At 43.2% G+C, this 111,812-nt stretch overlaps 1 protein-coding gene and 1 long non-coding RNA gene across 9 annotated transcripts; both read left to right on the top strand.

The window, feature by feature from the left end:
* The first annotated feature begins 19,459 nt into the window (after window positions 1-19,459).
* LOC118006658 (casein kinase I) lies at window positions 19,460-67,245 on the top strand. Of its 8 annotated transcripts, XR_004678148.1 has the most exons (12): window positions 19,460-20,136; window positions 20,733-20,839; window positions 41,409-41,535; window positions 44,405-44,503; window positions 46,925-47,008; window positions 51,086-51,225; window positions 52,540-52,618; window positions 53,629-53,703; window positions 56,443-56,549; window positions 57,566-57,678; window positions 61,288-61,687; window positions 62,379-63,835. XR_004678148.1 is itself a non-coding variant. In XM_034999373.1 (11 exons), the coding sequence occupies exons 1-11, from the start codon at window positions 20,014-20,016 to the stop codon at window positions 61,338-61,340; spliced, it is 1,107 nt and encodes a 368-aa protein (XP_034855264.1). In that variant the 5' UTR covers window positions 19,460-20,013; the 3' UTR covers window positions 61,341-61,815. The 8 variants fall into 8 exon arrangements, 6 of the variants coding, with proteins under 6 accessions (XP_034855264.1, XP_034855267.1, XP_034855266.1 ...); XM_034999373.1 differs by lacking the exon at window positions 62,379-63,835 and having other exon boundaries at window positions 61,288-61,815; XM_034999376.1 differs by lacking the exons at window positions 61,288-61,687; window positions 62,379-63,835 and adding an exon at window positions 64,718-67,245 and having other exon boundaries at window positions 19,462-20,136.
* Window positions 67,246-70,043: 2,798 nt separating this feature from the next.
* On the top strand, window positions 70,044-71,456 carry LOC118006597. Its single transcript, XR_004678131.1, has 2 exons — window positions 70,044-70,085; window positions 70,852-71,456. It is a non-coding gene; the product is annotated as an uncharacterized LOC118006597 (long non-coding RNA).
* The last annotated feature ends 40,356 nt before the right edge of the window (window positions 71,457-111,812 follow it).

Raw genomic sequence — 111,812 nt, 5'->3', positions numbered from 1 at the left:
GTGTTTTCTCATTTATCTCATTCACAACTTCTCTATAAAATAGGCATGCTTCTTAGCATTACTGTTACTGTTATCCTCATTTTAGAAAAACTGAGGCCAGAAAAATGAAAGTAACTTGCTCACTGTTAAGTAGCTACTAAGCGACAGGACCAGTATTCAAATTCAGACGGTTGGAGGCCTCTGTCTCCTCCGTTGCTTAACCACTAGTCTACACCCATAAAAACATGAAGACCAGGGGCACCTGGGTGGCTCAGTCTGTTAAGCCTCTGCCTTTGGGTCAAGTCATGATCTCAGGGTCCTGGGATCAAGCCCCCCCTCCAGCTCCCTGCTTGGAGTGGGGAGTCTGCTTCTCCCTCTGCCCCTCCCTACCGCTTGTGATCTCTCATGTGTGTGCTCTCTCTCTCATAAATAAAAAAAAAATCTTTTTAAAAAACCCCCCAAAACCAAGAAACATAAAGACCAAAATGGGGCTGTGTCTTGAATGTGATGGATGAAAACAATAGAACGGGAGAGGGGTGGTTTAGTCTGTAGACAAGAAAAGCAAAGGAAGTTGAGAGCATTCTCATCCATGGAACAGACTTCATGTGTATGACCTGAGAAGTCACTAGCATTGGGAAATCTAGAAGGCCCACATTGCAACATGTAAGGAAGAACTTCTCTAACAGAACATTTCAAAAGTGGCATCAGTGCCTGGAGAGAGCGAGCACCTTACCACTAAAGGTCAACATTCAAAATATAACACTGCAGGGCGCCTGGCTGGCTCTGTTGGAAGAGCATGTGACTCTTGACCTTGGGGCTGTGAGTTTGAGCCCCACGCTGGGTGTAGAGATTACCAAAAAATAAATAAATTTTAAAACAACAAAACCCCAAATATAACATTGCATGTCAACTATACAATAATAATAACAAAAAAAATTTTTTTTAAGTCCGCATTCAAGGGATGCCTGGGTGGCTCAGTGGGTTAAGCAACTTGCTCAGCGGGGAGCCTGCTTACCCCTGTGCCTGCTCCTCCCCCAGCTTGTGCTCCCTCTCTCACTCTGACAAATAAATAAATAAATAATCTTAATTTTTTTTTTTTAAGTCAGCATTCAAGCAGAGAGGCTTATCAGGAATGCTTCAAAGAGGGATGCCAGAGGTGTGTGGTAGACCCTCATCAAATGAACACATGAGGGCGCCTGGGTGGCTCAGTTGGTTAAGCATCTGCCTTCAGCTCGGGTCATGATCTCAGGGTCCCGCAGCAGCTCCCTGCTCAGCAGGGAGTCTGCTTCTCCTCCTGCCGCCCCCAACTCATGCTCACAGTCACGCTCTCTCTCTCAAATAAATAAATAAATAAAATCTTAAAAAAAAAAAAGGGATACTTCAAAGAAGAGTCCCATGAAAGATTGGTTTAAGGATCTCTAGGTTTCTTTCCCATTCTGTAGGAATTCTAAAGGGAAATGGAATCCTAGAGTGGCTAAGTGACCTATCCAAAGCCCCCTAGGGAGTGAAGACCTGACCCCAAAGCAAGGCTGATTCTAAATGGACTTCCTGTTTGTGGGAAGGATCTTGAGTGTTCAGCACCTCAGTTCTGCTCCTGTAAGGTGTGTGTGTGTGTTGGGGGCGGGGTGTGACCAGTCTTTTCTTGGGAGTATGGAATCATCTGCTCTGCCTGTTTCACTTTACATTACTAATGTGTGCCCTTCTTCCTTGCTCGTGTTGAGTATTCTGTGATTTCAGACACAAGTGCCAACACTCCCAGGGCAATTGCTGTATTACTGGGGTTCCACACCCCCAAGAAGTATTTATTTGGTAACTTAAGGAAAAGGAGACAAGCTGGCTAGCATTTTCACTTGAAACATGTTTCTTAGATTCTGTTTGAGAACTCTGGGTTATCTGGAATTAAATTCCTAAAGTACTAACACTAGTGCCCCATCTCTTATCCTAGTCACAAATACTTTGATGGGTAGCAATCTAATGGCCAACTTCAGAAAAGTCATTCTTTTCTAACTGGAAACCTCTAACAAAGGAAACCAATTATTTGGGGGGGGGATTGGTTTCTAGAACATTTACGAAGAAATGGACATCACCTTGCCCCCAGTGACACAACTCAGAGATAGAGTTCCTCTTCACTTCTACCCTCCACAGAGTGATCAAGTTTTAAATTTCTTTTTTGAAAAGAAAATACATTTACCTGGTTCAGAATCCTAAAGTATACTGTGAGGTCTACAGCTTATCGATCTTTGGGCTCCTCTCAGTGCCTGGCGTCTTGCCTTGTATACAGTAGGTGCTGAATAAGTTTTTATTGACTGGGTGGATGAATGAATGTGAATTAAGAAGTTGTGAGAGACAGGGGCACCTGGGTGGCTCAGTCGTTAAGCGTCTGCCTTCGGCTCAGGTCATGGTCCCAGGGTCCTGGGATCGAGCCCCGCATCAGGCTCCCTGCTCGGCGGGAAGCCTGCTTCTCCCTCTCCCACTCCCCCTGCTTGTGTGCCCTCTCTCGCTGTGCCTCTCTCTGTGTCAAATAAATAAATAAAATCTTTAAAAAAAAAAAAAAGAAGTTGTGAGAGACAGAGGAAGAAGTTGGCTTAGGATGGGACAGCAGACATTGTGCCTGAGATGCATGGACTTCAAGGGAGCCCAGATAGAACTCCCAGGCCAATTGCAAATTTGACCATGACTTTATCCAAAGATCTGCACTAAAAGCAGTGACATCAGGGGCACCTGACTGGCTCTGTCGGAAGAGCTTGCAACTCTTGATCTTCGGGGTTGTGAGTTCGAGCTCCACCTTGGGTATAGAGATTATGTCAATAAATAAAAACTGAAAACAAAAAATCTTAAAAAAATAAAAAAGCAGCAGCATCAGACTCTTGAGTTAAGCATTACTTAAAGACTGTGTGCCCCCCCCCGACAAAAAAAAGATTATGTACCAGCCTGAGTCTTTTGGTTGCAAGCAATAAAAACTAATTCTGGTTGACTGAAGCAAAAAAAGGAATTTATTGAAACAGTATTGAGCTCAAAGAATCAATGGACAGGCTGGAGAAGCAGGCTAGGCATAGAGGCAGGCACAAAGGGAGGCTGGGGGGCTGGACCCACCGAGGAAACACACCGCAGGAAGAATGCTGCTGTCGGGCACTGGCAACACATGGAGGATGGGGGCCCTGGTTGCCCCAGCTGCCCCAGCTGCCCCAGCTGCCACCACATGCCGCGTGCTTCCGATCCCGGGGCAAGTTTTGCACATTGCCTGCTTCTCTGGGCTCCTATCTCCTGAATCACGATCCAGGTGGGACTGACTGAATCCCAAGTAGTCAGTGATCAGGGAAAACTGATACCTGTGCCTTTTGGCTTCCATGAGTGAGATGCAGGCCCACCTCATACAGTGGACTGTACTCCAAACTTATAAAGGCAATTTAGAGGCTGAGCAATCAGGAAAATGATAAATATCCACTATGTAGTTGTCTACTAATCATTTGTAGGCCCCAAACAGAAAGAATTAAAGAGCAGAATCTGTATAAAGTGCTGTATAATATAGCATCTGAGCTGAACTCTCAAAACCAGAAGAGGTAGCTATTATACTTGTTACTCAACCTTCCATTAAAAAAAAATTTTTTTTTTTAAGATTTTATTTATTTATTTGAGAGAGAGAGAATGAGACAGAGAGAGCACATGAGAGGGGGGAGGGTCAGAGGGAGAAGCAGACTCCCTGCCGAGCAGGGAGCCCGATGCGGGACTCGATCCAGGGACTCCAGGATCATGACCTGAGCCGAAGGCAGTCGCTTAACCAACTGAGCCACCCAGGCGCCCCAAAAAATTTTTTTAGAGTAAGCTCTATGCCCAACATGGGATTTGAATTTTCAACACTGAGAGCAACAGTTGCATGCCCTACTGACCGAGCCCGCCAGGCGCCCCTTACCCAACCTTTTAAAATTTCAGCTACTCAGAGAACTTCTTTACAGCACCAGTATTTTCTTCCCAAGCCTTTCCTTTTCTTTCTCTCTGGAATCACTTATAATTGCACAATTGAGCAAAGAAAGGTTGAAAAGAATTAAATTTGTGCCAAACTTGTACTTAGCAGCACAATAACGGCAGTGCCATGAGCCTAATAAATATGATTTGGTTTACCTTTCTTTTCTTTCTTTCTTTCTTCTTTTTTTAAGAGAGGGAGGCGGGGGAGGGGCAGAGGGAGAGAGAATCTTAAGCAGACTCCACGCCCAGCATGGAGTCCAACACAGGCTCCATCTCACAACCCTGAGACCATGACCTGAGCCAAAATCAAGAGTCAGACGCTTAGTTGAGCCGCCCAGGCGCCCCCCAATTTGCTTTTCTGATAAGTTTTTTTTAAAAAACTACTTACCTCTTTTAGAGAGTCCATCTTAAGATCATATCTATTTTTTCATTCAACTTTGTGAAATCTACCCATCTGATTTCTACAGTAATAATAAAAACAGGTGCCCCTTGCTGAATGCCTAATACATGTCAGAAATTTCTCACAGATGATCTCTAATCCTGACAATCACCCTATGTGATAGATATTATTATTTGTGTTTTACAGTTGCAGAAACTGAGGCTCGGAGAGATTAAGTAACCCATGCAAGGTTACACGGCTCATAGATGACAAGTCTATAGCCAAGTCTACCACTATACCATTCTGTCTCTCACATGGTTGCTTTCTCCAAAGTTTCTCATCACCATTCAAAAAAAAGTTCTACTGGGGCACCTGATGGCTCAGTCAGTTAAGGGTATGACTTCAGCTCAGGTCATGATCTCAGAGTGCTGGGATCGAGCCCTGAGTGGAGCCCCCAGTCAGGCTCCCTGCTCAGTGGAGAGTCTGCTTCTCCCTCTCTGTCCCTCCCCCTGCTTGTGCTCACTCACTCTCTCAAAGAAATAAAAAAACAAAATCTTTTAAAAAAATTCTACGAAGTCTGAATGTCATTATTTATTTTGTCTTTGAAGATTCTAAATCATCAGAAAGACAAGTCAAGAAGTTGTTAGTTGCTGTGTCTTTAGCAGAATTAACCTTTATCACATTAACAGGCTAGTTTAATAACCTCATTACTAATGTATAAAAAATTTTGTAACAAGAGTGTCTGCTTTATTGAGCCCATATTATAAGCCAGTTACTATGCTAGTTAGCTCTAAAAGATAAGTTCACTGTGCTCTATCAATGAGAAACCTGAGATTTTCAGAGACAGAAACTTGCTACGGTCCTTGCTGCAAGGAAGGGGCAGAACTGGGACTGCTAGGCCTCCTTCCGTCGTCCGGAATGTCACACCATCTCTGGGCCAGTTTTATCATTTGTATGGAGCAACACCACTTAGCATCTCTTCTGTTTCTTTCTCTTCCTGGTTTCCAGCGGCTCCCACCTGTGTTTCTGGCTTGTCACAGGCATCATCACCCTTCTTTAAGACAGGGCTATTTTCTCTTCCCTTCCAGGTTTCCCAGCTCCCTTTTCCCCCCAGGCAAGGCCACAACCTTCTCACACAGACTCAGCCCCGAGCTCTGTAACAGTCCTGTTCTTAATCTGTAGAAAGATGTGGAAACTTAGCTTTGAAGTTTAGGAGATACCCTCTCGTCTACTTTGCTGGAATTCCATCATGAAATAAGTGCCTCAGTTCTAGAAATTGACCTTAACACATCATCGTCATGATTTTTTAGCCCGGTTTCAGGAAACTTGTTTTGCTTTTACTATACCACACTCCTTGTATCAGTCAGTAGTCTTTTGGTTCCAGTGCCAGAAATCCAACTCATCTAGAAATTACAACGTCCATTAGAAGACAAGACCATCTCTGCCCAAGTGTCTCTTCAAGAGAACAAGCCCTCCAAAAAGCTCTCCAGCAGACCTTTCCTCTTATCTCATTGAGTAGAACAGCATGTCCATACCAAAGCATACCTAAACCAGTCACTGACTGGCTTAGATGGATGAGGACCCAACATGGGGCCAGCCCCCTCTGAACTATATAGTCATGTATCCTGAACAAAATTGGAGTCTTTGGGGGAAGAGGAAGGACAAGGGGGAATGCCGTTGGGTAGGCAGCCAAAAGTGTCTGCCGCAGGAGGGAGTGGGCAATCTACAGGGAAGATGGGCAGCCAAAGATAAGGTGACCCTTCCTGCTGAGTCTTTAAAGAGAGAATCCTTACCAAGCAGATAGGCATGGAAAGTCATGCCAGGTAGAAAGGACTGCAGAACATGTGCATAACATGCACATCAATACGCAACTCCCTTGTGTTTTCAGAAAATGCAATCACTTCGTTACAGCCGCATTGAATGCTATATGTCGGGCCGTGCTGTGACAGCTGTTGGCAAATACCACATTTGGGAAGGCGCGTAGGCCATGCTAAGGAATTTAAACTATTTCTGTAGGCAATGGGGAAGTCATTGAGGAATGGGGACCACGTGATATTATTTGAATTTTAAAAACATCATCTAGTAGAAAATGGTGTCAACCTTCAAAAGTGTGCGAGTTCAGGCTCAGCTGAAAGTTAAAAACCAGACCCTCCCGATAGAGCACCAAGTTGCAGAACAATATAAGGCTGAAGGCGGGAGACTAGTTAGAAAGTCGTAGTATCCAGCCAGGGGAGAGATAATAAGGCCTCAGGTTAAGGCTGCAATAATAGCGAAGTAGAAGAGGAAAGGATAAGAATAAAATGTTGAAGGAATATCTGATGACCTACAGGATGTAAGGGGATGGAGGGCCTAGGCCAACTTGGAGATTTTTGTCTTGGGCCACTAGGTGCATGGTGGGATCTTCACTAAAGAAAGGGCATCCTAGAGAAGGAATATGTTTGGGGCAAAGGTTTGGGGGAAAGTAATGAGAGCACTTTTAAACTAGCTGACACCTGGAGCAGATCCAAATGAAGGTGTCTGGTGGGGAGATGGATATAAGGTTCTGGGAGAGGGAAGTTGGGATGGGTAACCCAGATTTGGAAGTCACTGGCAAAACTGTTTTACATGAAGCTATAAGAGCGAATGAGGTTGGCCTGGGAAAACAGGAAGGACATGAAGAGAAGGAGGCCAAGGATAAAGACTTGTGAGCACAAGCAAGGGGCAGGCAAAGGAAGGGGAGCTGGCCAAAAAGATGGGGCAGGGGCAGTAAGAGTGGGGAGGTGAGCCGGCCTCTTATTAAACTTCCTTGTGAACAGTTTCTTTCGACTCTTGTGCTTCAGTCTGGTCCCACACCACCAAGTCAAACCACAGTTAAAATATTTGGCTAGTACCCTTTCATTCAAGTACTGTTTGAATTATTTTAATACCTGATTTTTATTTATTGGTTTCTAGTTAAAAGTCCCCTTGGTCAGTGCGATGCTTTCCTGGAAACTGCATGAGAAAAAAAAAGGTCTGGTGAGAAAGGGAAAGTCTTTCTCCTGCGATGTTCATTTCCTGCCCTGGAATACAGCCTCAAGGGCTTGTTGCTGCACATTTAAGGATCTGTGATTGTGTGCACAAGCGTATAAATGACTTGTAAGACTGACTGTAAGTTGATAAAACCTTTGTGACTCAGCAATTTCACTTCTGTTCATTTATCTTATAGAAATCCACACACAAGGGCACCTGGGTGGCTCAGATGGTTAAGCGTCTGCCTTCGGCTCAGGTCATGATCCCGGCGTCCTGGGATGGAGTCCCGCATTGGGCTCCCTGCTCCTTGGGAGCCTGCTTCTCTCTCTGCCTCTCTCTCTCTCTCTCTGTCTCTCATTAATAAATAAATAAAATCTTAAAAAAAAAAAAATCCACACACAAGTGCACAAAGATACATGCATAAGATTGTTTATTGTGACTTTTTAAAAAATCAAAGTAAAGATCTAGAAATAGCCCACATAATTGTCAGAGGAGATAGTTAAATAAATTCCAGTGTGTCTATACCGTGGACTACTATGCAGCCAAGAAAAAGAATAAGGTTTATCTATAGGCACAGGTACGTAAAGATGTCCATGTTACAGATATTGTTATAGATGTTGTATATTAACTGGAAAAAGAAACAGGTTTCAGAGCCATATGCTTAACATGTACATAGGTAAATCTATATAATGCATATATATAATCCATTAGTCATTTGACAGATACTATTGAGTCAGGCACTATTCTGGGGATTCATTAGTGAACAAGACAGAAAAAGTTCCTGTCTCAGTGAATGAATTTTCTACTGAAAGAGGTTAAGTCAAAAAGAGTAAAACAATAAATATATAGATTTACACACTAATACGTGCTATGAAGGAAAATCAAGTAGGGTATAGACCTGAAGAGTCGCAGGGTATGGTGAGGAGATGTGGGTAAGGGGTTATTTTAAATAATTTAGTCAAGAAGAGTGTTTCTCAGGAGAGAACATCTTATCTGTGATCTGAATGAAGTATGGGAATGTACTAGAGTTCTCCAGAGAAACAGAACCAACAGGGATGTGTGTATGTGTGTGGAGACAGTGGGGGAGAGAGAGTAAGAGAGAGAGAGAGAGATTTATTTTAAGGAATTGACTTATGTGATTGTCCAAAATCTGCAGGGTAGGTCACAAGCTGGGGCCCAGGGAAGAGTTGCAGTTTGAGACTGAAGGATGTCTGCTGGCAGGATTCCTTCTTGCTTAGGGGAGATCAGTCTTTGTTCTAGTAAGGCCTTCGGTTCTTTGGATGAGACCCACCCACATTGTGGAGGGTATTCTGCTTTACTCAAAGTTCACCCATTTATATGTTAATCTTATTCAAAAAACACCTGCACAGAAATATTCAGAATATCATAACGTTTGACTAAATCTCTGGGCACCATGGCCCAGTTCAATTGGCACCTAAAATTAACCAACACAAGTCCATCCCTTGTCAACTTGGCACCCATCTGCATCTCCTTAAACCATGCTGAGTCTCTGAATACACAATAACAAGGTCATACTTCCATCTAACAGGACACAACTATCTTGTGTACAAAATGAAAACATACTCTCTAGTAGAGGATACAAAGTTAATAATAATGCAGTGTTTGATCTTGTTCAGAAAGCACCATAGGTTCGCTCAAACTCTTGACACTTGCCTAGCCCCTCAAATGTTATTCTAAGTTACCTGATTCCAGCCCTTTCCTGGGCATTTTACATTTGATTGTTCAGATTCCGCTGGGTAATCCTGGTCATGCATTATGCTAGGCTACAGAAGTCGGCTAAGTAATAGAAAATGACTACATCCACAAGGTGGCAGTATTGTATAAGTATTGAAAACCATGACGCAGCATGTGCTCTTGAACATCCCCTTCTGTGGCATATTCTGTGATCTATTAAGTGAATGTCTGTTTTTATATCTTCACTTAATCTTGAAATAAATGAGCAGTTTCCTTCCCAGGGTGTTTTACAGTTCTGAGATGCATGGGCTGGAGAAATAAAAAAGCAGGGTGTTTTGGAATCAGAAAAGTCTGAGTTCAAGTGCAACATGCACCCCTAGCTTATTTAATGCACTTGGGCAAGTTAACTGAGAGCTCAGATTTACAGATCTGCCTCAGCTGCCCTATCTAAAAATTTAGAACAGTTGGGGGCAACTGACTAGCTCAGTCGGTAGAGCATGTGACTCTTGATCTCGGGGTCCTTCGTTCAAGCCCCATGCTGGGTGTAGAGCTTATTTTTAAAAAAATGTAAAACAATGAAGGGGCGCCTAGGTGGCTCAGTTGGTTAAGCGTCCGACTCTTGATATCGGCTCAGGTCCTGATCTCAGGGTCATGATCTCAGGGTCATGATCTCCGGGGTCATGAGATTGAGCCCTGCATCAGGCTCCACGCCTAGTATGGAGTCAGTCTGCTTGAGATTCTCTCTCTCCCTCTCCCTCTGCCCCTGCACCCCCTCGAATAAATAAATCTTTTTTTTTTTAAATAAAACAATGAAATTACTTCTTCCATGAAATCTTTTTTATGATATAAGATAATATAGGTAAGAATACTACTATACAAAATGCCATATAAATGTTAAAAGTAATTATTAGCATTGGAAAATCAATCAGGGTAGATGTCATCTGAAAACTCAGTATCTTCAAGTTGATTCAGAGAAAGGTTCTGAGGCCTTTAGATTAGCCTAGAATATTTCATTTCTGTTTTCTGTGATACATCTTACCCGGCAGTGACCTTGTCAAAAGTAATCATCTACATAAAGAAATCAGTTGTGGTACTGTCATAGTTATTACACTTCTCTTATTTTTGGCTTTGGACAAGAATTGTGACGTTCCTGTTTCAGCTGACAGCCTATCTCCTTCCACCGGGAAGGTTAGCAAAAGTCACCTCTGGCTTGAATTACCTAATAATAACAGCAGCAGGGTATATTTGTATGAGGTTTACGGCTTAAACGAAGTACTTCTACATATCCTATTTCAACTAGGGCAGAAGCTATGGCAGTCAGTGATACAGTGTGAGACAAGAGAATATAGGCTAAGAAGGTCAATAGGATTTGAAATTCTAAGCAGCAAAAGAAAATATAAAAATAATTGAGTCTTGGGGCACCTGGCTGGCTCAGTCAGAAGAGCATGTGGCACTTGATTCTTGGGGTCGTGAGTTCAAGCCCCACGTTGGGTGTAGAGATTACTTAAATAAACTATATATATATATGTATATATATATCTCATGTAGGTTAAAAGGAGCCAAAAGGTAAGTAGAAAGGGTGTATGTGTATCATTTGCCTAGCATAGAGAACACAGAAAAGAAACAGTCATGGGAGTTCAGATCAGGTTCAGGGTGCAACAGGAAGTAAGGAGAGGCTGGAAAGTCTGGTAGATAGCTAAGATTTAAATAAGTCAATTGGCTTAAGAATCTGAAAGGGAAAGAGGCAGAAGAAATTCACACAGGAATTAGGCAGGAATAAACTGTTGTTTAAGAGGGATGGCTGATGGGGTCAGGAGGTTGGAGTTAATAACTGAAATCAGGTAGCCAGAATCAAGGAAGCCGCTAGAGAGCCAGGGACTACTGGGCATGGAGGAGATGGGTGTCAGTCTTCAAAAGTGTGGGAGTTCAGGCTCAGCTGAAAGTCAGAAACCAGACCCTGATAGAGCACCTAGTTGCAGAACTTCAACATTGAGAGGTCAATTGAGCTGCCAATGGGCTGGGCCCACCTGCTGGAGGGGGATGATTGCAGTCAAATGTGAATCTACTGAGGTAGACCTATTGCTAATTACTGCCGATTCAGATGTAGAGCAGGCTCTGGGTTTTGGACCTGACATGCTAACTGTGAAAGTGAACAGGCACTCATCATAGAACACGGGTTTGATTGTGGGGAGTTCTCAAAGGCTGGTGGTGTTGGGTAAATCACCAGAGCTTCACCTTCCTCACACACAAGATAAAGTAACAATAGATGCTCTGATACAGGTCATGAAAAGCAAAAGTTAGTGTGCATCACAAAATACTTTATGAACTGTAATGGGCTATATAAATACAATTTGACTTGCTTTGCCCTACAATCCAGAGTTCTTTTTTTGTCCAATCAGGCCTCTGGCTCTGCTCACTGCAGGAAGACTTTTTGCGGCCTTGGGCTTGGCCAGGATCAAATGGAGCAGCTATGCTATTTTCTGTGATCAGTATCGGTACTTCCTGGCATTAGCATGGGGAATTGAGAGTTAACAGGATGTGTTTTAGGACCCACTCTCCTCAGGAATGGCAACTCAAGCATCTTCCACATTTAGTCTCACAAAGGAGAGTAGATTACTATAGTGAGTAATAATGAGTCACTGGGAGCACAGTTTCGTGCCCTTGCCAATGAACAATACAGAGGAAGAGAGCAGGGGCTGAGAAAAGGAAGGGACATAGAAATGGCAGAAACTCCAAAACACAAAATTCTTCCAAATAAAAATAGCCAACACAAATATCCCCATATGTGATGCATGACAGCACATTTCCAGGAATTAATGGCTTGTGTGATTAAAAGAGAAATTTTGAAATATAATTTGATTACCAAAATATTGCCAGGTCAGACCCACTGGACCAGAACGAGATAACTCGGGTGGGATGGGGAACTTGGGGGAAACTCAGGCATTTCATCTCTTCAAGTCCTGCCCTTAGTATGGTTTCCAATGAATACATGGAACATGGGTGATTTGAATTTCCTCCCTGGCAGGACAAATCCCTGGCATTTAAATATGACACTGCAGAATGTTCTTTGCAGACAAATGAGTTACAGCCTCAGGCATTATTTCAAAGCAACTAGGAGAGGAAGGGGTGGTGCTAGTGGAAACAGTATTTTAAGAAGACAGGAAACAAGCTTTGCTTGATTTTCACTGTTGAATCTCATTCTTTGCCAAGAATAAGACTGTGTTGAAGAGTAAAATCATTTCATGATTTCCTTCTATGAGAATGTGACGTAAGGATTTTTTTAGGCCAAACAAACAAAACCCAACACCTACAGAGGTCATTTCACTGAGGCCCTTCCCCACCACTAGGGAGAGCTCTACCTAAAACTAAGATTCAATTATTGCCTTTCTTAAATACTTTAGAAGATTATTTCCCAGTCTCTGATTTGGGAGCCTCCTCTAATTTCCAACCATGTATCTATTGCTATATTTCACTGTTAGAGAATCTGATTTTCCTGACAAGTGTTAAGGAGCACAGGTAAGGACCTACCCATCCGAATTTTATGTATTATCTGAATTTTAAGAAGCTGTAAAAGAAAAAGAGCATGCACATTTCCTTCTCTTTCAAAATATAGGAATCGTTTTCAGTAAATAGCACAATATATTTAAAGCTAGAAGGAACCTTAGAATCTGACTTTTCTTTTAAAAGATTATTAACATTGAAGCCTAGGAAAATATTTAAGGTAGAGTTACAACTAAAATTCAGATTTCTCTGACTACATAGGTCAGGATACGTTTCCTCATATCATTTAACCTAGTCCTTAAACACCCTACTTTTGTTTCTCCTCTCCCACCCCAACTATTTTTTAAGAGTAAAATTATTGGGGCACCTGGGTGGCTCAGTCGTTAAGGGTCTGCCTTTGGCTCGGGTCATGATCCCAGGGTCCTGGGATCGAGTCCCATATCTGGCTCCTGGCTCAGCAGGGAGTCTGCTTCTCCCTCCGCCTCTGCCTCTCCCCCTGCTCATGCTCTCTCTCTCTCTATCCCAGTGTCTCAAATGAATAAATAAAATCTTAAAAAAAAAAAAAAGTATAAAATTATTTTCCGTTACTCTGTTATTGTTTCCATGGGCTTTTGCTTAAAGTTAGGGAAACTTCCAGGTCTTCTATTACTCTAAATGTAGATGGCAACGATTTACATAGGTGAAGAAAGACACATTCTCATTTAACCAAGTACACTGAAATGCCTAACTTAAGCATTTAAAAGATTTCTGTAGTAAATTCCAGGTTAATCTAAGTTTTAGAGCACTGATGAGTTGAATTCTTCCCCATCTCTAAGACCTTGCACACTTATTTTTGTGGGAATACTTGAGCTCATGCAAAATATGGGAGATGTGAAAATATACGAGATTATTCTGGTTTTCCTATTTCGTTAACTGCAGTCTTGATTTTGAGAGGCCTTTGACCTCATTATCTCTTACTGGAAACTAATCTTCCCCTCTCTTCAACTAAATCTAAATATCTGTAGAATCGAATTGCTTCACTAATGGCCGACAAATGTGTCTTGTCAGCTGTGTCCATAACCGGGCCACTTTCACTTGTATGAGCATATCCTTGTACCCCAGACTTGAATTCTTGAGATTTTGAAATGGATGGGGAAAGGAATTAGAGAGCTGCAAAGAAAAGGTATCTTCTAATTAAATTTATTAGGTTTTACAACAACAGGTGGTCAGAAAAGAAAACCTAAAACCTCTTTTAAGGATAGACTGAAAAAATAAAGATCTAAATTTGTAAAGATAAATATAAGAAATGAGAGGATAGCTCACGATTATGGGTTTAATCATCACAAACTGTACCAAAACAGAAGATTTTATGATACAAGGGGTTTTAAGACTCATAGCATTTCTAGAAATATATTGTAATCAATTAATTTTGGATGTGAGCAAAGATTTAGCTACACAAATATTCATTAAAGCATTGTTTATACTAGCAAAAGTTTGGAAATAACCAGAATACTCAATTGAGATTGGTCAAATGCTGGTCCATCAATATAATACATACTTACAGGTTTACGTTAAAAATGATTCTTTGGGGTGCCTGGGTGGCTCAGGCATTAAGCATCTGCCTTCAGCTCAGGTCATGATCCCAGCATCCTGGGATAGAGATCCTGCATCGGGCTCCCTGCTCTGCGGGAAGCCTGCTTCTCCCTCTCCCACTCCCCCTGCTTGTGTTCCCTCTCTCCCTGTGTCTTTGTCAAATAAATAAAATCTTTAAATAAAAATAAATAAATAAAATTTTAAAAAATGATTCTTTGGGGGGAAACTGGGTGGCTCAGTTGGTTAAGTGTCCAGATTCTTTATCTCAGGGTTGTGAGTTCAAGCCCTATGTTGGACTCCACCCTGGGCATGGATCCTACTTAAAAAATAATAAATAAATAAATAAAATTAAAAAAATGATTCTTTGGAAGATTATTTAGTTATATGTGTTAAAAAACAAAATTCAACCCAGTAAATATGAAGATCTAATTGGCTTTATTAAATGACTCATGAATTGGAAAGCATCTCATCTACCAAGCAGAGGGCAGCTCTGAACAAAATGGAAGGCTTTTATAGGAACGAGGGTGGGGCAAGAAAATTACAAGCAAAAGAAAAGATTGTTTCAGGAGGTATCACCTTCCCTGAGGGGGAGGGGGAGGGGTCTTATTATACAGATTACCTCATGGTCCTTTGGGAGATAGAGGAGGTCCAAGAGACAGCTTATCTCCTTGGTGGTGGTCATAAAATTCCTGACTGACGGGTTAAGACTTAACATTTCTGAGGGAGGTTGAAATTACAATTAGATTAGGTATTAAATCCTGGTCTACTGACTTGGCGACTTAACTCAAGAGAGGTTATTTTGGGCCTGCAGTTTTCCTTTTAACCTATGGAAATGTGTCCAACAAATTATTAAGTGAAAAAAAAAAACAGGTCTCAAAACTGAATGTGCATTATGGCTACTTGCTGTAAATTTTAAGGAATAAAATTAAATATATGTATACACATATTTGATAGATATATATACATCTAACACACACATACAATACGCATAGAAAAGGACTGGATATTTATACACAGCAAAATGTTAACATTTGGTGATTATTTTGTTTTCTTTTTTTTCTGATTTATCTAAATTTTCTAAATCTTTCAAATGAATATTTGTCACTTATTAAAGTTTTCTTTTGGTTGCCTGGGTGGCTCAGTCGGTTAAGTGTCTGCCTTTGGCTCGGGTCATGATCCCAGGATCTTGGGATCAAGTCCCACATCCCACATCAGGCTCCCTGCTCAGTGGGGAGCCTGCTTCTCCCTCTGCCCCTCCCCTGGCCTGTACGCTCTCTCTCTCTCTCAAGTAAATAAATAAAATCTTTCAAAAAAATAAAGCTTTTTAAATTTATTTATTTAGAGAGCACACGTAGGGGTAGGCCTGATGCAGGGCGGATCTCATGAACCTGAGATCATGACCTGACCTGAAATCAACAGCCATAGGTTTAACCAACTGAGCCACCCACATGCCCCAAATATTTGTCACTTATATGAAAAAGAACAGTAAACATTTTATATGTATATATGATTATTAAAAAGTCATTGGGTAGGGGCACCTGAGTGGCTCAGTCGTTAAGCGTCTGCCTTCGGCTCAGGTCATGATCCCAGGGTCCTGGGATCAAGCCCCGCATCGGGCTCCCTGCTCTGCGGGAAGCCTGCTTCTCCCTCTCCCACTTCCCCTGCTTGTGTTCCCTCTCTTGCTGTGTCTCTCTCAAATAAATAAATAAAATCTTTAAAAAAAAAAAAGTAAGAAATGTTCACAGAATGTCTCAAATGTGGTTGAAGTAGATATCGTAGGTAGCTATCACAGACAGGTACTTCATAGGTATCATAAGTGCAGCAACCCACTTTTACAAAACCTCATGAACAATTCCGAGGGGGAAAAGAAGAACTGAGACAAGAAAGGGACACAGAAATTGCTGTCATTATCAAGGACTGGAAAAGAGACTAAATGGGTTATCACTCTGATCCAACAGGACATTTCTGATGGTCTTCTTTTCAATTACTCCACTAACTCACTTATCTGATACTGATTGTGCACAAGGCAGTATAACAATTGAACAACACCTAAGACAGTGTTTGACAGCTTCTAAGACATTCCATTTTTTCTATTTATTTGTACTAAACAACTCGGAGATGGGCAGACCACCATTGTTTTCATTTTCCTCCTTACAGCATCTGTCTATAATTATTGTGCTTGTCTTTATCATTTTACTCAAAATGCACTCTGGTTACCATTGATCTTTCCTTGGGTAAATACTGTGGCTTTACAAAAATGTTTTCAATTCATCTTGACCTCTCTATGAACATAGAAGTGATCACTAGGGCATGACTGTCCCAATTTTCATTCTACTCCTTTTTCTAATTCCTTTGGTTAGAGGTTGGGGTTCTAGTCCTTTTTTTGCCACTAAGGCTGGTGTGATCTTGGACAAGCCTCTTGTGTCCTACAACTGATATGTGTGAAGCCACTCTGTACATTGCAAAGCATTTAAAAATATGATTATTGAAGTAGATGATCTCTAAATTTCCCTCAAGGTCTAAAATTTTTAGTTTATATTTTTGGTTATATTTTTAGTGAATTCATGTGATCCAAGAATTGCATTTTGGCACATTTTAGAAGTCTCCTTCCATTACACCAAAGCTGCTGCTGATTCAATAAGTACAGAATGATTTAATAGTAGCACCAAAAACAGTTAATTCTTCAGTTGCTGAGGTTGAAAATTACCAGAAATGATGCATGATTTTAAGGAAAAGACTGAGTCATAGTCAACACCTAAAAACTTTATTTTCTATGTTAACCACCCCCTAACTTTTGCCCTTCTAAAATCTGACAAATTTAAATCTTTTTTTTTTTTGACAAATTTAAATCTTAAGATGGAAGCAACTGAAATCATATGGTATGCTCTCACATGGCACTTTTTTAAAAAAGATTTTTATTTATTTATTTGACAGGGAGAGACACAGCAAGAGAGAGAACATAAGCAGGGGGAGTGGGAGAGGGAGAAGCAGCCTTTTCACGGAGCAGAGAGCCTGATGCGGGGCTCGATCCCAGGACCCTGGGATCATGACCTGAGCTGAAGGCAGATGCTTAACATCTGAGCCACCCAGGCGCCCCCTCACACAGCGTTTTGGGGCATTTTGCTGGATATTGTCAGTGTTGGAATAGTGACTACAACAGGCAGGAAATAAATGAGGAGGTTCATCACATATACACATAAAATCATTGTCAAATGTCAGAGTTGGAAGGACTTCTAAAACTCATTTAGACTGGTGGGTCCTGGAGTGTTTGATTTCAAAAGCTTATAAAAGTTCAAAATAAACAACAACAAGAGGAGGGCAAACGTAAAAATGTGTTTTTAACTTTGACAAATAAGGATACCAACAAAAGAACAAAACAACCATCTTCCATCAGCACCATTTTATAAAAAAGGTCACTTTAATGACATGTGTAGGACGATAAAATCTCAGAATAAAGTACAATTTGAAATTAAATAAATGAAGGGGCACCGGGGTGGCTCAGTTGTTAACCGTCTGCCTTCAGCTCAGGCCATGATCCTAGGGTCCTGGGATCGAGCCCCACACTGAGCTCCCTGCTCATCTAGGAGCCTGCTTCTCCCTCTCTCTCTGCCTCTCCCTCTGCCCCTCCCTCTGCTTGTGCTCTCTGTCAAATAAATAAAATCTCAAAAAAAAGAGAAATTAATGAAGAAAAATGCATTATACTGCTCTTATTTTTCTAAAATCTTTATGGAAAACTGTTAGACTTGCCCCTGTCCATACACAGACCTTTGGGAATCCCTAATCTAGTCCATTCCATGCACACCTTTACCCCCCCATCCCATCTCCCACAGTGCAGCAATTGTATCCTCACCACACCAAAAAATCCCTTTAAATGTATCCCCCACCCACTGTGGGGAACTCCTCAAGCTGTGGAATCCATTAAATTTTGGAGTCTGTGGTAGAAAATCAGCAGAAGAGCTGCTGTCTCTGGGAACTTCAAGATGCTTACACTTGGCTTTTTTTTTTTAAGACCAGAATCTAACTGCAGAGAATTTTAAGTAGGCCAAACGTGCCTTAGAGTCACTAAACGAAAACGTCTAATAGTGCTGATTTGGGAGTCAGGCAGCCTGGGTTTTGATGGTGCATCAAAACTCCATTCTAAACCTTAGGGATCTGTTTTCACATTCAACACATCTGGATTAGAGCTTTATGAATAGAAGTATTTAAGTCGGAATTAGAGTAACATGGAGGAATTTTAGTTAAGATTATCTTTCGGGCTGAATTCCATTACTAATTACTTGATCAGCTTTCAAAGTTGTAGTTAAGTCTACATTTTTTTCCATTTCCATTTTAATGAAATTATTTTGAGAGATTCCGTTTAAATTTTTACAACTGAGGTTTGATTCATACTACAGATGATAGCATCAACTACAGAGCTTTCTTTTGTCATCACTACTACCAAGCCGTTTCCTCAGGTCAAGTTTTGTCAACTAAAATGTGGCCAAGATTTGATTTTTTAAATCAATTTTTAGTAAAAAAAAAATTACTGTATAAAAGGTTTACAACAACTTTAACGTTTACTTCTTTAAACGTTATCGATTTATTTTGTAACAGTTATTTCCATCCTGTGTTTTTTGGGTCAGTACTGCAGTTTTCAACATGACCAAGACATGATTACGGAGGGTTTTTTGCGGGGGGTGGGGTGGGTGGAATAAATAACCTCTACGGTGCAGTTTTTTCAGGGTTGTAAATTCTATTCTCTGTTGACTCATCCGCCAATAAAATTATGAATCGGGTATTAGGGTTTTTCCCCCCTGGGGACCAAATGTATCAGTGGAGCAACAACACAAAGGCATAAGATAATCCTGCTTTCCCTCTTTTCCCTTCCCGTAAAACGAGATTCTCCAACACTCCCTAGAGCGCAGAATCCTAATTCTTAAGCCTTCATCAGTTACACTCTGCTAAAACCCGGAGCCCTGACCAAACCCAGCCCGGCCAGGGCTGCTTTTCTCTTCCTCTCCACCAGAGGCGACAGCCTCTCGCAAAACAGAATTGGGCTGGAACAGGCCGGTCTGAGGGAGTGGCCCAGGGAAAGATCAAAGGTTAAAAATCGCCTCAAAGAGCAAAGGTCAAAACTCCCAAGGAAGCCAGAAGTTCCCATCCTCCACGAAGAATGAAGGTGACTCCGCCCTAACATGCTCTCGGGGCCCGATGTCGCGCGGCCTTTCAGAGACCAGGCGGGTCCGACGTGACTAACAGGTAGCTTGATCCGAACAGCGAACAACCGGAAATAGAAGTGAGCCCCGGGCGGGGGTGAGGAGAGGCCACCGCACGCCTGCGCAATCAGCAGGGTTACAGTACGCATGCGTATTTGGGCGATGACGGGGTGACGCTCGGAGCGTGGGCCGCGACTCTCACGGATCCGGTTCCGCCCTCCCTCTCGTTGCCGACCCTCCGGGGCTAGCGCCCGAGATCCCTTTCCCAGAGTGCTCTGCGCCGTGAAGAAGCGGCTCCCGGGGACTGGGGGCATTTTGTGTTGGCTGGTCCCGGAGTAACAAGATGGCGGCGTCGGCGGAGTGACAGGGGTCCCTCTGGGCGGGAGCCGGCGGCAGTGGTGGCAGCGGTATCGCCGCCCTAAACCACCGCGCCACTTTTCCAGTCCGCGACGTCGCCGTGAAAGCGAGCCAGCGGCGGCCGCCCCAAAACAAGTGGCCCAGCCTCGTAACCGAGGGAACCCACTCACAAACTGCGGCCTGGCGAAAAGAAGCCTGATTGAGCGGCGGTGATCAGGTTCCCTTCGGCCGATTCTGGGCCCTGTAACGCCTTGAAAGAGCCACCGTTTTTCGTTTCCTGCCGCCCCCCTCCGCAGCCTTGTTCCGCGGACGAGCCCCTGAGGCCTCAGTCCTCCCCTCAGAGGTGTCGGGGCTTGGCCCCAGCCTCCATCTTCATCTCTCAGGATGGCGAGCAGCAGCGGCTCCAAGGCCGAATTCATTGTCGGAGGAAAATATAAACTGGTACGGAAGATCGGGTCTGGCTCCTTCGGGGACATTTATTTGGCGATCAACATTACCAACGGCGAGGTAATCACCCGGGGTGGGGTTCACGACCACGCTGCGCCAGTCCTCACCCCCTGCCCCAATCCCCAAAGTGCTGGGGCTTTTCCCTATCACAGGGAGGGAGCCAGTTTTCCTGGCTTTAGGAGCCTCCCCCGCTCTCTTTCCCTAAAAGGCAAAGAACCCGATAGAAGGGTTGGGAGAACCTATGAAGTTTCCCAGCTTGTTAAAAATGTACCTTAATCGAACTTTTTAAGCTGTCGTTTTAAGGCGAGATCGGCAAAATCGTATTTCTCGAATCCCCGTGTTTTCCCCACTATATGGATTTATTCTACTGGGGTTCTTGCTTTCGATCGTCAGTTTCCTTCAAAATCTCTCATTACGTTTTCTGGATGAATCATTTTCCTGCACCTTCGAGGACGTGCCGATTTCGTCATTACCCCCTGAAGAGGCCTTTGAGGCTGGTTGCCTCGTTTTATAATTACAAAGAGAGCTTTCTCTTCTGAGCCTCTCACTTCACCTTCTAGTCTCGAGTTGGAGCTTTGCTAATGTCTCCCCTCCTCTCCCCAGTGACATTGAATTCTTAGGGATGTTGATGCCATCATCCCCTCTCTCCCCTGCAGGAAGTGGCAGTGAAGCTAGAATCTCAGAAGGCCAGGCATCCCCAGTTGCTGTACGAGAGCAAACTCTATAAGATTCTTCAAGGTGGGGTGGGCATCCCCCACATACGGTAAGACCCCGTGAGCAAACAGGCGGTGCGCCGAGCGAAGTACGGCATGAGGGAAACGGGTAGAGGAAGGCAGTAGCACCGGCTGATTGGGGCCTTGGTATCTGAGTTACCTGGGTGTACTATAGCCGGTGGTGTCCTGAGAACCGTAAGACACCACAGTCACTGAGTAAATTTTTAGTTGGCCAACTTCGCTTAGAATTTCGGTTGGTTACACTGCTCCATTTAGCTTCCCTCATTCTTCTCTCGAGGCTTTCATTTGCAGTTAAGTTAGGCGAGTCATCTTTGATCCCTACGCGGCTTGTCTGCTGCTTTCTTTACGCCGACACCTCTGACGTTCTTAGGTTTATCCAGTGAAGTGGATTTGAAGGTGCCAAGTGACCGCGTTCGGCCAGTTCGGGTTGCTATTGGAGTTGGCTTGGGAAATGGCTGCTCTTTTGTTGTGTTTTTGTTCCAACATGTCTTCCTCCTCCGCTTAGAAAATGGCGGAACGACGTGACTCAACCGCATATTCCTGCCCTTTCCTAGGCTTGGGTTCACAAGTTACTCTTCCTTGCTTCCCCCTTTAGCAGCTCTGAGTGGATTAAACCTTTGAAAAGCCAAGAATAAAGGTGCGGGCGGCGGTGGGGTTCAAGGAAGGAGATGGCATAATGACAGTCTGTCTGTGATCCCTGCAGCAGATGCGACATGAAATGAAATTATACTATGCAAAATCCCTCACAGTCCCTTTGTAAGTGTTAATTATTCTTTCATGAAGGGTAATGTTGGCTACATTTCAGCTTGTGTACTAAATTTTGTAATGGCAAAGGCAGTCTGACCACTACTGTGTTGAAATTGACTCAAATCAGTTGTATTAAAAAGAAAGATTAATCTCGTAACCACAGTGTGATGAGTAACTTTAACCTGTTGAGTTACTTGATCGGTAACTCCTCACATCAGGGAAATTGTGGCCTTTTGGGGGGATGGGATATTGGTGAAGGCAAACAGCAATAGTAATCAGGATAAAAGATGACCACATAAAGACACTGGATATTTTAAATGGTTAACTTTAAAGGTTGTGTTTGACTTTGAGATTAAAAAGCATCTTCCTGGAGTAGAGGCTAAAATGTAGTGTAAAGTCAAGCCATTTTTCAACACTTAAAAATAACATTCGTAAAAAAACCAGAGACAGTTAAGAATTAAGTGGAGTGATAGTTAACGTAATTTCTTTTTCTATTCCAGTTTATATTCCTTAAATCTTGAATTAATTGCATACATTAATTCAGCTGTGGAAGCAACCCAAGTAATACTATCCTTAAAAAATCTCCAGTGCTGATAGATGTTTTTAACGGAGAAGTTGAATGATAAAATATTCTCTTGGTTGTGAGAGATAAATTATTTAGAGGAAACTTCCAGGTTTATTTTGTAAGGTAGATTAATGTGAAATCCAAGATGATGGGAGATTTTAAATGATTCCTATCCGCCCCCCCCCCCCAAAAACTGCCTGCTGGGAAAATGAATGTTACTCTGGAAGAATGAAAAAAATTTTTTTTAAAGAATGAAAGTCTTTATTAAAATGTCTAGCTTTTTATTTCCTCAAAATAAAAAGTCCATTGCATTAGCCAAAAAATTTAAGACGGCTTTCCTTTTGCCTTTAAACATATCTCTCCACCCCTGGCCCCCCCGATTTGCTTTCTGTACTGTAGTTTTTCTTAGAATTACACATAAAATGCAATCATACAGTATGAGGTCATTTGTGTCTGACTTCTCTCACTTACCATAATGCTTTTGAGATTCATCCATGTTGGGAGGTTTTAGAAATTTCACAAATTATGTTGAATTTAATGTATTAGAAATAATTTTCAAAAAGCATTAAGCATCTGGCATTTTCATTGCTAAACCCTTTTATCTGGTAGCTTTTATTTAAAGGCAGTGCTGATAACAGACCAACAAGAGCCATAGGTAATATACTGAGTGAGCACATGAATAAATGAAATTAACTTGTGAGCCCGGAATAACAGGCATCTATTATAAGATGTTGAGTGCAGAGAGTTGTAGTTATTAACTGGGTGGAGCTAAAGAGAGATTAACCTGGCTTTCAAATTAACGCTTCCTGGGAGAAGAGATGGGATTTCAGGATCCGGATGTAAGGAAGAAAGCTTGGTTGAACTGGTTGGGGAGGGCATCCAAGAATACAGTGTGGCTTCTGGGAGTAGTCTCTAATCAGAAGGTAGTAATTGGATGAGGGTGGGGAAAGAGTAAATTTGTTTTAGGAGTGGTGGAGTCTGGTACATAGAAACAGTAGTGGTTCATTGGTTGTAAAGTGTGAGAGAACTGTTTTTCTACTGAAGTGAAAAGGGTAGAAAGACTTTACATAAGCATTCTTTGGGTGGCAACGTCTTCCCATCCCCTCAGTTTGTTCCCCACTATTTCCACATCACCTATATATAGCATACAGGTAAATATTTGGTAAATATTGAACTATTTTGACTTTAGTTTATTGAGATTTAATGAAGCAGTCTATGTGTTATCCATTGTTTTAGATGGATGTAAATATATTTAGATTTGGGATGCCTGGCTGGCTCAGTTGGTAGAGCATGCAGCTCTTGATCTTGGGGTCATGAGTTCAAGCCCCATGTTGGGTGAAGAGATTACTTTTAAAAAACAATTTGGATTTTGCTGTAATTACACTTAATTCCATCTTCTCCCCTGCACTCCAAACCCCTTGAATTTACTAAGATACTTTCGGATATCCTAAAACAAGGGCTGAAAATGATCTAGCCCACATAGCCGACCTGACTCATTTTTACTTGGTAAGGGATCTGTTGTTAATGCAGAAGCATGGCATTCAGGGTAAAGAGCGGAATGAGGGTGGCGTTTAGTCTCCATGTTTTTAAGAAACTAGGGTCATTCTTTAGTTAAGAAACTGAAATCGTTAATTGACTTCTGGAAGCTCATTAAAAATTATTTCTGTTACAATCTTCTTTATCTTTGTGGTACTCAATTTGAATCGAAATAACGTGATCTCTAAAGAAGCACTTATGATACCAAGCTCTAGGTCTATCATGTGGTATTGACAATGATCTTGGGTCAGTCAGTCCTTTAACCTCTTTGGGTCTATCAGTTAGTTTGCTCATCTGTGAAATGCAAAGAGGATTTTACCATGTTAGTAATTTTCTAATTCTTTTGGAATAGGAAAGAAGAATACTGGACAGAAAAGTTTAGGGTTTCCTACTCTTCTAGAAAAAGTTTTGCATACTGAGCTTTCAGGTAGGGTTTTATTTGAACAGAGTTCCCTGCTTAAATAAGTCACCTGCCTCATTTGATCTTAGAACTTGTAGCTCTGAAATTTTGAAACTTCTTTTTGGATGATGGTAGCTAGAAAGCATTTCATCACAGTTTGATGTTAGGTCTAGATCTTACCTGACTCTTAGTACAGAGACCCCTCTCAAGACTCTTAAAAATGCCATCTGCCTCAGATAAACTGTCAGTTACCATTTAAAAGGAAGTAAATTAATGGAATATATTTTTATAGGGAAATGAATAGAGAAGATGGGAGGGGCATGGGAGAATTGTTGCCTTGTTTTCAACCACTTTTTTGCCCTCTCTGAATGGCAAGTATTACAGAAGATATTTATAAAGTACTAGTTAATCCTTACTCTTCAGTGTTAAAAGCAGCTTAAATTTTAATCTTAGCTTTTTGGCACTGAGCATATGTCTTGCAAATAAGTTCTAATGCTGTTATCAGAGAACAAAGATGACATCTGCACTGGATACGTCTTTATTACAGATTACTGGGTGCATGAGAAACGTGATTTTTAACTCGTAGAAACAATCTCTCTATATATACTACTATATATACATACGTATTATATGCATACAGAGTATACTAAAGGTGCTTTATATCGGTTTATAATGGATTTCTAGTTGCGGAATAATGTAATGATGCTTAAGTAGCATTTGTGAGCTAAATGAAACCTGAATACAGCCTAATGTCTCACAAATTAGATTACTGAGTCTCTGAAGGGTTACTAGAGTCTCCTAACTCCTAATTTTTCTGAGCCATTTTCACCTTTATGTCAAGGTCATTATGCCTGCTCACAAACCCCACACCTTTTCATTTGATGCTACAGAGCCATACTATGCCTCCTTCACTTTATTGCATTTGGCCTCATTCAGAGAAAGTGAAAACCTCTTCTATAAATGTAAGTTAACTTTGACAGAGAGAGAGCAAGAGCAGGAGCACAAGCAGGGGGAGTGGGAGAGGGAGAGCAGGCTTCCTGCAGAGCAGGGAGCCGGATGAAGGGCTCGATCCCAGGACTCTGGGATCGTGACCTGAGCCGAAGGCAGACGCTTAACAACTGAGCCACCCAGGTGCCCCATAAGTAACTTATTGTTTGTGTTATTATTTAACTAGATGCTTATAAATTTTTTTTTTTTTTTTTTTTAAGGATTTTACTTGTTTATTTGACAGGGAGAGACACAGCGAGAGAGGGAACACAAGCAGGGGGAGTAGGAGAAGGAGAAGCAGGCTTCCCATTGAGCAGGGAGCCTGATGTGGGGTTCGATCCCAGGACCCTGGGATCATGACCTGAGCCGAAGGCAGAGGCTTAATGACTGAGCCACCCAGGCGCCCCTAAAAAGATCCATTTACTTTAGAGAGAGAGCAGGGGGGGCAGAGGGAGAGGGAGAGAATGAGAATCCCAGTTAGACTCCCTGTTGAGCGGGAAGCCTAATGTGAGGCTCAGTCTCACAACCCCAAAGCCATGACCCGAGCTGAAACAAAGAGTCGGACACCTAACTGACTGAGCCACCCAGGTGCCACCCCTTAATAGTTTTCAAAATATAAGTGAATACCTAGTTAAAATGATGTTTTTTTTTTAAGATTTTATTTATTTATTTGACAGAGAGCGAGAGCAGAAATACAAGCAGGGGGAACGGGAGAGGTAGAAGCAGGCTTCCCACCAAGCAGGGAGCCCGATGCGGGGCTCGATCCCAGGACCCTAGGACCATGACCCAAGCCGAAGGCAGACGCTCAACCGACTGAGCCACCCAGGTGCCCCAAAATGATGGGTTTTGTTATTGTATTTGTTTCTAAAACAATCTCAGGTGGCTCTTGAAATTTAAATGACCAGTAGTCACATAGCATGGATGTGTTTTAATTTTTTTTTTTAATGACATGTGATTTATATACAGTGAAATGCACAGCTTTCAATGTGCCATCAAATGAATTTTGACAAATGTATACAGTGGTATAGTCCACGCTCCCTACTGAGATAAAGAATATTTGATTTTTTTGAATACAGCTAGTCCATGGTAAGCTACATTTTGTGGCAAGATAGGTTTTATTTATTTATTTTTAAGTTGGTCTTTTGGATCATATTTACATATTTATTTTTCTGGATATGATGTTGATTTGCCCGTATGCAAGACTATAGGTTAATAATGTTTTTATCACCATGAAGTACACTATACAACTTGCCTTCCTTCTGCGATGTCATGTAGATTTGAACCTAGAATGAATTCTGTAATTTGTAATGTCAGCTTTCATTTATAAAAGGGATTTCATAAGATTAATTAGGTCTTAAGAGTTTTTTTTTAATAAGATTTTATTTATTTGACAGAGATTGCACAAGCTGGTTGGGGGGGGGAGCGGGAGAGGGCGAAGCAAGTTCCCCATGGGAGCAGGAAGCCCTGGGATCATGACCTGAGCTGAAGGGAGACCCTTAACCAACTGAGCCACCCAAGTGCCCCTTAAGAATTTTATTTTTTTAATGCATTATGTAAGTTGATGAGATCAGAGGCACCTGGGTGGCTCAGTCGGTTAAGCATCTGCCTTTGGCTCAGGTCATGATCTTGGGGTCCTGGGATCGAGCCCTGCATCAGGCTCTCTGCTCAGCTGGGAGTCTGCCTCTCCCTCTCCCTCTGTGCTCTCTCCCACTCTCTCTCAAATGAACAAAATCTTTTTTTTTTTTTTTAAGATTTTATTTATTAGAGAGTGCGAGCAAAAGCAGGGGGGGCAACAGGCAGAGGAGGAGAAGCAGGCTCCCCGCGGAGCAGGGAGCCGATGTGGGGCTCAATCCCAGGACTCTGGGGTCGTGACCTGAGCCGAAGGCAGACGCTCAACCAACTGAGCCACCTAGGTGCCCCTCAAATAAATAGAATCTTAAAAAAAAAATTGATGAGATCAGTAGGATAAACTATGGTTCTTTCATTCTCTGATATGGTAATAATTTGTTCTAACTTTAATGTATAATTGCCTTTTATTATGTTAGTACATACTACTGAAATAAGTGAGTAGTTGGTTGAATACAGTGTGGCTAAACATTCATTTTTCCATGTATGTGCAAGAAAGAAAAGTAGAATTGACCATTATTCAGACATTGCACATGGTCTTATTTAATCATTACAACAATCCTGTAAGTTGGGGTTTCCTATAAAGTGAGAGTCAGAGTAGTTAATTTGCCTAAACTCAACACATCCAATGTGTTGTTTAAATAGATCTTACTGCATCTACAGACTGTGCCAGTGGTTCCCACACTTTGCCCATCGGAATAACATGGAGAAGTTTTAAAAAAAAAATGACACTTGGCTCTTAGTCTTACATATTTTGATTTAATGGGTTTGGGTATGCCTTAGGCATCAAGAGTTAAAAAAAAAACTCCCCAGGTGATTCTGATACATGGCAGAGTTTAGGAACCATTTTACTGTGCCATATTTCAGGGTTATAATTGTTCTTTCCTGCCCATACCCACCAACTCCCATCTTTTCTAGAACTGCAATTTGGTAAGGCTGGTTTCTTAACTTACCTCCTCCTATGAGTTAGGAGGTTAATTCAGGAAATCTATACCAGGAAACATGGCACTGGAAAGTACACTGTAGTCCCATATAATCAAATGCTTTGATTTCTGGAAAGTAACACCAATATTTGAAACCATTTTTGTACTCCCATGTTCCAGATGCATTCCTATAAGAAAGCATTCTAGAAATTCCTTGAGGGAAAGAACCATGTCTTGCTGATAGAGGTATCTTTTGTTTTTTAGCCTAGTGTTGGCTAAAAAGGCACTAATGACTCAATAAAGAAATTCTTTTATTTTATATTCATTCATTCATTCATTCATTTTTTTTAGAGAGTGAGCAAGCAGGGGAGGGGCAGAGGGAGAGAGAATTTTAGGCAGACTCTGTTCAGTGTGGAGCCCAGAGTGGGGCTCCATCTCACGACCTGAGCCGAAACTAAGAGTTGGGCACTTAACTGTGCCACCTAGGCGCCCCTATCAGTGTACATTTACTTTTTAATGGAACCCTATAGAGAGTTTGACTTCTTTTACACATTTATAGAACTTTGGGAGTACCTGATGTATGCATAGTTCCTAATGGGAATATTTATCATCTCTGTAGTATTTAGTATTTCTTGAGTATTCAGCTGAACTCACTAGCTGGCAGCAAATTTACAAATGGAAATGTGGCTGTACTCGTTCTTTAGCATTGAAAGCTGGTATAAAAATACTGCCATATCATTAAATGCTAATGTCCATTAATTTCACAGTGAAGGCTTGCTATTGTGGACATTTAGCAGCTTAAGTATCTATTAGCATCTCTTAGTATCTCTTAGTTGTGTTGGCCTTTGGAATTTCTTTTGGTTCTTGTTCATCAACATCAGGAAGCTGCAACTTTTGTACTGGAGATTTTTTTCTTAAGGGAGACAAGATGGTGACAGTGGCTAAGCATACATCATATTTGTCATCCATATGTTTCATTTGTGCCATCATTAAGTGTATAGTAGAGAGGTGTTCAGATTAACCTGAAATTCAGGTTATCCTGTATTTCAGCTCATCTGGAAGCTGCTTTAAGTACTTATTTATTAAATTGGCCTACACTACCAGACTGTTCTGTCCTTAAGGTGACTTTTATGGAAAGGGGAGTGTGAGATTTGATTATAAATTGCTTTGTTAGAAGGTAATAGCATGAAATATTTATAAGTTTTAAGTTTCACATTTTCCAAGTCTTCATTACATTAGAAGTGTTTAATACGTTGTTCTTGGTAACAACTAAAATAATGAAATTCTTCTAAGGAAACTGGGATTTATACCTTCACATAAATACCATTCTTTTCCATTCCTTTACTATGCTGTTCATTATGTATTTAGGTTAGATTGTTTTCTTTTTGGCTGTTCTTCCTTGATTAAAATTCTTTTTTTTTTTTTTTTTAAGAGTATTTATTTGAAGGGGGAGGTGCATTGGGGAGGGGCAGAGGCAAAGAGTCTCAAGCAGACTGCTGAGTGCAGAGCCTGACACGGGGCTCAGTCCTATGACCCTGAGATCATGACCTGAGTTGAAACCAAGAGTTGGCCACCCAACGGACTATGCCACCCAGGTGCTCCTTGATTAAAATTACTCTTACCACTGGGCTCCACTTACTGAAATCCTGGTGTTCCCATTTTTGAACCTCCATAATATTAATACCTTGTATCCCTCCAAGAGAACAGAGTAATGTTAGCTTCTCTTCAAATGAAAGCTCAGATGTTCAAAAGTGTCTTAGAAACTTAATATACTTTACAGTACCTCCTACAGTACTTTCTAGAGGATAAGCAAGTATTTCTTTTATTCAATCAGCAAACCTGTATGAGTGCCTATTATGTGCCAGGCATAGTTAAGATACTGGGCATATTTCAGTGAACAGAAAAAATTTTGTGAGACTTTCATTCTTTTTGAGCACATGCAGTGCATCTGGCATATAGTTGTGAATTCATCTCTCTTACTGAAAATTAGGAGGAAAGATGTGTAAATCTCAGACAGTGTGAGGACATGTTTCCTTAACATCAAAGGGATAGTATCCTGAGTATAAGCCCTAAATAGTACTCTGAACCATCTAGAGACTGCATTGATTGGTCAGGTCAGTGGGACCCCATTATGCTTCCCTGTGAATACTTATTTCTCAAACATTAACCATGCATAATAATTACCTACAGAGCTTGTTAAGGGTGCCTATAGCACTTACCTGCAGCTTCAGGCACATAGGTACAATAAATATTAAAACAGAGATTGGAGAAACAGATTTTTTTTATTTTTTTATTTTTTAAGATTTTGTTTTTGGGACTCCTGGGTGGCTCAGTCAATTAAGCAGCTGCTTTCATCTCAGATGATAATCCCAGGGTCCTGGGAACAAGTCCTGCATGGGGCTCCTTGTTCAGCAGGGAGCCTGCTTCTCCCTCTGCCTGCCACTCCCCACTGCCTGTGCACGCACGCACTCTTTCTGGCAAATAAATCTTAAAAAAAAAAAAAATTTTTTTTTTAAAGTAATCTCTGTACCCACTGTGGGGCTCAAACTCACAACCCTGAGATCAGAAGTCCCACACACTACTGACCGAGCCAGCCAGCTATCCCTGGAAAAAGATTTTTTTTTTGTAACAGCTTTAAGGAAAAAATTGACATACATAAATCATCACATTTAAAATGTACAATTCATTGGTTTTTAGTGTGTGTACAGAGTTGTGCAACCATCACCATAATCTGATTTTAGAATATTTGTTAACTGGTAAACAAGGAAATAAAGTGATCTTGTTTCACTGTGTCCCAGCCATGCTGGCTTCTTTTAAGTTTGCTGTGAATACCAAACTTCAGGCACACTAACTCCCATCCACCCCTTTACCTGGCCATCTTCCATTTTATACTTCCAAGAATTAACCATGCTTCTTCATCAGAAAAGCTTTCCTTAATGACTCTCTCTAAAAGATAGATTGGGTTGCCATCATCTGGACCCTCTCAGCACTGGTCTCTCCTTCCTCACTTCTGTTTGTTTCTTTTTAAGTAAGCACCATGCCCAGTGTGGAGCCCAGTGTGGGGCCCAGTGTGGGGCTTGAATTCAGGACCCTGAGATTGAGACCTGAGCTGAGATCAAGAGTTGGGCACTTAACCAACTGAGCCACCTAGGTGCCGATCACGTGTTTTTTATTTGCATGCGCACACTGCTGTAAGCTATGAGAGCAATAATTAATTTAGTTTTGTCTTGTTAGATACCATAAATATTGAATGGATCAATAAATAGTACCTTTAGTACTGAATAGTGATGTAGTCATATATAAGGCACATTTTTTGGTTTTGTGTTTTTATAATTTTTTGGATTAAGGAACAGTTACACATCTTTGAAGGCAAACGGCAAGGAACAAGGAGACTAAGGAATTTGAAAATGTTACAACATTAATTCAAGGCTGTATTGTGATCAAAGGATTAGTAGTAGCAGTTTTGGAGGATTAGGATGAAGAAGGAAAGCAGATTATTTTAGTTGATGGTAGTATTGCTGAATAAAACATATATTTGTTACCCAACTCTCAGATCTTACTCTGTGGTCTCTTCACCTTAAAAAATTAGTTTTGAGGATGGGGGATAAGTGATGGGGATTAAAGAGTGCACTTACCATGATGAGCAATGTATAGAATTGTTGAATCATATATTGTACACCTGAACCTAATATCACACTGTATGTTAACTGACTGGAATTAAAATTAAAAACTTAATTAAAAAAATACAAAAAAATTGGTTTCGATGGGCGCCTGCGTAGCTCAGTCGTTAAGTATCTGCCTTCGGCTCAGGTCATGATCCCTGGGGTGCTGGGATCGAGCCCCACATGGGGCTCCCTGCTCGGTGGGAAGCGTGCTTCTCCCTCTCCCCCCCCCCAACCCCCACTTGTGTTTCTGCTCTCGCCGTGTCTCTGTCAAATAGATAAATAAAATCTTAAAAAAAAAAAAAAAAAAATTGGTTTCGAAGCAGGGATTCTTAACCTGGTAGGGATATAACCTCCCAAGGGGGGATAGGAAAAAAATTACATCTTATCTTTTTTGTTGTTGTTGTTGTTGTTGTTTTAAGATTTTATTTATTTGAGGTGCCTGAGTAGCTCAGTCATTAAGTGTCTGCCTTCGGCTCAGGTCATGATCTGGGCTCGGGCTCCCTGCTAGGGGAAGCCTGCTTCTCTCTCTCCCCCTGCTTGTGCTCCTGCTCTCGCTCGCTCTCTGTCAAATAAATAAAATCTTTAAAAAAAAAATTTTTTTTTTTTATTTATTTGATAGGGCACAAGCAGGGGGAGCGGCAGGCAGAGGGAGAAGCAGGCTCCCCGCTGAGCCGGGAGCCCGATGTGGGGCTTAATCCCAGGGTTCTGGGATCACCTGGGTTGAAGGCAGGCGCTGAACTGACTGAGCCACCCAGGTGCCCCTACATCTTTATTTTCATGAACTTCTAACTGAATCTAGTAAGATGGTCCCAGACTTAGGATGGTTCAATTTATGGTTTTTAGACTTTATGATGCTGTGAAAGTGGTATGCATTCAGTAGAAACCATGTTTTGAATTTGATCTTCTCCCAGGCTGGCATATGTGGTGTGACACTCTCGGGAAGTTGCTGGGCAGCAGCGCTGAGGCAGCTCCCAGTCAGGTGATCATGAGGGTAAACAACTGGTGTATTTACAACCATTCTACTCCGATACAGCCATTCTGTTTTTCCCTTTCAGTACTGTATTTAATAAATTACATGAAATATTGAACACTTTATTATAAAATAGGCTTTGTTAGATGGTTTTGCCCAAATGTAGTCTAATTTAAGTGTTCTAAGTACATTTAAGGTAGGCTAGGCTAAGTAATGATGTTCAGTACATTATGTGTATTAAATGCATTTTTCACGTAGAGTATTTTCAGCTTAGGATGGCTTTAACAGGATATAACCCCATGGTAAATTGAGGACAATCTGTATTTCTATTGTAAATGGAGGCAAGAAATCTTCACTAGTTTAGCAGTACCTCTGGCTTTATCACCAGTAGAAATCACAGATATTTCTCCATAACACATTATTGTTGCAGGTATCTCAGAATATTGTTTACACTCCTAACTGCTTCATAATTAGTAGTCCTAATTAGATCTGCTCTTTTATCTCATTAATAAAGAACATGTACTTTACTATATCAAAATTAAGTAATCTTAGTGTGGCTGAAATTCCCTATAATTGTTTTCCTTTATAATGCTATGTATTTTATTCTCTGCATTTAAAATATTCTGAGAAGGAATCTATAGGCTTTATCAGACTACCAAAGGTGGGAGATCTGTGGCACCAAAAAGATTAAGAAATGTTGATGTAGGAGTTACTTCACCTCCAATTCCCAAATCGTTTAGACAAGGTCTGTGGCATTGTGGCTAAATACATTTGATGCAAGGTTGGTCACTCATTTGGTAGGTTCCCAATATTTCTTTTCTTTTCTCTTCCTAGCCTTGTTTTAACTCTCAATTACTTACATGCTTGTTAATGCCCTCCCCAGGCATGTGAGATTGTAAAGGTGGGAAAATCAGTTAAAAAAGGTTGAACAGTTTGGGACGCCTGGGTGGCTCGGTCGGTTGAGCATCTGCCTTTGGCTCAGGTCATGATGCCAGGATCCTGGGATCGAGTCCCGCATCGGGCTCCTTGCTCAGCGGGGAGCCTGCCGCTCCCCCTGCTTGTGCTCTCTCTCTCTCTTGCTCACTCTCTCTGACAAATAAAATCTTTAAAAAAAAAAAAAAAAAAAGGTTGAACGGTTTGAAGAAAGATTTAAAAGTTTGAATTAATATATCTAAAATTTCTTGGTATCACATTTATCAGCATTATTACTTTGATTGCCATCCCTACAGCTAAAACTGTGGTCTTTTCTCAGTTACTTTATGTCTAAAACAGTTGTCAGTATGGAGAAATTGTTCTAATCTGTGTTTGTGTTTAAAGTTCTAGGTATTCCACAGTGTCTATTAAACCTGATCCTCCACTTCCTTACAGTAGCCAGATTGCATTGAGTGTCTTTTCTTTAGTGAAGATGCCCTGAATTTCAAACCATTTCAGAGGTGTTTCTGCAAGTTACAAATCCCAGGGATTATGGATAAAAATTATGTTACTGACCTTTTAAAATCTCAATTGTATTTTTTGCTTTTTATTTTTTAATTTTTTTAAAGTAGGTTTCATGCTGAACGTGGAGCCCATTGGAGGGCTTGAACTCATGACTCTTGAGATCAAGTTGGATGCCTAACTGATTGAGCCACTCAGGCGCCCCTGAATTGTATCTTAAATGTGAAGTTGGCAAGAGAAGGAAATAGATTGATGCTCTTAAATTTTTGATGGCAGGAGAAATTAAGTTTAGGTCATTAAATTCTAGGTACCTTGTATTCAGAGTAAAATAGAGGCCACAAATCTAAGGAGCAGTTATGGGCAAGGAAACTTAAGGAAAACAAGAGTTACACAGCAGTCTTGTTTATCAGTAATTAATAGAAAACTAAGAGGTGAACCCATATTAAGTCCTGTTTCTAGTTCTCTTTCAAAAGGGCTAAAGATTTACCCTGAATCAGAATGTGGTTGAAACTATCTTGCATTATTGGTTGTTTTCGTAATGAATGCCATTAATAAGATGGAGCAGGGCGCCTGGGTGGCTCAGTTGGTTAGGCGGCTGCCTTTGGCTCAGGTCATGATGGTGGAGTCACAGGGTGGAGTCCCGCGTTGGGCTCCCTGCTCGGCGGGGAGTCTGCTTCTCCCTCTGACCCTCCTCCCTCTCATGCTCTCTGTCTCTCATTCTCTCTCTCTCAAATAAATAAATAAAATCTTAAAAAAAAAAAAAAAGAAATGGAGCTTAGTAAATACTGACAGTTTTAGGTTAGAGGTTACAGTGTCGAAGACTCAAGGTCTTAGATGTCTGCAGCTTCCAGAAGTAATCAAATGAATGTAGTACCAGAAGGATTTGAGACTCAAGTATTTAAATTGAGAGTAGAGGGGTTCTGTTGTGGTTGAGAGTACCCTTCTGTTAAAGTCTGGTAATTTAGGAGCTGGGGGGGCGGCGGGGATCAGCTAGATTGTACTAGAACAGATCTTATTTTCTACCCTCATAAAAAGGAACATAAAGATTGGATGATGATGGCTTGGCAAGAAAGTTTGAGAGACAGTGTCTTGAGAATGGAGATGCTATTATAGCACTGATTCAGTGCTCCTGCTTTTTAGTTGTTCAGTGAAGACTTTGATATTAATGACCTAAGGACGGGAGGATAAGCGGCACAGGAAGAAACATGTACCGGTTAAGAATATCACTTGTAAACTTTTATAATTACTTGGCTAATTTGAACCAAAGATGAATAGATGCTTCCTGATGATTTTATACTTGAAGTACAGAGTGGTTTTGTTTTCCTTGTTTCGTTTCCCTTATGTGCCAAATCAAGCACTCCCCAGCCTGTTAGAGCCTCTAATCTGACTTTTCACTCTTTAATTCAGCAAATGTTACTGAGCATTTCCCACGGGTAAGGCATTGTGCTGGATGCCTGGAATATAGAGTTGTGAATAAGACAAATACAGTGGCTGCCCATGTTGTATTAGTCAGGATTCTCCAGAGAACAGAACCAATGAATATTATATAAACAGAAAGACATTTCTTATGAGGCATTGGCTTACCCCTATGGAGGCAAAGAAGTACCAGTTTGAGGTGTGCAAGCTGGAGGCCTAGGAAACCAGTGGTGTAGTTTTGGTCCCAAGTCTAGAGGCCTGAGAACCATAAGCTTGGGTAATGGAGGGCAGAAGATGCATGTCCCAGCTCTAGCTGACGAATTTTCCCTTCCTCTGCTTTTTAGTTTTATTCCCTTTTCTATTCAAGCCCTCCACTTTGGGGAAGGTGATCTTAGTCTGTCATTCAAGTGCTAATCTTGATTCAAGTGCTGATCTCTGGAGACACCTTCACAGACAACCCAAAGTAATGTTTTACCAGCTATCCCATCATCCTTGAGCCCAGTCTGATGCATAAGATTAACCATCACGGGCGCCTGGGTGGCTCAGTTGGTTAAGCGACTGCCTTCGGCTCAGGTCATGATCCTGGAGTCCTGGGATCGAGTCCTGCATCGGGCTCCCTGCTCAGCGGGGAGTCTGCTTCTCCCTCTGACCCTCCTCCCTCTCATGCTCTCTCTATCTCATTCTCTCTCTCAAATAAATAAAATCTTTAAAAAAAAAAAAGATTAACCATCACACCTATCAAACTGATAGTCTGAGGGGAGGACCTACATTAAACAAGTCTTCCATTATTATTGTCCTAGTCATAGAGATGAAACCTATTTGAGTGCTTTAATCTTAACTACATACTTATTTATTTGTTTGTTTGAGAGTGAGAGAGCACAAGAAGGGGGCAGCAGGGGAGAGCAGGCTCCCCACTGAGCTCGATCCCAGGACCCTGGGATCATGACCTGAGCCGAAGGCAGATATTTAACCAACTAAACCACCAGGTGCCCTGAACTGCATATTTATGATAATTATTCTGATTTATGGTTCTTGGAAGTCCTTAGGCCTCATAGCAATACTTAAAATATTTCAATCATTTTATTTCTTTTCTAAGGTTTTTTTATTTTCATGAAGAGATTCTCAGAAGAAATCCCTAGCATCAAGTCTCCAACTATAACACTTTTTTTTTTAAGATTTATTTATTTATTTGAGAGAGAGCATGCGAAAGCACTAGTGGGAGGGGCAAAGGGGAGAGGGAGAGAGAATCTCAAGTAGACTCTTTGCTGAGCATGGAGCCTAAAGCGAGGCTCCATCTCACAACCCTGAGATCACAACCTGAGCCAAAACCAAGGTTCGGCCACTCAACTGACTGTGCCACCCAGCACCCTTCCAACCATAACACTTCTAATTGGTCACCATGTCATTGTCTCATCCTTCTCCCACTCCCCAATTTCTACATTGCATATTGATGCCAAGGCTAATCTTAAAATGTTGATTGAATTGTATTATGTCCCCCACCACACTGTACTGGTAGTTCGCCCAGTTATTTATAGAATTTAAAAGCTCTTTAGCCTGACTTTCAAGAGTCTGTAATATAGCCCTGAATTATAAGCCACCTTGACTTTCCTCTTATAGGAGGAGCCTGGAGTTTATTCTTACCCCTGCTAGCATGCCCTTTACTACCTTCCCAATCAAAATACTATCCCTTTGTCAGGATCTGACTGGTAATAGACCATTTTCACAAGGCTTTTTTGGATAAATTTAATTACTGTTGATCTTTTGGTTTTCTGAATTCTTTAGCACTTTTTGTCAGCCCCAATGACTCTTGTATTAAATTCGGCTTTTCATGTGTCTTAATTTTTTAACTAGGTTTAGTTTGGATATGGGTTTAGAGGAAGGGAAATGAGAGCAAAGAGGTGGATGGACCTTGCCTTAGCATCTTCTTTAGAACTTAAGGTAGCTTTCTTATGCTTTAAGTAATGACAGTTATATAAATTTCAAACTCATTCTTCGGTCTACGACTTCCTTGATTGGTCAGGCAACTCTTTAAGTCTGAAAGCATTGATTTAAAACAAGTAAATGGAAAAATGAGACCCTTGCACTTTTTTTTTTAATTTCATCCATTAAATTAATTGCTTTTTCTGCTTGTTTTGAAACTTAGTAAGAATAAGGTCCAAATCAAACCAGAGTTCTTTCTTTAATCTCATAGATAAATTTGAGTACCTACATGTGTATGTATATCACTTTATTATATTGTACTTACTAGCAACATATACCGCACTCACATAAAAAAGGTCTAAAGATAATATCTGAGTTTTTGTGTTGATTGGTTTCAGATTGTCTGCAGACTTAAATGAACTCAGAGAATCAGGTTAGTGCTTGCTCATTACCCAGGTTCTGTGAAGATGATTTCAAACAGACAGTAAGGTCTTACCCTACTGGGTGTGGAGACAGAAACACCACAAAGTGGCAGCACCTGGATACTGTATTGTCAAGGGGTTTGATTGTGGATACAAGCAGTAGTCAGTGGCTATGGGAATTCTATCTGAAATGGACCAGTGTGGAACAGGCTACTTAAGGAAGATTTCTTTGGTGTCTGGGTATTAGGACATTGGGGTTGAAAGTAGAGAGTTAGAAGCTCATTTAGAATAGAAGTGGAAAACATGGAGGTGAGGGTAGAAAGTGAATAAGTAGGATTTGGATAAGCAGTAGACTGTTCCTGGCTTCTAATCTTTGTGTACTTATGTCTGGATGAGTTAGAGAGGTGGAAAGCACAGATGGGGAGAGTGAGGTGTTAACTTTATATATTCCTTGAGACCAAAAGGAAGTATGAAAGATAGAAACACCTGTCACTTAGGTTTAAGAAGTTTCAATACCAGTCTCTATACAGCAGGAAGACCTAATACAGAAATGCATGGTTTTTCTGTGGAGAAAAGTGCCTTTGAACATTTCTATTTTAGCTGCTTTTTATGGACTGTTTATCTTTTTGATGTTGAGAATAGCAGATATGTCTTAAACACTTATGCAGGTAAGGAGGAAAATGCCCAATAACTTGATTCTTTTCTTTAGCATGTTTCTAAAATTCATCTAATTCTTTCCAGTTTCTCATTATTATGGGAGTATTCTGCTAAAGGCTTATTTTGCAGATGACTTCTCAGAAAGTTCTTTTTGAAGTCCTCTGTAATTGCATGAAGATAGGAAATACGAATTTGTGCCTTTTACATTTCATGTTTATATTTGGGTTAGATGGATGGTTGTAAAATTTGCTCAACTGTTGTAGTTAGTGAGGCATCCAGTGGAAATCTGTCCATGGAGAGATGGCATGTGGTCTGAGGAGAGTTGATTTTTGCTTTCCCTTTTCACCTTTGACTTTTTGTGCCTTCTCATTGCCTTAGCTCTTTCTGGATTTGGTGGGGGTTTTTTGTTGTTTTGTTTTTGGTGCAAAAAGATGGTTTATTAAAGCATGGGGACAGGACCTGTGGCAGAAAGAGCTGCTGCCTGGATTTGGTGTTCTTGTATAGAGTATTTCTTTTTCTTTAAAACCTAGATAAGTTAGGGGCTCCTGGGTGGCTCAGGTTATGGTCTTGGGGTCTTGGGATCAAGCCCCGTGTCAGGCTCCCCGCTCGGCAGGAGGCGTGCTTCTCCCTCTCCCCCTCCCCCTGCTTGTGTTCCCTCTCTTGCTCTCTCTCTCTGTCAAATGAATAAATTTTAAAAAATAAAAAAAAATAAACCTAGATAAATTATATTAATTTATATTAATATTAAGATTTTAATTTATTTTATAATTTATAATTATATTATTATATTAAGAATCTGCTAATTTTAGTATTGGGTATTTATAATGGCAAGGATTGATTTTGAAGTTCTGACAACTCCCTAGCACAGATTTACCTCTCCAGTTAAGAAGAGGAAAAATGCAAGAAAAAGAAAATAAACAGGAAAAAGGAAAGAACATACACCTATTTACTTTGTTCATATTTTACCTTTTAATATTATTAGATTTATCCATCTCTTCCTGTGCCTATCTCCAGCCCCAAAAACCCACCACTGTGAGTCTTTCTTTCAAGTAAATGTTTGAAGAAATGTCAAGGGTGTTGAATTCCTATATGGAAAACAAAGGCTGGAAGAGGGAAAGTAACAGCTGCTTTGTATACAGTTTAGGTACAGTAAGTTCTAGACCAATTCTGCCATTGGCATTTCTGTTGCTTAGGGTAGTGGGCAAGATCTCTGAAAGGTTAAGCAGAAACTTTCCCATCAGGGTACCTTTTTCTGCAAAAGGGTGTGAAAATTGATTCCTTTTTGTGTGTTTGGTGGCAGTTATTTATTGTGTTTGTAAAGTAGTTCTCAAGAACAGTTGGAACAGAAGTATAGGAAGGAGGGCGAATTTTTTTTTTTTAATTTGTTTACTTTAGAGAGACAGAGTGAGCCTAACCGGGCAGGGCAAAGGAAGAGGGAGGGAGTATGGAACCCGAAGCAGGGCTCCATCTCACAACCCTGAGATCAGGACCTGAGCTGAAACCAATAGTCAGATGCTCAACCAACTCTGACCTACGTGCCCTGAGTGTGAACTTTTTATACTAGTTCCTTTTTTTTTTTTAAGATTTTATTTATTTATTTGACAGAGAGAGAGAGAAAGCAGAAGCAGGGGGAGAGGCAGGCAGAGGGAGAGGGAGAAGCAGGCTTCCTGAGCCCAGTGTGGGGCTTGATCCCAGGACCCTGGGGTCACGACCTGAACTGAAGGGAGACGCTTAACCTACTGAGGCAACCAGGTGCCTCTATACTAGTTCCTTTTTAATCTTTTACTCTCATAACATAATATTAGGGAGCATATTCCTTGTATCTGAATATGGGACCACCTATGTAGTAGTTAACTTCGCATTTCTTAGAAAAATATTTAAATATTAACCCCACATACTCTTTTTTTTTTTAAAGATTTTATTTATTTGAGAGAGGGACAAGTAGACTTCATGTGGAGTGGGGAGCCCAACACAGGGCTGTAATCCCAGGACCCCAAGATCATGACCTCAGCCACCCAGGCGCCCCACACACACTCTAATTTTAATCTTGATTTTCTTTTAAATAATTGGCTTATCAACAAAACAACATACTAGAGCAAAATTTAAGAAAAGAAATAGCACTAAACATTTACCCACTAGACTAATGATTTGTTAATACTTTTGCCATAGATTTTTTTAAGCCTTTTTCCCTTTTCTGAATATTTTTAAAACACAAACTTGTCAAAAAGTGGTAAATCTTGGTATCAGTTTTTGTTGAAGTTAACAAATTACTCCACTGTCTTTTAAAATAACTTTTTCTTAAAATTTTTTTTTATTGGCCAGTTTTCTTTTCAAGCAGAATCTTATTTTATAGGCATATAGAAACTTGAAATCATTTATTATAGTGATTCCTAATCCTTGGAATCTCTAAAATTAAAAGTTAGCTATTCCTTGAGTTTGGGGGGGACAAATAGTGTATTTACCCACAGTAATAAAGCATTGGATAATTAAAACAGGGCTCCAGTAGAAAGCACATGTCATCTTTATGGTAATATTGGTTATTTTTGGTAATCAAACTAAGCAAAACTGTGACTCCTTTTTTTAAAAAAGAACAAGTAATTATTGATTAAATACAACTTGGTAGTAAATGGGACAGGAGTTCTAACAAAAGGGATCTTTGCTTTGTAAGATTGGTATAGTCTCCTTCATTTCTTCAGTTAGGAAGTAGTATCAGGTGAGATTAAGGAATTTGGCAGAAGTCATGGGAATCAGTGGCAGATGGATATAGAATTCAAATGCTCTGGTAAGAGAAGTGTTAAGGTTACTGTGCAAGTTCTATCTTAATATGACAGTGGGGCCACTTGACAGAAGAAACTCTCCTTACCCTTAATTTTGTGTTGGGCAGTATAGTCAGTTCATGGACTCATCATCTGAATAGAGGAAAACTTTAAACCTTAAGTAAAACCTAACTGGGGCACCTGACTGGCTGTCAGTGGAGCATGCCACTCTTGATCTCGGGGTTGTGAGTTCCAGCCCCACATTGGGTGTAGAGATTACTTAAAATGTAGATTAAAAAAAATATATGGTACCTTTATTTATTTACTTATTTTTAAGGATTTTATTTTATAAGTAATCTGTATACCCAGGTGGGGCTCAAACTCCTAACCCCCGGATCAAGAGTGGCATGTTCCACTGACTAGTCAGCCAGGTGCTTCTGTGGTAACTTTGATAAAATAAATAGATAAGGAAAACTATCTTATTATTAGAGCTTAAGAATTTTAGAAATTTAGTGATATTAAGTGATAATCACCTTTTCCTAAAGCTCTCCCTTTTCCCCTTTTATTTTGTTAGGTGGTATGGTCAAGAAAAAGACTACAATGTGCTAGTCATGGATCTTCTTGGACCCAGCCTTGAAGACCTCTTCAATTTCTGTTCAAGAAGGTTCACAATGAAAACTGTACTTATGTTAGCTGACCAGGTATGTGAAATTTTGATGAAAATAAAAAAAATTGAGAATACTCATAATTTAATTATAATATAAATTTTTATAAACCAGAGTATGTATAATCCTGTGCTATGTAACCTTAGGTTCAGCAAAAATAAAAAAGATATAATAGTAGGTTGTACTCATTCAAGAGTACTACTTTAATAAGATTTAATAGAGGTTCTCCTGTGGCATAGGACAGAAATGGATTATATTGGTACCCAGTAGTTTTCAAGTTGTTCATCAGATGGAGTCTGTTTTAGTGAAGATTATAGAGGTTTCTTTATAAGATTTTTGAAGAAAGCACTCAATATATAAAGATGCTGTGGAAGAGAGTAACATTTTTAACATTTAGATTGGATGTCAAAATAAAATGAGATGATACCCTGGCATTTGAATTAGAATTTTTAAAAATATAAATTCAAAGGATTAGAAAATAGTGTTCATTCGCTGTAATCACCTGATATTCTAGTAAGATTAACAAAAAAAACCTCTTGAGTGGTTCAAGCAAATATTAGCAAATTACATTGTTTTATTTGTGGTATGTTAAGAACTCAAATGTTGAAGGTTAAGATCCTCCTAATATGTTTTAACTAACATGTGAATGAATCCTAATAGAAGAGTTTATATTCTGTAGGTTCTGTAACACATAGGTATTAACCAGTGAACATTTATTCAGGGCCTTCTGCTTTACTTAGAACTAGAGGGTGCAAAGAAGAATAAGAACTCTAGTCCCTTTCCTCTGGGAGTGTACAAGTTCAGGAGAGAAAAATGGAAAAAACTACGTTCAAGATTTTGTGATAAAAGTGTATCTTGGGTACACTGGTAACAGAAAAAAAATGTAGTTCAGGGAATGGGGTTGCATTAAAGCAATAGTTTAAGGAGGTAGCTGCTAAGTCTTGGCTCTGTAGATGATAACACTTGAAGGTAAGTAGTTGGGGCCATTTATTATCTTTTGCCACACTTTTTCCCAGTGAATCAATGATCCTGGTTTAATGGGTATCACTTAGACTAGGACAAGTAAGTACATTAAGTGAGAGAAATGTTTTTTTCTTCTTTAATAAAGTACAAGTTGCTGCTATAACTAAAGGTGCTATTTGGACATTGTATACATCTATTTCCTTGAAAGTATAAATAGTTTGATTATAGATTTGGCTTTAAGAGACATTTGTCAGAGTTCAGAATCTGTATGGTAATAAAAGCTCTAGGGAAAGTGGGGACGAATAAGTAGAATCCTGACACATACTACTGAGAAGAGCAAAAACATATGTATGGGTAGAAAGATAAAGTTAGTCTTTGGGTATTGAAAATATTTTCAAATACTTTTAAGTATCTTATAGAAAAGATAGACATATTTGATAATTTAACAATTAAAACTATTCTAGAAGTGATGCCATAGTAACAAGACAGTTTTTTAAAATTTATTTACATAACAAATGACAGAAAAGATTGTTATATGCACAGAATTCTTAAAATCGGTAAGAAAAGGACAAGCCAAAAGAATAATGGACAGAGGTACAGATTGGCAGTTCCAGAACAGTAAATGAGCAGACTTTTAAACTGTTAGTGAAGAAGTGAGGTCAATACCTGTCATATTGGCAAAATTTAGAAGGAACTAAAATAAGTTTGCCAATGGGAAAAGAAATACTCTCAAGTATTGCTGGAAAATGAATTGTTAGAGCCTTTTTTTTTTTTTTTTTAATTAATTTATTTATTTGAGAGAGAGTACATGAGAGGGGGGAGGGTCAGAGGGAGAAGCAGACTCCCTGCTGAGCAGGGAGCCCGATGCGGGACTCGATCCCGGGACTCCAGGATCATGACCTGAGCCGAAGGCAGTTGCTTAACCAACTGAGCCACCCAGGCGCCCGTTAGAGCCTATTTTTAAAGACAATCTGGTGCCACCTATCAAAATGATAGCTACTTCGACCCAGCCACTCTCCCTACAATTGTATGGGGTTTATAGCCCATAGAAATAAAAGCACTAGTAGGTAAGGATGTATTTAATTGAAATATGTTAACAGCATTATTGTTCACAGTGAGAAGATGTTGGGAACAGTGGGAATAATGGTTTAGGAAAACTTAATCTATATCATAGACTATTTATTTATGGCCGTTAAAAAGAATGCTAAGACTTACACCATTTGACTTGGCAGAATTTCCAAGAAATTAAAAAAAGGTTATTAGAATGACATCCTTACTATTCAGTTTTTGAATGTGATTACTTGTGTGGAGAAAAAAACAAGGGAGACTTCAAAAAGCATCTAAGAAATGAAACATAGCATGTGTATGTTCCCATGTTTTGTGTTTATGTTGTATGCTACTAACTTCCAGGAATGTTTAGTTAAAAAGAAGCAAAGAAGAATAAAATGAATAGGATGCTTTTATTGCAGTTAAAACAGTAACAGCTTGTATTTTTCAGTTGGTCAACATCTCCATTCCCAATTACATGAGTTCATACGTGTGTGTAAATAAGAGTATGGAAATGGGTAATGCCAGGCTATTGTAACACAGGTTACCTCGGGGCAGAGAATTGGGTGTGGAAAGTTGATGATTAGCTCTAACTGAAACAATTCTAAATTTACTACTTTTGTAATTTAAAAATTGCAAACACCAGTTCTTCCTACCAGGTTAGATGTTATGTTTATAATCAATACTAGAACATGCCAAAGAATGGGGCAGGTTTATGCTTCAGTATCCATGCCCTTTACATTTAATTTTGTCTAGCACTGTCTTTGTGAACTCTAAATGAAGTTGTTAAAATATATCTGTGATCTTGAGAAATAATTGAGAAATAATGTGTCGCTTTCTTGTATCACAATTCAAATTACATAATTATCTCTCACCCCCTCCTTTTTTTTTCCAGATGATCAGTAGAATTGAATATGTGCATACAAAGAATTTTATACACAGAGACATTAAGCCAGATAACTTCCTAATGGGTATTGGGCGTCACTGTAATAAGGTTAGTCAAATGTTCTTTGCATGAAAGAACAAAGAGTAAAAACTCCAACAATTGCTTTGATAGACTTTCAGTCTTTAAGAAGTCATAGGAAATTGTATTTGCTGTTGATGATTGCTTTAAAAGATTGTGCTAGAAGGGTAATCAGCTAACTCTATTAACTTAGTAACTTGAAATAAATTTTCTCCCAACTTACCCAACCAAGGTTAATTATCTATATGGAAATATAAAATTCCCAAGGGCTTTATAATGAAATGTAATTATCTGTTGTTTAATTATGAAACAGTTGTATCTATTTTTCACTCATTCAAGTAGTAAAAAACCCCATATACTTTTTTTCCTGAATGCTAAAATCAGATTTTAACCTTTGTCTCTGAAGTGTGGGTTTTTGTAATATATGTGTTCGTGCCAGCGTGGGAACCACTGACCCATCTGTCACCATGGCGTTAACATTTGCTGACTGAGCATGATCATAATGAGAATTCTTCAGTCCTTGGATTTGTGTATTCAAAAGGATAACTTTTGGGCCTGCTTCAAAAGTAGTTGACAGTTTTTTACTTGGGTGCCAAGTTGGGTGGATTCTCCATCCTTCCTTCCCCTTTCAAAGGAAAATATATAGTCAAGTGAAATGAATATTCATACAACAAAATTAGTATTCATTGGGGTCTCAGAATGGTTAACATACGGGGTGATTGGGTTTTAGCTAGTGACGCATGACTGCAGTTAGAAACTAATTGTGTTGAAACTTTATCTGCAATGATTAGTTTTATTGAGTGAATTGCTTTATTTATCGATTCAATGTTGAGCTCGGGCAGACAGGCAGCATTGGCAATGCACTAAGCATGTTATGATCTGATGATCTGATAGAAATTCTCAACTTCAGGACAACTTGGGGCTTTTTGGTTTTTGTGGTTTTTTGTTTTGTTTTGTTTTTGGAAGGAAGATTCCCATTTGTTTTATTAAATCATTAGGAAATGTTTGGTGTTTTTAGGTCTGGCTATAAATGTTTACCTTTGTTTGCCTGTATGAATGCCAACTTGTAGCCATTACCATTAGAACTGGTGTTATTTGTTAATGTGTGAGACATTAATGTTGGTCTGACCAAGTTTTAGGAAATAAATTTTTTTTGTTGAAAGCTAAACTTTAAATAATGAAAGTTGTGTATATTGACATATAACTGATCTTGCCATTCCCAAATTGCATCTTTTTTTTTTTTTTTTTTTTTTAAATATTATGTAGCTTCTCTCTCTGAAGCATCCAGGTGCTTAATTGTTATTGCAAAACCTGGTAATTGAATTGAAAACAAATTACTGGTCTTAATTTTTGGGGCAATTTTGTCAATTTGACCCTGATCTTTTGGCCATTTCCCAGCCCTCCTTCCCCATTTTCTTCCTGCTAAAGACCCATTATCCTCTTGTGATCTGTGTTCTGCATGTCGACATTGCAGTACATGGTTTTTGTCTTAAAATTAAATGATGACCTAGATAATACCTCTTTGCTCCCCCTCCCTTTAAAAATAGCTTGTTAATTACATGTTGTGTTAGGATGTCCAATTTGCCCCATGATGAAAACCTTTTTAGGATCTTGTGTCCTCTCTAGAGGTAATAAAATACTGTGGAGCTGCTTGCTGTTAATAACGGTTCAGAGACCCTAGGGTAGAAGTGCAGTGTTTCACTTAACAAAGATCCAAATTCTAAATGTTGTTCTTGAACATTTTAGATTAGTGTTTTGTTTATGTAGTTGGTTTTTAGTGTTTTCCTTCTGTATTGTAGTTTGAAAAAAATGCCAGTTTTATGAGACTGGATTCTTTGGTTAGCTTGTTGTAGTAGTTTTCTATTAATGGGGGAGAAAGAGTGGGGGGGCTTTTGAGTTTTTTGTTGTTTTTTTTTTTTTTTTTTAAGTCAAATTTCTTAATTTGGAAAATTGTTCTGAATTTGATATTTAGGAGTGACCACTCCAATCTTAGTGAATTTGTTCATCTCTTCCAGTAATCAGCCCTGCATGCTTATGAAAACCAATTTTGAGGTGACTAAATGCCTTCTACCTCTTCCTTACTGAAGATTTTTTTCCCCTGTACAATCTTTTTTGGGGGAAGGGCAGATTGTGATACCAAATATTCCAGAACCAAATTCCCCAGTTTTGATTAAAAAATTAAAGAGCCAAATGTCACCATTGCTATCCCTGATTCAGGCAGTGACACAATATAGTGGCATTAAAAACTTGAGTATTTTCCAGAATTCAAATGTTCTTGAGCATGTGATTCTTATTTGGAAAACTGAGAAGCTACAGTGCTTGGTGGAAGAAGGATGGCATTTGGCTACCCTGTTCTTTCTCTAATGCCTCGGTGTTGCCTGTCTGCGCCGGCCATTGTTGCAATGTAAGCAATACTGTTTGATGCACTGCCACCCTCTATTGTCTGTTTAGTGTTTAGAATCTCCAGTGGGGAAGAGGAAAAGAAGCATGACTGTTAGTACTTCTCAGGACCCATCTTTCTCAGGATTAAACCAGGTCTGAAACTGTCTCCTATTCCAACCTCAATCCCAAATTCATGTGCTTTTCTTTTTTATTGTTTTATTTTGATTATTTTTGTTTTGTTTTAATTCTGGAGAATGTAGATCTTGCTCAAGCATCTCTTACGTTGGCATTATTCAGACATACTTGGCAAACATATAACATTACTAAGATTTTTTTTTTTTGTGGCTTTTGCTTAAAATTTGTAAAGTTTAGAGAAAACCTAAATGAAAACAGGATTATGTTTAGATCTCTAACATCCACATGAGGAAATGATATGTTGGTCTTGTGTTGAAATTCTTTGTCTAATGGTAAACTTGAGATAGACTGTTAGTTTTTAAAAATGTATTTGGAGTTGCAGAACTTAATGCATGAAATACATCTAAATTCAGTGCATCAGTGCTGTATGATGAATATATTCTGCATCAACTCTCTTCCCCTTCCCTAGTGAACTTCAGGTAAGTGTAGATCAGATTTGAGATCTAGTGTTTGTAGAATTGATTTTCCCCAATCTGTGAATTCTCCCAACTTCAACCAAATGGCGTGAGATGCTGAAAGAGCATTATATGCTCTGGAACTAGGAGACATTGCAGTCTAACAGTATAACAGTAACATCATTGAAGCACTTATCAAACAGTTACCAATTAATAACACATAAGATAAAGGAATGCATAACCTGATGATTTAGTGTTTGGCAGGCTAAGTAAACACCCCAGTAATTTTCTTAAAATTTTTTTATGTAGGTGGAACTCTAGAAGTTAGTGAGCTTCGTTAATTAAGCTCTTGAGCAAATAAATGAATCATCATTCAATTTAGTATATACTGAGAAAGGAAGTATTGGCATGAGTAATCAAAAGAGAAAAGTTGTATTTGGTGTATCAACATACTTTGTAGTTTCAAAGTATGTTCCATACTTTGTACCACATTCATCATCTGGGTGATCATTTAATTCTTTTCCAGCGTTATTCCAGGTATCATCTTCTCCTGCTGTTAAATAGGTTTCCGAAATTCAGACTTATTTTCATTCACAAAGAAGTAACAATTGTGATTGATTCTTAGTTGGAGCGTGGGAAGAGGGGTTGCTGGGTAATTAGGCACATAATAAAGCACCTAGTGCCCCATTTTTGCTTATCCATTCATTCACATGTTTAATTTATATTTTGTAGCATAATCATTTAATAATTTCCATAAAATTGTTTATTTTCTCTGCATACAGGTTAGCTGGGTTGTGAAGAAAAGTGAACTTGTGAATTTTTTGGAAGGGCAGGGAAAAGTGGCCCCTGGTTAAGAGAAAAATTGCTAGATATACTGCAAACTAAAATTAGCTTTAGTGTTTCTGAGGAAGGTGCACCTCTGCTGGATGGAGTTACCCCAGTATATACAACATTAACTCATTACTACATGCCTTTGAAGAATAGGCTGCATTCTATAAAACAGGCAAAAATTTTACTTGGAACACAAAACACAAATCCACAGAAAAGCAGCTTGGCCCACCAAAGAAATTAGACTTCTTTTTGTATATGCAAACCTGTAAAAAATACATTATCTTACGACTTACTGAATATTGACTTTTCCTTGTTTGATTCTTTATATATTTGCGGCTGTTTGGATGTATCTTTGGTATCCTGTGGTGTCATGTAAACACTTCTATTATGTTTGTATTCATTTTTAAATTCAAAACAGAGGGCTACTAATGAAACTTGATAGGTACCACCAGAAAATGATGAACTACCAAGAGATTTAGATTTTTTTAAATTTTGAATAATCTTTCTCTTCAGTTGTTTGCTCATAAAATAAGATAGCTTTGTTTAGCAGTGAAATTATTTTTCCTGACTTACTCTCAGGTTTTGTAAGAGAAAATTTAGAGTTGATTGGCTTTGTAGTTTTTTGTTTCGATATTAAAGTTTGAGATATTTGAGAAGATAGTGTTTGTTTTCTTAATAAACTACATTTCATCCTTTAGAGTTGTGGAAGGAAAGAACTTTAGTAAACACTGAGTTTTTTATAAAATCTTAAAAAGTTGTGAGAAAATGTCTGGTTATTGAGTTGCAAATGGAGCTACTGAATGTAGACTTACGAATGAAACTATCAGGTATAATATGTCAGAGTTCCTATCTTCTCCTCTATTTTGAAGTATTAAAAGAAGCAATCCCAGAAAATATCCTTTAGAGGAGAGTCTATGTCCTAATCACCTTTTATTTAGAACCCACATAATTCTTAGGGGTATTTTTAAAAATACTATGAAGCTGGGTGTCCTTTTTGTGTTTGTTTTTGCCTTGTTTTCTTTTCAATGTGACTCTGCAGAATCTTAAGTCATACTTTTTGGTTTGCTTCACAGAAATGTATTTTGCTCCTTTTAATATTTATATGCTGAGCCCATTTTCATATCAAGAGAAACTTAAAAGAGTGTGAGCTTTATTTCTCTTTGTGTTTTATAAGACTTTCTCATAGACGTATAATAATGTGATTGCTGAGGAAGTGAATTTAATCTACTAGAGAGCTCTCATCCAGTTAAATTTTACTAAAAATGTAATCTTCCTTCTTTTATAGTAGACCAGGTAAAAATAAGTATCTCATTGTTACATTGGTGACATAAGCTCAAACCTCCATGTCTTTCCCATCCCGATGTCCAGTTAAGGCCAGGGTACAGTGCCTGCCTGATATAAGTGTTTTTCTTTTTCTTCTTTTCTTTCTCTCTCTTTTTTTTTTAAGATTTATTTATTTAAGTACTCTCTATGCCCAACAATGGGGCTTGGAAATCACACCCGGAGATTGAGTCTCATGCTCTTACAACTGAGCCAGCCAGGTACCCCTCGATAGAAGTGTTTTTCATCCTCCTAAGAGAGGCGTTTGATCACATCTTTTCACCTAAATCATTCACTTTATTTATTTTTATACAAACTCTAATAGGCTAGGTGACCAGTTTCCTAGGAAGGACATTACAGATTATAAACTGGGTAGAAGGGACCCAAAGTCTACTTAATGGAAAAAAGAACTATAAAATGTAGGCATAACTAGGGGGAAAAAAGTCTAGGGCTATGTACTGTAATGCCACATAGACCTGCCTTGTTGGATAATCTTTGTAAACATAACTTTAATAAGTGAATTTATGATCAAGACTAAAAATTGGAGTAAAGATTATTTTGCTTTAGAAGGTAGGTAAATATGAATATATTTTGGATTTTTTCTTTTTTGATAAAAAACAGGTTTTTTCCTTCTTTGAAGTGTTAATCATGGAGAATAAACCTCAGTTACTTTTAAAAATTAGCTACATTATAAATGAATATCTTATTCCCTGTGTACCATATAAATAAGACAGCACTAAACATTATTTTGTTCTAAAATACTAGTGTGGTTTTTAGTTAGCTCCTTTAAACTGCTGATTGTAAGTTATCTTGATATAAGTAAATACTAAGTACTTTTTAAAAAGATTTTTGATCAGTTTACTGTATTTCCCAGAAGTTTAACCTGATACATGGATAAATGTCAGTGGGAAGTAGTAGAAGTAATGCATGCTTAAAAAAAAAAAAAAAAAAAAAATCCTTATTTTTTGTTAATAAAAATTTTGGGTTTGTTGTCAATATCAAACTTTCAGAGTTGTCTTATTTTAAATAATGAACATTCTGTTGGCATACTGAATGAAAAATGGCCTTTATAAAATGGAAGAATTCCAGATAGTTTACGTTTAGTTTTTGAAACCTCATGCTTGTTTACCAACAGTAACAGGATGTCAGATTTCATCATGGCACACAGCACACTTGTCAACTCTGCTATCAAACATGTATATGTTTTTCCACTACTTTTCTAAAGACAGGCTCCTGAGTGTATAGTAAACTGGGCCTGTGAAGTTGGTTCAGCTCATAAGGATCAACCACTTAACTGTATTTTTTTTTAACTTGATTTATTGATGAGGACTAGTAGAAGCTTATTGGAGTGTTGTTTGTTCATGTTTTCTGCCTGTGATACTTTATTTTGATATAATTGAACAAGATAGTATAAATGCCATTTAATGAATAAGGAGCAGTTCAGCTGAACAAGGTTGGAAGCCTAATATCCCTTTATTTTCTTTTAAAGTTATTCCTTATTGATTTTGGTTTGGCCAAAAAGTACAGAGACAACAGGACAAGGCAACACATACCATACAGAGAAGATAAAAATCTGACTGGCACTGCTCGATACGCTAGCATCAATGCACATCTTGGTATTGAACAGAGGTGAGTTTGAGAAATGAATGTGTTTATCAAATCCATAGCAAAAGTCACTAAAGAATTTTTGAAATATTTTAACTAGTTTCTTATGATATATAAAGACGTCTCTTGGCTGAGGATTTGAGGAAACCTGTTAATCCTTTTACCTGTTGGCTTTAGTTAGTGCTGAGAAGCCAATTAAATGAGAGACCTTTTGTTTTCTTTGTTGAAGGTTGTCTCTTGGGGAGAAAATACTGCATGATGGAAAGTTAGCATACAAGCAGTTTTATCTTGTTTATTTTTATTTTATTTTTTGCAGCTGAAGACGGTACTTATTTTCTTAATGCTGATCTTGGACTTTTTATATTTTAGTAGTATAAGTTAAATTTTGGAGAAGAATATATTAGTTATTTATTTTTACAAGGAAAATGTTATTATCTGAGTCCTGAGGGACCAAGAGGGGGTTGGTGGGCCATCTCATGTTCTACCCTTTCACTCCTACATAAATTAATAGGATCTGGATTGAGGTAAACATTGTCATGGTCTCTTTGCTTTTTCTAGGTCTTCTGTTTTCTTTTTTTTCCTGGTTTTTCATCTTCATCTTTTATCAGTCAGTTTTGCTCCTTAAAACAAGCACAGAAATGATAAATGATATGCTTCCAGGTTAGGGCGCTTCAAGAGAAGATTTTTTTTTTTTTTTAAGATTTTATTTATTTATTTATTTGAGAGAGAGAATGAGAGACAGCACGAGAGGGAAGAGGGTCAGAGAGAGAGGCAGGCCCCCCGCTGAGCGGGGAGCCCGATGCGGGACTTGATCCCAGGACTCCAGGATCATGACCTGAGCTGAAGGCAGTCGCTTAACCAACTGAGCCACCCAGGCGCCCTCAAGAGAAGAATTTTAAGCTTAGGAAATGTTCAGTGTTATGTGTGTATATATTCATATAGATGCTTAATTAGCTTTAAAATACTTATTTCAGCATCCCTCAAGTTCTTTTTTATAAGCTTCTGCAAAACTTAAAAGTATCCTGCTACTTTGTTCTTCCGTCTTTATTAACTTCATTTAGAAAGTTGCTCAGCTAAATCCTTTTTGCTCTTTAGAAATTAAATTGCAGGCTGTGTTGGATTTTATAATTTTGTATTCTGTGAGAAAATTTTGTTAGACATAACTCTATGAACTTTTTAATTTTTTAATTTATTTTATCTTTTTATTACTTTAAGTACGTTCTTTCACAAGCCACCAAATTGCTTTTTCTCCTTGCTTGGGAAAACTTCTTGTGTACCTGCCTTTCTTTCACATGTTTTCCATAATTCCAGCTCATAACTTCACATTTTCTTTTCTAGTCGCCGAGATGACATGGAATCATTAGGATATGTTTTGATGTATTTTAATAGAACCAGCCTGCCATGGCAGGGACTAAAGGTAAGTGAGACTCCCATTCCCAGTTTTTTGTTTTAAGAATAAAAGTACATATTGGAGATGAACTTTAAGATCCCTTTCAAACGAGGCTTTCTGAGAGTGAATTAACTTTATTTTTTACCTTTTATTGGGCAAATAAAATCTGATCATTTAAGAATTAAGTTAATAGAATCCCAGAGTCAGGCCTAAAGAACAATTTCCTTTGGGACAGTAAGCAGGTACCCATTGGTAACCAGTAGCTTTATCTCAATGGAAATTGACATGGGCTAATTAAAGGTGGAGGCTTTCTCATTTTGATGTGTTGCCAGTATGTTGAAAATGTATACTTTTATGTGTAGTAAAACTGGTTCTTCTAGTAATACTAGCTATCTTAATTATCCTAACACTTGTTTCTATTAATTAGGAGTTTCACCCTGACTTTTGTGAGTCTCTTAATGATAACTCACCGTGTCCTAGAATTTAAAGGCTACTTTTGATACTTTATTGGTCCTTTAAAGGAAAATGGTCCCTGTATTTATTGAGCATCCGTGAACTAGACAGTTGCTCAGTGCTTGTATGGATAGTTCTATCCAATATGAACTATTTTTACATTGGAAAAATATTTTGACTTCACTTAATAATGTTACTACACTTTATATATAGTGTTACTAAATGGTGGGCACTGTTTTTGTTATTGATCTACTTAACCTTTGCCCTTGTGTTGAATATGGGTTGTGAAAACTCATTTCAGATTTAACTTCACCCATTAAATCATGTTCTTATTAGACTCACCCTTTCTTAACAGCTAAAAATGTTTTTTAAAGTAGAAAACTCATATAAAAAACTAACAGTTTAGGGTTGGGAAATTTTGGTATATTGTACTTTGATTTATTTTTTATTCCAGGTTATGATTTCTCTTGAATCTCAAGTTTACATTTATATCTGGTGGGTTAAGCTAACAAGGTTCTTATTAGTATTGAATAGTATTATTAGTATTGAATATGTCTATGTGGTTTGATTCTTATTTTCCACAGGCTGCAACAAAAAAGCAAAAATATGAAAAGATTAGTGAAAAGAAGATGTCCACTCCTGTTGAAGTTTTATGTAAGGTAAGTGTGCCTGATGGCTTTTTTTTTAATATAAAAAATCCAAGAAGTCTGGAATTTAAACATCCTATTAGGTAGCTATTTGCCATTTTAAATGTATGTTTTGATAATTCTAAGTATCTTTAAGAGTGGCTTGAACATACGGGTCATTTTAAATAAGCATTTTATGTTTCTGGTTTGTTTGGGCCCTATAATCTGTTAAAAATTAGAGGAAGAAAGGGGCGCCTGGGTGGCTCAGTTGGTTAAGCGACTGCCTTCGGCTCAGGTCATGATCCTGGAGTCCCTGGATCAAGTCCCACATCGGGCTTCCTGCTCGGCAGGGAGTCTGCTTCTCCCTCTGACCCTCCCCCCTCTCATGTGCTCTCTCTCATTCTCTGTCTTAAATAAATAAATAAATAATCTTAAAAAAAACAATTGTTAATTTAAAAAAAAAAAAGAGGAAGAAGAATAGGGCAGGTTACGTTTTCTAGTGGAACCTCACCAATTTATGACAAAATTAGGAAATATTCTCCTTATCTCTAAACCGGTGCCAGTAAGGAAAGGATCTTAACGGTTGTCAGGGACATCAAGGAGTAGAGAAACGAAGGCAGATCACAGCAATCCAAAATAGCCAGTGTCCAACAATATAGATGACAGTTTGAGTCAGGGTTGTTGCCCTGAAATCTCAAACTTTGTTAGAGAAGCCTGTAAGTAGAGAATGGAGAAGTAGCTGTGTCATGATGGATAACCATGGTCTTTTCCATTGAAAGAAAACCACACGGTCATCTCTGAGACAATTGTGTACCCGAAATTATTAGGAAACAGTATATAATTATATAGTATAGTTGGGTGTTAGAAGGGGGAAATGAACATGGTGTTGAAATAGTACTTTGTGGAGGCGGGGAGAGGTGATGTTTTTATGTCTCCCTGTCCACAAATTTGCTTTTCCATTTTCTCTAGATCTACAGTAAAGGAGGGGTTGGGATGGGTAAGAGACTATCATCTTTTCTGAGACTCTTGGGATTTGTTTTAAATTATGAAATACATTTTAGGTGAATGAATAAAATGTTCGTGTGTTATAGTGCACCCAAATAACTTTGAAATCTTCTATTTCTGGAAGCAAAACATGTTTTCTATACACTACTTTTCCATGCAACATTATGATTCATTTGGATTATTGGAAAAGTCAGCCATTTTTACAGGAAAAGAAAGGGAGGGTTAGTACATTGTCTGCTTCTGGGTTATGTCTTAATTTTGATCTAGAAATAATGAACCTGGGTCTTTCTGGATTAGCCACATAAAACTGATCTGAGGGTGCAGTGAACACAGAATATTAGTATTACTGTAAAATAGTGAGATTGTTTTCAGTCTCATGGTCCACTGGTAACTACTTATTTCATATCTGTAATACTTAGGATATTGGTAATTTTCTTTTGTTAATAAGGTTTTGCCTGTTTTCGTAAGGTAGCAGTGCATGAAGTAAACTATTTGACTTTTAGTTGGCAGTTGTTTAGCTCTATTTATAATACACATAAAAGCAAGTTCATTTGGTATATGCTGCTTACCATTAACACAGACCATGAAAATATATTAAAAATTTTTAAAGTCATGTTAAGAGTTTAAATAAAACGTACAATATATTTATCACTTAAAAGGTTTCACCTTTCCATCTCGAACACAGAAGTAGCATAAAAATTATATCTGTATCAATGCAGTGAGTAAAAATAAATGTTGCAAGTATGTCCATTATATCCCACCTTAACCTCCTGCATGTGAGAAATTTCTCAAAATTTGAAGGTTGTGGGAAGAGACTGTCTTTTTAACTTCCCACCCTTCACATTCACATATACTCGAGGCAGGGTGTAGGGATTTTTGTTTAAATTTTTTGCATTTCTACATTCCTACTGGCAAAATCCTTTTTGGTGGTTAATATCTATAGGCTTAAAGGTGTGTTATATGCATTTTTTAGAATCTTTCCTTTAAGAAGCTGAGCATGTAAAAAGTTTATGCCTACAGGTGTACTTATTAATACTGTTTATGAAAGAAAAAATTTCATCGCCTAAATGTCCAGTTATAGGGAACAAGTTAATTATGATGTATTCACTGGTTGGATATTATGCAGCCATTCAGAAGCTTATGTTGGAAATAACACAGAAGGATAATTGCAATATAATGTTAGTGGAAAAACAGTATGTTATGTATGCAGTATAATAACAATTACGGATAAAAGAAAAGGCAAACCCAATCTTTCCATAGGACAAAGCATTGGATTGATCTGTATCACAGCAGTGGTTGCACTGTATGTTTGTACTCTTGGTGATTTTACTTTTCTGTTTCTCTAGGTATATACTATTTCCCCAAAGAAGTAATTACAGAGTTGGGGAGAAAATGCCAGTTCACTGACCTGTTGTGGCAAAGAACCTTACTGGCCTCCATTTGGTCATTTGTTCATTGTTGCCATTGAAGTATTAGACATTGATAAAATAATAACAAGTTGGATATCCAGATTACTTAAGAGTATAATACTGTAGGGAAAGGATCCATGTTTCCCCTGCCAATATTAAAAGATGTACATGATGAGGTAGTCAGGATTTATGAGGATACCAAGTCATATTATAGTTAGTTTAGTTCTCAGATCTTATGGCAAAGTAGTGAAACACTCTCCTCAAAAACCATTTTTACTTGTATTTAAATACATTTATTTTTCTGTCTTAAATAAATTTTTTTGTTTTTTTACTTTGTGTTTTAACTCTTGAACTTTAGGGGTTTCCTGCAGAATTTGCCATGTACTTAAACTATTGTCGTGGGCTGCGCTTTGAGGAAGCCCCGGATTACATGTATCTGAGGCAGCTATTCCGCATTCTTTTCAGGTCAGTTTTTAAGGTGTTTTTAAGACTGTAGACTCTAGTGAGGGAAATTAGTTAAATCCACCCAACACATCTGTTCTGACAGGTAGCAAATTAAAGTGGGTCTAAACCCATATGAATAAAATCTTAAGAAACTGAGTTTGGAAAAAATAATAAAAGAAAGAAACTGAGTTTGGCATGTTTCCATTTGTGGTGCAAATGTGCTTGAAATTATTTTAGTTTGGGATGGAGAAACAGTTGAGTCAGACACAAAGTAGAATCTAACTTTTCCACGATAATTGCCATTCATACTAGATAGAAGTGATTATTGGTGGCCCTTGGAACTCTCCAGCTTTGCTACAGAACCCTATTTAATAACAAAATTAACAGCAATTAAAATAGTTACGGGGTCTATGATTGTGTGGAGACAGGCCTCAGACTCTGGGGTTCCCTAGGTGCAACCCAGAATTGGTCTTGAGCAGAGGGGGAAGTAAAGTACATGTGGCCCGAAATCTTAGTTGGAAGAGGATTAAGAATTGGGGGTAATTCTCTAACCCCAGAAGAGTCTTCTTTCCAAGCCACCAGCATACACATCTCCCCCACAAGCTTACATTCTTATACTTACTCTGATTTGTTCTTAGAAGGTACCTCCTATTTGGATGGTTCCCTAGATAATTGACAGCTTGACTCCATGTTTTTGTTCATGCTGCTGTTCATTGCCACTCCCCTGCCTCTTTCAAGAAAGTAATAAAGTCGGCTTCTTTTTTGAAAAAGGAGATGATTTATTCTTAATGAATACATCAGACCGAAGTAGTGACATCATTTTCCTTCAATTGTGACTTGTAAAAAGTGGAATTAATGAACTGAACATTTAAAAAGTCATGTATATGGAATGAAATCTTTTAGAAATTACCATACTTAAGAGAAAACACTAACTACCATTTCCTTAAAAAGTGCCCTCACTGTCTTGAAAGCCCAATGGAGTATTTAACTAGACTGCATTATTAAAGGATTAACATATACCATACTGTGTTTTACAGGACCCTGAACCACCAATATGACTACACATTTGATTGGACAATGTTAAAGCAGAAAGCAGCACAGCAGGCAGCCTCTTCAAGTGGGCAGGGTCAGCAGGCCCAAACCCCCACAGGCAAGCAAACTGACAAAACCAAGAGTAACATGAAAGGTTAGTAGCCAAGAACCAAGTGACGTTACAGGGAACAAATTGAACACAAAATTGGGTAATTCATTCATTTCTAACAGTGTTAGATCGAGGAGGTGGTTTTAAAAGAAGTAAAAATTTGGCTCTGTGTTTTTAAAAAAAGACGTCCTTGGAAAATTTGACTACTAACTTTAAACCCAAATGTCCTTGTTCATATATATATGTATATGTATTTGTATATACATATATGTGTGTATATATTATATCATTTCTCTTGGGATTTTGGGTCATTTTTAACAACTGCATCTTTTTTACTCATTCATTAACCCTTTCCAAAATAAATATTTGGTGTTGGGAATATGGTATAATCAATCAATCCAAAATCCTAGACCTAACACTTGTTGATTTTTAATAATGAATCTGGTTAGCTATGGTATTTGGACTTTGTTTCAGACTAACAGTGTTAAGAATTTTTTTCTGCATGTTAATGCTTTAGCATTTAAAATGGAAAAATGTGAACATGATCTAATTTCCAGAGGTGAGTCTGGCATTGCCCCCAAAGTGTCTATCTTCTCAGTTGCAGAGCATCTCATTTGCGCTCTTAAATGCTCAAATAACTGAAAAGCTCGACACATCCTTCCTAGTCAAAAACCAGATCTCTCGTTTAGTTGCGATCTAACTATGTAAGGTTCTTATTTGTCTTGGGCTTTATTTTATAAAATCTTGCAAATACTCAGGTTCTGGGGGTTTGTTGTGGAATTGAATTCTTCAGTTAGGCTTTGCAAATTGGGGGAAAAAACTGGGGCAAATGCCACTGAACTGCTAGTCTGTTTCCTTTCTGTCTCTGGCACTCTTGGTGCTACTAAGGAGTAGAACTGTTAGGGCACAGCTCCAGTCTTGTCACTGTTGCCGTACAGTTCGACTCCTGTGTTTCATGGTTTTTGTTTTTCTTCCCGCACCCCCCCCCCCCTTTCTGGGGCTTACCTCCTGATACCTGCCTACTTTCTGGAAGTGGTGGGCAGGTAAGGTTTGGTCTTTGGTTTCTAATTATTTAATTTCTGAATGACTGCTCTAGTCTGAACTTAGTCGTCTTTGGTCTATATTTTTAGAATTGTATTTTTAAAATTTTGTAATTTAAAAATAGACTCTAATCTGAGGATACTTTTCAAGAAGTATAATTCACTGATGTCATCCTCATCCCAGCAGCTCATCTATTAGGAATGAAGTTGAGATTCTTCTCTTCCATGTTTCTGTATTTGGGAAGGATTCACAGTTGAAGGCTTAATGTAATGGGGGTTCTGAGATGATGAAATTTCAGCTCAGGATAATAAACACTAATGCTTGCCTCTGGGTCTCAGTTGGGACTTAAACTTGTCCCTTGAGTGTTTTAATCATTGTATGACTAATCACAGTGCCATGCCCTTAATGAGGTAGGTTGCTAGCTAGTGTCTCTGAGAAATGGTCCTACCAATGTAATGTTCTAAACTTAGGACTTTTATTATACCTGAATCTATAGGGTATTTGCTTCTTTTCATAAAATGAAACCAATTTTTGCCTAAAGCTAGCTGGGATAATAGGATCATCACGAGTTGCAGTTTCTAGAACTAAAATTAGATTGAAATCTCCTCTGACCTAGAACATTTCACTTCAGGCATTCAGCAGCTTTCAGAAAGAATTCCCTTATTTTGAGTTAGTTCCATTGTTAGTTTACTGTGTGTCTCTTTCTCAATAAACAAGCAGAATTTTTGTCCTGCCTTATCTAGGTCTTAAAGATGAGAAGTTGGATCCACTGAGTTAGTATGTTTCCTTGGAAAGAAATTGTAATTAAACTTAAGTTTAATCCTTAATTTTGTAGTGTAACTATTTTTCATAAAAGCAACTTAAAAATCTTAAAAGATGTTTGGGGAGCCTGGCTGGCTCAGTCAGTAGAGCATGTGACTCATAATCTCAGGGTCATGAATTCAAGCTCCACTTGAGGGTAGAATTTACTTTTTAAAAAAAGAAAGAAAAGAAAATCTTACAGAATTTTCATAGCAGTGTTAGACCCAGGGTTTATACAAATTATTATATAAACACCAACTTGTAAAATTTTGAATAATTGGACTTTCCCATAAAATGTACTTACCATTGACTACTTTCAGAGAAACATTTTGAGGTAGTATATTTTGATTGCAAGTGAAATACTGCTTGCTCCTAAAATGTGCCATGCCATAGAATACAAACAAAGTTGTATTTGACCTTTGACTTCTCGAAAAGATTTATTTTGGTTATAGAGTTTAGTTCCCCAAACCAATACCACATGAAACCCCCTTTGTATAAAGCTGTGACAGTATAGCAGGTTTGAGAGTGGCAAGAAATGAGTATAGGGAGCCTGTTTCTCTAACCCCAATCCCATTACCCGTGTCACCTGTTAAGAAATTTTTATTAATTCTGGAGTTTGAAGACAGTCGCTCTAGGTTACTTATTTCCTGATTTTCAATCTCTAAATAATCAGGGTATTTAAAAGCATATTCTCTCAGGGTCCGCTACAGTAGTTTTTTATTCAGGGGAGAGCTCATGCAGCTCAGCTATTTGCTGATTCCAAGAAATCCTTTCAGTGATGATGATAACATTATAGTACATTTTTCTAATTAAAATTTTAGAAGATGCTTTTTAAATACATCATACCAGTTTTCGTTCACAGAGTTACACTCTCAGAGGTTTCCCACAGAGAATTGAGTTTCTTAAATGAATCATCAACAGGTAGAGCTATATATTGCAGGAATATCTATTCCTGGAAAAATCCCCCAAATGGTGGTATCGACTAATATTTTATATTATTTCTATTTTTTGAAAAATGTGTATCAAATGGTTCTTCCATGGAAAAGTGTAAGTTGTTTCAGCAGTTCACTGAGAATGTCCAGAAAGACTCTTTTTAAAGTCTGCCTTACTCAGCTAAGATGAGCTTGTTGTGTGTAATAGACTTCTTTCCTAATTACTTCTCTAAAGAAAAGGTCTTTTGAAATATTCCATTCCAAAGCCTATCAAAAGACTAAGAAACAAGGCATTTCTCATATAAAGCCCACTATGATCTGTACTAATTTGCAGTGCTCATGTGCCACAAGATTATAATTACTGTTTTTATGCATATTAAAGAGAAAAATAAAAGATTCACATCTGAGGCACTTTCAAATTCATTTCACTTCCTTTTCTTCAACTATATGTGATTATCAGGAAAGTACCTTTCAAGACATTTAAGAAGTACTAAAGGAAAAGGAAATATTTTTAGGACTTCAGAATCCAGTTAAGATCACCATTTCTTTAGTTGAGGTCAGAGATGGGGAGAATTTCCTAAGGTAGTGAAGCCAAAGTTGGATCCTCACATTTCTTTTCTCATCATCTTAATCCATCTGTTCACTACTCCAGCCATTGATACAAAGCATAAATTTATCATAATATATGTGGATGTCAAGTTGTTAACAAAAGATAGAAATATTTTTCCATCACATTCTCCTACCATGTCCATGGTCCTCCTTGAATTACCTTCCAGTATTTACTGGGATTCACCTACCATTTCTGTCTAGCTTAACTTTTTCTGACTTCACCAATTGCTGCTAGGAACGTGGCTGGTCACTCAGCAACGTAACCCAAATCACAGGGGAAGACCTTGAAATATCTGGAGACTGATCTTCTCTGAATATACTCAATCTAAAGAAGTGCCAGGAAGCTGCATCTGCTTGCTGAAATTTTTGTCAGCTTTTGTCACGGTGGACAGTACAACTGGAGAGAAAAGAGCTCAGTACCCCAACAGGAAGTGAAGAGGAGTGTGCAAGAATTTGATTTGTGGTTATCTGAAACCCACATCTCCAAGGCTTGCTGGACCTATCAAAAACTTCACCTTGTCAGATTGGATGGATACCACAACAGTCAGAAGACCTAGAAGAGCACAGTGTTGCTGTGACTCAGTGATGTATAATGCAGACCATCTACCAGTTGGGAAAGGAATCAGTTGTAACAGGTATTTTAAAGTTCAACAACCTCAGAATTCTGTAATAGGGAAGACGAAAGAAATCAGATCATTAGTCTGGTTTTCTTAAATGCAGTTTAGCGATAATATGTATCTTGTATACTTAAGTTGTCATTGATTTGTAGTGATAAAAATAAAATCTATTTTCTTTCTTTCCCAACTTTTAATACATTTTTAGTTTAGGAAAAGTTATTGTAGTTTTTTTTCTTTAACTTTTATAGTGCCAGTCTGATTCAGAATTGTCCAAGCTTGATTCTGATTTTTGTGTAACCAAAAAACCCACACAGGCAAGTTGTGGAAAAGTTTGCCTGATAAATGACATTGCATGGTGAAGATGGATCTTGTCTTCACATTACTTTTAAAAAGTTAGTTTCCTACTGTGAAAGGATCCAAAAATTTCAAAAGCCCACCACAAACTTCTAAGCCATACTATTATATAAATAGTTCTTTGAACTAGTTTGTGGTTCTATTTAAAAAAAAAAAAAATCAAGGACATCTGAAGTGAATTCACAAATAAGAGCTGATATATAATCTTCAGATTTTGGAGTAAGGGGGTAGACTCTCATTAGTTAAACATTTTTTTTTCTTTTGCAGATTTGAAAAGAAACTTAAGTGTAGCTATTAACTCAGTGGTCCCAGTGATCAACTCTGTTTTAACTTTGTTTTTCCCTCTTTTTTTTAGGAACAAAGGGATCCATTCCTTATTTTAACTGTTGTTGCAGTGAAGATGGGTTTTGGGACTTTTAAAAGCCAGAAGCCAGGAGAGACCACCTAAACTACAAGATAAAAACCAAGGACTCATGCACACTGGGAAGAAGAATGCTTAGCCCTTGAAGATTGAATGTTGAATACCTGCTGAATGCTCCCACTGAGATTTTTCTTAAACTTCAGTAACATCTTAGGACAAATCACTGGAGAAACATTGATCTCTGGGTGGAGTATCCTACCATTGGCCGATCTGAAGAGTTAAATCTGGATTTGACTGCTCTATTCTACCGGGAATATTTTTAGGCTAGCCTTTGATCCCTAAGCAATTGTAATCATTAATTGACCCAGGAATTTCTAAAATATCAGATTAAAAGATGAACCAGATAAAATTCTTATCTAGATACAATTTTTATCCCTATTAAAGACACAAGAGTTTCTAATATTTTGACTGACAATATAACTTAAGCTTTCTTTTTAGTTAGTGACAGTGGTTTCCATTTTAAAGCTGTTTGGATATTCAGCGTAGTAATTAAATGGCTCAGTATAATGTAATTGCATAGCAAGCTATGATAAATCATTTTAGTAGTTGCATAAACATTTTTCTTTATCGTATTTAAGAATAATTGCGGGACTTCAAATGCTCATCAGGGTAAGGGTCATTACAGTTTAGCTAATTCATAGTTTTAATCTGCTTTGTAATAATCTGTATTTTAACATTGGAATTAGGTTACAGAATATGGTCTTACTTTAAAACTTAGTTCAGGTTTGGTTTGACAGCCTTTTCTTCTTATGCTTACCTTGGTATTTCTGTTTAGTAATACATACCAAATAGATAATACTCCTTGTGGCGAAGCACATTTTTAGAAAGTTTCGTTTTTCATTTTTGGCATTTGCTTTATGAATTTAGTACTTGGACAGGCAACAAAGGTCTATTTTGTACCAGCTCCGTTAGTCAAGGTAGAGAGAGAAAAGTGTACGACACTTGTTTGTCCTCAGGTCTTTAGCCCAATATGTTTTTAAGTGGATGAAGATGACTTTCTGCCCTCGGATGGAAAAACTCCTAGTTAACAAGTGAGACAGTATTAACCAAGAAATGACATATCAATGTGTGGTATTATCCTGGAAAGGGGGGGCATTTATGCATGCAAAGCAAATTATAGAAGCATATTATTTATCGCACAAAGCCCACTGGAGATGGTCCAACAAATGTTTGAGAAGCACAAAAAAGGGAGAAGTTTATGATTAACAAAAACATGGTTTCAGTGCTGAAGAAGTGAGAGATCAGAGTGAGCTAGAAAGAACAATAATGAGGCAGCTATAAGAGTTTGCAAGGGGGTGCACCAAGGGGCACAGACACCTCTAAGGATGGCTGTTGGTGAGAGGAGGTGGCACTGATGGGATTTTCATGTCGAGAAGTAGGCGTATTTCCTTTCTGCTTTTAGCCATAGATAAAGCTTGTAGGTAATAGAGATCAGCATTTCCTCTAGTGGTCTTTAGCCACAGATGAGACATGCAGCTATTATTACCTGAAGCTGTTTTCTATTCAAACCTGCCTGGATGTGGAAGTCTTAGAGTCTAATTGTGTGGGAGGAGGGTAGTAGTTATATGGTGGGAAGGCTTAAGAAATAAATAAAGCCAAAAAAAAAAAAAAAAAAGCCTCACTTGTTTATATTTTCAAATCTGGGGCAAAACCTCACCTTTTTAATGTAATTGATGGAAGTAAAGAATTTTGAAAGATATATATGGTTTCTGTATAAAAATCATACACTTAACCAAGTTTGTGTTCTATGGAATAATTCAGTTATGTGTTGAGTACATTTATTATTAAAGCTTATTGTTCCTTATTTGTATCAGAAATAATGTGCAGAAAGGTTCCTGGACATAGTATGATTAAAACATATATACTTTCTAATTTTTAAGGCAAAGCAATCTATTTTTCATTCATTTGATAAATATTTGAACACATAACATGCTCTAGGTATTAGAGATACAGAAGTAAACAAAACAGGCTCATTGGAATCACCAGTAATTCTCTGCTTGAGAATTGTATGCTGACTGGGAAGACTGATTGACTGTATACCACTCCTACCTAAAGGCATCTAGAACAGAAAAGGGTTTTTTCTTGTTTTAAAAAATTGACCTAGTCATTTTCAAATAGATGAAAATAACACAAGTCACCGTTCTAAAGTAATTATTAGCTCAGTTTCACCCAATTTCCCAATTTTGGGTGTAGTTTTTTAAAAAAATACATTTTTTAATTTGGAATTTTAACATTCTTCTTTCTGTTTTGATTTTTTTTTTTTTTTTAAACAGGTTTCTAAGCATGAATCGAGGAACAGAAGAAGCAGAGCAGATGATCGGAGCAGCATTTGTTTCTCCCCAAATCTAGGAATTTTAGTTCATATGTACACTAGCCAGTGGTTGTGAACAACCATTTACTTGGTGTAAAGAACTTAATTTCAGTATAAACTGGCTCTGGGCAGCATTGGTGATGCCGTGTCCCGAGTTGTAGCCGCTGTAATTGTGAATATTAACTGAGATAGTGAAACATGGTGTCCAGTTTTCTATTGCATTTTTTCAAGTGGAAAAGTTAACTAAATGGTTGACACACACAAATTGGTGGAGAAATTGTGCATATGCCAATTTTTTTGTTAAAATCTTTTATTTTGAACTATACTGCTTTGAGATCTCATTTCAGAAGAACGGCATGAACAGTCTTCAGCCACAGTTGTGATGGTTGTAAATGCTCACAATTGTGCATTCTTAGGGTTTATCCATCCCTGGGGTTTGCAAGTTGTTCACTTAAAACATTCTTAAAATGGTTGGCTTCTTGTTTGCAAGCCAGCTGATATGGTAGCAACCAAAGATTCCAGTGTTTGAGCATACGAAAGACTCTGCCTGCTTACCTGTGCTAGAAATAACAGCATCTAAAAGTGAAGACTTAAGAAAAACTTAGTGACTACTAGATTATCCTTAGGACTCTGCATTAACTCTATAATGTTCTTGGTATTAAAAAAAAAACATATTTGTCACAGAAATTTAGTTAACATCTTACAACTGAACATGTATGTATGTTGCTTAGATAAATGTAATCACTGTAAACATCTATATGATCTGGGATTTTGTTTTTATTTTGAAATGGGAGCTTTTTTGTTTACAAGTTCATTAAAAACTAAAAACTGTTTCTGTAAGGAAATGAGATTTTTTTTTAACAACAAAAATGCCTTGCTGACTCACTATGAAATCAAAATCTCCCCAATTTTTTAATAGACTACTTCAAGCCATTTGTTACATATACTATTCCTTTGCAAATCATTTTAGATTTAGTGTTACAACTTTTCCTCAGATTTTTTTATTTAATTTTTTTTTTTTTTTTTTTTTGGTGGTCTGAAGGGGAAAGGCATTCTTTCATTTTTCCTGTTTTAGTGACTTGCAGGCACAGTCCCTAGTGCTGCAGCTGCCAGGGCTTGGTGGTGTAACTCCTGCAGCCTCAGACTACACAGCTGGACTGATTTTGATTAAGAATGAAAGCGTTAAAGGGTTTAACTACCATTTTGTAGTTTTTCTTCAAATTCCTTGTTAATTGGAGTTGAGCAGGTTGATTCTTAACCTTGGAGAGCGTCCCACCAGGTGAGGTTCATGTGATTGCTGACCCTCCCTAAGCCCCTGTTCTTTTCCCTCAGTTATCTGCGCTTCCTCTCAATCTTAAATGCACTCTTTTCTTGCCTCTCTCTGACCCAAGAGAAAGAAAGCTTACTGACAGTAATTCTTTAAATAGTGTAATTTATTCATTTATAGCATGTCAGGATAAATTAAAAGAACCTTTGTCTGAAAATGCTGCCAGAAGCCTGTTGTGTAAATGTAGGTATTTTGTAAAAATAACCTTGAAACTGTACATTGACACATGTTTGGTCAGATTGTGTCAGGTTTAAGTTTTATTTCTTTTTTCTTTTTTAAAACTACTTTAGCAATAATTAATCCCATGATTACCACATTCTGCTATTAAAGGGTCTGTTAGCACCATCACACTGCAGAAATCTTAATGAGTGCGAACTTTTGGGGTAGGCAGCTTATTTGTTTCTTTTCTATCCACCCCTGTCAGTTAAGGTATTTGTTTCTTGACTAATAATAAACCCTTTGATACTTTTAGCCAGAAATCAGTCTCATAAAGCTATTTTTGAGTATAGTTTGTGTAAAATAAAAATGTTTAGCTTCGGTAATAACTTTTCCAAGCTGAACTCCCTCTAGCAAGATATTTTTCAGTGCTTTTATTTACTATGCACTTAGACTATGCACTTTTTCTGAAATATTTTTGTAACACTTAACTTTTTTGTATTTTTGCCATTTGAAAAGGTTGTGGTGTAGTTGGTCTGTAATTAAGTTGCAGATTTAAAACTGCTGTTAGCTTTGTAAATCAAAATATAGGTGTTTTTGTCCTGGTATATCTTCATTCCATCTGCAGCTGGAGCTGGAATCCCATTGATCTTCTAGCTACCATTCATTTTCTTCACAGTTCACAAAAGAAGAATGTGAAATTCAGTGAATGCTGTTACTAATCCTGTCGGGAGATGAATCTCATTTCACCAAAATTAAATTATCTTTTTCCACTACAATGATGATACAAGTTGAAGACACATCACTCTGAAATTGGAAGACCTCACCACTTAAGGCTCCGCAGTGGCTTACCCAGCTGAACTCTAGGTTACTACTCTACTTTGTTCACCCATTGGGGGGTACAGTTTTTTTTAAATGTTGGGAGATGGCCATTCTAACTACTGTTGAATGTCTCTGTTTTGGGAAGGTATAACAAGAAAATAAAAAAGAATATATATGAAGGGAGAGACTGGTTATCTCCTCCCATATGGTTGTGCTCATGCTCCTATGGCCTACAAATGACATTTTGGAGGTTGTGTTTACTATTATTTTCATCAACAAACAGCAAGAGATTTTCCTATTTCTGCTAGTCCTTGCAACACTATTAAAATGTTTCAAGCAGAGAATACTGTAATGATTATAAACTTAATTACATTGTAATAAAAATACCAAGCAAGATTTTAGAACCCAAGGCAATAAGCTAGTGTTTCCTAACATTTGCTGAAATACAGGGTTCTAGCTTAAGTAGAATGAACCGTGGGACTTCTAAGAAGGGTGCCCTAGACTCCCAGCTCTTGAAAATTCAGTCTGATACAGACTCTTCCTGAGCAAATGAATATGTAGCAGTATTTTAGGTTTTAAAGGGATAACCATTTGATCAAAATGTGCGTAGGTCTGTATGAGGTGTAGCAAAGTGTCAACAATTTATCTCAGATACGCTGTCCCCCTTTAAAGTGAGACTGTTGAGACTATACCTTGACAGAGTTGTTTTGTGCATTTTTTGAAATGGCCGAAGATGATGATGAATGAAGAGTAAGTTGATCTAATCCGGCTGTGCATTACCAAACAGCACATTGTTGAAGTGAGATGACTTGTTTTCTCAACTGACTTGTTAGATCAGTTTTGAGGACATAGGCAAAAGTAATGAAAATGTTGAGCAATGGGAGAGCTATTAAACTTAGCTGACCGAGGCCTGTTTCAAGTTGTGCTCAAATGGCATTGTGTCTTGCTGAGGCTTTGGACCCACAGTGACTAGAATTTCACAATGAGAAGGAAAAGCAAGTTGGAGAGATCTGGGAATTCACACTTCATTCAGTTGTTGGGTCTCTGCTCTTTTTCAGCCTGGCAGGGTGAACTAGTTCATTCTACCCTTTGCCTTTACCAAATCAGAGCCCTTGAAGAGGTTTTTTTTTTTTTTTTTTTTTAAGATTTTATTTATTAGGGAGCACAAGGAGGGGGAGAGCTACAGGGAGAGGGAGAAGCAGGCTCCCTGCCAAGCAGGGAGCCCGATGCAGGGCTCGATCCCAGGACCCCGGGATCATGATGTGAGCCGAAGGCAGACGCTTAACCGAACCACCACTGAACCACCCAGGCGCCCCTGGAAGAGGTTTTTTTGAGGAACTGCTACTATTGGCACAGTGTACACCTATCTGGATCAAAAATTATGAAGACATGTTTGTAATGGTGATGGTTTTAAGTACTGGGAGCAGTTCATTGATGTCAGTACCACCCAAGACCTCAGCCAGAGCACCTGACTCCTTAAATGACTTCTGAATGGGAAGAAGTGTAAGGTGGAGATGGATGAAGTGTTAAGTGACCAGTAAGTTAGATCCATGTCCTTCATAGTGAGGAGGCCAACCAGGGTATGTATGAGTTGTTGTTAAAAGGAGTGTAGATAAATGAGGGGGGCAGATCACTGGGGAGCAGCAAATGAAAAATCTGAAATACAGGACTAGGTACAGAAGGTAGAGAACTGCTGCAGGACCATAAAGGAATGGATACAAATCAAGTGCTCTTTAGAAGGATCAGAGAGTACTCTGAGGAATCAAATGGAGGTTGGCAACACATTTAAGCTGTAGGGAGACCAGGGCCATTCCATGAGAGCAAAAGGGTGTGGAAAACCTGTGAATAGGAAACTTTATTCAGAGTCCGGGTAAAGAGACTTTTACAATTCACTTTGATACAAAAACTGGGGGAGGATTAGATTATCCATTGGTAGTGAAAAAAGGGTAGTGTGGAATCTGCAGGTTATGCCCTATTCTGTCAAAATCACGAAAAATCCTGAAGCATCTTACTTACCAAAGGAGACATTTCAGAGGAATTTATGGTTCAGGTCCAATTCTCAGCTCTCCCAACATAGTGTCTTATTTGGAAGAAGTGGGGAGAGATTCCATATTAGGATGAAATTTAGCAGCTGGTGTGAAACTACAGAGTGCTGATGCCCCAAAGCCACTTTTGCCTATAGCAAAATTTAGGTGTGTTTATATACATTTCTTTGATGCCATTGAAGATTTATTTTAGACTGGGAGAGTCTTAAGCAGACTGACTGAGTGCAGAGCCTGATGGTAGGCTCAATCCATGACCCTGAAATCAGGATCTGAGCTGAAACCAAGAGTCACGTTTAACCAACTGCACCACTAAAGATAATACAGGGGCACCTGGCTGGCTCGGTAGAGCATGTGGCTTTTGATAACACAGATTGTGAGTTTAAGCCTACCATGTTGGGCGTAAAGCTTTAAGAAAGTTAATACGGGTTTTAGCTTTAGTCTTGGGTTTTGTTTTGTTTTTTTAATTTATTAGGGACACAGCGAGAGAGGGAACACAAGCAGGGGGAATGGGGGAGGGAGAAGCAGGCTTCCTGGTGAGCAGGGAGCCCAATGCGGGGCTCCATCCCAGGACCCTGGGATCATGACCTGAGCCAAAGGCAGATGCTTAACGACTGAGCCACCCAGGCGTCCCTTTGTTCTTGAGTCAAGAAAATTTTTGTTCCTTTTCATTGATAAAACCATGACTCGCACAGTTATCCACTAAATATCATGGTTCAAATATTAAGGCCAGAGTAGGTCATCTCAGTGAACTGAATCAATACCTGGGTTTTATGTAGGCCTTTAGTCTACAAGGTGCTTCTTTTTTTTTTTTTTAAAGATTTTATCTATTTATTCATTAGAGACAGAGAGAGAGGCAGAGGGAGAAGCAGGCTCCCAAGGAGCAGGGAGCCCGATGCGGGATTCGATCCCAGGACCCTGAGATCATGACCCGAGCCGAAGGCAGACGCCCAACCATCTGAGCCACCCAGGCGCCCTACAAGGTGCTTCTTAACCTTTTGTTTTTGTTACTTCTGTATCATTTAAGGGGCACCTGGCTGGCTTGGTCTGTAGAGCATGCCACTCTTGATCTCAGTTGCGTGAGTTCAAGCCCCACGCTGGGCATAGAGTTTACTTAAATTACGAGAGTAGTACAGAGAGGGACGCCTGGGTGGCTCAGTCGGACAAAAAAAAAAAAAATAGTACAGAGATACCCCATTGTGCTCAACATTGTTTACATTGTTGTTTACACTGTACCCCTTTATTGTTCCTGCATCTTCTCTTTAAACCTGCACTTCTAACATTTTTACTTACTGTAGAAAGAGCCGGGGGAGTGGGGGCGCGATGCAGAGAATCCTAAGTGAGCTCGGTGCCCAGTGCAGAGCCCAATGTGGGGCTCCATTTCATAACCCTGAGAACACGACCTGACCCGAAATAAGAGATGCTTAACTGAGCCACCCAGGCACCCCTGTACCTAAATATGTTAATGTAGGTTTTTTTAAGAACAGACATGCTCATACTAACCATGGTACAATCCTCAAAATCGGAACATTTTAAGATTGACCCAATGTTCTAGTCCAGCCTGTTTCATCAGTTATCCCAAGTGTCTTTCATAACACTTCTTCAAATTGTCCAGGATCGAACACAGGGGCCATTTATTGTAGTTAGTTGTGCCTGGGTAGTGTTTTTTCATTTGGAACAGTTCCTCACCCTTTTGTCTTTCATGACTTTTTGTATTTCATGTGTGTGTGTGTGTGTTTTGTTTTCCAGCTATGTTCACTGAGGGCCTGGAACCCCTGCTACTACAGTAGCCGTGAGCACACCTGAGCACCCAGATCTTGATTTCTAAATGCTGAAAGGAGCCATGGCTCCTTGGAGAAATGTCCAGCTTTAGGGCTGGGGTAGAGAAAATAAGATGAACCTGGGACATTCTGATTTGCCAGGAAGAAAGGAAATCTCAAAAAATGATGAGTGCATGTCAGAACACTGGAGCCACTCAAAAGATTCTTACTGGTCAACTGTATCAAGTCGATTATGAAAGTATTGATTACAACTATATTCATATAAAAATGAGCAGGGAAAGCTTTTAAAAGAACATCAATTAAGAAAATAATGCATTTGAAAAATCATTTTACTAAAGGGAGAAAGTGCAAGTTTGATGAGCAGGAACATTTACATTGTCCTAAAAGTGTTAACTTGCCATGTAATAATATGCATTACTTGCCAGGGGACATTCTAAAAAATCCCCAACCTGGACACGCAGTTGGAGAGGTGGTATGATCATCCCCATTTTAAAGATTGAAATACTAAGTTTCATAGAATGTCTTTTAAAATTAAGGAATTTGAATCCATAAAGAACTTTACAGCTGTCAAAATTCTGTGCATCATCTGACCATCTTTTTAACAATTCATGAAACAGTTACTGGGCGCCTGGGTGGCTCAGTTGGTTAAGCGACTGCCTTCAGCTCGGGTCATGATCCCAGGGTCCTGGGATTGAGTCCCACATCGGGCTCCCTGCTCTGCGGGGAGCCTGCTTCTCCCTCTCCCACTCCCCCTGCTTGTGTTCCCTCTCTCGCTGTGTCTCTCTCTGTCAAATAAATAAATAAAATCTTCAAAAAAAAAAAAAAAAACAATTCATGAAACAGTTACTATCTTTCCCGTTAGAAAAGAATTGAGAAGGGATGCCTACCTAGGTGGCTCAATCAGTTAAGCATCTGCCTTTGGCTCGGGTCATGATTGCAGGATCCTGGGATCAAGTCCCGCATTGGGCTCCTTGCTCAACGGGGAGCCTGCTTCTCCCTCTGCCTTCTGCTACCTCTGCTTGTGTCCTCTCTCTCTGACAAATAAATAAAATCTTAAAAATTAAAAAAAAAAAATTGAGAAAACGGTTACTCAAGATACGGCATCTGTTAAGTTTTACAGAGCCAGGCCTGAAACCTGATTTCCTTTAGTTTTTCTATGGTTAGACCTGGTGTTCTTCCCTTTTTAAATTTTATCACCATTTGAAAACCAGAGGTTGCTAATATTAACCATCATTTATTGAATGCTATATGCCAGGCACCTTTCCAAGTGTGTTATGTCTATTAATTTGCCTAATTGTCCTAGCTTCCCAATGAGGTAAGTCCTGTCTCCGTTTTACTTTCGTGGATCCTGAAGCGCACAGGGCTGCAAGGGGTACTTCCGTTCTCGAATTCTCGAACTAAGAACTTAACTCCCCCCTTTAAAATAATTGATGTTGTCTATGTATCTTTATCAGATAGGGTGGCAGCCTAGGAGTTAAAAAAGTCTAAAACAATGTCATAAAGGTTTTAAGTCCTCTCTCAACTTGGGGTGTTAGTAGAGTTTGCATTTAGGACTTAACTACTAGATCTTGTTTTTCTTAAGTGTCTTGGAAATCAGTTGATGGAAGTGAAGCCCATAAAGATGTACAGATACGCTGAAATTATCACAACCAAAACTAGAACGCAGGTCAAAAAGATTTTATTTTTTTTCCCTAGTGGCACTCGCCATTAAGCCAGAGCAGTTCTTTTACATATTGCGTTTATCAACCAGCTTTTACCTAGTTATCACCAAGAACCTCATCTGCATGCTAATGATAGCAGGAAGAAATTGTCAGCCAGTTTTGCTCCTCACCAGTCTTACTAAAAATTGAACATTTTTTCGAGGTCATCTTAAAACAATTAAAATTTAAAATTATCAGTGTTGGATAGTGTAAGATAACCCTACCCATGTCTAGTCAAGAGTGGAATGCATTAATAAAATTGCATTCTGTTAGAGAAACAAATTTGTTCAAGTTATTTTCCCTTGGGGTTGTGAATATTTCCTGTATATTTTTGGAGCATTTTCATGTAACCAGGTTTGTGTAGGTTCTTTTTTTTTTTTTAAAGATTTTATTTATTTATTTGAGAGAGAGAGAATGAAAGACAGAGAGCATGAGAGGGAGGAGGGTCAGAGGGAGAAGCAGACTCCCCACTGAGCAGGGAGCCCGATGCGGGACTCGATCCCGGGACTCCAGGATCATGACCTGAGCCGAAGGCAGCCGCCCAACCATCTGAGCCACCCAGGCGCCCAGTGTAGGTTGTTCTGATACACTAGTACCTTCACTGAAAAGGGTCTTCTACCCCCAGTTCGGTAGTACTTTTATATCCTGATAATGACATTTATAGAGCATGATGTCTTAGGTAGAAAAAATGTAGCCCTTTCTCAGCATTACCATATTAAGTATGCAGTGTTACTGATCCAGAGAAGTAAATAGTTTGAATAACCATTGGAAACAATTTCTGTGGGATGTCAGGCAGCCATACATTGGTTCTCTGCCAATGGACAGTGGCACAAATCTTGGTGGTGATAAAGTGCTGCATTAGATATTTAGGATTGGAAGAAGGGGGGGTATTTTTAGAAACGGCTCTCAACAGTTGCTAAGTAAATTTTTTTAATTGCAAAACTGGTTTGCACTGTGGTAACATGCAGCTCCATTAAGAGTGTAATGTTTTAGTCTAGGTTTAGAAGCACAGTAAAAAACTAATAAGCTCGCCTCTAGATGGGGTGTGTGTGTGCACGTGCACCTGCGCTCATGTGCAAGTGTCAGTAGAAAGACCTAAAAACATGAAAATATTCTTGACTATTTTGACCAGCCTGCCCTCTGCAAAATGGTGAAGAAAGTGTAGATTGCTGCTGCTTTATCTTAAATTTTATGTAACGACCACATATGGGGTTTTTTAAGCCTGTGTACAAAAGTGCAAGTTGTGCACAAACAGTAATCAGCATTAATTTTACTCACAGATAGATTAGCAGTTAAAGAGCATTTGCTGAGTCTCTTAAGTGCTGGGCACTGTGCTCCTCCCTGGGAATTCAGGAGTGACAGTTCATATGAGACTATGCAATATGGGATTTTACCAAAATGAGTGCAATACCAGCGAAGCAGATGGAAGTCAGAGGAGATAATCTCTGAATTGCATTTTGAAGGATGAGTAAGATTTTGTCAAGCGCAGGAGACTCCTCACTTCGAGACTAATCCTGGAGGAATGGTAGCAAAACACACCCACATGAATAATTTAATCTGGCTGAATACTCCTTTAGCATAGAGCCGGCTGAGTGGTTCAGGCAGTGTGCATGCTAGAGGTTCACATCTCATTTATAATGAGATTAACTGAGTAATATGTAAGCTGTACATAGGTTTTTTACAAAAAGTTGAAGTAATTCAGATGTAAAGACAGTTTCACTGGAGTACAAGTCCTTGCATTGCAGTCAAGCAAGAAATCTGAGCACGGTAATAATGAGAGAAAATGACCTCATGTGGTAGGGGCAGAGGAGGATGACAAGGTGTGGGGAAATCCAAGCAGCGAGCATAAACTGAACTTTTTTTTTTTTTCTTAAACTGAACTTCAAGGAAAGGTGGTGGGCGGTGCGGGGTGGGGGGTGGAGAGAAGGTGGTTCTCTGAGCTGACAGCAGAGTATCCTGATCCCCTTGCACCAATCACACGCCTGTCTACAATGTCAGGCACATGGTGCTATCAGCTGCTTCATAACTTCCTAAATTGGTGGTGATGGTTAGGAGTCCTTGGGTCCTGTTACATACTGAAAGCAAGTCTTTTGTTGGGTTTTAAGGCTGATAATCTGCCCCAGTGGGATAAATGTATTCAGTGTCTTTTGAAGTGCCATTTGCCTATCTTCAATTTCTATCTTTAGAGGAAAATATGCTGTGTTTATAACTGAGCATCAGGAAGGACAGTACCAGATATTAATTGTATCGTCACCCAGGAGAATATTAAGCCAAATGCGGGGTTTTGCTGCTTGCAAAATCTGGAGATACCCAGTGCTCTGCTTTTTTGTCTCCCAGTACTGTATATGGAATGGTAACAGACTAAGAGGGATAAACCGAATAGCAATACATGGAAAGTAAACAAGTTCATTGAAGCTTGAAGCTGTGATCTTCCTTTGGAATAATACCCTGTTCAGTGTCACAGAGCTGATTAGCGTCAGGTCTAGGAGAGACTCCAGCTGGAACCCTTTTGCCACTAAACTGCTGCTGCAGGCACAGGGCAGTGATTGTCCTAAGTAGAGCTCCAGGGACCAATAGGAGGATGTGGGAACTTGTTAGAAACACACATTCTCATGCTCTGCTCCAGACGTACTGAATCGAACTCGGGATGGAGCCCATCAATCTGTGCGTTAAGAAGACCCCTCAAGTGATTCTCATGCTGACAAAAGTTTGAGCAACACTGGCAAAGGAGAATGAAACCAAATGGGAAGCAGAGGGAACCTGGGAAAGTACGTGGGTGTAAGAGCTATGATTTGTTTCAGTTTCCTCACCTATAAAAAGGGAATAACCCCTAGATTGTCACCCTGCTGGTGGCTGTGAATATGGAATGAAATCAGAAACACCATGTAGGTGAAAAGATTTGCCGCAGACCAAGGGAAAGCTGAAGCAGTCTCTTCATGGTTCACAAAAACTGATTGTGTGCGTCTCTTCCCAGCTCCACATTTGGTGGCGTGTTGGTAACTAGAAATGAGCTGTGGTGGGAAATTGGAAAACCCTGCATCCCAGAACTTTTCCTGTTTATCTACAACAGGTTCCAGATTACAAAACTCATTGAGTTTCTTTGTCCTAGTTTGTAACCCTCAGATTACTTCTTAAATGATTGACATAAAATCCCTTTAATTTACAAACTTTAAAAAAATTAATTTAGGGGGGAAACCTGAGTTACACCTCTTAACAGGGCTTCATTTTCTATCAAAACCTGTTTTCCGTGAACCCTGTGAAGCCCCACATTTTGCATGACTTTAAGGCATAGTGTCCGAAGTACCCCAAGCCAGAGATGTAGATTTGGAAGTTTTCACCATAGTGACCATAGCGATAGTTGAAATTCCAGGACTAGGTGAGTTTTTCCAGGCCCTATTTTGATGTGCATGTGAAGAGTGTTGAACACAGAACCTGGTGGCATCCAAAACTAAAGGGTAATGAACTACCGAGGAAGAATAGGAGTCACAAAGAAGGGCATCTTGAAAGTCAGCAGTGCCATATGGAGAGGTCAGGAAGGAAGCTGTATGGTTTATTAGTCAAGAGACTTCACGGAGGGCGCCTGGGTGGCTCAGTTGGTTAAGCGACTGCCTTCGGCTCAGGTCATGATCCTGGAGTCCCGGGATCGAGTCCCACATCGGGCTCCCTGCTCAGCGGGGGGTCTGCTTCTCCCTCTGACCCTCTTCCCTCTCGTGCTCTCTGTCTCTCATTCTCTCTCTCTCAAATAAATAAAATCTTTAAAAAAAAAAAAAAAGAGACTTCACGGAGGCACCTGGGTGGCTCAGTCGCTGAGCGTCTGCCTTCGGCTCAGGTCATGATCCCAGGGTCCTGGGATCGAGCCCCGCGTCGGGCTCCCTGCTCCGCGGGAAGCCTGCTTCTCCCTCTCCCACTCCTCCTGCTTGTGTTCCCTCTCTGGCTGTGTCTCTCTCTGTCAAATAAAATCTTAAAAAAAAAAAAAAAAACAACTTCATGCTGATTGCTGCAATGGCCAAACTTGAGAATAACAGATTTGTGCAAGATGTATCTCTCACTTTAAGGAGAAATACATCCCAGGTTTCCAGGCTGACGCAGCAGGGAAAGATGCTGGAGAAGCTTCAACAATGAGCGGTCTCAGAGGAAGTAACATGTATCACTTTTTTTTTTTCCATCAACCATTGGCCAGAACCAGTCAGGCCCACTCTTATCTGCAAAGGAGGCTCAGAAATGGGGGGGATAGGGGGGTGGGGGGAAGATAGGTGTTTAGTTAGGTAGTTCTAATTTTCTTGGTCACAGATTGTTTGCAAGTACTGTTGTAGAGAAAGATGTGTCAGAAAAAACGGCTCCTGGCTGTTTGTACCTTCAGGTATCCAGGCTAGATTTTCCAGGAAGGCAGAGCCCGGAGCCAGTAAACTCCCATGGCACTCTGGCACAGATTCCTTGCCTCTCTTTCAGGGCTTGTCACATAGGAAAACAAGCATGCAATCCCTGTTGCTAGGTAATCTGTAAACACAGCAAGAAATAATCTGTCTGCTGAGGGTTTAGCGTTGCAACTCTCCCATAAATGACCAACAGTTGTTTGACCTCTGGGGGAGCTGTATCTGTGGGTTGGCAGAGAAATAAGAGAGTGATCTTCCCTGCTGGAAGAGGAGTTTCTTTTAGGGTAGAAGTCATAATTATTTTTTTCCTTTGTTATTCAGAGAGTCTAGCACAAGAAGGTGACCAGGAAAACTGCTGTAGAATATTAATGCAGATCAAGATAGTATTAGCTTTCTCTCAGCAGTAGTATGCTGTTGATTCATTGGATTTGGGGTCAATTAAAATCCTGAATGACCTCTTTTTTAAGATCTGTTGCCAGGCCACATCTATCTTGAACCTATGCAAATAGTAACAATAAAAAAATAATTTTTTTTCTATATGCTGATTTTATATATTTTTTCTAAGTGAGCGCTATGCCCAACATGGGACTTGAGCCCACGACCTTGAGATCAAGAGTCCCACGCTCCACCGGCTGAGCCAGCCAGGTGCCCTGTCTACATGTTGATTTTAGATTCAAAGCTTTTAAATGGCTCTCCCATCAATCAGTACTACCCCAAAAGGGATCAGCTATAGCTCCCCAGTTTCAGCTTCTTGAAAATAGAATTGTAATTCTCTCCTTAACTGTAAAAGGGATTTTATCAATACTTGCTGCAGGGCGCGCGCGCGCGCGCGCGCGCGTGTGTGTGTGGCGTTGTGTTTAAACATGTTTTCAAAAGGTCAGTGTTTCAGGCCTACCTAAATCTGACAACTTTAATTCTTTTTCTTCCTCCAAATTGTGCTGATCCTTCAAGAAGACTCTGAAACTGAAGTACTTTCTTAGGCTTGCCTGTTGCTTCAGAACCTGCCATCTCTTCTGCTTCCCCCAAATCCATGGAGGTTGACTTGAACACTTATTGAATCTGGTTAAGAGCGGCTTTGGAGCCCACACTTGAGGTGGCTTGTTACTTCGGTTACACTGAGCGCCCTGTGATTAGCCACATATGGTGTGTGATCAAGTCTCACCTCTGGTTGTTGTGCCACCTGAGCTCCAAGGCCCATGCATTACAATGGCTAGCTAAGCCTCATGACTCACCTTGTCGCTACATGAGTCCACTCTTTCGCTTCCCCAAACCTTCTCTTCCTCCTATAATTAATTCTCTCTTGAGGAATGGAAACTTCCAAGCTGAACACCTGAGAGCGATCCTTGAGTCTCTATCAGAGTCCAACTCCTCACTGTCCTTACTGGTTCTGCCTTCATTGGGCCTTTATCATCTCTTACCTGAACCACCCCAGTGGCCTCTGATCTAGTCTCCTTGCCTTGGGTCTAACCTCTCCAGCCCATTCTCAACTTCCTTCTTCCTGGATGTGCCACGCCCCCTTCCCCCTCCTTTCAGGATAATGACCAGACTCCATGATCAGTCTCCTGCTTCCCCAACCTATCTCAGCTAATCTCTTGACTTCCATCCTCAGCCCCAATCTCCATCCCAACCCTCTGCCCTCCAGATACACTCTCAGTTCCCAGGACTCCCTGTGTCATCATGTCCTCATATACTTCTCTGTGCTAGAAATGCCTTCCACGTTCTCCTCCAATCTGCCCACTACTTCAAATATTTCTAGAAAGTTTGACCAATCCCACCAGAAGGGTTGACCACTCCCTCCCTCTGTGCCCTCACCGCAGCACTTTCCTGTGTTTGCAGTTGTATTTCTGCGATTACTCAGACATACATTCCTCCCTCACGAGACGGAGAGCTCCTCAAGAGCTGGGACTCTCTTTTCTGTCTGTAGTCTTCATGCTTGAGGAATGGCACGTGAGTAGTAGACGCTTAGTGACTAGTTCTTTACTGATGGACTCATGGACAACACCAGCTCAGTTAGAGCTAAGATAAGACTGTCTTGGGGATAGGGGACGAGGGACTTCGAACCAGACAGAAACGCAGAAATCTATGGGACACAGGGTCTCAAAACTGGCATATGTTTCACCCAGAGATGTGTTCGTTACTCTCCGGGAGCAGAGTGGGGAGAGGAGGAGAAAACCTCAATGAGCTTTAAATATTAAAAAATAGCTAAGAGTCTAAAAATGTTACTTTTTTTTTTTTAAAGAAGGAACATTCATGATCACAAACCTTTAGTATAAGATTGTGCCTTTTAAGTGTACATTTAAAAATATGATCCAGGGGTGCCTGGATGGCTCAGTTGGTTAAATGTCTGACTCTTGGTATCAGCTCAGGTCATGGTCTCAGGGTCCTGAGATCGAGCCCTGCATCGGGCTCTGTGCTCAGCCGGGAGTCTTCTTGTCCCTCTGCTCCTCCACCCACCCTCTGTCTCTAAAATTAATAAAATTTAAAAATATATGATCCAGTATTTCTTTGCAGGGGGAAACTGAGGACTGGAAAGGGGAGACTGGGGCGCCTGACTGGCTCAGTCAGTGGAGTGTGTGACTCTTGATCTCGGGGTCATGAGTTCAAGCCCCCCCCCCTTTTTTTTTCTATACCACAGTTCTTGTGGGAATTGGGTTTAGGTCAGAAAAGGGAGAGAGCAAATGGTTCTTCTCACTTCTCCCAAGTTAGGTAAGAGTTTCTTTCTCTTTTTTTCTCTTCTCTTCTCTTCTTTCTTTGTAATCTCTACGCTCAACATGGGGCTTGAACTCACAACCCTGAGATGAAGAGTCGCATGCTCCACTGACTGAGGCAGCCAGGTGCCCCATACATAAGTTTCTTGAGAAAAGTGGATGTGGATGGTCATCTTTTGTGTGTGTGTGTGTGGATGGTCATCTTGATCGCCACTGCTGACTTTTGTCTTTATACTCTTTTGCTCACGTGTCTCCTAAAAGACATTTGAAAAGTGGTGTATCCCTTTGTATGCTTTTAAGCTGATATCATTTTTTAAAATTATAACCTTACGTAGTTGCAGAGGATGTACTTGGAGGGTTTTTGCAAGGTGTTGCACATCGGCTCCTCTTTTTTGAGCACCAGTAGAATGCAATTTTGAAATTTTTATCTTCAATTATATCCCAAAACGGTGTCAATAAAAGGCATCTATAGTGTGGCTTCCTTTCAAGTACACTATGTTGGGCTGGGGCATTTGTTGAGGAACTGGAGCCACACCTTTCAGGGGTAGCCCTGCTCGCCACCATCCTTTGAAAAAAGTATATGGACAAATTCTGGTCAGAAATTTTATGTTATGCCTTTCTCTCCTTCCAACTCCTATCTCCATCCCATTGTCACCACAGGATTTTATCATACATGCTATTCATTTTCATGCCTTAGTGTCTTTTTTTTTTTAATTTTTAAAAGATTTTATTTATTGGGGTGCCTGGGTGGCTCAGTCATTAAGCGTCCACCTTTAGCTCAGGTCGTGATCCCAGGGTACTGGGATCGAGCCCCTGCATTGGGCTCCCTGCTCCACGGGAAGCCTGCTTCTCCCTCTCCCACTCCCCCTGCTTGTGTTCCCTCTCTCGCTGTGTCTCTCTGTCAAATAAATAAATACAATCTCTTTTTTAAAGATTTTACTTTTTTTTAAAGATTTTTTTTAAGGATTTTATTTTTTTTAAGATTGTATTTATTTATTTGACAGAGACACAGCGTCTTGAAGTGTTAATTCTTCTGGCTAGAGATGCCATTGCAGTTATACCTAATTGATCAAAGCCACACAAATGCTTTACAAATATTGATAGCAATTTGAATATGGAGAGTTAAATTTTATTTAGATGGATTTTTTAAATGCACATTCATATATACATTCATCAATGTTATTTATGCCTAGACAGAGATAGGAATCACCATCAGTACTACCCATAGTACATTTTAATTCATGTATGAGCTTTGAAGCCTTGCTCACATAATCAGAGTTAGAAGGGGTTTGGTTATTCCAATGCCACTCAATTCTTTGAATTCTTTCCAAGATATATGTCAAAAATTACTTCGAGATCTTTTATAAAATACTGGTGAACAATTCCATTAGATCTTCCTTCAGTGCTGTGCCATGGCAACCTCTTTTCTCTAAGGCTGTTTCCCTGAAGGAGCTTCCAGAACAAGGTAGAGCAGTTGACAATAGGCCCACTGGCTGGAGGCCCCTTGAGAGCAGAAGCTGCTTGGGCAGAGCTGCCCGCAGGCCTCACGGTCCTAAGCCTGCAAGGATACCAACAGCTCTCTTCCAGCTCAGACCTACCCCTTTCCCTTCCAGGTCTGAATCTCTGGATCTGGTGCCTGAAACTCCCCAGAGCTGAAAACCAGGATTGTTTTCTGCCTCCCACTCTCCCACTCTAACGACTCCGCTCCCTGAGCTAACTATCTCCACAGGACAAATTTACTCACCCTGTGTAATTAGCCAATCAAACCAGTGATCTAAAATGATGGTGCTGCTTTTAAAAACAGCATCAGCAGAGAAATGGCCTCTGCAAGCTGGCCTGCCACATTCACCTCCTGGGTTCAAAATGATGTGCTTTTTAAAAGGCACGTTTGCTGAAAGCTTTCGGTGTCAGCTTTTTGAACCGTTTACAATCAGCTCTTATACAATGTAGGCAACTAGCAGGCTCTACCCAATTCACTAAACCACTCTAGAAAATTGTGTGGCGCTGGCCCCAACTTGCCTCCGTTAGCATTTTAGTTCAGGGCATTCACTTTGCTTTTGTATCTGGGCCTACTTGGATTCCTGCCTCTTTCTGACCGCATTAATTGTCTCAGGTTTCACCAGGACCCTCTCCTTGCCTTGCTCCCATTTCTAATAAAGATGAAGTCACAACATCAGAGGCTGTGTACATCTGTAACTTCTTGCATTATTAACCTTTGCTCTGAAACAGAAACAGAATCCTCTTTGCTCCTAGAAGGCAGCTTGATGCCTTGGAAATAGAGCTCGGGAGCTGGTGGAGGCAGATGCCAAGGTGACAAGACTTCACTCTGTCACTGACAGTGAGCCAGCTTCGCTCTCTTCTCTACCAGTGACACTCTGTCCTGCCACCTACACAGCTGGATGCAAATGTTTGCTCTTACTCTCCTACCCAGGATCACGGGAAATTCAAAAGCTTTGTTATGTTTAGATAGTGCTAAGCATATAGTTAGCTGTTGACAAATGTTAGCGGCCATTGTTAATATCCAAGAGGATGATATTCCCCCAGAATCAGAGAATCTTTCTCATGAGTTCAGGGAACATGGTGGATCAGGTGGGTTTTTTTTTAAGATTTTATTTATTTATTTGAGAGACAGTGAGATCTAGAGAGCATGAGCACACACAGAGGGAGAGGGAGAAGCAGACTCCCCGCCGAGCAGGGAGCCCGGTGCGGGGCTCGATCACCCTAAGATCATGACCTGAGCCAAGGCAGACACTTAACTGACTGAGCCACTCAGGCGCCCCTGGATCAGGTATATTTTGATGGAGGAAATCTCTAACTGGTAAGCAGACCTGGAGGTTTGAAGTGTTATCTCCTTAAGCCCATTGTCCCAATGGGAAAAGCAAGGGCCACACTGCTAGGGCCTGGGCTGGCAGGGAAAGTGGGTGGACCCACCCAGCTGGTTTCCATAGCTCTTCTCAAGGCAAGTGGGGTGGTGCCCAGGCTGTGGGTGAGTCATGGCAACTGCGTGCCTGGGCAGCAGTGAGCCCTACCTGCCTAGTGGTGGGAGCGCTGGGGCACCTGGGAGGGCCAGTCCTGCCCTTTGGTGGCTGCCGGGAAGAGCCTGCTCTCCCAGCCCTGACCTGGACAATAGGAAGTGCTCCCCTCGGAGCAAGGGGAAGAGCATGTGCTAGACAACCATGGCCCACTTCGGGGAGGCGGAGGAGGTCCAGGCCCTGCCCTCAGACAGCTGTGGTCCACCCAGAGCAGAGAGGCCCGCATGGAGACCGGGGGTGGGGAGAAGCCCTGTGAGCGATCCAGGCCTCCGCACTGGAGTTTCAGAAGATCTGGGTATGGTTTCCAGCCACCCTTACTAGCTGTGTGACTTGAGGCAAATCACTCAGCTCGGCTCCAGAGGAGGGGATGATGCCTGCTCCGTGGGGTTTTTATAAACATTCAATAATGTTTCATAAAACACAGGTCAATATAAAGGACTCTGCAAATGGCTAGCTGACAGACTGAGGGTATGCTAGGCAGAGCCCAATCAAGGACCTGGACTGGAAAGTGATGTCCTTCTGAGGTCCGAGGAGGCTGCGGAGTAGTCCCAAGGGCTGACTGCAGGCAAGAAAGGAGGTGCCTCGACTATGGGGTTCATGAAGACCAGACTATAGAGGTAAGCTTTTGCTCCTTAAGTCCCAGGGAGCCTGTGGCTGTGTCTGAAGCAGGAGGGGTGACTTCAGGTCTCTGGAAGGCAGAGCTATACTGTGTCTTCAAACATAAGGCTTGGCGGGGCTCGGTTGGTAAAAAGAACAAAAACAAAAACACCAACAACAAAAACACACAAACAAAAAATATAAGTAAGACTTGGCATGTTTCCTTGGTGAGGGGACATGGGCAATGAGGACAAGGCAAAACGTCAGCCTGCCTGGGACACACTTGCACTTCACCCTTGGGGAGTTAAGAAGCCACTGAGTGACCAAGGCTCAGCGCAGAGACCCCTGGCCTGAGCTTCTCGAGGCCCAGGCCCCTGTGTAGAGTCCAGGTGTGCAGAAATCGCTGGCTATCGTTGTAGAATGAAGGAAAAATCAGGAAGGGCACCTGGCTGGCTCAGTCGGTAGAGCATGAGACTCCTGATCTCGGGGTCGTGAGTCTGAGCCTCACCTTGGGTGTAGAGATGACTTAAAAATAAAATCTTAGAGGTGCGTGGTTGGCTTAGTCCGTTAAGCTTCCAACTCTTGACCTCAGCTCAGGTCTTGATCTCAGGGTTTTGTGTTCAAGCCCTGCGTTGGGTTCTACGCTGGGCTTTGAGCCTACTTAAGAAAGAAAAAAAAATCTTAAAAAAAAAAAAAAATTAGGAGCCTCTGGCCCAGTCCCTTATTTTATAGGAGGGAGAACAGCCCAGAGTGGGAGCTTGATGTGTGTAAGTCACACAGCAGGCAGTGAGAGAGCCAGCCTACAAATGTTGCTCCTCCTTTCACTCCAGCCTCTCCTTTTCAGAAAGGGCCTTGTGGCAGGGAGGGAGACGTTTGTCGGGCCCCAGCAGGGCCCTCTGCACCTCCCCCAGGTCCAAGCAATGACCTCCTGTGTCAGGGAGAGGAGGTGAGGTCAGCAGTTCTCGTAGAAGGGGAGAGGAGGTGCCACCCTGCCTGGGATGGTCCGGTCTCCACCTCACCTCACCCTCCCTGGCTCCAGACAGGAGCTTCTAAGGAACCTGGCTGGGCAGCCTTTGCCTCCTTGGAAAGCCTCCAGGGGAGTTACAAGGAAACCGTCCCTGTCTGCTGTCTGCATTCTCCACAGGCCCTGGCACTCCCTGTCCAGAAGGGCTGGGGCTGCTCCTCATGCTCTCCCGGGGCACCAGGCCCCTTCCCCTTCTCTCCCCTGCAGAGGTGCTTGGGTGAGAGAGCAGAGGCACGGCGCCCTGAGTGACTTGCAGAAACAGCCCCTGCTGAGTCATCCTTTACAAATATGCCGCCAGGTTATGGCAGCCCTCCGTCTAAAGCCCCTCCTCGGTCCAGTAAAGCTCAAGTCTGAACAAGCCCTGACTCTTGAGCCCTTGTCACCTCCCAGACTGCAGCTCTGTGGCTCTCCTTCCATCACCCCTCCAGCCAGCCTGACCCCTCACTACTTCCCTCTCACCAGACACGGCAGCCCAGCAGCCTCAGGACGTTTGCACTTGCACTTGCAGCCGAGTTGGGATTCGGTGATGGGGCCAGTTCCTTCGTGAGACCTAATAAGGAACATGGGGAGCCCCCATGCTCACTCAGCCCTCCGGGCTCTGGTGTTTTGTGGACACACAGGCTGGAGAGGGCCTCCAGAGTCCTCCTGATCTTTGCTGAAATGCCACCTTCTCAGGGAGGCCTTCCTGGATCACCCTGTTTGAAGATGCCATCTGCTTTTCACTCCTCAACTCTTTCCTGGTTTTATTTTTCTCCAACTAACATACTCTGTACTTTACCATTACTTTCAAGTCACAATCCTCTTGGCCTCGCCAGGATGACTGCAACACAACAGCAGATATTTTTGTCACTCTCTTCCTTCACTGCTGGGTCCTTGGGATGTCGCACAGCGCCAGGCACACAGCAGGCCCCCCACAAACCCCGGGTGAACACTGGATGATGAGGGAATGACTAAACAGGTAAAGAGAGCCACAGAAGCTATCTGCCCGCCTCCCGCGCCCCCCCCCCCCCCCGGTCCTGGGTAGAGGACATGCCCGCTCCCCACTCTGGAACTCCTGAAAAGTGCCTGACTCTGCAGACTTTGTAAGAGGGAGTGGACCAAACTGGGGTCCAGATCTTGGCTGTTAACACCCCCTGGGACAATCACCACCTCTACCCCACTCCTCCAAGCCCATCTTTCATTTTTCGGATGGCTTTGTCTGCCCCTTTTACCCTAGTCAAAACTCTCTGGTTTCTTCGCATCTGTTTTATTCGCTGGAGGTACAAATTAGATGTAACAAAAGGCACACATCGGAAGCCTGCAGCTTGATGACTTTTTACATCCATCACCCCCCAATCCAAGATGAGAGCCATTTCTACCCCCCTGGGAGGCTTCCCAAATGTAGCTCCCCTCCTGACTCGATCCCCGCAGGATTGGCTGTATCCGTGTCAGTCCTTCACCTAAATGAGGCGTACGGTCTGTGTGCCGTCGTGTCTGGCTTTTCTTGCCCAGCACTGTGTCCGGGAAGCTTCCCCACGTGGCCCCAGATGGCAGGATTTGGCTCTTTTTTACTGCTGTAGAGACTCCTCCTCTTCACATCTTCTTGAGTCGGGATTCGGTGATGGGGCCAGTTCCCTTGTGAGGCCTAACAAGGAACACGGGGCGCGCCCACGCTCACTCAGCCCTCGGGGCTCTGGCGTTTTGTGGACACACAGGCTGGAGAGGGCCTCAGTTGCTCTTCTCCAGAGTTGGGGAGGCAGACCAGCCCTTGGAAGGCAGATCAGCGTCCTGGGCAAGGACTAGAATCAGGCTGGGGCTCAAACTGCTCATCTGCCCCTTCTCGTCAAGGTGACTCTGGGCAAGCCGGTAAGCCTTTACTTCTTTTCTTCGACTATGAAATGCAGATACAATTATGCTACTGACTCTGTGACATGGCTGTGAAGAGGGAAGACAATGGCCCATGAGTCTGGTACTCAGGGCAGGGGAGAGGCTGGGTACACGCTAGCTACTTCTGTTAGGCTTAGACCGCCAGACACTCGTCCATCATTGTCTTTATGGGATCTTTGCCCAAGGGACCAATCCATAGCTCTTTCCTGGCCGTGTCCCCTCACCTCCACGGTGCTGCCTACTCAGGCCTCAGTTTCCTCAACTTGCATAACATTTCATAATGAGCCCAGAAGAAATACAAGGAAGCACACCTATATAGGGACCATTTACAAGCACTGTAATGAAAGCTTTGTATCCTCATTAGATAGGACTCATTAAGAGACCTTCGTTCTGGACTTTGAACTTGAGCTTCATAAAGTGCTGAGTGAAGAAGTCGTTTTAAGTGCAGAATGCAAGCACCAATTTGAGATTCAATCTGCTCTCCCCGATGGAGAAGGCTGAGCCACTCACACCCACTCATCATGGGCTGTTGCCTCCCAGCTAGGAAGCCGCCATCCCCACAACGAAGCCACACACGAGACACAGCCCCACTGAGGGGGCCTGGGCACATTATGGGAACACCGATGTCACCCCATGACTCAGCCCCTCAGGACTACCAGCCGCAGTGACACGGCCCGTGCGGTGACTGTATCAGGGGCACCTTGGGAGCCCTCGGTGACCCTGGTGATGACCATCACCTCCCCTTCAAACGTCACAAAGCATTGATAACAGCAGTAACAGTATCTGATATGGGCGGGCAATTGACAGTTTGTCAGTCACACATTAAGTGGGACTCTGAGCATGAGGGGAGCCGCGGCTGCGTTGGTTGATGGGTGACGTGAGGTCTGGGGCCCGGCGGGGAGCATCAATGTCTCCACCGCAGTTTCTCCTGACATTGACCACACGCCGGGGTTGCACCATCCCCAAGGCAGTCCCCCCCCAGGGCAGGCCGTGACACTGGCAGCCACCTTGCCAGGAGGGAGATAGCCACAGGCCCACGAGGACACTCGTTGAGGGATGACTCTCTGTGGCAGGCACGTCATGCCTTCGCTCATTTAATCCCCCCGCAAGTCTGGGGGGTGGTGTTATGGGTCAAATCGTGTGCCTCCAAGAGCAGTTGAAGTCCTCACCCCAGGACTTATGAATGGGACCTTCTTGGAAATAGAGTCTCTGCAGATGATCAAGTTCAGAGGAGGTCATTAGGGTGGGCCCCTATCCAGCAGGACTGGTGTCCTTACGCAAAGGGGAAACCTGGATGCTGAGCCCCACATCACACGGGAAACTGGGATGGTGGAGTAGCTGAGGTGGGCCTAGAAGGATCCCCGAGAGGCCACTTGCTCCCCTCCACACGCACTCACACCCACTGCAGCCTGGCGGCTTCCCCTAGAGAAGGAAGTGCTGAGTCAGTGGCTAGGGGGAGCAGATGCCAACACAGACCCCAGGCTGCAGCGGGGAGGGTGGGGGCTGCATGCACGGCGGGGGGCTGGTGCTAGCTTGAAGACAGAGGAGCTCCCGGAACAGTCTGTGCTGGCAGTGCCCAGAAGTGGTGCCCCCCTTCCCTCGTGGGCCCTTTCCTCCTCAAGGTCCTGCAGTACCCCTGGCAGACATGGGACCCCGCCAAGGCCACACAGTGGAGCAGCCCGGGGCCAGCCCTGAAAGGAAAGGGTGGCCACAGGCAGAGGGTGTGGAGACGGGGTGGAGAGAGGGTAAGGGCGCTAGAGCAGGTGGGCCTGCGCTCCCACTCTGTTTTCTTCACTCACTGGCTGGGTGCATTTGGTCTGACCTCCCTTGGCCTCAGTCTCCCCATGTGCAAATCGGAAATAATAATAAAATGGCCTTACGCTATAAAGCAGAGGCTATTTTTAAAATCCCTCCCTTAGCACAGTCCCCAATATATAGTAAGGACTCCACAAATGTTAGTGGATGTTGTAATCATTGTTACGGGAGTGCCCCTGGACCATCCTGAGAATAAACACGGTGTGGAGGGAACAAGGTCTCGTGTGTCCTAGACGGAGAGGTGCAGCATGGGGCAGCTAGGCGCCAGGCCAGGGTCCCCGCCCGGCTCTGCTCGACTTCCCTGGGCGGACCTGAGCGAGCCCGGGGGAGCCAATGTGTAACTCTTGCCGTCTTCCCTGGCAGGCGGCGGGGAGAACAGGACTACCCTGGGAATGCGGCTTTAACCAAGTGGAGGGACCAATTCAGTGGCTCTCTTTTTCTTTTCTTTTAAGATTTTATTTATTCATTTGAGAGAGAGAGAGAGAGCATGAGCGAGCAGGGGGAGAGGCAGAGGCAGAGGGAGGAGCAGACTCCCGCTGAGCAGGGAGCCCGATGCGGGGCTCGATCCCAGGACCCCGGGATCATGACCTGAGCCGAAGGCAGACGCTTAACGACTGAGCCACCCAGGCGCCCCTCTCTTTTTTCTTTTTCCTTTTCCTTTTTTTTTAAACAGCAACAGAACTCTCTCTCTGAAAGAAATCTTGGGCAGAAACCCAACAGATGACACAGATGCACGGCCAGGTGGCTGTGGCCGGGGGCTCCAGAGTCCCACCCTGTCAGGCACTCCCCACCGCCCCCCCGCTCATCAGACCCCATGGACTGAGTGGATGATTCCCTAATGCCCAAGTCTTCAACCTAGAAACTCATTAGCCTCCTCTGGTCCCTTCCAACCTGGAAGAAATTGCTGTATGCTGCGTACCACTCTGCGCATGCGGTGTGTGCCCGGCAGCCCGTGTGAAGGAGAGGGGCCGTCTTCCGGAGGTGACCTGGGGGTGACCTGCTCTGCAGGAGTTAACAAGTTAAAGATAAGGGGTAGTCCTCTGGCTGGCTTCTTAACTGGACCACCCTTGGCTTACTTAACTTCCAAGAGCTGATGGATGACGTTCCAGCAGGGACGCGTCCAGGGCAGGGAGGGAGTCACCTTGCTTGGTCCACACCCATCAGACACCATGGGGAGCAGTGTCTTTAATTCTGGGGCTGCTGGAAACAAGGGGTGTTGCGCGTGCCTCACACTCTCACAGGAATTGCAGGACACCGAGAGAGATGGCCCCGGAGAGAGCCTCCCTTTTCCTTTATCCCCACGGTTTGCAGGGCCGAGAGCCAACCAGGCAGCAGCTTTGCACCTGCAGGTGGAATTCACCAATGGTGAGGACCAACCTGCTGGGGCTCCTAAACACTCAGCTCGCTAACAGGCAGGGCTGTCCTTGTCTGGCCTGGCGGCATGGCTCGGGTCTGGACCCTTCCAGACCTGGTCTTGATCTACAGCTCTGGGAAACCAGGGTAATGGGCAGCGAGGTCATGGATGTGAACGAAACTGCCCCGTAAAGTGGAAGGGCCATGGAGGCCATTTGAGCAGAATGCCCGGGAACGCTGCCCTGTCTCCTGCCCTGCTCCTAATGAGCACCAGCGGAAGGGCAGGGCCCCGGTAGCTTCTCGAATGTACAACCCCAGTGCCAAGGCTGCGTGGCCCCCAGGGCTCTGAAGAGCGAGCGCCTTGGCTGCCAGCTCTGTGTGGTGCAGAGGCTCTCCTTTGGGTGCCGGAAAGTTTGGGGTTTGGGCTTGTTCTCCAGATGAGTTGTGGTGGGAGGGGCTGGACTTGGCAGGTGACGAGGGCCCTGGTCCTGGCTCACCGTGTGCTCACATGGGGCCCCTTTGCCCCTCCGGGCCCCTGTGTCCTCGCATGTAAGCTAACAGACTGTCTTGCCATCCAGTGATAAAATTCTGGATTCTCTTTCTTACCTCGAATGACAATAGGTACTTACTGAGTGATTACTGGGTGTCGGGAGGCAAAGGCCTCCCCACACCATACAGCTCTGGGAGGTGGCTGCCTGCATCCTCCCCACTGTACAGATGATGAAGTGGGGGCTCTGAGAGGCAGGTGGCTTCCCTGAGGTCACGTGACTGGCAAGCGGCAGGGATGGAATTCACGCATCTGTAGTTTTGTCTGAGAACTTGCTCCCTGCCCCGGCCCTCCCCTCCCCACCCATGCTCACACAAGACCTCCATGGGTGCAGGGCTGCGGGGTGCCACGCTCCTGAGCACATTTTCCACGAGTGCTTCCTCGTCAACTGGTTTTTAAAGGCGGCGTGAAGAACAAGATGAAGTTGTGCCAGAGCCGGACGGAGTCATGGACCCAGGTGGTCACGGGGTGGCACCATTTTCACACGTGTGCTGCCTTCCCGGAGGCGCGGGCACTGCTCCCTCCTTCCCTTCCTCAGGCTCACCCTGCTGGGAGGACCTGGCCGCCGTGCTGACCAGTGGGAAGGGACGCATCTCTGGCTGCAACTTGGGGCCCTCCCCTGACCATGGTCAACCCAGTGCTCCATTTCCCCAGGAGCAGGCTTCCCCAGGAATGAGGCCCAGCTGGGGGGTCCCCAGCCCCTGTTGGCCACCTTCACTGCCCGAGGCCGGGTGCAGACCTGCCACCAGGCTCTCCTGACATGCTCTCATGCCATCGGGTGTGGGCTTTCTGGAAGGGCCTGCCTGGCTCAGGGGTGCGTCTGATGTCTGGCCTTGTACTGGTCAGTCTGTCTAAGGCAGGTTTCCCCCAGCGGGTTCCACGGTTGGCCCAGAGCTAGTTCCATAGTCCATGTCTAGAGCCCCCCCTTGTCCTCCTGCTCCCTTGTGCTTGGCTCATGTTTTGACTTATCAGAAATGCTATGAAGGGGCGCCTGGGTGGCTCAGTTGGTTAAGCGACTGCCTTCGGCTCAGGTCATGATCCTGGAGTCCCGGGATCGAGTCTGCATTGGGCTCCCTGCTCGGCAGGGAGTCTGCTTCTCCCTCTGACCCTCCTCCCTCTCCTGCTCTCTGTCTCTCATCCTCTGTCTCTCAAATAAATAAATAAAAAAAAAAACAAAGAAAAAGAAATGCTATGAAGTATTTTCACTGACCAGTACTCTCTGTACTGACCACACGTCACCCTCTTCCCGTGCCCCTGCTTGGAACCACTGACCCAAGGGGATGCATGGGCATTGTGGCTGGTCACTCAGGACTCTGAAAAGACCAAGAAGGGAAGAGACATCTGGGGCTGGTCAGGAAACGCCTGGTTTCTGTGATGAGGAAGCAGGTGGTACTGGTGACTGTGAGCATCTGGCTGAGTGCGGCTCTGGGAAAACCTCTCCGGTCCTCACCGCACCTCGTCAGCAGCCCAGAGGCCTGGCACAACTCGGAGGTCTGGGCAAAGGGTGTGAGAATTGCCGCCATCCAGAAGTTTGGTTTCATGGAGCTGACATCTTCGGCACTCATCATGAAGGAGGCTCATGGAAAACACTGGAAGGAAAAGCCTGGGATTCTCCCTCCAAGGATATTAATCATGTTCAAATCAAATGCCTCAAGTAAAATGAATGCCCAGTTTGAATTAGTTGTCACAGTTTAAAAGTAAAAGTATTTCAGGGCGCCTGGGTGGCTCAGTTGGTTAAGTGTCTGCCTTCGGCTCAGGTCATGATCCCAGGGTCCTGGGATCGAGCCCCGCATCGGGCTCCCTGCTCAGCGGGAAGCCTGCTTCTCTGCCTCTCCCCTGCCTCATGTGATCTCTCTCTCTCTCTCTTTGCCAAATAAATAAATAAAACCTTTAAAAAGAAAAATAAGTAAAAGTATTTCACATAAAAATCTGAAATTTTGTCTTCTGTTGAAAAATTGGAAAACCTGGCAGGACTGGGGCCTGTGCTCTCACGCGGAAAAATCTGGCAGGAAACGAGGGTCCTAGTCCCGACTTAGCCCTAAGCTCCTCATCCCAGATCCTTTTCACCATGGCCCGTTTTCCTTAGGCACAGCCCCTTTCCCTCTTTTCTGTCTCCTTCCACGGGTGGATAAAGGTTTTTTGTTTTGTCTTGTTTGGGAGGTCTTACATTCTTTTATTATGATAATGCAAATCTGTTTTATGTACAAGGATTGGTTCTATCAGATAAAGATTTTTCCCTTCCCATATAGTCCATCTATCAAAGTAAGTCCCATAATTCGAGAAAGCTTGCAAAGTAAGTCCTGCTCTCATTGATTCGCAGACCACATGAACCACATGAAGACCATCTGAAGGCTCTGAGAAGTCCAGTGATTTCCCAAAGCATAATGGTCCCCATGTGATATAGTGGGTGCCTTCCCAGGCAGTCTCGGTGCCCCTGGGGTGGGCCCAGGGTTGGTGCTTTGGTATCCTATCGAAACGCTGGGCAGGTCTCAGCGAGCTGGCAGATGAACACCTCTGTGATGTGGGGGAAGCTGCCTGTTTGACTCACAGAAGGGGCAGAGACAGAAGAAGATCAGATGATGAACTTCAGACCAGGGCCAGTGAGTCAGCGTCCGGCCCCCAGCCTTGCCCTCGGCCTGGGTGTCCCCTCACAAGCCTGGCTGAGGCTGCCGTCCTAAGGGTTAGAGTAATTAGAACCTCTACCCCAGGACCACTGACCATGGTCCTAGCCCCTGCCGGGCTACGTGCCTTGCTTAGGCAGGAGTGCTGACTCAGATGGACGCGCCAGCGCCCCAAGCAGCTCCGGAGATCAAGCCGCCCTGTCGAGTTCTTTCCTGCCAGCTGGAATTGCTTGGGGATGGCTGATTCTGAGTCTGATTCTGTGCTCAGCGAACGGAAAGGGTGGGGTGCTGCAATCAGCTGGTAATGCCCGCCTCGGTTGGAGAGGAAGGAATGGTGGGTTTGCCTCCAAATGACATCCTGCCTCTAGTCAGTGGGTGCCCCTCACTGGGGTTGAGGGGAGCCCCCGAGAGGGAACTGGGCTCTCCAGTTTGGAGGGGAAGCTGAGGCATGAACGGAATAGACGGTACGACCTCTTGGTTGTGCTCTGTCCAAACCAGCTTCCACATGCCTGCCACTCCCACGGCCTCCTCAAGAAGTAGCCACGTTGGTGTGACACACCCCCCGGCTCCCTGGCTCAGGACTGTGGGTGGGGACCCAGAGGCTGATTCACCAGCCGCTGAGGTGGCCTGGTGGGAATATTAATTGAACCGAGTAGATCCTCTCGGGGAAGGTGAGTAGAAGGCAAAGAGTAGAACCGTTGGCTGAGTAAAAACAGTAACAACAGAAGTTGTAAGATCAACAAACAAGTAGAGAGAAAAAGATGACAGGAGCGAGTGGGGTTAATCATGTGACAACCTCCAGCTCCTGCAGCCACCACGCCAGCCGAGGTGTGGGAGTGCAGAAGCATGCTTGCTGGTTTATCACTAATCTGCACCCATAATCCTCTGAATCTGTTTCTGGCCAAAGGATTTTTTCCTGTGTCAAGGGCCTGGGCCTTTTAGGCCCGCTGGGGTCTTAGCCCTGGGCCTAACTCCTGGGCCACTTTGGGTGGAGCGTGGCATCCTCCCTGGGGACTGGGCCCTCAGAAAACATGTGTGAATCCGTCATGAGCAGCACCCTGGCTTTAGCCTTTTTTTTTTTTTTTAAGATTTTATTTATTTGAGAGAGAGAGAGCATGTGCAGTGGCAGAGGGAGAGGGAGAGGGAGAAGCAGACTCCCTGCTGAGCACGAAGCCTTACACGGGGCTCATCCCATGACCCTGAGATCATGACCTGAGCCAAAGGCAGATGCTTAACCAACTGAGCCACCCAGGTGCCCCTAGCCTTTTGTTAATTCAATAAATATTGATGATGAGGAGATAAAATTCTGGGCACGCCAGCCACACCACCTGGGTTTGAATCCTGGCTCCGCCATGTTCCAGTTGGGTGACTTTGGGCAAGTCACATAGGCTCTGTGTGCCTCAGTTTCCTCAGATGTAGAATAGGGGCATTGATGGCATGTCACAGGGCTGCTGTGAGGGATAAATATGAGCACTGAGACCGGGGCCTGGGGTACAGTGAGTGCTGCTAAATGTCAGGCCTTGCGCCAGGTGCTGAAGGGACAAAGTGGACTCGCCCCTGCCCTGGCAGATGCTAGAATCTGGGGGCCACTGAGGGCCCGCGCCCACCTTGGTCTTCCATGCTGTGGGAGAACCGGTCTTTTCTGGGCCTGATCTCAGCCAACCTTGGTGAGAACGGCATCTGCCCCACACGTCTTGACCTGCCCCGAACCTTGTGCGCAGCCTGGGGTGACACGTGCCGGCCAGGCATGGCAGTGACAGGGCCTGTGCCCGAGGCGGGGAGGCAGTCAGGGCTGGGAGTCAGGAAGACCGCTGGGCTCGGGGGCGGGCGGGGGGGGGGCACAGGGATGGAGGGAGGAGGCCCGGCCAGGAGCCATCGTCCTGAGTTGCCCCTACTGAGGGCCTGCTACACCGAATCACCACCGACCGCGCGGCTCGAAACACAGATGTATTCTCCCACGGCTCCCGAGGCCAAAATCCAGAATCAAGGTGTCAGCTAGACCACGCTTCTTCCAAAGCCAGTGGGGGAGAATCATTCCCGGCTTCTTCCAGCTTCTGGTAGCTTCCAGCGTTCCCTGGCTTGGGACGGTATCACTCTGTCTTCACATGGCTTCTCTCTGTGGGTATCTCCATGTTGTCTCTGTGTCCAAATTTCCCATGAGGACCCCAGGCATGTCGGATTTGGGGCTCACCCTGACCCAGCAAGACCCATCTTAACTGGATTACACCCGCCAAGACCCTATTTCCAAAGAAGGTCACATTCACAACTTCCAGGTGGATGTGAATTTGGGGGAGGGGGGTGCACTAGTCAACCCAGTAAAATTTCTTAGCCATCACCTATCAAAATGAGTTCAGTGCTCTAGCTCCCATTTTACCCGCGAGAAACTCCAGGGGGCCTCTCTGACCTACTGAGCCCTCTGAGGGCCCAGACACCGTGGCGCTGGAGGAAGGACGGGAGCCACACGCACAAGGGAGAAAGGGGGCAGCAACAGGAAATTCCTTCTCCGGGCAACGTCCAAGGCTGCTTATCGCGCGGGACGGACTTCAGCCTCCCAGCCCTCCTCCTCTCGTTCTCCAGCCCAGCGCCCTCAGCCCCTCCTGGCGGCAGGCAGGAAGCCGCTTAGCCGCGTGCTTGCAGAGGCCTGTTCTCTGCTGACCTGGCCAGAATAAGCCAGCGGCAGCTCAGGAAGAAAAGCAGCGGGGGAAACAAGCTGGAAAGAATGTTTATCTGGAGCCAACAGAGGGGAAAGGGCTGGAGCCCATAGCCAGAGGCCCACTCGCCTGAGAAGGACCCTTATCTCCTCTGAGATGCGGGGCTCTCTCCTGTGTGTGGTGACCAGAGGCTTGCAGGGGCGGGGCGGGGAGAGACGCAGCCCTGTTGCCTATCCTGGGGCCCTGCTGATTCAGATCACGACGGGGGGAGGGGGGGTATGTTCATCAGGACAGGAGGGCCCTCAGAGATGCCCAGCCTACCGGTATCAAGTAAGTGACAGGTCTACCACCAGACGCCCTCCCTCTGAATCCTCCTTAACCCAGCCACCCCAGACAGCTCTACTATTAATCAGCTGCAGCTGGCACAAGAGTTGAAAACTTGGAGTGTTGATTTGATAGGCATATACATTTGATAAAACTTATCAAATTGTACACTAAAATCTGTACATTTCATGGTATATGAATTTTGCCTTGAAAGTTAATAATAAAGCTATGTATTGCAGAAAAAATGTATATGATGGAAAAAAAAGAGAAAGAAAACTGCCTCGTGCTTCTAGCTCTAGACCCAGGACTCTCTGTCTTGATGAGATCTCCCAGAGGGGTGGAAGAACTCCCTCCAGGTCCCACAGCCCAGGGAGAGGCAAATCAGGACCCGCTCTCCCAGCCCAGAACCCAGGCACTTCTCAGGAGGCACTCAGACTTTTTACACACGGGTCACACCCAACCCGCCCTGTCTTCCCATGTGAATCAGCCCCACCTGCTGCCCAGAGCCAGGTTTCCGGCCTCTGGGATCGGAGGCCCGGCATGGGTCCCCCAGGGCCGCAGCCACCGCAGGACCCACCCTGCCCCCGGGCCGGCTGCTCTGCGTGGTGGGAAAGCTCAGACCGGGTTTGAAGTACGGGTGGGAGTTTGCCTGGTCCAGAAGGGTCAAGGAGGGAATTCTGGGCAGAAGAATCAGTGTGTGCGGAGGGCCAGACAGGGCTGAGGGGAGGAGGGGGCGGGGTGAGGGCTGAAGAGGATGGGCGGTGTCAGGGACACACAGACACACAGACACACAGACACACATGCGCATGCGAAGCCATTCTCCACAGGACCTGGGTTCTGGTCTTTGCTTAGTCCCTCTCCTGCTGTGCAGCTGGGGCCGGGCCCTGCCCTCTGGGCCTTGCTGTCCTCATCTGCACAGTAGGGAGGTAGGGCCAGGGGCTTCCCTACAGGCCCTTCCTGCCTCGTCAGGGGGCCCCAGTGCCCTCCTCCTCACAGTCCTCGCCAAGACCAGATGCTGATGCTCAGAGAGGCCCCCACCCTGGCTGGGAGCTGGCCCAGCAGTCCCTGCATCTGAGCAGCCCCATCCAGGATTGGGGAGGGGAGAGATACGCTGTGTCCTTTTCACCTCTGTGCTCTGGGGCAGAGGCAGCTACCGCTCTGACCCTGGGTGAGTCATGTGCCCTCTCTGGGCCCTCCCTTCTGTAACACAACAGGCCACTAGCCAGGGACCTGAGGCCCCAGCAGCTGGTGGGGTGGCGCGGGCCCGTGAATGCCTGCACAGCCTCGGAATGTGTTTACTTCCCCCGGTGCTAGGAGGAAACCGAGCAAGGCCCCTGCTGGATTCCTTCCCAGCCAGGCCAGCAGACCTCTCCACTTCCTTCCTGGGTTGGCCACATTGTTTTAGGCAGCCCCTCCTACCCGCCACATTAGGGGGCATTCCACCTTACTTCATCCCTTCACAGATACAAACCTGACCCAGTTGAGGGTGCCCACTGGTGTCAGTCCCTCGGCCCGGAACCAGGCCCCTGCTGTCCCCCCAGCTCTGTGTCTAGCCACTGAGGGGCCCTGACAAGTCCCTTGCCTTCTCTGGCCTCAGTTTCCCCTTTTCTAGGAAGCAGGGATGGGACGAGGCGAGCTCTGAGGGACCCTTTGGTCCCAGGAGTCAGAGCCTCCGTGAGGCCTCCTGGAAGGTAGGGTAACCTGGCGGCCACAGACACTGGTTATCGTTCATTCACCACGCTTTCAGCTCTGGAATGTGCCAGGCTCTGTTCTAGGTGCGGCTGACTCAGCAGCAGCCAAGACAGATGCAATCCCTGGCCTCACAGGGCAGGGGGATGGGGGTTGAAGAAACACCTAATTATAAACTGTGGTGTGTGCTGAGGAGACTTACTGTGAATGAACTATCCAAGAGGGAAGAGATCAGAGGTCAGGGGAGGCCTCACCCAGGAGGTGACTTTTAAGCTGAGATATGGAGGAGAAAGTGCCAGTGTCACCAAGAAAGGGGCAGGGAAAAGTGTTCCAGGTTGCGGTGCCAGTCTGCCTAAAGGAATGAGGAGGAAAGACGGTGGGAAGCGTGGGGGTCAAGGAGCCGACTTGACCATTAGCGCCCAAGAGACCTTAGAAAGGGCTCTTAACCTCCCCGAGGTTCATTGTCATCATCTGCAAGTTAGCAATAATAATATTTAACTGCCACGAGACTTGTGGGAATGTAATCACACAGCGCCCCCTGTTTATTTCAGGACCTTGTGAAGAATAAGCACTCGATAAATAGCAGCAAAGTATCTAGTTGTGCTCTGTGCGTAGATGATTGATATTTATTGATCTGATTATATTTTTTGACCCGTCCTCTTTCTTTATTCTTCTGCTCTTACTTTTTTTAAGATTTTATTTTTAAGTAATCTCTACACCCAACATGGGGCGCTTGAACTCACAATCGAGAATCACATCCTTCGCTGACTGAGTCAGCCAGGTGCCCCATCCTGCTCCTATTTTTACTTTGCATTTTCATGTTACATTTTATGTATTCCTTTAAATTTCTGTAAAGGGGATGTTATTATTGCTATCTCTATTATTACTATTACTATCAAGTGTGTAAGCTGCTAGGCAACTGTGAGGAATTCTTATCACATATTCCAAGTATCTCCACTTGCATTGATATACAATATTACTGCATCACAGAATCAAAAGCTCCATGCAAACCCAAAGCCTCACCCATGTGCCAGGGTGCTGTGGACATGGGCGTCTTTTCCCATGGGGCTCTGGGAAATGCCATGAGGAATGTGCTGAAAGCAGGCAGGCCCTGTGAGGAAGGAAGAGAATCAGAGAAAAGAAGTCCTGGGAGCCCATGAGCGCCATCAGCAGGACTCTGGCTGTCCTGAGCGCTTGGCTGTATGCAGACGGAATGAATGAAGATGAGTAAGAATTTTCTAACACATCCCCAACAATTCTATTCCTGAGATGAAATGACCTTGAGAGGTAGCAGTTGTGTGAGCTATACAAATTATCCTTTAAGCAATGGTTTGGAGAGAATTCTGTGTATTTGGGGGATGGTGGTAAATGACACGGGAAAGTCAGAAGAGATAATGTCTCAACGAGGATTAGATTTGACTACAGGAAACATAAGTACAAAACAATAATGGCTTACACAACTTGGATGCTTATTTATACCTCCAAAGAAATACAAAGATGGGTGGTCCAGGGCTGCTTAGTGGCTCTCTAAATCCTTCTGGTTCACATCCACCTTCGCTATGGTGTGGCCCTATTCCTCATGGTACAAAATGGTGGCCATCATACCCACATTCCAGGAAGACGGAAGATAGGAAAGAGTCAGAAAGATGAAAGGAAGGGGCACCTGGCTGGCTCAGTTGGTGGAGCGTGAGACTCTTGGTCTTGGGGTTGTGAGTTCAAGCCCTACACTGGGTGTAGAGATTACTTAAAAAATTAAAAAAAAAGAAAAGAAAAGAAAAGAAAGATGAAGGGACAAAGATAGAAAGGGCAAAAGAAGAGCCTCAGAAGCTCCCAGGTGCTGTTTACGTTTGCATCCCATTGGCCAGAACTAAGTCACATGGCCATGCCTAGTGGCAAAGGAGGATGGGAAATATAGTCTTTATGCTGGGTAGCTACCGTTCAAGCTAACAAGTCCATCTTTGTGGAAGGGGAGAATGGAAGAATTAGCATGATATTTCTGATCTCTTTCAGCTCTAAAAGTTCAGTAGTTTGTGAGTCTTGACCTTCTATCACTGTAGCCAAAGTCTGAACCCTTGCTCTTGACCCAAAGCAGGTATTTGAGTGGCATAGGACACGCTGAGACTGCTGAGGGAAGGCAGGGAAGGCTTGCAGAGATGCCTGATGTGAGAGGAGGGACAGCCTCTCTGTTCTTCAGGCTGACTGAACACCACCCTGACATTTGGAAGCTTCTCACTGGGAACCTGTGAGCTCAGCGACCTACAAAATTGCCTTTCCTTGGGGCAATGAAATGTTCTGTCATTGACTTTCACAGGTTGGGAATTTATGAAATGCATACTTGAAGGATAGTTCCATTATCTCTGCAAAAATGGAGGTGAAGCTGTTGTCTGCCATGTTGGGAAATGCCCTGGATTTAACTCCTACAAAGACATCCATTCTGGAATTCAGAATCAGGAAAAGGCTTATCTCCAGCTGAGCTCATATGATCTTCTTTCTCTGTTAACCAAGTGCATAATGCAGTGGCGCTCTGTTGTGTTTGCCCTCCTCCTCCTATGGTAACATCACCTGCTTTTCTTTTGCTTTCAGTCCATGTGGTTCTTCTGCTGGGGCTAATTTCACCCCTTCTTCTCCTTTAGGGGGAGGGCACAGTGCCCAGGCCTGCTAAATGGAGTCTCGATGATTGTTTCCTAGATTGGATCATGGGGAAGTCCGTGTCATTGAATGACACCCCTGGTTCTTTTGCTGAAATTATTGAGGGGTGGGGGATATCATTTTTTCCGTGGGAGGTACAAAACTGATATGCAAATCTGAAGTTGATGGGGACCATTTTTATTTTATTTTATTTTATTAATTAATTTATTTTTAAGTAATCTCTAACCCATTGTAGTGCTTAAACTCACAAACCTGAGATCAAGAGTTATATATTCCACTGACTGAACATGCCAGGCACCACCTCCTTTTTTAAAAAAAAATCTTCTTCTTCTTATTTTTTTTAATTTGCTGGTGACCTCATCTTTGCATCTTGTAGAATGAGCTTGCTTGAGAATAAGGGGAAAAGGGCAACACAGAGGACAGAGGAGCAAGGATGGAAAGTGTGACACATGCCTGATGACATGATCTGAGCTTCTGGATCCAGCCATGATCATCCCTGAATTTCCCAGCATATGAGTCAATATGTTATCTTTTTGGCTCAAGACAGTTGGAGCTGGGTTCCCATCACTTGCAGATGGAATAGCCCCCCATAATACACTAACCAAAATGTAATTCGCCCTGGAAGTGGAGATAGGAATTTTGTGATGAGGAATGTAAAATCATGCCAGGGGCCGGATATACGTGCTGCTCAGTTTCTCTCCTAGGAAACGTGTTGGGAGCTTAATGCGCACACCCGTGGTGGTGGAGTGCCTGCAGAAGTGGTTGCCAATGACTCTTCTCAGCTGTGTGTGTGTGACAGTCCCCCCCATTTTCCCTCCCCTTAAGTCATGAAGCCTGGCTTGCTGTATGACTTGCTTTGACCAACAGAGGCTTCAGTGGCGCTGTGCTCGTTCCAAGCTTAGGTCTTAGAGGGTTGCGGCTTCTGCTTTTGCTCTCTTAGACCCTGAGCTCCCGTGTAAAGAAGTCTGGCCACCCTACTGGAGTGACCATATGAGAGAGGAGGCCTGGGCAGCCTCTAGATATTCCATTCACCATACTGACAGCACCAGCCATGTAAGGGAAGCCATGTTGGACTTCCTAGTCCCAGCCAAGCAGAGCACTGAACACAAAGTGTGACGCAGTCCTGATGACATTACCTGGGCCTTTGGATCCAGCCATGCCTGAAGTCAGTCCAGCTGGAAGCCGCTGAATGCACCTGCCTGAGCGCCAACACCATGTGGAGCAGAAAAACTACCCAGATGAGCCCAGCCCACCCACAGAATCATGAGAAATAATAAATTGCTGTTTTTATTTGTTTAAGATTTATGTATTTATTTCAGAGTGTGTGCACGTACTTGCAGTAGTGGGGGGAGGGGCAGGGGGAGAGACTCTTTAAGCAGACTCCCTGCTGAGCGTGGAGCTGGTCTCGGGGCTTGATCCCACGACCCATGAGATCATGACCTGAGCTGAAACCGAGAGCCAGACGCCTAACCGACTGAGCCATGCATGCACCCCTTAAGCCACCGAGTTTTGAGTTGGTTTGTTATACAGCACGAGCTGACTGAAATACCCACGTGAGCAACTTTGGAGTGTCAGGATGTGTCACTGGGTAGCTTATTTGAATTCCAGGAACTTATCCCCTCATTGAGGAGCGGTGGCGGGTTGTGTAGGGACCGAGGGTCGGAAGAGCAGAGCATGAGGACTGAGAATCTAGAACAATGAGGGGAGGCACTCTGCTTCAGCACTGCGGGGTCCTGGGTGGCAGGGAACTCACCTTGAGGAAGAGAGAGCTCAAAGCCCAGATTTCAGCCCAGGGGCCTATGCGATGGTGAATGACAAACACCCTTTGGGAGGACGTTGTGCAAATGTCCTCCAGCCCAGCAGTCTTCAGGGAGGAGGGAGGGGGAGCAGAGCCTGGTGGCCCCAGGGCAGCCCAGGTGGCGCTGGTCATGCTGGCACAGAGAAGGGACAAATGGGAGGAGAGAGAGTGCAGTGGGATGGTCGGGCAGGGCTGGGCCTGGGGCAACTACAGACCCCCAGGGCCTTACAAGGTTAGAAGGCCCTGGGCTTGGAGAAGCAAGGGTAATGATTTTGAGGCTCCTACCCTCCTGTTTGGGGGCAGGATTTAACCTTCTAAACCATCTCAAATCCCTTTAGGAAGTGGGCAGGGGGAAGCAGTGGGTCACAGATGCTGAGAGCTGGGACCAGCTCTGGAACCCCGGCACACCCCAGAGCTCACAGACACCCCCCCCCCTCCCGCCGGCTCCACCAGCTCATCTCCAGGCGGGGCCGAATGTGTGTGAACGTGTGTGACTGAATACATGTGAGTTGTGTACGTGAGCACTGTGGGAGTTGTGTGAACACGGGTGTGTGTTTACATGCGTTTGAGAGTGTGAATGTGTGAGCTGAGTGTATACACCCGAGTGAGTGTGAGCATACTGGTGAGAGTGTGAGCTGGGGGTGCATTCGCGTGTGGGTGTTTGTGTGAAAGTGTTACGTGTGATCCGGAAATGTGTGTTCGTGGATACCTGGATGTGTCCGTGTGTGCGCATCCGAGTGTGTCAGAATGTGTCAGTGTGTGCGTGTCTGAGTGTGCGGCCGGGGGCGTGAGAACACAAGTGTGTGTCTGTGTGCCTGTTGAGTCTGTCCTCCACAGCACCCCCAGGATCTTTAGAAAACGAGGCAAAGACCTGCAGGGTGCCCCGTGCTCCCAGGACGAGCCCAAGCCCCGGGGGCACGGTCACCCCGCCCACGGGTGACCCGGCGGGGCTGCCCTCCCTGGCCTTTCCACTGCCCCCTCCCGGGTGTGGTCCCAGCCGGGCATTCCTGCCTCATCCCTGGACTGCCCCCCCCCAGCCTGCCCTGGGAGGGGTTCCTCCCCGGACTGCAGAGTGTGGGGGTGTCGGCTGCCCGGGTCCCGGAACCGAGAAAACGCTGCTGTGCGGGAGGCACTTGTGAAACTTTTTCCTGACAGCAGTGAGCCTGAAAATCCCCAGGCCTCCGCCTTCGCGGACTGCCAAGGTCACGGGCTCCCTGCAGCTCGGAGCCCGCTCTCTGCCGCCCTCTTCTGGGCGCCTGTGGCGGCGGATGCAGCGGGAAGCAGGGCTCCCATCCTCACGCAAAGCGCAGCACTCCCCCACCCCGCCCCGTGTCCCCAGCACCCCGGGCCCGCCGAGGGCGTAAGCAGGCCGGACACTCCCCAAGTCCTGGGATCTGGGTTCACTGTCTCTTGAATGCCATCTGCAGGTCTGACACTCAGTAGATGCCCACGGGGGGGAGGTGGGGAGGCGGTGCGTGGGAATGAATGCATGGATTGGCTCAGGAGTCAAAGGGCAAACTGAGGCCCAGAAAGGGGAACTCAGTCAGCTGGTGGCATATGCAGGGCTCATGCCGAACCCACCAAGTGACGGGGCAGAGCTTCTGCCACGGCTTCTTGCTGGAGTGAGTCTTGGTCTTTTCCTGATAAACATGAGCCAGACTTTCCCATTTGACTGGGCTGCCCCAGGAGAAATAGGCTGTCCGGAATTGGGGCAACTGGGCCAATGGAGGCTGAGGGGGCAGGCAGCCAGGGGCTGGACCCCGGCCTGCCTTTCTGGGCACCCTGCCAGGCACCCTGCGGGATTGTGCTGAGCTGGCCCATGTCTGGGAGGAAGAGGACCTGGACACAGACATGCCTGGAGCCAGAGGGTTGGGGGCGGGGGAGCCCAGACACCTCCACTCCACCCCCTGCCTCTACCATGGTGTCATTGTCCCCTGGGGACCCTGAAGGCACTGAGCTTCTGAGGGGCCAGGCTGCCCAGGCTCTTCCCCTGGTCCCTGGAGCTCACTCCCTCGAGTCTGGCTTGTTCTCTCCGGCTGCCCCAGAGCAGCTCCCCTGCCCTTGGGTGACACAGGCCACCTGATTCCTGCCCTGGGGCTCCCAGACAGTGATGGCTTGCCCCCTCTCTTCTAGTTACTCAGTGTAGGAAAGGGGAAACACACAAAAGCAGAAAGGAAATGAGATCACCTGAGATAGACTCTAATGATCAGCCCCCTCCCCAAGTAGACCCAGCAGCTCCACCTAATGATCAGCCCCCTCCCCAAGTAGACCCAGTAGCTCCGCCTTTGCTTCAGTCGGAAGGGATTCGTCCCCTGCCGCTTTCTCCAGGGCTGAACCCCTCCCTGACCCTCCGTGTGGCCTCACCCAGGCCACCCGCACCCTTCCCTGCAGCCAAGACTGTCCCTGCAGCCAAGACTGTCCCCGCCCCAGGGTAGGCCTCCGTGTCCCACCCTTTTCCCTCACTGTTCCTGCCTCGACAGCTCAGAAGCCCTGCCGGCTGCAGGCAGCAAGACTCCATTTCCAAGTGAGGTGACTGGGTCTGCCACTCCCCTGCTCTAAGACCTGCTATGGCTCCCAGGCAGACACGAGAAGGCCTAGATGGTTTAGCCTGGCATTCGAGGTCCCACAGCATCTGTCTAACTCCACCCCCGTCATTATTCCTCCACACTGTAGGCCCACAGGAATGGTGGGCTTCCTTCTGGGCTAGCCTCCCCTGAGGGCTCGTAAGGTAAGTGAGAACAGGAGCTTCGTCCATCTTATCTCTGTATCGCCAGGGTCAGGCTCAGAGCAGGCTCTTAGTGTATGTTCATCAAAAGGAACTGAATGGGTTTGAGCAAACCAGTTCACTCACCAACAGCAAGAAGCATTTTTTAGCCTGTATTTATGTCCGGACATCGTGCTGAATGCATCACAAGGATTCCTCACTTCGTCCTCAGAACTATGCTCTAAGGTGGTGCTACTATAATGCCCATTTTCCAGATGAGAGAACGGAGGCCCAGAGGTACTACGTGATTTGCTCAGAGTCCTATGCAGGATCCTGCCCCAGCCCATGCCCTACCCACTCTCCTAGACGGTAGGGTTTGCCTGCTCCTGTCTTGTAAGCACATGGGCTGTCCGCCCCCCTTTCCTATTGCCTTTTCCCACCCTTCTCCATCTGGGCCCAACAGCCTTCCATTCTGCTCTCACTTCAGGCTCAGCCCCAGGCCTGGGCAGTGCCAGGCAAGGCTCCGGCCGGTCTCAGCTGCCTGGCTGTGGGTTCTTTTTTTTTTTTTTTTTTTTTTTTAAGATTTTATTTATTTATTTGACAGAGAGAGACACAGCGAGAGAGGGAACACAAGCAGGGGGAGTGGGAGAGGTTGAGAAGCAACTCGGGGAGTTGCTCTGTGGGGAGCCCGATGTGGGACTCGATCCCAGGACCCTGGGATCATGACCTGAGCCGAAGGTAGTCGCTAAACCGACTGAGCCACCCAGGCGCCCATGGCTGTGGGTTCTTGAGCACACCTGCCCTTTCATGTGTCTAAGCAAGATTCAACAGGTCTGTTTTACATCCTGAGACTCAAGTTCCCAACATGAGCTTGAACCCGATGCAGCATTGGTGAAGCTGGCCTGGGAATTGGGGCCCAGATACAATCACAGTCTCACTCTGTGGCTTTGGGCAAGGAGCTGAGTTTTGCTGAGCCTCAGTTTCTGCATCTGTGCAATGGGCATGAGAATATCCACCTCACAGCGTCACTGGGAGGATTAAATGTGAGCTGGTACAGGAAGGGGTTCCCTAGACTACAGAGCTGCTAAAGGAGGGTGAGGGCCCTGTGGGCCAGGATCGGCAGCACCTGGTTTAGAGGTTGTGAGGGAGAAAGGCAGGAACAGTTGGTGCCCGGGCCAGGCACAGGCTCTCCAGTAAGGATGTGTGCAGTGGGGATGGAGGGGGACAGGAGGAAAATGGGCTTGTGAAGTTAGGCGGGGCCCCTCCTGAAGCTGCTGGGGATCCCAGAAGCGCTGCTGACTCACCTCTTCCTCTTTACGCTTCTTTTTTTGTTAGGTCTTAATTGGTCTTTCTGCTTACAAAAGCAGTCTCTGCTCACTGCATAAAGTTCAAATACCACCAAACTGTATAGTGTAGAAGGTAGACAGTTTCCCAGATTCATGTGCCCCAGATGTAACCGCTGTTGACATTTCCGTGTATGTTATTCCAGATTTTTGATGACCAAATGCATATTTTGTAATTAAAGAAGCATGTTCCTTGAAGAGGATTCAAAGCAATGCAGACTACATAATACGTACTCCCTCCCACACCCTTCTCAGAACCAACCACTATTAACAGCTTTGGAGGTATCTCCTTGCACTTTCAATATGCCCTGCTGTCCACAAGTGGGCATAAATGAGGAGGGGAGCAGTGATCATAGACACAATGAAACGAAGCAGTGCCCAGCATCCCATGTCAGTGAGGGTTCGCAATCATTATATATACACATAAAGAGAGTTGTTTCTCCCTCCCACAGAAATGCAATCATACTATGCGTACTGCCCTGTCTGGTTTGGGAGGTGGGATTATGTGCAAAGATTAGTCATAGGGATCCCGAAATTTACACTGGAGATGGAAGTCTTGCATTTAGATTAAAAGAACTGGTTGCTTAAGTGTAGGATGGGAGAAACCTACACTCCCAGGCTGAGTCACAGCCGCCTCTGGGATGTGGCTGCAGCCCAGGCTTGCATGAGTCGATGCTGAGCTTTCAAAACGAGGGAGGTGATGGGGTTTCTGTCGCCTGGGCCTGTCCTCTGTCTGCCTGAGGCTTCCCTTCCCTTAAAGGCATTCAGAGCCCTCACCACGTGTGCATCCAGTGACCTATATGGTACCTTCTCCCATGAAAAGTCTGAAACTTCTCCCTCCCATGTGTCATCTCCCACCTCCCTGGAGCTCCCATGTCCTCCAATCTTCTCAGCTTCAGTGAAGGCACCAAAGCCTGCCTATTTGTTCAAGCCAGCCCCGGGGATGGGGTGGGGTGGGGGTGGTGGGGGGTTTGGCATGCTGCTCTCTGACCTTCCCTCCCCTCCCACCTCAGATCCCTCTGGAATCCTATGGGCCTTTGCTCCCACATATACCACCTCTCCCCACCTCCCTCCTCTCCTGCTGTCTCCACCCTGACACCCCAAAGTCTACTGGCCACCCCAGAGGCAGAACAAAGTTTTAAAGTTGACTCTGATCTTTTGGAAGAGGTATTGTGATGAGTGGAATGGTGGTACCCCCAAAGGTATGTTCAGATCTGTTCGTAGAATCTGTGAACATGACCTTATTCGGAAAAAGGGTTTTTACAGATGTGATTAAGTTAAAGATCTTTTTTTTTTTTTTTAAGATTTAAAAATTTTGGGGCACCTGGGTGGCTCAGTTGTTAAGCGTCTGCCTTCGGCTCGGGTCATGATCCCAGGGTCCTGGGATCGAGCCCCGCATCGGGCTCCCTGCTCGGCGGAGAGCCTGCTTCTCCCTCTCCCACTTCCCCTGCTTGTGTTCCCTCTCTCGCTGTGTCTCTCTCTGTCCTATAAATAAATAAATAAAATCTTAAAAAAAAAAGATTTAAAAATTTTATTTATTTGATAGAGACACACACACAGAGAGAGAGAGAGAGAGCACAAGCAGGGGGAGTGGCAGGCAGAGGGAGAAGCAGGCTTCCGATGAGCAGGGAGCCTGATGCAGGGTTTGATCCCAGGACCCTGGGATCATGACCTGAGCCGAAGGCAGACAGTAAACCGACTGAGCCACCCAGGCGCCCCTAAGTTAAGGATCTTGAGACGAAGAGTTCACCCTGGGTTTTCCGGGTGGGCCCTGATTCAGTGATAAGTACCCTTACAAGAGACACGCAGGGGAGATTTGACAGACAGAAGAGGAGGAGGCAATTCCGGGCAGAGATTGGAGTGATGTGGCCTCCGGCCAAGGAAACCACCAGAAGATAGAAGAAGCAAGGCAAAGGAGCTTCCCTAGCGCCTTCAGAGGGATCGGGGCCTGCCATTGCCTTGATTTCAGATTTCTGGCCTCTGGAACTAGGGGACACGACATTTCCATTGTGGCGGGCCAGCCGGTTTGTGGTCACCTGTTATGGCAGGCCTCAGGAATGCAGGGGATACACACCTGGGGTTACACTAGTATAAAATGTAAATGCTGGGAAGTCTTGCTTTTCTAGGTAACCCCTGTTACTAGTTTCTTTTCTATTTTCCTAGGATTTCTTCATAGAGACAGGACTATGTGAAAGGGGAGGGGTGCCTGGCCGGCTCCATCTGTAGAGCACGTGACTCGAACTAGAGCTTAAAAAAAAAGAAAAAGAAAACGGGAAAGGGGAATGCATTTTGATCCCCCAGCCCCATTTAAGAGTGACCTTTCAAAATGTATCTAGGGGCAGTGTCGCTCACTGCACTTAGATGCAATGGCCCCCCGGGGCCACTCCCGCCTGGCCCATGTGCCCCTCGAACCCCATCTCATGCCCCCTCCCCTCCAGACTGCAGCCTCCCTGGTCTCCTTGTGTGAAGATCCCATGCCCCTTCTGCCTCAGGGTCTTGACACTCATCCTAACTCCTGCCTGACCCCCAGGCCCTTCTTTCCCCACTGTCCTCTGACCTCTATTCAAATGTCACCCCCCAAGCCCTCTCTGACCTCCCAACTTAAAATAACACTCCTCCTCATCCTGCCACTTCTTATTATACTAAGCCATTTCATTTTCTTCCTTGAATTTGTCACGATATAAAATTGACTTATGTGTTGGCTTCCTTGTTTGGGTCTATCTCCTGCTCTAGACTGTAAATTCTTGGAGCTGGGATTTGGTTTGTTCACACTTCCATTCTGGGCACCTGAAACAGTGCCTGGCACATAGTAGGCCCTCCTAAACACTTGTCAAATACATAAATTAACCCTGAAGGCCAACCACATTCTAGAAACTATGACATTAAGGAAAGGGTTCTTAGAGCCCATGGAGCCCCCAGCATAATACATAACATTTTGTGTGGTTGTGCATTATTTTCCATGGAGATGGTTGACAGCTTTTACTAGATTCTCAAAGGGGTCCTGATCCCAAAGATATGAAGGGGTCTTAAAATCAGGGCTTGATTGTGCAGGAAGAAAAACAAAGTTAAATTCAGTCTCCTTGGGCGCCTGGGTGGCTCAGTTGGTTAAGCGACTGCCTTCGGCTCAGGTCATGATCCTAGAGTCCCAGGATCGAGTCCCACATCGGGCTCCCTGCTCAGCGGGGGGTCTGCTTCTCCCTCTAACCCTCTTCCCTCTCATGCTCTCTGTCTCTCATTCTCTCTCTCAAATAAATAAATAAAATCTTAAATTCAGTCTCCAAGGTCCACTGGGGGCCCTGGGCTTGTTTAGCCTAGAGGAGAGATGTCCAAGGAAGCCAGCTCCATTGTTTGTAAATCAAGGCAGTGTAAATATAGGCAGTGAAGAAATGGGAGAAATAAGAATTTCTCCCCAACAAGGGAAGGCCCTCCTGACAAAGCTGACTTAGAGCTGACTGGTGAGGTGGTGAGGTTCTTGTCACTGGAGGTATGCAAGCAGATGTGTATACCCCTTTGTCAGAAATTGTTCTGGGATAAGCAAGTCAAGGAAACACATAGTTCTGGGATGAAGGAGTGGCAGATGGCTTGGGTCAGAGAGGAGAGTCTCTAAATTAATGTCACTGTGGTTCCTTCCAGCCTCCCACAAGTTGGAGTGCAATTGACATGACCCCATGTGTCCCAGAGTGAGCCACTTGAGTGCCATTCCCATATCCCATAAGCTGGTGTCCACTTTGCCTGCTCCCATGACCCTGAGAGGCCCTGTCTGGATCTGAAATGCAGGGACAGGCCTGGGTCCCCTCTTCACAGCAATGACCTTGGCCTGTACAGCCTGCCAGCCAGGATGACAGGACTGCTGGGGTGTGTAATCCCCTGCAGACCGGACTGTCCTCTGGGCTCCCTCAGGCTCCCTCAGAGTCAGCAGCTTTCTAGAGCATCCCATTTCACTTCCTTTGTCTTGATCATCAGATGACATCCTGCAGCAGTTTCGGGGTGACTTTCTGTTGTCTCCATAGGAGAGAAGCAGCTCTCAGGGAGCTGGGGATTCCTTCCCCAGAAACAGGATGTAAAATCTCTCTCTGCTGAGCCAAAGGTGCCAATTTCCTCAGGGCACACCAGAAGGCAGACGATGGTGCCTCAAGAGGGGCTCTTGGCGTCAAGGTAAACAGCATGCCCTTGGAAGCAACAGTATGTTGGGATCTGTAGCAGGATCGATCCTGGTGGGTGAAGTCTCCTAGGTTCTTCTTCCCACCCTCAGGCAGCTGGGGAATCATCTGGGAGCTGGAAGACCAGACTGGGCACTCCTCTCTCCAAGGTTATATAAGAAATGGTTGGCCTGGCTGTGGCAGGTGTAGATGATCCTAGGTTTGCTTCCTAACCGAGCTATTTACCGGTGATGGGACCCTGGACACCTGTCTAATGCTTGGAACCTGTTCTGTATCTGTATCATAAGGACCACCACAAGTCTCACAAATGAAATAATTTGTATAAAACAAATTCACAGGGCCAGGCACAGAATAAGGGCTCAATAAATCAGGTGCCATTATTTTTATTATTATTATTAGTAGTAGTACTATTTTAATGAGTATTGCTTAAACCCTTTGGGCCTTTGTAAAAGTAAGGTGACAACATGCACCTCATTGTAAGGATCAAATGAGGTCATGTGATGGAAAGTGCATTTTGAAATGCAAAATCCTACGTAAATGTGTCAGCTAATGGTCATCGATTATAAATAATAATGGGAAGTCCTTCTAAGCAAGGAGGCCTGTCTTTCCAGGGTCTGCCACAAGGGGGCACCCTCTCTCCCTTGCCCCAGTCACGCCCCCTCAGCCGCTCCTCCAGGAGGGACCAGGTCCAGGCTTCCCAGCAGTAAAAGGAGGTGTAGATTCTCCTGCGGGAAGAGCCTGGGCCAATAGTCCTTGGGACATGTCACCGGACTTGTGCCCAGGGGTGCCAATTCCTTCTCCTCACAGGACAGAGGCCTGTGGCATTTAGGGAGGTGTTGAAAACTGTTACTGCTTGAGCGCTGTGTTCAGAAGGGGTCCCAGCGCTGACCTTCTGCAAGGGAAGGCAGGATCTCATACGTGTGTGTGTGATGGAGTCTGTCCTCACAACGCGGGAGTCCTCTGTTGTCTCGTTGGCTGCTGAAGCCCCAGCACCAGATGCACGTGTGTGGTGGCCCAGTGAAGGCCCGCAGAGTCGCACAGAGGCGAATAAAGAGGTTCCTCCTTCTGTCGGATGGTTGCTGTTACTCCTGCCCACCCCAGCACCCGGCCACCTCAGTGACAGTGAGGGGCCCTGTCAGGAAGGCCCAGCTTAGCTGGCGATAAGTTCCCCAGGGTGTGCTGTGGGAGCTTTAGAAGGAACCACCGCAAGGACAAGGCCAGTGAGCTTCTGACTGGGTCCTGTTTCAAAAGTGAACAGACTGGGGGCGGGGGTGTATCGTAGGGATGAGTGGAGTGGAGTGCACAGCGACAGGGGCTCGCCCTCGGCCTGCCTCTCCCACCCCCTCCCTGTGACTCCCAAGGGGCCACAGGGACGTCCGGCTCCTCAGGAGGGCAGGCATGCAGGCGCTCCTCCCAGCCTGTGCTGGGGGGCAAAGGAGAGATGTGGGGAGGCTTTGTGCATCTGGGAATTGTCAGGTAAGTGGTTGTTTGTCGGGTGGTTGGATTTGTTTTCCCTCAAAATGTAGCAGAGCTTGGAGGATCATGCTAAAGGGGAAGCGATTGTATTTAGAATGACCCCAAGTGTTGGCCATGGTGTCCATGGTACAGCTGAAGTCCAGAGTTCACCTGGAACCCTAACACCTATGTGAGGTGTGATTTCCTATTTGACCTGGTCGGTCACACCTTTGGGACTGAAGGGGAGAGGTCACCGTGTGGCTAGGCTCCTCGGCTTGCGCCTTGGTCCCACCCCAATGGATCTTACCTCGTAGGACTCTTTCCTACCCTAACCCGCCGTAGCCGAGTGTTCCTAGACGTGGCATGGAAGCTTCCTGGGGCTTCTGACTGCCCCGATGTGGGTCCTGATTGGTATCTATGTTGGCGCCTGGAAATGGTTGGCAAAGTGAAAGCATTTGGGGATTATCTCAGCTGGGGTTTTGTTCTGGGCTGAATTGTGTCCTCCCCCACCCAGTTCATG

This window comes from Mirounga leonina, unplaced genomic scaffold (genome assembly GCF_011800145.1).
Source record: "Mirounga leonina isolate KUSES-001 unplaced genomic scaffold, KU_Mleo_1.0 Mir_98, whole genome shotgun sequence".
In the NCBI taxonomy this organism is placed as follows: Eukaryota; Metazoa; Chordata; class Mammalia; order Carnivora; family Phocidae; genus Mirounga; species Mirounga leonina.
This window is presented reverse-complemented; position numbering and strand designations above follow the sequence as displayed.

Bases quoted from the DNA above. Each gene is read 5' to 3' on its own strand.
- LOC118006658 (XM_034999373.1), top strand. From the start codon at position 20,014: ATGGCGAGCAGCAGCGGCTCCAAGGCCGAATTCATTGTCGGAGGAAAA. The intron at 41,536-44,404 runs GTATGTGAAATT...TTTTTTTTCCAG, and splicing joins TACTTATGTTAGCTGACCAG to ATGATCAGTAGAATTGAATA. The intron at 51,226-52,539 runs GTGAGTTTGAGA...TTTCTTTTCTAG, and splicing joins CATCTTGGTATTGAACAGAG to TCGCCGAGATGACATGGAAT.